The 144,179-nt window shown below is 40.1% G+C and overlaps 2 protein-coding genes and 1 long non-coding RNA gene across 13 annotated transcripts; 1 reads left to right on the forward strand and 2 right to left on the reverse strand.

Moving 5' to 3' along the window:
* Positions 1–10,135: 10,135 nt before the first annotated feature.
* On the reverse strand, positions 10,136–57,892 carry TMEM144 (transmembrane protein 144). 7 transcript variants are annotated; one of them, XM_060299879.1, is made up of 14 exons: positions 57,739–57,892; positions 52,461–52,557; positions 44,630–44,801; positions 42,411–42,533; positions 39,016–39,115; positions 37,311–37,391; positions 30,427–30,508; positions 28,489–28,565; positions 26,162–26,280; positions 23,073–23,192; positions 20,996–21,093; positions 16,531–16,584; positions 11,932–12,002; positions 10,136–11,047 (listed from the first exon to the last, which is right to left on the reverse strand). In XM_060299879.1, the coding sequence occupies exons 3-13, from the start codon at positions 44,736–44,738 to the stop codon at positions 11,940–11,942; spliced, it is 1,026 nt and encodes a 341-aa protein (XP_060155862.1). In that variant the 5' UTR covers positions 44,739–44,801; positions 52,461–52,557; positions 57,739–57,892; the 3' UTR covers positions 10,136–11,047; positions 11,932–11,939. The 7 variants fall into 7 exon arrangements, with proteins under 7 accessions (XP_060155862.1, XP_060155859.1, XP_060155860.1 ...); XM_060299876.1 differs by lacking the exon at positions 11,932–12,002 and adding an exon at positions 49,903–49,955 and having other exon boundaries at positions 44,630–44,800; XM_060299877.1 differs by lacking the exon at positions 11,932–12,002 and adding an exon at positions 51,656–51,786.
* A 1,207-nt stretch (positions 57,893–59,099) lies between these two features.
* Positions 59,100–76,450, reverse strand: LOC115858144 (uncharacterized). Of its 2 annotated transcripts, XR_009564147.1 has the most exons (4): positions 76,108–76,450; positions 63,022–63,120; positions 62,391–62,630; positions 59,100–60,910 (listed from the first exon to the last, which is right to left on the reverse strand). It is a non-coding gene; the product is annotated as an uncharacterized lncRNA (long non-coding RNA). The 2 variants fall into 2 exon arrangements; XR_004041548.2 differs by lacking the exon at positions 59,100–60,910 and having other exon boundaries at positions 62,214–62,630.
* GASK1B (golgi associated kinase 1B) lies at positions 76,299–118,831 on the forward strand. Of its 4 annotated transcripts, none has more exons than XM_060299885.2 (5): positions 76,299–76,345; positions 77,589–78,731; positions 95,636–95,850; positions 111,918–112,144; positions 116,837–118,831. In XM_060299885.2, exons 2-5 carry the CDS (start codon positions 77,822–77,824, stop codon positions 117,201–117,203), a joined length of 1,719 nt encoding a protein of 572 aa, XP_060155868.1. In that variant the 5' UTR covers positions 76,299–76,345; positions 77,589–77,821; the 3' UTR covers positions 117,204–118,831. The 4 variants fall into 4 exon arrangements, with proteins under 4 accessions (XP_060155868.1, XP_060155867.1, XP_060155865.1 ...); XM_060299884.1 differs by lacking the exon at positions 76,299–76,345 and adding an exon at positions 76,633–76,856; XM_060299882.1 differs by lacking the exon at positions 76,299–76,345 and adding an exon at positions 76,633–76,852.
* Positions 118,832–144,179: the final 25,348 nt, after the last annotated feature.

Below are 144,179 nucleotides of genomic sequence, written 5' to 3' on the forward strand. Positions count from 1 at the left end.
AAGCACTGAAGAAGTATTAATGACTATTGTACATGAATATGCTAGATGAACATGGCCACTTCAATTCAAAACCAACAAAAATATATTGAGTCTATACTACATTTACTGAGCTTGACTCACACTCTGTAGTTTGCCCTGTGATCTTATTTTTTTCCCTCTTGCTTATGGATTTAGTAGGCCAATTACAAAACGTAGACTGACCCGTTCCCTAAGATGGGCAAATGGCTGAGAGCTGTGATGTCAAGTGTGACAACCACTAGCTATATGTGGCTATTAAAATTAATATTACTGGAAATGGAATAAAGTAAAAAATTCAGTTCCTTGGTCACATTAGCCACATTTCAAGAGCTCAATGGTCACATGTTGCTGGTGGCTACCATAATGGACAGTGCAAATACAAAGCATCTTCAACTTTGCAGAAAGTTCTTTTGCGTTGTTCTCATAGAGTTTGGTAGTGCGCCAGCTCTCTTGTTCCATTCTAACCTATAGCTAATATAAACAACTTCTAACTTACAAATGAGATGCACACTGGAAGTTCATTGGCAAGTTGGTGGGAACTTTGAATACAGGTCCCTATGGACCAATTATATTAAGATGATGGCAACATACATCCTATGAAGAGGTCAATGGCTATAAACATAAGGAAATATTCAGGCTCATTGAAAATGGAAATTATGACAATGAGCTTAGGTTTGATTATCCAACTGGAAAGATTAAAATAGTATTCAGGGGCTTCCCTGGTGGCGCAGTGGTTGAGAGTCCGCCTGCCGATGCAGGGGACACGGGTTCGTGCCCCGTTCCGGGAGGATCCCACATGCCGCAGAGCGGCTGGGCTCGTGAGCCATGGCTGCTGAGCCTGCGCGTCCGGAGCCTGTGCTCCGCAATGGGGGAGGCCACAACAGTGAGAGGCCCGCGTACCGCAAAAAAAAAAAAAAAAAAAAAAAAAAAAAAAAATAGTGTTCAGGTTCAATGCTGGTAGATGTGCAGTGAAGCAAGAATTTGTGGGTGTATATTTTGGTAAAATTTATCTGTAAAGTAATTTGGCAATACATTTTAAAAGTCTTAAAATTGTTTGTACTCTTTGGCCCTATAATTCACTCTCCAGGACTTTAATATAAGAAAATAGATACTTCCAAGATCCAGCACAGAGGTTCTCATAACAGGATTAATTATAGTAACAGTTGGAAACAACCCAAGTGTTTTACAAGAGGGAGAGGGTTAGGTCAGTGATGACTTGGATATATTGGAATGCTGTATATCCATTAAAATGTTAATGTTAATTAAAATGTTCTCTTTTACCATAGGAAATACTCATGTAGAAATAAATGAAAAATAATATTTAATACTGCATAGCATGATTAAATAAAATATCCTTAGGAAACACTTGAAAATAAACTAAAATGTTAATAGTAATATCTAAGTTTTATGGGATGGTGTGTGATTTCTTTTTTAATATTCTTTTATACTTTTAAGTTGTCTACAGCAGGGGTCCCAAATATTTGTTTAAAGGCTATGAAAAAGACAATAAATAAGGTTGATTTAATAGGTATACACTGAATTTAATAGTCTGAGAACAGTTACGACACCTTATTTTCAAACATCATTAAGCATTTATAGAAATAAGATCCTATCTTAGCGCACAAAAAATTCTTCAGTATATTTTAATAAATAGAAAGAATATAGATTGCATTAATTATGTGAAAAATAGAAAGTAGAAAAATAAAAATTAAAATTTTTAACCACCTGGACATTTTTAAGTGCTGCCTTAATTATTCTTGTGTAAAGCAGGATACTGAAATTGATAGTACAGAATCCCTAGAAAATGAAAATAAAAACTCTAGATATCAAAAATTATGTGACTTGTCTAAAACCATATTTATAGAAAAATTAATAGGCCCAGGAACTTATACTTACTAAAAGAAGTAGAATAAAACATTGAATTAACCACTTAACTCAGATTAAAAATAAAGAGTATTAAAATGATTACAACAGATATATGAAAGATTAGTAGAATTGATAAAACCAAGAACTGGTACTCTAAAACAATAATAATAAGATAGAAAATCATGCAGTAGCACAACCAAAATATTTTAAAAATGTGCAAAGATATTAGATGCTCTTGAATAGGAAGACTCAATATTTGAAATTTATATATTGAATTATTTGAGTTGTTATTAAAATATAATTCAATATTTGAAGTAAATCTACAAATTCAGATGCCATCCAAACAAAATACAAACAGATGTTCATTGCTGTTATATGCGTTTGCTTGGAACTTGATAGACTTATTCTAAATTCATCCAGAAAATTAAGCATGCAAGAATAGCCTGGAATAACCTGAAAGAGAATAACAACAATAATGGACAAGCTAAACAATTTTAATATATGTTATTAAGACAGTAACTACAGCACTTCCCTGGAGGCACAGTGGTTAGGAATCCGCCTGCCAATGCAGGGGAGACAGGTTCCATTGCTGGTCCGGGAAGATCCCACATGCCGCGGAGCATCTAAGCCCGTGCGCCACAACTACTGAGCCTGTGCTCTAGAGCCCGTGAGCCACAACTACTGAGCCCGTGCCTAGAGCCCGTGCTCTGCAACAAGAGAAGCCCCCACTCACCATAACTAGAGAAAGCCCACGCGCAGCAACAAAGACCCAACGCAGCCAAAAATAATATAAGTAAATAAATAAATAAATAAATAAATAAAGGAAACTTACATTAAAAAACCCCCAAAAAACCAGTACATTACAACTCGGTGGTCCTAGCACAAAAAATGATTACAGGACCCACAGATTTATTCAAGTACCTATAGGAATTTGGCATTCATTAAAAACATTTCAGAACACCAGAGAAAAGCAGAATGTTTCAACAAATGGTGCTGGGATAAATACCAAGTTGTCATTCAACCCCTCCACCCCCAATAAAATGCACAAAATCCTATTGGAATATATTGTGAGAGTTAATTATATATATTTTCTTACCACCTATTTAAGAACTATGTTATATTTCCATGTGAAAGCTGAAGGTTTTATTACTAAGACAACACCTATATGTGATTTTGGAATTTCAGACCTGAGGTCCTCAATAGGAAGCGTCACAAGATGATGTAAATGAAGAGACAGGATTCTAAATGACTTCCGTTGTGTAAATGAAGAGAAATTAAGAAGATTCTGGAAAATATCTCCGTTTCTGATCTGAGCATTTTAGACATGTCCAGCTTTCCTATCTCCGTGGAACTTGTTTCACGGTAATTTTCCACTAGGCACTTAAGAGCTGAAACAGACATCAGGCTCATTTGCCACTCCATTTACGTCAAACAGTTCACCTTAGTAAGACATCGTTCTGTACCCAGGAAATAGGAACTGAGAACTCGCCTTCCACAAGCCAGTCTACCAGTGATGGGAAGACCCTTAAGAATCTATATTTAGAATCCATCCAGATACAGCGTAGGATTTCTTAATAGCCTATTGGGAAAACATTCCTGCCTCTTGGTTGCAAAAACTTCTTCAAAAATAGCAGGGCAAATAGTCCCAGGTCTCTGTGACCTAAAATGCCTGATGAAGCTGAAGAATTATTAGAGCATCTTAGAGAAACCTGAGGCAATTCAGCCTGACGATTTAGTAATGACGGTTCTGTCACCGGCTCAGAGAATTACGAGACTTCTAGCTCAGTATTTGCTCGGCATTACTCACAGTGTTGGCAGCACGGGCTGCGAGAATTCTTCTAGGTCCTGAATATTCTAAGGCGACACACCCTTCTGTTTGAACAACTCTAGGTGTGGGTTCATTCTGTGATGTGTTCAACTTCTAGGAAACCAAATGATAAAGTCCAAATAATAAAGCTGAAAAGGCGAGAAAACTTACAGACTGAAAAGCAGACGTCACACTGGGGATTCGACGGATACATGTAAGATATAAGGCAGATAGTAGTTTTCTTTCCTAGTGCATAGTTTTTAAAAAATCCACTGATGGGGGCTTCCCTGGTGGCGCAGTGGTTGAGAGTCCGCCTGCCGATGCAGGGGACGCGGGTTCGTGCCACGGTCTGGGAAGATCCCACATGCCGCGGAGCGGCTGGGCCCGTGAGCCATGGCCGCTGAGCCTGCGCGTCCGGAGCCTGTGCTCCACAACGGGAGAGGCCACAGCAGTGAGAGGCCCGTGTACCGCAAAAAAAAAAAAAAATCCACTGATGGCAAATTATAGTCATTTCCGAAGAGAGGTGCAAGGCAGGGCAAGGCAGGGCAAGGCAGGGCAAGGCAGGGCAGGGGTGGGGACGGGGAAGAGTGAGGAAGCTCAAACTTAAAAAAAAAAGTTTACATGTTTTAACATAAAGACTATCACAACTAAGCCTATACTGCCTCCTGGTGGTCAAATATGAAAATGTATTTCTTCAGATGAATTAAATGAATGGTTATTTAGCATACGTCAAAATAACTAAAGGTAGAGCAACCAAGTGCCTCAGTTTGTATGAATATCCCATTTTCACTAACTCACCTGACTACATTTCCCCTAGTTATTAAGGTTGAATGGCTCTTTTTTGGAGAGGTCCCAATTCTACACTTTTCTAAACTGTTAGTAGTAAATTGTATTGGATAATACCACTTATATACTTGGGATTTAGGTATTTATATATGTTACAATTTATGCAGAAATAATAAGAAAGAATATTTTCCTCGATCTGTTGCACTACTTAATCTTAAAAAGTAGACAATGAATTATTTAATGCCTTAAATAATTTTACCATGCATATTTATCAGGCATATTAAAATGAATATTTTAGGAACACAGACATGTACATTATCATCACGGTATATCAGGCTATAGTCTCTTAAGCCAGCGATCATACCTAGTGCTCTTCGTGGTTACTCTGGTCAGATAATTTTTCTGACTGACAATTTTAAATTTCTCAAACTTGAACTTTACTACTTGCACAATAAAAACTATTTCTTTAAAAACAGAAACATGAAATCCAGGGGAATCAAATGATCTGCCCACAGTTCCACTGCTGGTAGTATGTAGGGGCCCTAACACCATCCAGTGATTTTCTCTATAGTCTTCAAAGTATGATATATTTCCTGTTACTAACAAAAATGTAACGTTTCCTCTGAACCTGCTTTTCATTACAATGTACTGTTCCTATTTGCTTTCAGTCGCATCTCAGATGCTAATCCCCTTGGGGTGAGTACTCGGGTGTGGGGCTTTAGACATCCTGTGAGGTCTTAGTTCCCCGACCAGGGAAGCATGGAGTCTTTTTTTTTGCGGGGGTGGGGAGGGTGTATAGTTGCTTTACACTGCTGTGTCAGTTTCTGCCGTACAGCAAAGTGAATCAGTTATACGTATACATATATCCCCTCTTATTTAGATTTCCTTCCCGTTTAGGTCGCCACAGAGTACCGAGTACAGTTCCCTGTGCTCTACAGTAGATTCTCATTAGTTATCTATTTTATACATAGTAGTGCATATATGTCAATCCCAATTTCCCAATCCATCCCACCCTCCCCTTCCCCCTTGCAGAGTCTTAACCAGTGGACCACCAGGGAAGTCCTCAAAAGAGCTGTTCTTGGGTGTCTTTCCCCAGCATGTCAGTGGGGTCATTAGTGGGTGTCCACTCTTCACTGGGGCTGTAAGACAGATGAAGAAGCTTCTCTGTAGATGTTTATACACTGAAAACCAGTGGAGAGCTGTCTGCAAGATCAGAAAAGGGCAACTCCCCCTTGCTCTTTGCTGGTTTCCATTCCTCATACAGCAGACATCGTTAGGAGCTGCTGTGAAGAAGCATCAGTTCAGTCCACACACACCGACCTTCTCTTACCCATGGCCTATCACCCAGCAAATTTCACCAATTGCCTCAATAAAAGTAAACCTCAAAGTTTCCCCAAAGCTTCCTTCTCTTACTATATCATATTTTGAACCAAATAGAAACACTATTTCGAGCATAGTCTTACCATGTTTTTCTCCATCAAAATTTATGGAATTTTATCACTTACTAAAACGTTTTATGTATTTAAAAAATTTATTGTGAATGAACTGACCACCAAGCTCATAATGCTGTGACCAGTCAAGTCAATGACAACTTACCCTCCTCCTTTGTATTTCAACAGCTCTGTGTCAGGTTTCGGCTGAAAGACGCATTACACACATGGAGAGAATCTATTGAGTTTCCTTTTTCAGACTGTGCACAAATTTCTTAAAAGGCTGAACCATGTTTTTTACACACTTCCACATGTTTACTTCTATAGAGCTTAATTTGACTTCAAGATAAGTGAGTGAAATTCGAATTAATGTCCGATCAGGTATGATCCAGAGAACCTCTTAAGAATTGCATGTTCTTTTGTGTGTTTATAATAAACTTGTTTTTACTAGAGTCTCAGACACATCATGAAAATCTCCACATGATAGTATTACCCAACAGTGTATTCAAGTGTTTAAATTTGCTTCACTAGATCTTCTTGCAAAATCTCCATTTGGAAATTGGAATTTTTGTTTGTTTGTTTTCATGGGATCCTGTCAACATGAATTGTGTTAGAGATTTTATACTGGAGAAAGAATCAGTCTGCATAATCTGAAGTGAAAATAGACTTGGCCACCAGGCAGAGATGATTCGATGTGTGGAAGTTACGTGGTTTGAGCCAAAAAAGGTAATATGATGCTCAGTCATTATTACTGTTATTTTTTGCCAAAAATTCCACATAAACAGGATGGTTTCAAACCTTTCATTTTTTTCTCCTAAAAATCTTCAGAAAATTAAGTGGATACCTATTCTTTTATATCTTCTCTCTTTCCTCTAGGAGTAGAAGACAATATTCTTTTTTATTTTGTAATAACCTAGTACTTTGAAATCTTTTAGATAGCAAGGTATAAGCCACAAATAGAAAAACTTTAGAGCACAAGTGTGAAGAGAATCACCAAGAGTACTTGTAAAAAATGCAAATTCATACTTTCCAGCCCCAGAGATTATAATCCATTAGGTCATTGTAAGAAACCCAAGAACAGGCGTTTTTTTTCAACATGTAGAAAATGGAGGTCATCTAGTTTAAGCAGTTTAATATCTTACAGCCCCTCAAAAGAGAACATTATAGAGTGGGGATGGACTCAAAGGGTAGCTAAGAATTCTTCTTAACCATACTATTAATTTAAAATGGTGACTTTCTGGAACATGACATATCACACACTTAAATATGACAATTCCAAATGTTAATCATTTCTGCTTTAGTTGTTATTTTGCTTTCTTCCACTAGGGAGAACGATTGAGAATGCATTATAATTGTTTCAGATCAGTAAAAATTGTTTGAAAATGGCTAGAAGATGAAAGAAATCAGATATGAAGGGTACATTGTATATGATCCCATTTATATGAAATGTTAGAATAGGCAAAAGTAATCTAGAACGACAGAAAACAGATCACCGGTTAGCTACAAAGAGGCAGAAGGGAACTTTTTGGGTTGTTGGAAATGTTCTGTATCTAGGGTGTGGTGGTGGTTACATGAATATATATTTGCTGAAGCTTATAGCACTGTTCACTTAAAATGGGAGAATTTTATTGGATGCAAATTATACCTCTTAAAGTTGATTAAAATAGACTACAAGGTATTTGTGAGTTTTTGTTGTTGTTGTTGTTTAATGAGGCCAAATTTCTGCAACAACTATATTAGGTAGCTCACAGAATCTCCCGCAGGACCATGGAATTGGGCTTGGAGGCTCCATGGTCAGAAAAACCCTTAGATCCTACCACAGGGAGGCTAGGAAAGCGAGTTTCTGGCTTCCACCTTTAGGAGGTGGGACTCCCACACTGGAAAATTTCCCAGTTTTGTCCTGATCTTTGTGTTTTTAGTTTGTGTGTTCGTGTGTGTGTATTCTTGCTTTGATATTTTAAACAGTACCTAGTTTGAATTACTTTAACATTTAGACATATGCTTCTGAGATTTTCTGCCGTTGATTCTTTGACACATATTAAAGAACACATAGATGAATTCATTGCCATAAAAATTAGAGTATTACAGGTAATGCTCAAGGTCACCTTGACCTAGTGTCACCATTTTATTCTCACTATTATGAGTTCGGTACATACGTTTTTCTAATATGTTGCATACATATGGATTCACAGAAAATGTACATAGTTCTTTGATTTTTAAAAATTTATTTAAATGGTATCACACCGTGCACACATCTCTACAACTCACCTTTTTTGACTCAATGTGTTTTTCAGAAGCTCTCCCAATAGTGATACATGCAAGGCTAGTAGGTAGCAACTCTATAAGCACAAATAAATCAGTATAACAGGACTAAAAGGAGGTTTGGTAGCTCAGGGGAAAGTCTGTACTATTAATTCTTTAAAACTCGTTAGGGATTTTTGGTAATCAGGCATTTTTCTTCTGATAGTAGAAAATTACCACAATCTGGAAGCCAGCTTCATTGGGGGCTATGCCCTCCTAAGGTACTGCCCTCTGAACGCAGAGACAGAGAGCCAAGCCACAAGGAATGCATACACAAGAATCTGACCACACTAGACAAGGAAAAAGGAAACCCCCAAACTTTAAGAACCGTGGGCATTAACTTCCTAAGGTAAGCGAAGGGAATGGAGATTTGGAAATTGCCCATTTAGACTAACCTCTACATAAAAAGTTGTTTGTTTGGTAAGCATTTTGAAAAAGCTTGTTCTCTCCCACACTACTGTCCTAACATTATAGGCACTATCTGGTAGCAGAAACTGTGGAGTGGTAATAAGATTTTTTTTTTTCATTTTTCCTCTGCAATTGCTTTACTTCACATTTAAAATTTTGCATACAAACTGGCAACCTCAGCTAAAGAATAATTCAATGCCATTAATATAAAATTTTAAAATATATTTAAACAAGAAAAATAGCTTAGTATCATGTCAGTTGATTCAAAGATATCAACACTTTAGGTTAAAATGAATTTTTGGAAGATGTTACAATCAAATATTTATTTATATTCACATTTCAACAATTAAACAGGGACTCCAGGATCATTTTTAAATTGGGCTCTTAGAGAGGCATAAGGAGTTGTTTGAGTGTGGATGGTGGTGAGAGGAGTAGCTCTTACAAAGTATTCTCCAATCTACAGACACAGGCTTTCTTTCTCAAACAAGACATATGACAATAGCTAAGAATTAGAGGGACTTCCCTGGTGGCACAGTGGTTAGGAATCTGCCTGCCAGTGCAGGGGACACGGGTTCAAGCCCTGGCCCAGGAAGATCCCACATGCCGCGGAGCAACTAAGCCCGTGTGCCACAACTACTGAGCCCTCGCTCTAGAGCCCGCGAGCCACAGCTACTGAGCCCGCGTGCCTAGAGCCTGTGCTCCGCAACAAGAGAAGCCACCGCAATAAGAAGCCTGTGCACCGCAATGAATAGTAGCCCCCACTTGCCGCAACTAGAGAAAAGCCCGCGCAGCAGCGAAGACCCAGTGCGGCCAAAAGTGAATTAAAAAAAAAGAATTATATATTTGCCAAGCACCAGACACTCATGAAAATACTTCACAGATTTTCACTAATTTGAACATCCCAGTAACCATGTGAGATGGATGTTACCCTTATCTCCAGTTTACAGATGGGGAATCTGATACAGGGGGTGCAGGACCTTTATCCAAAGTCACACAATTAAGATGAAGCAGAGGCGGGATTTGAACCCATACAGATTAGCTAGGGAGTCACACACCTTCTGCCTGTCCTAGCAACAAAGTAAAGTGCTTCTAGGAGAGGGAGTGGGTGAAATTGACACAGCACTCTTCCAGGTTTTTTTTTTTTTTTTTTTTTTGTGGTACGCGGGCCTCTCACTGTTGTGGCCTCTCCCGTTGCGGAGCACAGGCTCCGGACGCGCAGGCTCAGCGGCCATGGCTCACGGGCCCAGCCGCTCCGCGGCACATGGGATCTTCCCGGACCGAGGCACGAACCCGTGTCCCCTGCATCGGCAGGCAGACTCTCAACCACTGCGCCACCAGGGTAGCCCTCTTCCAGGTTTTTTAATTCGACTATTTTGACAGTTTGGGAACCACGGTGATAAACATTGTACTAGCAGTTCCATTTCAGTTTTCTTAAAGAACACTGTCATTTTCTGTGATTTTCTTTTACCTGGTGGAAACCGCCAGTTAAAACAGGAAGAAAACCACCGGTTACAAGAGGGATTTTAGAAAAGTATATTTCAGAAAAAAAAATTAAATTGTACATCTAAAGGAGTGTGTTGGTCCCTTAAAATTCTCACTCCCATAAGCTAGACTCTCACTTCACCAATTCTAGAATCTCCCCCCAATTTGGAGTAGTACATACATATATGCATGTGTATTCATGTGTGTACTTGTTTATGTATGTATATGTGTTACACACATTTTCAACGGTGGAAGTTTTTGTTCTCTGAGGATGGATTTTATCTGGAGATAATCAAAAGGCACTTTGAGCTAAGTCAGGTGGGTGATGGAGAACTGGGTAACATTCATTTGAGGTTAAAATAAGTCTGGGCTAAAAATAATGAAATGGCCCTTTTCACATTCTGTTACCAACTCTGACATTTACTTTTTCTCGCAAAGGCCCCAGATATCTTTGGATTCTAATTCCACTATAAGTCTTCTTCCCACTCCTTCCCAAATATTTTTATGTCTCTCTTCACTAATGAGGTTCATATGTTGGAAATTTGGACATGTACCAAGTTCTTTGTATACGAAATCCACACGGTTTTCTAGATTATGCACCAGTAAGTACATATTGTCGTTAAAGCAGCATCCTTGGATGTAATGCTTCATAAATAGTTCATTAGAAGAATTTCTCATTTTTATGCTCGACTGAAAGTGTTTTCCTTCATTCTCACATTTGTGGGGGAAAAATATCATTTACCCTAATCCGGGATGGTTGGAGATCCATTTGCTGTATGAACATGAACCTTGTTCTCAGCACAGTCTCTGTGTCCAGGAGAGATGTGTTCTCAAGCACTGCTGCCATCTGCTGGCCTTGTGGTTGTTAGATTTTAGAAAAAGCTGTGCATAAGGCTCCAGCCAAGATGATGCAAAATGCAAGTATCATCAGCAGGTAGTTTTGTCGACCCTAAGTAATAAAAATGAATAAATGTCATTAAGAAAACCTGAACCAAATATGCAAAAAGCACAGACTCTCAACATTGCTGTGGACCTTAGTAACCATCTGGTCTACCTCCTGTATGTTTTTTGCTACCCCCTCTGCCTGATCTTCCTGACTCTCTGGAAACCCCACAGATCCTCCATCCTTTAACCGTTCAGTAAACACATGTGCGCTCCCACTATGCATCCACACTTGCTGGGGTTAAAACGGTGAACAAAAACGTGCCCCTATTCAGTTACTCACATAATATGGGAGACAGAAATGAATAAAATCATTACAGAAAGGCTTGTTAAAAGACAGAGAGAGGCTAATAAGCAAACGCCCAAGGCTGTTTGTGTGTTACCAAGGAATCTTAAGGTGGGAGGTTTGAGGTTGAGTTGAGCTTCTAAGTATCAATGAACTGAATAGGGAAGGAGGGCAGCTGGTAGAGATCCTGGGTGGAAGGAATGTGTGTTTAGAGCTCTGCTGCAAGAGAAACATGGTACTCGCCAGGGATTAAGAGAAGGTCCAAGAGGCTACAGCCGTGAGTTAGGTGGAGCTCGATGAGGTTGGAAGCTATGGGCCTGAGCACACAGGCATCTCAGAGGCCATGCTCTACTTTTGGTTTTATTTTTCCAAGCAGTGGGAAAACATCGGAGGAATGGGCAGAGCTGGGTGTGGCGAAAAGATGGGATTTGCATTTTGTAAAGCCCACGCTTTTGCAGATGGTGAACAGATTGGAGGGAGCCAGGAGGGATGCAAGGGGACCAATGAGAAGGTGATTGCAGTCCTCCTGGGCGGAAACAATGCAGTGAAGACGGAGAGACAGAGACCAGTCTAAAGGGCAAGGGAAAAACAGAGATGGAGCTTACTCGCCCAGCTATGTTGTCTTAAAGATGGAAGCACGGAGGACCACTTCCCACTGCAGCCAGTCCCTCTGTACCTTAACAAAGAAATACCGTCTTGTGCGCAGTAGAAATATTGTATTTCTCATAAGTCCAATCTCTAGGGGTACGGATAGATCAATTCTAATCTCTCTTCCACAAGATAAACCCTCAAACATTGAAAAATAAATGTCTTTTATCCCTGAAGCATCTTTTTCCCTGGTCAGTATTTTAGCTCCTTTGACTATCTTTCAAATGGAACGGTTTCAAGCTCCCGCACGGTCCTGGATGTCTCCTTCTGAATGATTGCCAGGCTGTCTATATAGCTCTTTAAATATAGACCCAATACTCTGAGGCAAGTAATATAGGGTCTCAATTACACTGAGATCTCCTGATAGTCAAATCATATGATACTATTACCAGCTTTTTTTTAAGATTAATGACAATTAATATATAGTCAAAAAGGTATATCCCCTTTTTTTTCATCTTAATAAACAGTTGGGTTAAAGTGGGTGATGTTGCGTCTGTTTGATGACCACAGTGGTCTTTGCAAGTTGGGTTGGGCTGGTTGAATTACCTGATTCACTGTCAGCACCAACCCTACCAGAAGTCACTCTAATTCAAGCTCTACAAGTGAAAGACAGCACAAATCCTCGCCAGGCACAGGGCAGCCTATTTACACACACACACACACACACACACACACACACACACACACTCCTGCACGAAGGCGTTAAGGGTCCCTGACATCTTTTTCTTAGTCTTAAAGATTGCAGCCTTTGCCTAGATGCCAGTATTGGTGCAGAGTGGGCGCTCAATAAATATTTGTTCAAAGAATCAATACACTCGGGCAATTTCCAAATGTGCTTTGTAAATTAGCCAATTGATGCAATCACTGAAATAAAGAACAATATATGGGGCCTCACTTATCAGCACTTTACCACCTAATTATGTGAACACCTCATAAGCTCTCTATTTTATTGTCTATGTAGACAGAAGAACAATGTCCTTAGGGGGTAAAATTTTTTCCCTTTTAAGGTTAAGAATCTGTCCAAACTGCCTAGTGTCCTAGATAAAAAGACTGATTATATTTGGGCAAAATAGTTTTCCTTTGTCAAAGGTGAATGTTGACTCTTAGAAAGATCATGCTAACATTCCTTCCCGAAGCAAAGAAAAGTGTTTAACTTGGATTTCTGAGACAGCTACTAAAATGACAAATCATCTCATTCTTTATCTGGGCGTTGCTATGGACCTGTAAATTGCTGTGGTAACAATCCCCTACATTGGGATTTCTGTGGACACACTGACTAAAATGTGTTGCTAAAAATATGATGTCTGTCTAGTTTACAATAGCTAAATATAAGATTCTAAAACAAACTTCCCAAAGAAGAACAGATATCAGATATAAAAGAAGGTCTCAAGGGCAAAGCGGACAAACAGAGCACTGATGTCATTAAAATGAAATAAAATCGTTAAACTCTTTCACTCAAAAAGGGCTTGGATCTCCCATTAAGTCCTTATTGCTCCAGGCTGTAGACTTTTAAATACGTGTCTTTGAGGACTGCTTCAAGACATAGCTGATAGGACCTATGAGTCATAAAGGTAACCGTCTTGGTTTTGTTTTGCTCTACGGTTTTATCTTCTTTTTAAGAAAAATAATTTTAAAAATTCAGATAGGATTTTGGTATCACTGTCTAGTTGATAACTCTTTGTTAAACTCGTTGGCATGGGAAGTATTTAAAACTTTCCTTTAAAGTTGCTGTCAAGAGGCAACTCAGTATCTGCATTGAACAAGTATCGCTGGACACACCTTAAGTTCTGTTTGTAGACAGATTTGTAAGGCTTTTTAAACTAGAGTTAAGAGGTCAGCAAAACTCGCTGTGCTTTCAGCTTTGCCCTCTCTCTATTTTTACTTACATACTTGGCCAAACTTTTGCACTCACTCTCAAATCTGCAGATCAAACACACTGGGATTTTATCTGAATTACACTGAATGTAATTGGGGGTGCTGCCTAAACCACAGTGAGCCGTCCCATCAGGGACATATGAGTCTCCTATTTGCTCTGATAGTCTTTTATGTTTTGTAGTAAACTTCTGCAGTAGAGGAAAAGATTTTATAAATCCAGCACGTTTCTTGTTAATTATTTTCTTTTATTTTTATAATTTTTTGTAGGTATTAATAGCATTTATTTTCCTCTTTTTAATTGGTTCTTGGTGACATATTGGAAAGCTATTGATTGAATATTTATCCTATATTTCAGTGCCTTAGTAAATGATCTTATTGGGTCTCAAGATTTTCAGCTGATACTCTTAAATTTTTAAAGAAGAGAATGTTATATGCAAATGACAATTTTCTCTCCTCTATCTAGTCCTCTTATTTCTTAATTTTATCTTATCACACTGGCCAGGATCTCCAGAAAATACTGAATAATAGCAATGATGGAGAATCTATGACTTCCAACTTACAGAGAACTCTTATTTTTTTCAGTTCTATTGAGATAGAATTGACAGAGAACTCTTATGTTTCACCTTAGTTACATATTTGCTATTGTTTTTTGATAGACATCTTGTATCAACTAAAGCTTCCTCCTATTTGTAAGAGGTTTCTACTATTGTAAGAGGTTGTTTTCTTAATTAAAAACTGGTTTTTAATTTTAGTAAGTGCCTTTTGAATATATATTGTCACAGAGTTTCTTTCTGTTTATCTAATAGTATAATAAATTACATTAATTAACTTGCATATTATGAACCATCCTCGCATTCCTGAATTAAACCCTACTTGCTCATGTTTTATCATTTTTAAAAGTTCCTCCTCTATTTGGCCTGAGCTGATTTTTTAAGAGGTGTCTTAAAAAAACATTTCTTTGAATGTGCTTAGTGTCTTTTTAGAGGACTCTGAAGAATTAACACGAGGCCCAATGGTTAGGGATTCTCTCCCTCAAGGGAGTTCTTGTATCTAGGGAAGAAGACTTTAAATTCAGTATCATTATTACTGTGGTAGTGACTAAAATAATTTTTAAATGCTTCATGATAAATCTATTCTTAGTTTGTGCTTATTTATATCTATAGTTGTAAATAAGCTATGGTTACTTACTTGTTCTTTTCTAAGGCTTCAGAGTGTTATGCTGGATGATACCCAATTCTATAGAAATCGTTATCCTTCACGAGGCAGATGAAATATTTGCAAAGAGATTTACAGCATGCCTTAGGCATAGAATTACTTTCTGTGGAAAGCAACCCTAACTAAAATAAGTAAGAACCATGTGCACAAAAGTAACTTATGGGTCTATAAATGTTTTAAATTGTCTTGTAAATTTAAAAACACAAAAATTAAGACCATGATCCAAATACCTTCTAAACAAATTTGTTACTTCTTCAATCTGAAAATCTTACTTGTATTAACATCTTATGGCTTTCTAAGTCAAAACATTTCATTTGGAATGAATGAAATGATGTTTTAAATGTAAAGCTGAATAATCATTTTAAGAATTATCCAGTGACATGTTCACTTTATGGCTCCCAGAGATTAGCAACATCAGATCTTCTTAGAAATAGGAATTATTTGCTGCTTATTAAGACAAAAAGTATTATATCTATGATGCCTTGACAGTGTCTCTAGTTTATATATTTTTTTAGTAAAAACTATTACAAAATACTATTCAGATAGATTGCTCAACTGAAGACTTTTTCCACAAATAAAGGTAAAGGGGAAAAATCCTAAAACAATTTTTAATGAGAATACACACACACATCCTAGAACTATTTGATAAATGCAACTTTAAGTCCACACCATTGGGGGCTTCCCTGTTGGTGCAATGGTTAGGAATCCACCTGCCAGTGCGGGGGACATGGGTTCAAGCCCTGGTCCAGGAAGATCCCACATGCCACGGAGCAACTAAGCCCATGCGCCACAACTACTGAGCTCCCGTTCCACAACTACTGAAGCCTGTGCACCTAGAGCCTGTGCTCCACAACAAAAGAAGCCACCACAATGAGAAGCCCACGCACCACAACGAAGAGTAGCCCCCGCTTGCCACAACTAGAGAAAGCCTGCGTACAGCAGCAAAGACCCAGCACAGCCAAATAAATTAAAAAAAAAAAAATGTCAGCACCATTTACACTCGAGGGAAGAGGTAGTTGTCACCTGTTACCACACTGTTTTCCTGTAAAGCTTGTGGTTGGATATGGAAGACCTTGGGAGGCATGAGAGCCAACAGAAAATCTATTCCCAAATTCCATTTGCCTCAGGGATATTTTAATCTTTGGGATAAAAAATATTTCATCTTGTTTATCTACCATATTTTACAATAGATAAAATTTCCCCTCTATCATATTTTATTGGATTATTTAACCAAAATCTCTTACAGGAAAATAAAGTCAACTAAAGCATTTTTCCCTGAAGTTGGGGTGGAGAAAAACATGTTCATAATAATTGTCACATCATTAATATCTTCTTTCCTAGTTAGAGATGATAGCACTTTGAACATCTGACCTGTCAAATTCATTCATGTTGCATGCAATTTTCAGAAAATAACACATAGTATTAAATACCCTTCTCAACTGGACCTGCACCTTTCGTGTACATACCTGTATTTCCTTAAACATGAAGACACCCCACATTGCAGCTATAAATCCTGGACCCTTAAAAAAAAATAAGAACTTTATTTAAATTGGTTATTTTTCTGTGACTGTACTCTACACAAATACAGTAAGGTGGAGAGCTGATCTGACACTTTCCTCAAATAAACTTCTATTGTAAAAATATAACAATATTGTCAGGAAAAAATTTCATAATCTCAGTCTGAGTTCACCGTTGAGTTAAACTAAGTAGCGTTAGGTGAAAAAATGAAGACTTTTTTCCTTTTTTTTCTCTATGGTTTTCATTTTTATTATTTTGATGATGCTATAATATTTTATGCCATACAATGTGTTTCTTTAATGTGATTTATAATAAAATATTTTAATAAGCAAATAGTTTATTTTTTCTAGTGAACTAGTTCCTTAGGATTCTAGAAATGGGCTTAAGAGGAAAACGTGTATGAATAAACTTACAACTTCCTTTGGCATTAGATAATATCATAACTAAAGAAATTTTAGTGTGTTCTTTTGGACCTGAAAAATAATGTGCATATGGGAGCAGCATGGACTTTAAGGTTCTCTTTAGCTGATATTACTGCACAGTAATCAGCTATGTCTCACATTATGCTCTAGTGATTGCTGCAGATAGTATTATGGGAAGATGGGAAAACTGTGTAAGGAAAAATAAACAACAGGTTAGTGAGCAGGAGACAAAGACAGGAATGAGATAATACAGCACAAAAGAGAAGAAATGAGATGGAAAAAGGAAGATTCTGAAAACTGAAATAGCTGAAAACTTGAAGCTATTAAAGTTTATTAATTTTTTTCACTGAGAAAGGAAAACATTGGAATTTAGATTAATTGCAGTCTTTGTGTAGAAGGTGTACTGTATCAGCATTTTGACGATTCCTTTTCAAACCCTGCACACGCTCTGGAAGAGTTTCAAATAAACAATTCCAGCCTGTTTTCCCCTCCACCACTCCAACTGTCTACATGACTGGTTCAGCAAAGCTGGACTCCACTCCTGGCAGGTGAGCAAAGCAATAGGAACACACTACTCTCTGCTTATTGGGATCTGGAAAAGTCAAGATCAAAAGAGCCAGAGAAATAGGTCAAAGGAACTGTCTTCTACCAATGACGTATGGTCCTAAGCCTCAAAATCCAAACCGAACAAGAAGCACCTGGGCCCTTTTGCAGATTCATAGTGACCTGGGGCAGGATGGGAGGAAATGATAGAATAGGGTGTAAATATTAATGCTGTCATGACAGTCACTCAAGAATTTTATCCTCTTTAATCCCTTCAGAGTACGTGGGAGAAGACAATACCAAGAGGTACCAAGCAGAAGTCTTAAGTGTGCGTGGACCCTGGTTTGGCAAAGGACGGTCAACGGAGAAGGGCATCTTAAATAAGAGTCACAGCTGTCCTGGCACTGGGATTGCGTAGTTTTCTATCGTAAACGAGTACAAATTACACATTTATAAGTCAGCCTTGGAAAAGAAGGTGAGCGTGAGCCATCTGGAGAGGCTCCACCTTCCTGAGAAGCTGATTCGGCCGTTCAATTCCTTGAGGAAGACCGGGACCACAGGTACCCAGCCTGCTGTCCTGCTACGTGGGCTGTTCTCCTTCCTTTCTCTTTTCCTTTTCTTTTTTTCTTTTTAATGGAATATTTGCCAATAAACAATGTAGATGCTGCTTTCAAGGAACTCTCAGTCTAGTCACCAATGGGTCCTAAGAATGGAAATACATGTCCTAGGGTAAAAGGGTATGCTGCTGGGACTTGAAAAATGCACTCTTGATGAAACAAGACTGACCGTACTCAGAATTGTTAAAGCTGGGTGATGGGTATCTTTGAAATTTTCCAGCAAAAAAAGTTAAAATTAAAACCAGTCTAGCTCTACCATGAAAATAAAATGAAGAAGAAGGTAAGATCCTGAAGGGCAGGGCCGAATCTTTTCTGCATACAGATAAGGCTGTCTTTGAACTAATGACAGTGAAACCAAGCAAGAGCCCAGTAGCAATAAAGACCTAGGCCCTCACCTCCCGGAAATACCTGTCCCTCCTGGAAACAATCCTCAGGGGCCAGAGGAAGCCATACGTGGTGGGTGAGACGCCTGCTTTCATCACAGTGTTTGAGAATCACGCTTCTGATGGGCGAGTCTCCAAATGCCACAGTGACCACTTCCACCTGCCCTTTGCCTACACCCCACCTGCCGTAGCTGTTTATTTCCACTGAATTGGGCTTTACTGTCTTGTGCGAAGTCTTTACCATAACTTAATACAAGAAACAGGAGGAGGAAAACCATATCTCTATCTACTATAAAATTTTTGTGAAGAATATTATTTATTATTGTTCCACGTCCCCTGTATAAGGCTCCATAGGATAAATTCTATTAAGAATTTAGTGTTTAAAAGACAAAAGCGAACAAAATATCAGTGTTAGAAAATAACTGGTCTTTTCTGAGGAAATAATGTTACCAGTTAAAAAGAATTAGTTATCACATTGTCTCACTCCCTTTTGCAAGCAAAAGTAAAACAGTGTTTAATCACATAACTATTTACTCTCTGTGTTATTTGCTGACTTTCTCATTTGTATCATAGTTTTCATTTTCTATTTGTATTTCTGTTTGTCTTGTGTGGCTTAATTCTATCTGTGTATTTTATACAAAAAGTTGCTTAAATTTGATGTGATTAATGACTGCATCTATTTTAATGTGTCATTCCTCCTTATGTAGTGGGATATGACTGTCAAATAACATTTGCATCCCTAGTCGAGGTGCATATCATGCTGTATACTTTGCTCTACAAATTTACTTTTAAGCATTTCACTGGTAAGTGATATATCCCATTGCCCATTACATTTTCCTGTTATATGGTCACTTCTAGCATTAAATATCTTTGAAATAATGAGAAACAAACCCTTTCTGTGAAAATATTTGGGTCTTTCGCCATTCCAATGATGAGGACTTAAACTTAAAAATATTCCTCATAGGGCTTCCCTGGTGGCACAGTGGTTGAGAGTCCGCCTGCCGATGCAGGGGACGCAGGTTCGTGCCCCGGTCTGGGAAGATCCCACATGCCGCGGAGCTGCTGGGCCCGTGAGCCACGGCGGCTGAGCCTGCGCGTCCGGAGCCTGTGCTGCGCAACGGGAGAGGCCAGAACGGTGAGAGGCCCGCGTACCGCAAAAAAAAAAAAAAAATATATATATATATATATATATATATTCCTTATAACTTGCTCAATGTTGATAACATTTTCCCGCAATAGAAATTAAGAATGTCAAAATGTGAGCCCTTTAAATTAAAAAAAACCTAACCTATTAAAATAGTTCACTTTAGTGTACCACTAAATTCAAATAAAAAATAAAGCCAACAGTTTTATGAACACAGAACTGTCAAAATATGCTGTTTGAAACCCAGAATTTAAATTAAAATTTAAGGATGTTTCAAACTTTTATGGAATTGTATTTTAGACCAGACGACGTGTTTGAAAAGATCAGTTTTGTAGGCTTGCACAGGTGTGCTGCTAAAATGTTTTAGGCAAATTTTGTTTATGATGATGATTTAGGAAGCAGGGAGGCAGGTAAACAACTTAACAATCTAAGATACTAGAGTAGAAATAAGAGCTCAACGTTAAAGCAATTAATTCGTGTGTGTGTGTGTGTGTGTGTGTGTGTGTGTGTGTGTGTCTCGGTCCTAGTACCATAAGGAACCTGAAACATTCTAAATTGGATTCTATACTAAAGGCAAAATGTAGTCCTGCATGCAAGAAACTCTCTCCTGAGAAACCCTGAGATGTCCACGTAGCCATGTTCTTTCAGACGACTCTGTCAGCTATCGCCTCAATTTTCTCATCTTCAAAATGGGCGCAAGCCTGACAATACCTGTCCTGCCTATGTCAAAAGAAACATTTTTGTTTTTCTGTTACCTATGTGCTACATGATTGGCACCTAAAAACATCAGATGAAGCAAACTGCATTACGAATGCATGATAAATGCTACCATCCAGAGACAATACTTTGCTTCAGCACTTCCTGAAAGCCTTCCTTAAAATATTGACGGGCCCTATGAACAGGGGCCGAAATACTTTCTGTCTCACACGGCTGTCATGAGATTCAAGTGTGATAATACACACAAAAGCATTTTTTACATCTATAAACTGTTATATAGAGATGAATATTGTTATCAGTAGCAAATTACAATGTATCCCAAACGAAATTAGGTAAAACGTCCGAACAAAAACTGCAAGGTTATCAAAGGTTAACAAACCTGCTAAAATGAGGTTAGCAATATTCCCTTAGAGATCAAGGACATGAGATTAGAGGGTATCAGTTTATCTACATGAATCTGTTATACTAATTATACTCCTGAAAAATTAAACTCCATGACAGGCTTCAGTGATTCACTAAGAATGCTTGAGAAAAATGAGATTTACGTTTGAAAAACAAAAATTTGGAAAAGCAGTTCAGCTACTTACAGCAGTGATGATTGGAAAACTGACCACAGCGCTGAGGGAGTGGTTCGCTACGAACCAACAGCAGGTAGCAATGGCCCAGAGTATTCCAGACAGGAATCCTGAAACACACACACACCACACGTTTACCAACCACCTCCCCTCCTGAAAAATCCACACTCCAGGTAGAGCGGGAATGTTAGAGTGCTCAGATCAACACACTCCTATCAACACTGACGGCCAACATGGGTTTTTTAGCCATGTTTTGGGACCATTTTGGAAACCAAATGATTTCTCTTTTCTTGACTGCTGTGGGTATAAAGATCACCTTTTACCTTATTGACATGAAATCAAGTACCCAAAATAGTAGTTGAGGTAAAGATTGGGTAGTGGAGGGGGACCCAGGGAAGACACTGGGTCTGAACATATTCTGCAAACACCATTTACTCTAAACCATGACCATAAGAATCTGTGAAATTCAGAATGATGCTTAGCTAAGGGGAAAAAGACTCCTAGAATTTGAATAAAAATAGCAGCTAAAAGTTTTGATACTTTAGCTAGGCATTCAGTAAATATTTACCATTTTCTAAAATGGTATAGTGGTACCGTGGCACACTTTGTCTTCAATGAATTAGGCACTCAAAGTGAATCTCGGACATATGCTTTAGTTTGTTCTTTAAAAGACTTTACTTGTGGACCTATATTCCAGATTGAATTATAGCAAACTTTTAAATAAGTGAGAAATTATAATTTCTCATTATATTTATAATACATATAATTTCTCATTATATATATGTGTGTGTGTATGTATATATATGCACACACACAGATATATTACCATCAATGCCTTGTGGATTAAATTCAAAAGCATGTACATTTAACATGCCATTTTTAAGCTCAAAAATAATTTCTCCTAACTTTTTGGAGAAAATGTTTTCCCTAGTGACAATATAAAAAATATGTGAAATTCAAGATGATGCTTAGCTAAGGGGGGAAAAAAAACCCTCCTGGAATTTGAATAAAAATAGCAGCTAAAATTTTCAGGATACTTTAGCTAGACATTCAGTAAATATCCTACCATTTTCTATAACGGTATAGTGGTACCGTGGCACACTTTGGCTTAAATGAATCAGGCACTCAAAGTGAATCTCGGACATATGCTTTATTTTGTTCTTTAAAAAATTTTACTGGTGGATCTATATTCCATATCGAATTACAGCAAACTCTTAAATAAGTGAGAAATTATAACTTTTCATTATATATACACTTTTTTTTTTACCAATGCCTAACTGATTAAATCCAAAAGCATGTGCATTTAACATAACTTTTTTAAACTTTAAAATAATTTCCCCTAAATTTTTGGAGAAAATGTTTATTTTCCCAAGTGACTGGAGATTCATATTTGTTGACACTTTAAAAATATATACAGGACTTCCCTGGTGGTGCAGTGGTTAAGAATTCGCCTGCCAATGCAGGGGGCATGGGTTTAATCCCTGGTCCAGGAAGATCCCACAAGCTGTGGAGCAACTAAGCCTGTGCGCCACAACTACTGAGCCCACGAGCCACAACTACTGAAGCCCACGTGCCTAGAACCTGTGCTCTGCAACAAGAAAAGTCACCAAAATGAGAAGCCCATGCATCTCAACGAAGAGTAGCCCCCGATCACTGCAAAGAGAGAGAGCCCGAGGGCAGCATCAAAGTCCCAACACAGCCATAAATAAATAAATAGATAGATAGATAGATAAATAAAAATATAGAGAGAGCCCCAGGACTCTGACTCGTAATATACATCCTTAGTTGGTGAAGAAGAAATACTGAAGTCTGATACTCAATACACAAGATGTTTCAGCACAGGAAGCAATCTTAGATTCATTGTTCAAGTTCTAGTTTCATGTTTTTTAAATCCTTCATATTTGGTGGTGAGCTGGGCCAAAGTCACTGAGGGAATGAACACGTACGCACACAGACACACAAAAACGGACGCACACAGAGAATGGCTTGGTTTCCAGAAGACGATTATTCAAGCTAAATGAATAGGGCATGATACTTTCACTGATTTACTTCACAGAGTAAGAAGAGTTTCTGTCGTTAATATTCTTACCTGGCAAGACTGCTTTGGGATATAGTTTAGGATTATTTTTCATGGCTATACAGTAGGCCAGAAAGTAGACTGTACTTGCAAGGAAGATGCCACTGAAGTGTGCAAAAACGTAGTCTAAATCTGGAAATACAGGTTAGAAAACTCTCAAGCATATCAGTTTAGTCATTTCAAATACATCTAGAGTCCTAAGAATAAAACGAACTCACTCAAATCAACTTTAAATGTAAAGGAAGCATTAATTCTCTTTTATCATCTACATGTTATTTATACAGAATTTTAATTAACATATTTAAAATAGTAAGAAGTTAGTTACTATAATCAAATCTAAAAGACTGGCTTTTATGATTATCTTGGAAAGCTAAATTAGAAACAAACATTATGTGAATATAACGTTCATATCTCCTTTTTTATTTTTTTTTACATCTTTATTGGAGTATAATTGCTTTACAATGGTGTGTGAGTTTCTGGTGTATAACAAAGAACATATTTCCTTTTTTAAGAATCGGTATCAGACCTAATTTTACTGATGGCTATAGCCACTGTAGCAAATCTCCAAGTAGACTGTAGTTGGGGGATGGTGTGTAAAAAAATGTTAGAAGTGCTCATTTTTTATGGTGTATTGATCAATCTGGAGACAAGCTTCCAGGCTGCAGATGGCAGCCACCCAGGCAACTATACAGAAGGACATTCAGGAAGTTATTCCAAAGAGGATTTTATTTGTTTTCTATAAACCTAATTACACGGGGGAGTTAATAACACAGATGGTGGCCCAATATCTGAGAAATCCAACTCCACTGACTATTTAAAGCAGAGGGTCCTTTGGCCAAACAGATGGGTGTAATGCAGGTTCTTGACTGGGAAGGTCACACTGGGCTCGATGTCTCAACTAAATTTGGAGAAAGATGAGTGGCCCTGTTTAGCCAGAAAATCTTGAAAGTCAAAGGGTTTGTCTCTTCTTCTAAAGTCTTAAATCCTACTTCTGAGTCATATCACAACACATCCACCCAAAGACCACCAGAAAAGGCAGCATAATCTAGTGATTAAAACACTGACAACCTGGTGGGACTCATCAATCCACCACTTGTTAACTTGGAGACTTGGGTAAGTTACCTACTCTCTCTCTGTCTTAATTTTCTCAATTGTAAAACCGGAATAATAATGGTATCCAACCAGTAGGGTTGCTAGGAGGGTCCCTTGAGTTATTACTGAAACTAGAACAGCGCCCAGCACAGAGCATATACCATTTATGTGACTGTTAAATAAGTGACATTAAAAAAATATGCCCCCTTGAATTATTTTTGAATAAATTGGAATAAAGTGTTATCTCTATCAGACGACATCTGAGTTGTCATAAGAAAGATCCCTAAGAACTGATTGTACTATTTATGGGAAGAGATTGTTGAGGACATTGTTTATTATGTCCCAGTACCAAGAACAACTGTACTCCTGAACAATTAGTTGTTTTTATCCTGTGTTTGCTGAATTCTGGGACTGATCTGATTCCCTTTGTGGCTGTAAGAAATCTTAGAGCCAAATGATGACTCATCACTAGCAAGTGTACAAGTGTAGCACAGTTTTTCGACTCATTCATGGCTCTTTTTTTTGTCACTCTTTTTTCCTTCTCTCTTAATTTATCCTATGCTGTTCTACTTTTGTTAGTTTTTATCCTTTAAAATGAAAAGAATAAAAATACAAAAGGTATTTGTATAAAATCTTTAAAAAAAGACAGAAATTAATAAAAGTTTGAGTACTGTTCGTGGGGCTGAATATAAAAAGGAAGAAACAGACCATGGTAGTCACTCAAAGTCTATCTGCTCCTTTAGAGTTCAAATCCCAGCTTCTCCATCAATCTTTCCCTCATGACTTGCCCTCCAGAAGTCTCCCTTATCGGATCACAGATGACATTCATTTCCTGTGCCACGGATGTAGAACTGTCTTAACCACGATATCATTCTTTTATCGTTTCGTGGGTGTAAGCCACGTTTCAGTATAATCACAGGATCCTGAATTAGACACTCTCACCTCCTCGGAGACTGCAGAAGGCTGTTGCACACTGTGTGGAAGTGACGTCTTGAGAGATTAATTCTAGCGCTAGAAACTGAGATAATCTGGCAGCATTACATTGGGCCTTTCAATGCGTTACTCTGTGCTCGAAAAATGATATACTAAGCAGGCTATATTTTGACCTTTATTTGATTTTAAAGTACTATGTGCTACACTTCAGGGTTTTGTTTTGTTTTTTTTAAAAGAGGAGAAGAATACATATTTTCCTAGAGATCATCAAACTGGAAAATAATCTCCAAATCTTGCAGCAAAGCCAGAAACCATGTGTTAAGATCCAAGTAGCTGAAACGAACCCTGACTAAAATTGATTCTATTTGTATGTTAAAGATCACATGAAAATATTCCAACAGTCCTTTATTTTTAGTTTCCCGTGCCCTTCTAACTCACCACTTGCAAGGACAAAGTAAGATCAAATCTGATGAAATGAAATTTTATTTTAAGGCACGCCGAGAAAATCTAGACATAAAATTCTCTCTGTGTCTGTCTGGGCTTCCTCCCTCCCTAATGTGAGGTACGCATCTGCATTACACTTTAACTGGAGCTTCTCAGAATGGGAGTGCTTGCCTGACCGGAAAGATCAATTTCTTTTTTGCTCCTGATGCTACCAATGTATGATAACTTCTTAAAAGACTTGTTCTTTCCCAGCTCTGCAGCGGGCCATGGTGATCTGCTGCTCCTTTGCAGCTGCTTACGGTGGACTATGTGTCCTTGGTGAACTTTACGTAAAATATCGGTACGTCATTTTGATGTACGATCCTTTGTCTCGGAAACGTATGTGACAGTGCGTTTGCCTTTTAACAGGCGGAACGGTTCCCAGAGCTTCTGAGAGTCTGTCCCCTGGGCTATAATCCTCAGTTTGGCTCAGATAAAATTCCCTTTTTTCGCTTCTTAACTTGACTGTTAATTGAATTTTCATCGACAAATCTATGTACCAGTATCCACCACAGTCCCATTCTTTTTATACTCTTAACTAGATACATGGGTAGTGAGTTTATTTATAAAGTAAAATAACTTTTTCCTCTCACCGTTCTGACTTGCCCCTGCATATATACTATCATTTCTCTTGCTGTGGTCCTTGATGTAAATGATTGGCACAAATGTGGATCCATAGAGTATTCCAGATATTACCGCGAGACTGCAGCCCCTTAAAAACAAATAAATCACTATTCATCTGGGCCCAAAGCAATGTTTCTGCCAAACGCACACATGGGATCATATCAAAAGCATGTTTCAAAATGGAAATCACAAGGCATTGTGTAGCCATCACCCATCTGTCTCAAGTGGGGTGACAAGCAAAAGCCCCAGGAGTGCCCTGCAGGGTCAAGGTACCTGATGCCACCTTGCTGTGATGCAGCTTCCGTCCTCCACCATCTAATGGTGGAAGGACATGATTTACAGACGCTGCAGTGGATTATGATAAATTGTCATTACGTAGGTGAGAATATTGCCACCATATTCTACAGGCGACATAAATAAACCTGGCTCTCTCATTAAATTATGCAGTATTTGTAGACTGACACCGTGCCCTATGCTTCTTTTTTAAACCCTCTGTGACAATAGCACAGATAATAATAATGACTAGAATAGACTAAGGACCAAACACACGTTTGTTCAAAACAACTGCTGAGATCCACAGACTTGCCTATGTCTTAGGCATGGTCAAGGGGAAGTGCTGATTTAATAACATAATTTAAGAAACCTTTTTTTTTTTTTTTTTTTTTTGTGCTGACAACCTGTGGGATCATAGTTCCCAGATCAGGGATTAAATCCCGGCCCCCTGCAGTGAAAGCGCCAAGTCCTAACCCTGGACCGCCAGGGAATTCCCTAACAAAATCGTTTGAATATTTCAGGTAAAACATTACTTCCTGTAAGAAGAAAACGTTTTGCCTTAAGCACTAGGGTCACATTGATCCCTCAGACTTGGGCCATATCTGCGTGAAGCAAGGGCTTCCAGTGGTTTTGGCAGGGAGGTGAATAATATTTTGCAACAATCCCTTTGGCTTAATATAAAGAACAATAGCATGAAACAGGAAAGAGTTTTAGGCAAAAACCATACCTTTCCAAGCTTGAAAACAAATGCTTAGGGACTTCCCTGATGGTCCAGTGGTTAAGACTCCACGCTTCCACTGTAGGGGTCATGGGTTCGATCCCTGGCTGGGGAACTAAGATCCCACATGCCGCAGGGTGTGGCCCCCCCAAAAAAATGAAGTCTATTTTAGTGGTGTTTTAAGGAATATGAGACTGTAGGTACTCACATGGCCAGTGAGCTCTGTTCATGATGGAAACCCCTGCATCCTGGGGAGGCCTAGACCATCTGGTCCTGGAGGAGGGTCCCAAATGCGGACCAGATTAATAGACTAGGCTGGCCAATGAGACAACTGAAAACATTCTTCTTAACAAATATTCCCTTAACAAAGGCAATGCTTTGTGAAAAATGTTTTGTTTGATATATCTATTTTATTCCAAAGCAAAAATAGCAACGTATTTATTTCTTCCAAAGCGTGTGGGTTAGTTCATTCTTTCATTCATTCCATTTATTCAAATATTTATTGAGCATCTATTATGCACCCAGTACTGCCTCTTTCCCACTGTGAGGTCACTGTATATACTAACAGAGGACATGCCTCCTATTCTTGAGGTGTCACCACAGAAAGTCTAAAACATCCCTCAACTGAAAAATGCAAGCTACATACTATTACATATCCATATTTCTTATATAAAATATACAAAATTTTCATACATAAAACATAAACATTCTCATATTTCTCTGTCAGCCCCCAAAACCCTAAAATATAAGGGCTGTCATTGAGCCTAACTCTCCTGGTCTTGATACAAAGAATTGGGGGTGGGCGCTAGGGCCTACACAGACACAAAATATTCTACTGTATTTGACAATAAATATCTTGGGATTATAAAACTGTCTGACACACGAGTGGAGGGATTTCCAGTGGAGAGCATCCTGGATAATGTAATGGAGACGTGGACCTAATTCGACTGGGATGGCTGGGAGCATACTGGCCATTATACTCTGTGGCCTATGGTTTTACTTTACTTTGCTTTTTCCTTTTTTTTTTTAACTTTACTTTTACTTTAGGCATGAAAGTCCTGCAAAATGAGATTGCTTTTGTCAGCTACTTATTGGCTAGAGACACTGCAGTGGCTTAGGAATTCCTTGGAGCACTGAGACCAAGGCCCTCTGTACCTTAAAATTCAGCAAGCAACCCGAAAGTCTCTCTACCGTGGAGCTAGGAAGTCAAAGCTTGTGTTACCATTTTCGTCTTGAACTCAGATGAATATGACTTCACTCTTGCTTTAACCAAATATAAAACAGAATAAGAGAACCTTTTCTTACACTAAGCGGTTTTGCACTGTAGAAAGTTTATCCACCCAGGAATGTTCAGGATCGGGGTCTTGAGTTTTGTTAACCACCTATTGAAAACATTGGCAAAAATCAAAAGGAAAACAGCATTCAACTGATAACCACACTGGTGACAAGAAGATGTTCAGCGTTTTTCTCTTCTTTCTCAAACGCACTTTAAAATATGACCATGTCACCCTGCATACTGATTCCGTGGGCATCTCTAGACTCAGATGTTTCTGATTCTGTTTCTCTGTCACTCAGAATGGTCTGGCAGTGGGCAACTTCTCTGTTCAGATGCTTTTCACAGTTTATTAAATGGCTATTTTGATACACCTGTCAAAGCTAACAAAAGTTATTAATGCTTGCATTCTATTTGCAAATTTTAATAACTTGTAAAGAAATTAGAACTTAGACTCTTCTACTGTGGAATACCTAAGATCAGTAGGCATATTGTTATCCAGCCTCTTTAACTATATTAGCTAACGAAACATTTCCAGCCTTGTTTTGAGATTAGCTAATATTCTAAGTCAGGAAAAGTTATGAGCAAATTCAGAATATTTCTACTATTGAATGTAAGCATCTTTGTCTCCTAGCTGAAGTTTCCTTGATGCCATACTCCTAAAGCTTTCATAAGAGATGAGAAACTATTGTACCTTTGAATTCTTCGTTATGTGCTAAGTCAAGCTTTCCTTTGGCAATCATGCTTTCTCACCCCACGAGCCGCTCGTGATGTATAGCAGCATCGTAACCAATACTTTCTATGTATCTTTAAACTTAAGTTTGCTTACATACTTCCGTCTTGATGGAAAAATCTAAGGTCGTTAGCCCTCTCTGTAGCTTTTGCCAAGTTGCATTTTTTTTCCTTTCTTCCCCCTTTGTTTGCAGGGAAGGTGGTTAGGAGGTATCTGGGTCCCTAAAGTGGGCAAGGAATACCAGACACCTTCTCCCCATCCCACTCCTTCACTCTCTCTGAAACATCTCCCTGATCAGAGACGCCTACGGATCAATACATCTTTCCTCTAACACCTAAGCTACTTATCATTTGACTTTAGTGTCAATTTAACTAAGGTTTCTGTCACCTTAGTTGATAAAAGTTTTGATAGGGGAAGAAGGAAGGGGAAGAAGCAATTCATTTTGAAGTAAAGAGTAGAGGCAGCGCCTTCCAGGGAGGCAGCGCCTCTGTTTGTGGGTGGGAGGTGGCGGCAGCCAGCACTGGGCCCTGGGCAGGCACACGAGACACTCAGCATCCGTGGTGCTGGAGTCTGTGCTCATGGCCGTGGCGGTTTGCCCTGGAACCACTTCTGTATGTGGAGCCGCTGGCACTAGTGCTGCGGCTGTCTTGTAAAGGTTGCCCCTGTTTAACCTAGACTTGCTATTCCAGACTAATTTATATTCTTCAGGGTCAAAACAGTGACTCCTTACTTATTTCCTGTCTTCACCTTTGAGTGGAATGGGATACGGCAGAAAAGAGAAATAGAAGAAAGTCAAGTCTAATTCCCACTTCCGTGTGATTTGATTTACCCTTTCACTGGCTTTGTCTTATCTGTGGCCCCTGCCCTCTCCCAATCCTACTTTAAAGCCTCCTTCCTCCCCCTTTCTAAAGTCATTTTCGTGTTCCTTCTCAGTATTCAGTGTTCCCGTACTGCGGAAATCCTTAAGTTACTTCAATATATGGGCTTGTGTGCACATCTCCTAGTAGGGATCTACCGTTAATAAAAAGAAGTAGACCTCTGTATTTGTTGAGCATCTTTACTGTGGAAATATTGATGGCTACATAGACCTAGCCATAATAAATATGCTAAAATATTTCAGATAGCCCTGATTTTAAAAAAATACCCCATTACCCGCTTATCTGCATTCAAATTCATGCATTTTCCTTTCGTCTTAATTATATGTTTCAGATCAAGGTGGTTCTCATTCTCTACTCACATGCTCTGTTATTAATGGTGTGGTGTCCACAGAATATGTGGTATTTGGTATTTTGCTTTTGATGAACAAAAATATGAAAGCACTGCAAAGAAAATAAATTTTAGTGACATTTATCACAACCCTGGTTCACATTAAGTTGCCTGAACTTAAGGGAAAACATCGTATCTTAATGATACGATGATTACTTCCAAACTGCCTCTTCAGGGGTCCTGCCATTTCTCCAGCACCGCTGTTCTCTTTGACATCTCTCCTTGTCTTCAATTACAACAGCTTAAAAGCTAGACTCATAAGCTTCCCTCCCAAATCAGATCTTTCTCCTGATTTTCTTGTTTCAGTCAATGGCCCCATCTTTCTTTTTATTCATGCTTAACCCTGGAATCACACGGTAAAAAACACAAATGGAAACACCTTGAAATAATATATCTCACCTGTTCTATTGACAACCCCCCTCCCCCAAAGCTTAACATCCTCAATTGGACAAACTCGAGGAGATAAGTACCACTGGTGTGAGTGCAGAACTGTGTGACCCCTGCAGGGGAGACCCTGAGGCCATGTACTAAAGGCATAGGTGTGTCCACTCTTGTCCCTACCAGTCCCGCTCCGGGACCTCTAACACAAGCACAGACACACTCAGGTGAGCCGACCTTCATGATCATCCAGTGGAATATGACACAGCCACAAAAAAGGAATGAGGATGCCCTCTGTGCTCTGATATGGAAAGACCTCCAGAGTATATTTTAAGAGATAAAAACACACGTAAGCCTAATGCCTTTTTGCCCTTTAACCTCTCTCTCCCAAGGCACTGACTATTCATGTCCAGTATCTTTGTAACAAATGCCTCACTGACCTTGACTTTTGAACCACGCCAAAATGCTAAAATATGTTAAAATATTAAATTAACTGAAGGAAACTAACAACTTTGGTATACTTTTGATATTCCTTTTTAAAAACACTTGCATGGTTCAAAAGTTAAAGCAATATAACAAGTTTTCAAAGCACACATGAGACTGAAATAGTATAGGTAGCTGAGTGCAGACTAGTGAACCCAGATATGCTATCTTTTGTACAAAAATTTAAAATGTCGAGTTAGCTTCCTTAGTTCAGTCTCTTGGCTGCTTTATAAACGTGAATGGTTCCATATTCCCTTCCATAGGAAATTCAAGTTTTGCTTTGATTTTTACTGCTCTCTGCTTCATGCCCCGTTCAACCTTTCTCAACATAATTCTCCCATGGACTTCTTTCCCTGACCAGCCCCTGCTCCAAGCTTGTACGTCCCGCTTGTGAGCCTTCCTTAGCTGGACATACCGTGTCCTCACCTCTTACCCAAACTAGAGAAGACGTGAAGTGCTGACTGTGAGAAGGGAGCCCCACCCCCGGCTGGTCCTCCCCTATTGTCCTCTTCTCTGAATTCCCAAAACACTGAGAATCGTCATCACACGGTCCAGACCATCTGCCACAGGTCCATGTAATCTTTTTTCTCTAAAGACTTTCCAATTCAATAGAAGATAGGAACCACATTTTCCATCTGCTTCAAGGTCCTCGAAGTACCTGACACTCAGTAAAATTGAATGCATAAAACCTGATTATATGTGTCTATCTTAATTGTTAAATAGGCATGTGTGTGCGCTCATATATATGTTAATTTGCAAAGCTAACATTAGACACTGCAACTGCATTTTCTCCTCAAAGTTACCATGAAAACCCTCTGCTTTGTATAGACCCATCTGTTTTTCTAATAGCAATAGAGGATGATATGTTAGAAATATACTTGAAGGACACAGAGAAAAGCCCTAGAGTGCTTCTTCAAACAACTGTGTGACCCTCCAACAAATCACTTAACCTCTCTGACCCTCAACTTTTTTCATCTAAAAAATGGGGAGGGACTTCCCTGGTGGCGCAGTGGTTGAGAATCACCCGCCAATGCAGGGGACACAGGTTCAAGCCTTGGTCTGGGAAGCTCCCACATGCCACAGAGCAACTAAGTCCGTGTACCACAACTGCTGAGTCTGCACTCTAGAACCCGTGAGCCACAACTACTGAAGCCCACGTGCCACAACTACTGAGCCCACGAGCCACAACTACTGAAACCTGTGTGCCTAGAGCCCGGGCTCCGCAACAAGAGAAGCCACTGCAATGAGAAGCCCGTGCACCACAACAAAGAGTTGCCCCCGCTCGCCACAACTAGAGAAAGCCCACGCGCAGCAATGAAGACCCAATGCAGCCAAAATTTTTTTTAAATAAATAAATAAAAATAAATAAATAAAATAAAAAATGGAGATATACCCACTTTACAGAACTGTGATGAGAATTAAATAGTAATGGCTACAAAATTCTCGGGGTATTTTTTGGCACATGATAAAATCTCAAAATACGTTAGTTGAGAAGTTTCACTACAAATTGGATGGGAGATGGGGTGCTGAGCATGAGGAAGAAATGAAGACTAAGGAATCAGTGGTCTGATCCTGTATACTGGACATGAAATGAGTGAGTCAGAAAGAAGAATCCAGCTCGATTAGGTCAAGAGGGAATCTGGTGGCACTAAGTTAGGACAAGGTAATGAGATGTATCTTATGGATATGAACACAAAGCCAAATAGATTACAAAGTCTTCCGGGCTACAGACTTGAAGAACTTGGTACAGTGTGTCAAACACAAAGTTCCATGATGGAGTCTGTGAATGCTTTCAAAAGCATGGGAAACTTTAAAAATAAATCAATATGTTATACGCAAGGGTACTTCTCGATACTTCCAACCTTTCCAATTTCCCTAGATTTGCAACCCTATACACTTACTATTAGTAAAACTCACGTGTGTGTCTACACTGACAACTGATTTCAACAAGCATCTATTATATATCAAGCACTGTGCAGCGAAGTCTGATAGTGATGGTGGGAGAAATGGTGCACAAAGAAAATAACAGCCTTTGTCCTACAGGATCTCATAGTTTAAGGATAAAGAGGGTTGTCTGAATAATACAACACAGACCCTGAGAATGTGGGTAATAGAAGAAGTGCAAAATACAATGGGAGACTAGGGGTGATCCATTCTATTGATAATTAGGAAGAAGAAAATCAAGAAAACTTCATACAGGATGGGAAATCTTAACTGATATTTCAGGGAGGCAGAGGAAAGGGCTTTTGGGGCTGAAGGAAGTGTCGGGTATGATAAGTAATCCTGGGTCAGTGAACTGACAACCCAGGGCGAAACTGTGCTAGGAAGAAGTGCTGAATCTCTAACTGTGGAGGACATGGTGGATTAACAAGACAGATTTATTCTGAATCCAGTGGGGAGCCTTCAGGGCTTCCTAAATAGAAGAGTGATGTCCTGATTTGAGAGCAGATACAAGCAAGTCATACTGGCAACAGGAAAGAATGGAACTAGGGAACTGAGATGTGAGATTTTTATGGTATACAGGTGGGTAGGTAGTATGGGACCGAGGGAAAGGAGAGGAGGAACCTGTGAAAGGTTCAGAAAGAATTTTACAGGATTTGATATGGGGTCGGGTACAAAGGAAAAAAAAATTCAAGATGCCCGAGGTTCTGAATTTGAATGACTGTGGCTAATACCTTCTACGGAGAGAAGGAACGCAGGAAGAGGGACCAGTGTTCAGGGAAGGCTAAAGTAAGAAAAATAATTCTGAGTGGGAAATGTTGAGGGCAAATAGAAAGGAACCAGCAGCCCAGGGTTTGTGCAGGGCTGGCACAAACCCTGACCTGGCAGGGTCCCCTTCCACAGGTAGCCCCACCTGAGACGGAGTAGGAGGCACCCGGGGGGCATGCACGTCGAGATGTTTAGCCTGATCCGCAGTTCTACGTAAGGACTGTGGCGCTGAAGAAAGCTAACCGCTAGAATCAAAGATCTGGGTTTCCTCACAACACAACTCTACAGAGGAAGCAAGTTAAGGAAGTAGAGAAAAGAACGGAGAGTAGATTCAAGGATAAATCAAAGCCTTTTTTTTTAAAATTTTAATTTATTTATTTTTGGCTGCATTGGGTCTTCCTTGCTGTGCGCAGGCTTTCTCTAGTTGCTGCGAGTGGGGGCTGATCTTCCTTGTGGTGCGCGGGCTTCTCACTGCTGTGGCTTCTCTTGTTACGGAGCACAGGATCTAGGCACGTGGGCTTCAGTAGTTGTGGCACACAGGCTCAGTCGTTGTGGCTCGTGGGCTCAGTAGTTGTGGCACGTGTGCTCAGTAGTTGTGGCACGTGTGCTCAGTAGTTGTGGCTTGAGCGCTCTAGAGTGCAGGCTCAGTAGTTGTGGCACATGGGCTTATTTGCTCCGAGACATGTGGGCTCTTCCCGGACCAGGGCTCGAACCAGTGTCCCCTGCATTGGCAGGTGGATTCTTAACCACTGCGCCACCAGGGAAGTCCTCAAAGCCTTTTTTTAATTGAAAAGGAAATCTGTCTTCTTGAGAACTCCGACTCCTGGATCTTCACTGAAGCACGTCTAAGAGAGTGTCCTGGACTTTTTTCTTGGCATGCGCTCCACTTCCACCCTGAACCATGGGGACTAGAAGACTGAAAACTACATTTGCCCAAATTGTGCTTCATCCCGGCTTTGCCAGCGGTGGGGGTGGGGTGGGGTCGGGCATCATCTCGCCTTGGGTGGCTGCAGGGGTGTCAGCAGCTCAGGGCAGACACATTTCTCCCCACAGTGCCAGCTGGGGTGGGTGCCCTGGGGCTTTGGGTGATGCCACCTTCTCCCTTTGCTCTTTTGGGCTTTATAACACTTTTTGTCAACAATTCCCTGTGCTATATCCTCTGCTGTTTAAGATGCCTGGGGTGGTTTTGGATATGGAAACTGACTGATACTTAACCTGGATAACACGTAGGGAAGATGTAAGGCTAGACATGACCTTAGCAATGCTTTACAATTGACTGTCCAGAGGATGGGAGCAATTGTTTCCATTTTAAAAAGAAAAGCAACATCCTAAACCAATGTAACCAGATTCCAAGTTTCCTTATACTGGCTACGAAACTCCAAGTCATTTCAATGAATTCCTTTCAGAACAAACTGATTTAACGGAGTTAAAATGGAAAGGTTCCAGAAATTCCTTTTAGTAAAGGGTAAAAAATATTAACAAACAGAAAACTCAGTTAAATAGAGTCGAGAGAGCAGAATGAGGAGCTCACATGCCCTGGGATCATAGCAGAGCCCAATGGGAAAGAGACAGACCCCTCTTCCTTCCTGGCCAGGCCTCAGCCAATGGACAGCCGTGGACGCCTCGTTTACTATAACCCTCCCAACTTCCTTGTGTTCTCTATAAAAGCGTTCTCCTTCCCTTGATGTGAGGGACTTGTACTGGCTCGCCATGGTCGCAGACCCTGAACTGCAATTCTCTGCTGGTCCTGAATAAACCCATTTTTGCTGGGGACAATCTGGCCGTCTATTTGTTTCAGGTCAACAAAAGAAACTTAGAAGAGAGCCAGGATGCACCACAGAAGAGATCACTGCCTTTTCCTGCCTCAGACCAAGATCCAGACTAAGTTGGGTGACTCCCAGACACGCTGGCTAGTTAACTGTTGAGTTGGACAACATAGACCCAAAGGGGTAACAGTAACCAAACATGAAATAGTTATTAATTAAAAGAGTGACTGTTGTAATTAAAATTACCCGCCATATAGAGCATTAGCCATGTGTCTAGCCCTACACATAGCACTGAACATATTTATTTAATCCTCAAAATATCCTATGAGGCTGGTGCAATTATTAGCCCCACTTTATCCCCAGATGAAGAAACCAAGGTTTAGAGAAATTAAGTGATTTGCCCAAGGTCACACAAGTAGAAGTGATAGAACGTGAATAATTTGTAATTTTAGAGAATGTACACTTTCTAAAGGGAGAAGGAACGTGGAGAAAAACAAAGCCTGATGGAGTGGATAAATTGGCCTCAAATTATCATTAAGTCAAGACGAAGGCATTCTACATTCCAATTTTGGGGCGTAAAGAAATGTTTTCTGAGAGAGCTCTTCAAAGCTTGAATGCTCTGTGAATTGTACAAAATATACAAAATTGCCTCTAACCAAAAATGTCAAGAATCTGCTATTTTAGAAGAATCAATGTTATTTCCTCTCCGATTGGCCTGGAAGAACTCTCTAAGGCAACATTTCAACGACAAAGAGATTGTTGCTGAATGTGGTTGGAGAAAAGCCATCAACTGCAGGAGGAAGGGAAATACAGTGTTCTTTCCCTGAAGAATAAAAAAGACTAAAACCTTCGCAGGCAATACTATCCATTATGAGAGGCGCTGACAGGAAACACAGATGGAGTCTAGAGAGGAAAAGGGACCGAATCTAAGGTGACCTAATTCTGTGATGGTTTTATGGGCTGAACACTTCCATTCAGCCAGTGAATATAACTAGACATCCCCAAACAGGTATTTACATGAGTGTGTGTTGTCACAGGTGAGAGAGTGGTTACGTGAGCGGGTTGAGAAGAGCTGAGTGACGTGACAGGAAAGTGGAAACTGAGTGGCAAAGAATACCTGAGTAATAAGAGAGAATCAGTGGCTATTTCAGAGCGTCAGGAAGCCAGAATAACGTTGACTTATAGCATTTTCTAGTTCGCAAAATACTTTAACTCCATTTGATCCTCATTTATGAGCTATGATTTTTCTGAATATTACAGATAATGAAAATAAGCTTCACAGCAGCTAAAAGGTTTCCCAGGGTCTCAGAGCTTTTGACCACTGAGGCTGGGGCCCCTGACCCCAGAGCTGATACTTTCTGTCCCCTGAAGCCATGCCTGTCAATGTAAATGAAGAATCTGAGAAAAAATCATGTTGATTGATGAGACGTGGGTGTAAAGCAATGTCCACACATCAGGATCTTTAACAAGTGTCCTGAATGTTGGGAAGAAGAGTTAAATCATAAAAATGGCCAGGTACCTTACTACTGACAGCCCGGCTCCGATGTAATTGAGCAGTGGTTTTGACACCTCTTCTGCATCCATTCCAAACCAGCCAAACCTGGAAATGGAAAGAGTCATATCAAAGAAGATATTGTTGAATATGTGTTCATCACAGTGTTTAAGGCCATGGACTCGGGGTCAGATTCCTGGATTGAAATCCTAGGTCCCTCACCTCCTACCTGTGACTTGGATAAGTTAACTATCTTTATTGGGCCTCAATTTCCCATGTTTAAAACTGGGACAATTACACCTCCAATTACACCTCACGTACAGGTTTCTTAAGATTAAATGAGCTAGTATATGTAAAAGTACTTGTCTAAAAGAAAAGTCCCTTTCTCATTAAGACTAAGGAAGAAGGAAGAAAAAATAGATTAAGTGGGTAATTGAATGCTGGTGAGTTGACTGCTACTTTGTATAATACTTGAAATAGATTCAATAACTGCTTGGTTAAAGATCGCTGCTCTTTGGCATCCCTTTAAATTCTTTTTTTTTTTTTTCCCCATGTCTTGAGGTTGTATTGATCATCACCGACCATCACTGTGAACCACCCAGGGCCAGAGAAAGGAGGCAAGGACAGGAAAAAGACAATAGCACTTGTAAAAAGCAGGGCGGGGATGAGGAAAGGACAGGAAAGAATGTACTGGAACTTAGCTGGCTTTGTTATAACTGAGGTTGTTGTAGTGTTTTGAGTGGGAAGAGGGGCCCGGAAAGCAAGGTTAGAGTGAAAGCCCCCTTTCTATTTATTTTCCCAAACTCAACTTGAACGTTCATCTTAATGCTGACCTAGGGTGGTGCAGTCCAAAAGGATCTTCTCAGAAGATGAAGCTGTTCCCAGGCTGCACCAGACCATAGGGCAGCTTCCGCCAGATACGGTGATAGAGCACTTGACACGTGGCCAGCGCAGCCGAGGAACTCGATGCTTAACTTTGTCACATTTTAATTAATTTAAATTTAAATACACATGGCCACATGTGGCTTGCGGTGACCCGATCTGGACAGCTCAGCTCTAGAGCTGCAGGTTGGCAAACTTTCCCTTTAAGGGCCAGTGGGTACATATTTTAGGCTTTGCGGGCTAGGTGGCCTCTTGCAACTACCCACCTCTACCATTATAGGGAACAAGCAGCCGCAGACACTCCTTAAACGGATGTGTTTGGCTGTGTTCCAATATCACTTTATTTACAAAAATGGCTGGGAAGCTGGACCAGGGTTTGCTGACACTGGCTCAGACCCCAGAGGGAAGAATATGGGCTTTAGAACCATGGCTGATTAGCTCTGTGAACTTCAGCAAGTCCCTCATCTTCTTTGTGTGCCAGTTCTCTTATAAGATAGCACTTACCTCATACAGTTGTGAAAATGAGATGGGAATAATGTATATAATATGTCCAGCAAACTGCCACACATAGAAAGGGAACATAAATATCAGTGTCCTTTCTCTCTCCCTGCTTTGTTCCCTAGAGACAATTCTTTACTTTATCTTGATCAGAGTGTCAGATCACTTCTTTAGAACTTAAGGGAAATAGTAATTCAAGGTAGCATATGTTATGTGTATGCCTTACCAGTAGTGGCCTCTGTGAGGGTAGGAACCAAGCATTATTCCTCTCAGCTAGTCCCATGCTTAGCACTGGCCTTACACAGAGGGTGAGTGCAGAGAATCATAGTTGAAACACTTTGCTTTGTGTTACCTTGAGCTTGCCCAGCCGATTAAGGCATTAAATGATCCCCAGATTAAGATTCCAAGGCCCAAACCAATGGTTTTGATAATTGGGACAACCGCAATGTTTCCTGTAGATGAAATATACAGAAGAAAGGTGTTATTTCCAATACAGAAAACAAGTTTATCAATTGAATTAATTTTTATTTTAATTTCAGCTGAAGCTCATGGGAGGGTTCCCTTTTCTCCACATCTACGCCAGCATTTATTGTTTGCAGGTTTTTTGATGATGGCCATTCTGACCGGTGTGAGGTGATACCCCATTGTAGTTTTTTGTGTTTTTTTTTAACATCTTTATTGGGGTATAATTGCTTTACAATGGTGTGTTAGTTTCTGCTTTATAACAAAGTGAATCAGTTATACACATACATCTGTTCCCATATCTCTTTCCTCTTGCGTCTCCCTCCCTCCCACCCTCCCTATCCCACCCCTCTAGATGGTCACAAAGCACCGAGCTGATATCCCTGTGCTATGCGGCTGCTTCCCACTAGCTATCTACCTTAGTTTGGTAGTGTATATATGTCCATGCCTCTCTCTCGCTTTGTCACAGCTCACCCCTCATTGTAGTTTTGATTTGCATTTTCAGTAGCCATGGAAGCACCCTAAATGTCCATCAACAGAGGAATGGATAAAGAAGATGTGGTACATATATACAATGGGATATTACTCAGCCATAAAAAGGAATGAAGTGATGCCATTTGCACCAATGTGGATGGACCTAGAGATGATCATACTAAGTGAAGTAAGTCAGACAGAGACAAATATCATATGATATTGCTCACATGAGGAACCTAAAAGAAGGCTACAAATAAACTTATCTGCAAAACAGAAATAGAGTTACAGATGTAGAAAATAAATTTATGGTTATCAGGGGGTAAGTGGGGGTGGAGGGATAAATTGGAAGAGTGGGATTGACGTATACACACTACTATATATAAAATAGATAACTAATAAGGACATACTGTACAGCACAGGGACCTCTACTCAATTCTCTGTAATGATCTATATGGGAACAGAAGCTTAAAAAAGAGTGGTTATATGTATATGTATAACTGATTCACTTTGCTGTACAGCAGAAACTAACACAACATTGTAAATCAACTACACCCCAATAAAAATTTTAAAAAATAAAACAAAATAAAGATTTAATAAAAATGAAAAAAAAAAAGCTTATGGGATTTGGACAAACTTAGTAAAGCACAATTCGTCATTTTAAAAATAAAACAGCCACATATTTTGGCATTTAAACTCATGATTATGACTGCTAAAAGAGCCAGGCTTAGGGCAACATCCTACAGAGAAAATGTTGAATTAGCTCCTTGCCTAACTGCACCAATGCTCTTCGTCCTTAGCCTAGGTCTCTGTTTTATGTCTTTTTGCAGAAACTGGTCAATGATAAAATCGGTAGTGACCTTCCCCTACGACTCGAACCAGGGCCAACCGCTGGCAGATGTCCCTGTCCCAGTACGGCCCAGACTTTGCTCTCCCATGCTCACCCACTTGTCTTCTGGAGTCCTGCACCCAGTGCTTCGTGCTCAGGACTAAATTCATGGTTCGTCTTTCCAGTTCTTGACTGGCTGTCTGGTCTCAGTCAATCTCCTCTGGAAAGGTTCCCTCTCTTGGTTTCCAAGATCTCTTCATCTCCCAGTTCCCTCCTGTTTCTCTCTTTCTCTGGCTTCTCTTTCTCATCAGACCTTCCGGATTTAGATGCCCTCTGAATATTTTCCCTAGAACACACCCCTCCTCTTGCTATATTCTTCTTTGGGTACTTGACTAGTTTCATGATTTCAGCTATCAGCTAGAGTCACATGCTCCCAGTGCTAGCCTGGACCTTCTCCAGAGTTTTAGTCTCGATAAGAAATTTCCTGGGCTTCCCTGGTGGCTAAGTGGTTAAGAATCCATCTGCCAATGCAGGGGACACGGGTTCGAGCCCTGGTCCGGGAAGATCCCACGTGCCGCGGAGCAGCTAAGCCCCTGCGCCACAACTACTGAGGCTGTGCTCTGGAGCCCGTGAGCCACAGCTACTGAAGCCCACATGCCTAGAGCCCGTGCTCCGCAACATGAGAAGCCACTGCAATGAGAAGCCTGGGCACCGCAACGAAGAGTAGCCCCCGCTCGCTGCTACTAGAGAAAGCCTGCATGCACCAACGAAGACCCAACACAGCCAAAAGTAAATAAATTTATAAAAAGAAAAAAAAAAAGAAATTTCCAACACCAGGAACTTTCAGCTCAAAAGGTCCCAGCTGAACTCATTATTTTCCCTTTCGGACACGTTCTCTTCCCCGTTTTCCTCATCCAAGTCAATGACACCATCACTCTCCTAATCACTTACGAGAAAATCCCTACATTACCATTGGGTCCTCCCTTTCCTCTGCTCCCCACATTCAATCAGCTACTGTAACCTACAGCATCCCCGTCTGCAGCAGTTCTCAAACTAGACTCTAACCCACCGACTCCCAGTGGGACCTGCTGGGTGAATAGAGATACTATGGTGGTTGTCAAGATCTGCAGGATGAATGGTTGCTTTCTCTGTTCCCCTCTCCCATTAGACATGACAATCATAAGCATACGAAGGTATAAGTGAGCTATAATAATTACAACTCTAGTGGAAATTTAAAAGTTAACTCTTTTGTCCTCCAACTCATCATCTTCACTAAATCACTTAATTCTGTAGAGATTCAAATTAAGTAGTTACCTAATACATTTTTAACGTTTAAAAATTCATTTGCTTTTAATCAAATTGCCTCTAGAGAGCCTTGATAGTTGGGATTCTCTTTGCTAAAGAGAAGAAAACTCTCCTGGGGTGTATTTATATTAATAGAAGAAAAGCATTCCTGATTGGCCAAGCAAAGGTGTAAATTCTAGTTATATAACTTCAGGCAACAGTGAGAAGGCAACAGAGGGAAGGTTTTTGTTTGCTTTTGTTTTTCTGCCAGTGCTTTTGAAATGATAATGTGTCTGTGTTTGTCTACTTTTAAGGACAAGTCCTAAAGATGATAGTAGTAGAAACGACTGTTTAATAAATATTTTCTGACAAACATAATGGGAGAGAAAGAAAGAAAGACCAGAGCACTTAAACTAATACATGAGTTATGCTTGAACAGATAGTGAGTGAAACATTTTTCCTATAATAATTTTATATAATTATACATATAATATATAGTAATAATTTTACTATCACAATTATCTACCAGGAACTAAGAAAGAAATCATTAAAAGGAAAGAGTCAGGAAACGTACCAAAAATATTTATGGAGCATATAAATGAAAGAAACTAAATTGTTCATTTAGTTTCCTTCTACTATGAACCAGATTTATTTGGATCATAGCATAAAGTGATTAAAGAATAAATTATATCAAATATTACCTGTTGCCCAAATGCAGCCCCCAACCATTGCAAAAGGCCAAAACTTAGGGCAATGTAATATCAGATTGACCACCAAGGCAACCAACCATATGGCAGCACAAAGTACCCACTGGAGAAACATTCCTGGAAAAAAAAAAAAAACTGGTGTCATTGGTTCAAACTGATCTAAGGAATTAGTGCGCTTAGGAATATCAGTGAATTATTATAGTAATGGTCACAATTTATTGCATGCCTCTATGCCAGGCACTTTACATGTTTATTATATTTCTTGTAACTACTATGCATCATAATTAACCCTAATTCAAAGACAGAAAATGAACCGGAGATGAAGCAACTTGTCCAAATAGCTAACAGTCTGTAAAACTGGAATTTAAACTCAACTGGACTCCAAAGCTTGCTCTACACTGTGCATTCCGGCTTAACAGGGATCAAAAATTTTCTACCAAAGAATGTTGGCAAGACCAAGACTATATACTTTTATTCAGATGCTATACTTAGTGCCATTCCTCACCAAAGACAAGGCATTAAGAACTTCACAATAGCATGATAGTAATTTAAAACTTTGGGGATCGTATGTGCCATTTTGGGATAAACATAAAGTCCTTTATGGCCATATGTAGGTCTCATGCACTTGGAGTTGAGTGTCTGCACTGAGTCAGACATTCCAGACCTGAGAATTAGCCTTCTAGGTCAGGGCTACTCCCCTTCCTATGCTCTGCTAGCTACTTGAAGGTCACATGGTGATATGAGGTGTATCTGTGCTTTTCTGAGGCTTAGAAGGAGGGTTTAGGGATTAAAAGGATACAGAAAACATCGACATTGGAAAAAATACTAAGGTAGTTATAACTCAGTGTAGCACTTTTGACTCTATTGGAAAATTTTCCCTATTTCTATTCAATCTCACGGTGGAGGAGAGAAAAAAAGGCTGTTAACCTCTAAGACAAAAAAGTAAGAACACAGAGATGAAAGGAAACTTCATTTTACAAAAGAGAAACTGAGAACAAAAGAGTGGATAAGGTTTGTCTGGGATCACACAGTTCTTGTAGAACACCCAAAAGTCAGGTCCTCTAACCCTTAGTATGTTTTTTGTTATTTTTTTTTTTAGCACTTTTCATTCCTGTTCTAACTCCAAAGGGGAGAAGAAGAAAGGCTCTGGAGGGAAAGGATTTGTAACTCTATTGTCTTAGTGGTATAAAGACATAAGAAAAAAGGCTGAGATAAAGTTGAAAAAAAAAAAAGACATAAATTGGAGTGAAAACACAATGCCTCCCACCAGGCTTTCACCATAACATCTCCAATTTCTCCTCCTGGCTTTAACAGGAAAGGCAGGTAGATAAAAACAACTACTGCTTCTCCTTCCCTATAATTCACATTACAGTCAGTTCTACCATAATGTGACATGTGTGTTCCTAAACATCACCGTACTGTGTAAAATCATGTGATAAAGCCTGCAGAGCTTAGGGGGGAAATGGGGCTAAGGACACAACACTCAGAAACTCCATCAACAACTTATTAAGAAAAGATAGGAGCCTAAGAAGATGGTAGTGCAGTTTTACACTGGTTAAGTGGTTAAGACATTCACAAATGCTGCAATAAATATGGAACTTTACCTTAAAAAAGATCTGAAGTTGGCTTATGCAAATGGATGTCAGAAGTGCTGTAGCTTGTGAATTATTGGGAAGGTGGTGAATGAGGGTTTGAACACCAGATGTGTAAGGGTGTGGTGTAACAGACCTGGTGGTTGTGTGAAGGGGTGTGTGTGAGCACATTTTGTGCATTGCTATGCATCTTTGTTCATCTGGGTGCAGTTTTCTGTGTTCACCTAATGTTTGTCAGAGTCAACATTGCTCATAGGCAAACACAGATTTCGTGTTATGTGCAAATTGTTTTCTATTATATCAATTGTGGTGGCAATTTGTGTTTGCAAAACAAGTGTTATCAGTAGAGCTAACTTCCTTCTTTTCTAAACATAACAGATATGGCTAAAAGGCTTTCCCCATCCTAGCTTTATGATGAAACACAATCTTAAGGTTATCCTATACTGACTAGCAGTCAGATAACATGGCATGGGCATTGCCAAATGATTTTTTTTAAGCTCTATTCATTTGGCTTCAGGTACAGCAAAATTCATTTTTATAGCCATCATTTAAAAAAGACAGAAAAAGTGAACTTCACATTTAAAATTAATTTAAGACTAACAATGAAGGAAACATAACTACCATCGCCAGTCTCATATTTTTTAAGTGGTACAAAGTTTGAGCCAAACAAAAGGATGGCTACAATAGAGGAGATGAAACCAGTGGTGAGGTCTGTTCCATTATTGCTCATGGCTCTGGTCCTGCCCGAGAGCAAGCTGGTTCACTTTCAACTTGATGTACTTTTCAAGAGCTTCTGAAATAAAAGGAATAAAAATGAAACAATTAAAAAGTTGTGAATCTGTGAGCAAACTGTCATCAATACATGATACTTATTGAGTTTGTCAAAAGTACGGAAAGAGTCCTTCCAGATAAAAAGTTAAGACATTATGAAATTATGTATTACATTCACACCCCATGTTCATTCATTCATTTTTTCAGTTATGTTGGCAACAAATATTTTTTGATCACTGACCTACAAAACAAACAATAAAACAAGCAAAATTTGTCTTCAGAGCTTGAAAACCTAACTTCTTCCAAAACCTGGATACAATTTGTATGATATTGTAAAGAAATTCTTCTGTGTGGGTAGATTGTATCATGAAGATTTGTGGACCAGGATCCTGTTCAGTTCAATTGGTTGTTGTGACAAGTCAATGACAAAGCACGGGTGAAGACTTTGAGACCTATCAGTGCCTTCTGAGCACAAGCTGTTCTACTATTTAACACGAGCTTAAGGGCACATTTAAGTTGTATTGTTGCTATATACTCAGGATCCCCTAGAGGTAAAGGCACTTTTCTTCAACAGTAGCACCACCTAGGTGTGTATTAGTTTAAATAGTTCGTGAAATTATATTTGTGACTTTTTAAAAAACTGAACAGATAGAAGAATCTCCTAAAGATCTCTTTAACAATCTCTTGAAGGTGACCAAGATGGTGGAGAAGGAAGACCCTGAGCCTACCTCCTTCCAAAATCACAACTATTTACAAAGAAACTATCAATGAAAATGACCTGAAGGCTAGCAGAAAAGATCATCTGCAACTAAAGATATAAAGAAGGAACCACAAGGTGATGGGAGGAGGGGTGAAGACACAGTAGAGTCGAGACCGACACCCATGGGTAGGTGACCACAAACAGTAGGATAATCACAATTGCAGAGATTTCCCCAAGGAGCGAGGGGTCTAAGCCCCACATTGGGCTCCCCAGACCGGGGATCCTGCACAGAGAAGATGAGTCCCCAGAACTTCTAGCTTTGAAGGTCAGTGAGACTTGCATTTGGGAAAACCAGAGGTCTGTAGGAAACAGAGCCTCTGCTCTTAGAGGGTGCATGCAAAATCTCACACACTCCAAGACCCAGGGCAGAGGCAGTAATATGAAAGGAGCCTGGGTCAGACCTCTTGCTGATCTTGGAGAGTCGCCTGGAGAGGCAGGAGGCAAGCAGTTCTCACCCTGGGGTCACAGATGTTGGCAACAGCCATTTTCAGGAGCTCATGCTGCCACTAGGGCACTGGTGCTAGCAAGCACCATTTTGAAGTCCTCCCACTAGCCTATCAGCACTGGAATCTGGCCTCACCCAAAGGCCAGTTGTCACCAGTCCTGTGATGTCCGAGGCCAAGCAGCCAGCAGTGCAGAGACTAGTCCAACCCACTAGCAAGCCAGCAGAAGCCATAGGTGGCCCCCCTCCCCAGTCCCCAGTATCTGCAGAACCTGGTCCTGCCTATCAGCAGGACAAGACTAGCTCCAGGACCCCCTGGCTTGCAGCTAGCCACCCCAGGACTTGATTCTGCATTAGGGGTCATGGAGCTAGTGTTAGACCACTAGTACAGCATGTGAGACTTTGCATTCTCTCTTTAAGAGCGGAGTCTCTGCTTCCATACTTGGGCTGGCACTAGACACATGACCCCCTGGTGCACTTCAGCCAGCTGCATTAGGAGCTGGCCTCACCAACCAGTGAGTGGGCACCAGCCTTGGGACAACATGGTCCCCATAGCCAGCCATCCTGGGACTTGGCCCCTTCCACCAGTGGCCAGCAGCCTCTGCACTAGGCAGGGCCTGGCAATCAACTGGGCTGAGGGCCAGCCACACCTTCCAGTGCACCCACAGTAGTTGGCCCTAACACAACAAAAGGACTCATGCAGCCCATATGAGAAGCACCCCTAGAGAATACATCTCTGGTGACCAGCGGGGAGTGTGCTGCTGGGATGAATAGGATGTCTACTACTTAAGACCACTTTTCCAAGATCAGAAAATATAACCAGCCTATCTAATACAGAGAAGAACAAAAACAAAGAACCAGAAAAATGAGGTGACAAAGGAATATTTTCAAAATGAAAAAACAAGATAAAACTCCACAAGAAATGCTAAGTGAAGTGAAGGTAAGCAATTTACCCAATACAGAGTTTAGGTAATGATCAGAGAGATGCTCAACAAACTTGAGGAAAGAATGGATGAAACAGTGAGAATTTTAACAATGAGTTAGAAAATACAAAGGAGAACCAAAGAGAGGTGAAGAACACAATAACTGAAATAAAAAATACACTAGAAAAAAATAACAGTAGATTAGATGATATAGAGGAAGGGATCATCGAACTGGAAGACAAAACAGTGGAAATCACCCAAGCTAAACAGAAAACAGAAATAAAACAAAGAAGGATAGCTTAAGAGACCCCTGGGACAACATCAAACACACTAACATTCACATTAAGGGGTGTAGGAATGAGAAGGGAGAGAAAAGGGGCGAAAAACATATTTAAAAAAATAATAGCTGATACACCATACTAACAAATTGAAGAATAAAAACCATATGATCATCTCAAAAGATGCAGAAAAAACTTTTGACAGAATTCAACACCCAATTATGATAAAAACTCTCCAGAAAGTGGGCATAGAGGGAACCTACCTCAACATACTAAAGGCCATATATGACAAACCCACAGCCAATATCATTCTCAATGGTGAAAAACTGAAAGCATTTCCTCTAAGATCAGGAACAAGACAAGGGTGCCCACTCTCACCACTATAATTCAACATAGTTTTGGAAGTCCTAGCCACGGCAATCAGAGAAGAAAAAGAAATAAAAGGAATACAAATTGGAAAAGAAGAAGTAAAATTGTCACTGTTTGCTGATGACATGATACTGTACATAGAGAATCCTAAAGATGCCACCAGAAAACTATTAGAGTTAATCAATGAATTTGGTAAAGTTGCAGGATATAAAATTAATATACAGAAATCTCTTGCATTGCTATACACTAACAACAAAAGAACACAAAGAAAAATTAAGTAAACAATCCCATTTACTATCGTGTAAAAAGAATAAAATACCTAGGAATAAACCTACTTAAGGAGGCAAAAATACCCATATTCAGCAAACTATAAGATACTGATGAAAGAAATCAAAGATGACACAAGCTTTTTTCTTTCTTGAGAAAAAAGAAAAAAGCTTGCGTTATCATGCTCCCTGATTTCATACTTCTAAGCTACAGTAATCAAAACAATATGGTACTGGCACCAAAACAGAAACATAGATCAATGGAAAAGAATAGAGAGCCCGGAAATAAATCTACACACATGTGGTCAATTAATCTATGACAAAGGAAGCAAGAATATACAATGGGGAAAATAAAGCCTCTTTGATAAACGGTTTTGGGTAAACTGGACAGCTACATGAAAAAGAGTCAAACTGGACTGCTTTCTCATACCATGTACAAAAATAAACTCAAAATGGATTAAGGACTTAAATGTGAGGCCTGAAACCATAAAATTCCTAGAAGAAAACATAGGCAGTTCACTGTTTGACACTGGCCTTAGCAATAGTTTTTTGAGTCTATCTCTCCAGGCAAGGGAAACAAAAGCAAAAATAAAAAAACAAATGGGGGACTTCCCTGGTGGCGCAGTGGTTAAGAATCCACCTGCTAACGCAGGGGACACGGGTTTGAGCCCTGGTCTGGGAAGATCCCACATGCCGCGGAGCAACTAAGCCTGTGCGCCACAACTACTGAGCCTCTGCTCTAGAGTCCGCAAGCCACAACTGTTGAGCCTGTGTGCCACAACTACTGAAGCCCGCACACCTAGAGCCCGTGCTCCATAACAAGAGAAACCACCGCAATTAGAAGCCTGCACACCACAACGAAGAGTAGCCCCTGTTTGCCGCAACAAGAGAAAGCCCGCACACAGCAACGAAGACCCAACACAGCCAAAAATAAATAAATAAACAAATCTTTAAAAAACAAAAACAAATGGGACTACTCTAACTAAAAAGTTTTTGCACGGCATGGGAACTACCAATCAAATGAAAAGGCTGCCTACTAAATCAGAGAAGATATTTGCAAATGATATACCTCATAATAGGTTAATATCCAAAATATACAAAGGACTCATAAAACTCAATATCAAAAAACAAATAACCTAATTAAAACATGGGCGGAGGATATGAATAGACATTTTTCCAAAGAAGACACACCCTTGGCCAACAGATACATGAAAAGATTCTCAACAGCACTAATCATCAGAGAAATGCAAATCAGACCACAATGATATATCACCGCACACCTGTCAGAACAGCCATCATCAAAAAGTCTATAAATCACAAATGCTGGAGAGGGTATGGAGAAAGGGAAGCCTTCTACACAGTTGGTGCGAATGTAAATTGGTGCAGCCACTATGGAGAACAGTATGGAGGTTCCTCAAAAAAACTAAAAGTAGAACTACCATACCATCCAGAAAATCCACTTCTTGGTATCATTCTGAAGAAAAACTAAAACACTGATTCAAAATGATATATGCACACCTCTATTCATTACAGCATTGTTTACAACAGTCAAGATATGGAAGCATCCTAAGTGCCCAGCAACAGATGAATGGATGAAGAAGATGTGATACACACACACACACACACACACACACATGCACATATATATATACACACACACGCACACACACACACACACATGCATGCACACACACACACAACATGGAATATTACTCAGCCATAAAAATAAGGAAATCTTGCCACTTGTGAAAACATGGATGGACCTAGAAGCTATTAGGCTAAGTGACATCAATCATATGGAGAAAAATAAATACCATATGATTTCACTAATATGTGGACTCTGAAAAACAAAACAAAGGAACAAACATAACAAAGAACAGAGTCCTAGATACAGAGAACAACTAGGTGGTCACCAGAGGGGAACAGGGTCGGGGGGTGAGTGAAATAGGTGAGAGAGTTAAGAGGGACAAACTTCCAGTTACAAAATAAATGAGTCCCAGGGATAAGGATGAAATGTGCAGTGAGGGGAAAGTTGTTAATTATATTGTAATAACTTTGTGTGGTGACAGATGGCAACTGGACTTATTGTAGGGATCCTTTTGTAATGCACAGAAATATCGAGCCACTGTATTGTGCACCTGGAAATAACAGAGTGATGTAGGTCAAGTATACCTCAATTGAAAAAAAAAATAGGTAGACACTGGGAGGAAATGTGTCAAAATGCTAAAATAGTTATCTCTGGAGGGTGGGGATTATGGGAGATAGCAAATTTTTACGTTACGCTTTTATGTGTTTCTGGTAGTCTGCAGTGAACGTGTATTGCTCGTAATATGAAAACAAAGCAACAAATGGCATTAAAAATGAAATGAAAAAAACATATCTCTTAAATCCCTTCCAGATGAAGGCTGTTGAAAAATACCTTCAGGACTCCCCGACAGCACTAGATCAGCAGTTGTGTCTTGCGCAATACTATCAACCAGCCAGCAGAACAAAGGGGAACAGCTAGTCAGATGCTTGTGCAATCCGGGAGCCACTGGTCACATACGGGTAACTAACTTTTCATTAAAATTTAGTAAAAGAAGAAAACTCAGCTCCTTCGCTAAGTTAACTACATTTCAGGTGCTCAACGGCTGCATACAATCGGCAGCTACCACGCTGGACAGAGCAGGTTATACGTAGAACACGCCTATCATTGCAGAAAATTCTACTGGACAACACTGCTGAGCTTATTAAAAAGTGCTAGCTTCCTAAAGGACCAAAACCCAGATAGCTAAGAACCAGACATTTTTCATAAGATGACATTTGGAAAAGCGTGTTGAGCATAATTCACTTTTTTAGTTGTACAAGCTACATGAGAAAAAGATAACACAGTCATTTTTAACCCAGGAGGTAACCAGAGTCATGCCACAATACCATTGTGAAATCAGTTTGCACACTGATCTTTTGATACATTCACTTCTCTACATAAATCTTCTGGAATGGAATTTAAAATAATCTAGTGGGTTTTTTCCCCAAATTTAATATTATAGTGATAACCTCTTGTGGATGTGTATTGAACAAAGTACACCTGAAATTACCTTTCCTTATTATTTTATTTTACAATGATAAATATTTACATTTAAGGTGTTGCATTTTTTTTTCACGTATTGTTCCTTATGGGTTCTTTGCAGAGAATTGTCAAATATACAACTACCTACAATATATCTTCTTTGGTATTATTAAACATAGTTTAACCCAAAACAGGAATAACTTCAAATTGATGAATAAATTTTAGCAAAAAAGATATCTATTTAAAATTTTGTGTGTTTTCTTAAAACAAAATGCTGTTAAGACCATAGTTGAGGAAGAGATGCTAAGACATTTAAACACTGACACAGTAACACTACTTCAGTAAAAATAATAATAGGCTTACTATTAGATGCAAAGAAAGTTTCAGCCCTGTGGCTTCCCTCAATAGCTTACGTGGGTTTGGCTCAAGGGTCAAGCTAGTGGATTGTTGCTAAAATACCAGAGCTGCAATAGGTCAGAGGAGCAGGAGGTATCCAGGAAGGATATCACAGGACTAAGGACATGTGATTAAGTCCAGCTAAGAAACTTATTTTGTTTCCATTTGAACTAAAATCAGCTAAGGAAAAAAGCCCTCTATAAGCACATTGCGAAGAGAATGCCTACGCTTAAAAAAATTGCAACATGAGCAAGATGATGTCTCCACTGAAGAATACTGACAACCCTAGACCTCTCAGATTTCCTTGAAAGAATAATCTGGTGTGCTAATCACGGTGCATACACTGCATTTTGACTGCTGAGTGAACATCAGCCAGTGTTACTTAGTTATTACCTGCAGATAAATGAAGTTTATTGCATGCCCCTCTGGTACATTTCAGGAAGTATGTGATCTGATTTCATTGTGGGTTGGCAATGTTTACTATCTTTAAGGAAGAATCTACCTCATTCTAAATCAATGAAGTTCTGTGGAAAGGAAAAAAATATCACTCTAGCACACACTAGACCCAGTTTTTTAAAAATGCAAACCTGTTGAGTTAACAAGGCTCAAATTACTTTTGAATAAAATTTAAATTAACTTAATATACTTTAGACTAAAGTAGTTTTCACATGTGTAAGTATATGCTGATATATTGTTAAACTATATTCATTTATTTTTGTTCTAGTACTTTTGTTTCATTGAATAGTGCTTCTCCCTTAAATCTCTCGTAGTAATTTAAACCTTTTCCTGTAAACCTCTCTCTACGGAGACCTTTTTGTTAGCGTTTAGTACGTGCTGATCAATATTGTTTGCTCCTCTTCGCCTAAGATTCGGTTTTAGTTTCATGTTAATTTCCTCAAATCCCCTGGCAAGCTCCTCCAGTGTCTTGGCTAAAATTAGCAGTGCTTGAATCTACTTATTCTGAGCCTTGATTTTTTTTTCAATCAGGAGCATGTTTTGAAAAATCATCAGACACTCCCCCTGCAAAGCTGCTCGGGTTTCCTTGACTTGCGGTCCTCGCCGCGCCCAGGGCCGGGGCTGAAATTCCCTCGGCTCTGCACCCGCGCGGCCGCCTCCCGCGCCGGTGCCCAGCCTGCACCCGCCTGATGCCCTCTGCGCCCGGCACCCGGCCAGTCTGGACTTACTGCGGGACCCTTACCTGTGCACCTGCAGGAGGGGAGGGCGGGACTCCGGCACCCACGTTCCCGCGCTAGTCCGGGCGCCGTTCCTTACCGCCGAGACGGTGACCGACGCACCTGGAGCGGGGAGGAACGGGGAGGACTTAGCAAAGGAGACCCGGGACCTGCCCGGAGCGGCAGGTTGGAAAACACCTTCTTCCAGCTGCTGGGCAGGGCACGGTCATGTGACTCCACGTGAAGTCACCAGGCCCTCTGTCAATCAACCTGCAAACTAGAGAGGCCTTTGTGTATTTTAAGAGATGATTGCTTAGGGAACTCTGAGCGTGTCACCCTCTCCAGATGTCCCAGAGCTTGGTATGATTTGTACCGTTTATGGATAAAAGGACAAGGAATTTCACACAGTCGTTAGAGATTATCTAAAGCTGAATTTTTTTTTTTTCATGGAACGTCAAGAAATTCATCTGAACCACTAATGTCACTAATTATCTCTTCGGACATCACAAGATTTCACTTGTAATCACTAATCCTTTATAAACGCCCCCAGACCGTTTATCTGTGTATTTATTTGGTCTATTCTGAGGGTCAAGTGAGAACAGATCTTCTAGATGCTCAAGCCTGACTGCCTGTAACGGCCTCCAGGGGAGAGTTTCTGTCTTGTTTCGTTTTTAAAATACTAATACCTGAACCCCACACCAGACCAACTGAAATTGAATCTCTAGGGGTGTGGCTGGGACACTGTTCTCTTTTAAAACCTCCTCCAGGTGGGTCTAATGTGAAGCCAGGATTGAGAAGCCCATTCTAGACCAGCAGTTGTGACATTTTACTGCTGGTAAGAATTACCGGAGCATGGATCAAGAAGCAGATTCCTGACAGCTTGATTTAGATTTTGAGAAACATTGCTCTAGTCCTCCTCTAGTGGTCTGATATGTGGCCACTAGCAGCTTATAGCTATTTAAATTTAAATTGGGATTAAAAATTCAGTAGTTCACTTGTACTTTTCAAGTGCTCAGCAATCACTTGCAGATGATAGAACATCTCTATCCTGCAGAAAGGTCCATCCTAGACTGTCAGCCCTGGGGGTGCAGCTGTGACGTATGCAGAGTCCACCCTCATGAAGATTCCAGAATAGCGAGGGACACAGATATGAACATGTAGGTTCAGAAAGAGGAAGTGCTGGGTTCTGTCCTGTCTAAGAGGTCAAGGAAGGCCTCTCTGAGGAAGTGACATTGCACACGGAGACATTGCAGTGGTTGGTAATGGTTGTGGAGTTACCACGAGAAAACATAAGGAAAATCCGAAGGCAGAGGAAATCCTGGAAGGAAGTCCTGCTTTAAATATTATTCACATTCATAAGCTATAGTGTATTTAAGCAGGTGGGAAGGTAACGTGTCATGTCATTTAAAGAATCAAAGAAGCTAAGGCTTTTCACTTAAGGGAGAGGCTTAATTTAGCAGTTCAGAAAAATTGTAATGAAATAACTTCCTCTTTCACATATCCAGACCCACAGACCCACAGACACACACATAGACAAACTCTCTCTTCCAAAAATATGGAGCCTAAATGCAGCCTAGCACTGCTTCATTTTGTGATTGCAAGAGACCTCGGTGAATGGTCACGTGGTTAGTTCTTGCTCCAGATTCATACTGAGAAGCTGAGACTCCCACTGTTGTGAATTCCCTAAAATCTAAACGGGAGCTGGGGTCTGAGTCAGGCTGGAGGACATTTATTATGGAATATCCCAGGGCAGGGCTTTTTATATCGGGCCACAGAGCCAACTGAAATGTGGACGATCCTCTCTCACATGGAAGTTTTCCTTTCACACTGCTTCAGGTGCATGAATGATTGAACATACATGTCTGTGTTGGCAGGTCTAGAAGATGTGGGTTATGCTTCATCTACTGGCCCTTTGTCTTTGGGAAAGTTATTTAATCTCCTTCAGCCTCCGTTTTCTTGTAGGTTAAATGCCAGTAATAAGATCTGTGGGGATTCCCTGGTGGCGCAGTGGTTGAGAGTCCACTTGCCGATGCAGGGGACACGGGTTCGTGCCCCGGTCAGGGAGGATCCCACATGCCGCGGAGCGGTTGGGCTCGTGAGCCATGGCCGCTGAGCCTGCGCGTCCGGAGCCTGTGCTCCGCAACCTTGTGAAATAAAAATTTGTATTTAATGGCAAGACAAGAAAAATTTAAACATGAAAAAGCCTTCTCTGACCTTTGGCCCCCTCTCTCCCGGCACTATGCATTGTGTATCCGCATTATGCACCGGCCAGACCTCCCCCATTTGTAGGAATACCTGCTCAACCACAACGAGCAACATTCTCCCAGCATTAACAAGACAGCTCCTTAAAAGACAACATTCCTTCCTGACCTTGTAGGGGATCACATGTCCCACCACGATGCCGATTAGATCTGGATCATCTAAACTGCCAGTAATATGTCACTTGATGTACAGCCCTCTGTCTGAAAACACTTAGAGAACTGTGCCTTGACTTCTAATGGGCACAATAGTTCTTAGAGCTTTCTGAGATGCTCTTCCTCAGTTATAATCCTCAAGACTGGCTTGAATAAAATTTTCCATTTCTTTCTTAGATCGACTAATCTTTCACTGGCACCCTTTCATGTCATCAAAAGATATAATGGATATAAAATATTATTATTAGGACTTCAGGTTTCCACTCTGATGCATGAAGATCTTGGAAACTGTCACTGCTGCCATCACAACAAGAGATAAGCTGAACCAACTGAAAATCAACAATTCTTCTTACATCTACCAGAGAATCCAGGACAAATCACCTCCCTGAAAACTGAAGAAATAGGTGAATGAATTCAAGACAATCCCAGCTGACTAGGAACAAGAGCCAGTCATGGGTGGAGACACTTAATCTGTGATCTGTGAATAGCTGGAGACTGAGGGTGGACTTAATTGAGAATGGAAAACTCTGGGGGAGCAAGGACTCAGCCTTAGGGGAGCACCCACACTTTCCAGAGTTTTACCTTCAGGAGCCCCACAAGGTTGTCCTGTGAAGATCAGAGAAAAATTCTCTCTTGCCTCTGGCAAGGGGAGGGAGAAAGCAATCATTTTGAAGTATACCCAAAGCTTCCTTTTCCTGAAACAAAGGCTAGCCCTCAAGGGAAACTTCAATATCAGAGCTCCATCTGACCTCCAGGGAGAACAATTAGATAACTTGTGCCTCTTCTACCCTGTCTCACATGAGGGAAAAAAAGAACTGCTGCTTCCTACTTGGACATTTGAAGGTGCTGGAAGTTTGTCATGCCTGTCATCACAACAAGAAAAAAGCTGAACAACTATTCTGAAGGTAATAGCCTGGGGATTCCTGCCGGATAAAAAGGGAGATTCAATCATAAGATTATAGAACGCCTCTCCTTCCCAATACCTTACGATCTATTAAAAGTTCTCCAGTACAATAACAGTGGATTACAACTGAGAGAGCTTCAGGACACAGACACCATTCAGAAAGGAGTTTCTAAGTAAACACAAGGGCAGACAGCAGACAGAACAAAGGATGTTAAAGGAAAGTGGAACCTCTGACGCAGCAAACAGTAAACACAGCCCGACTCTTGGCCATGTTTACATAAAACCTCACACTAAAGACCTGCTTACCTCAGTTCCTATTATCTGATACATCATGTGTGGCTGGTAAATAATTAGAATGCTTGCTAAAAGGCAAGAAAAAAACACAGTCTGAAGAGATAAAACAAGCATCAGAACCAGACTCTGATATGGTAGAGGTTTTGGAATGATCAGACTGGGAATTTAAAGTACTTAAAATAATTAACATGATAAGATCGCTACTCGAAAAAGTTTACAACTTGCAAGAACAGATGTGTAATATAAGCAGAGAGATGAAGACTCTAAGAATCAGAAGAAGCTGCTGGAAAACAAAAACAATACAAAATGAAGAATGCTTTTCACAGCTGAGAAATAACCTATGAGCTTGAAGATATGTCAATAGAAACATCTCAAATTTAAGTGTAAAGAGAAAAAAGATTTTTTTTGAAAAAGGAACAATATTCGAGAACTATGAAAAAATTACAAAAAAGTGTAAAATATAAGTAATGGGAATACCAGACAGTAAAGAGAGGAGCGAGAAGAATTATTTGAAGTAATAGTGGCTGAGAATTTTCCAGAATTGATGGCAGATACCAAACCAGAGACTCAAGAAGCTCAGAAAACACCAAACAGGATAAGTACAAAAATATCTACATGTGGGTGTATCATATTCAAGTTGTAGAATATCAGACAAAAAAAAATATTGAAAGAAGCTGGAAGAAAAAATATACCTTACCTATGGCAAGGCAAGAATAGAATTACATCAGACTTCTCTCTTCAGAAACCATGCAAACAAGAAGAGTGGAATGAAGTATTTATAGTGCTGAAAGAAAAATCCACCAATGTAGAATTCTGTATCCAGTGTAATTATCCTTTGAAAGTGGAGAGGAAATAGACTTTCTCAGACAACAAAAACAGGAAATTTTTCATGAGTAGACCTGCCTTGGAAGAAATGTTAAAAGAAGTTCTTCATAGAGAAGAAAAATGATATAGTTAGAGACTTGGATCTACATGAAGAAAGGAAGAACGTGAGAAAAGGAATAAATGAAAGTAAAAATAAGACCTTATTTTTGTTCTTAATTCATCTAATAGTTCACTTCAAAATAATAATAGCAACAATAAGTTGGGTGATTATAGCTTATGGGTAAGTGAAATGAATGACAGCAATGTTATAAGGGACAGGAGGGAGGAACTGGGAATAATTTATTATAAAGAACCTGCACTACCTGTGAAGAGGTATAGTGTTATATGAAAGCGGATTTAGAATAGTTATAAATGTTTACTGCATATTCTAGGGAAACCCTTAAAATCTTTTAAAAAGTATAATTAATATGCTAAGAGAGGAGAGAAAATAGAATCATATAAATCCCTGATTAAAGCCAGAAAAAAGGAGGGAAGACAAAAAAAGAAAACAAAGCAGAAGGGCAACAAATAGAAAAAAGTATATGGTACATATTAATCCACCACTATCAATAATCACTTTAAATGTGAATTGTCTAAATACACCATTAAAAGATAAAGACTGACAGAGTGAGTAACATATAGGACCCAATTACATGTTGTTTACAAGAAACCCACTTTAATTATAAAGACCCAGATTAAAAACGGAGAAAGATACACAGTGCTAACACTAATTAGAAGAAAGTTGGAATGGCCATTTTAATTTCAGACAAAGCAGACTTCAGAACAAGGAAATTTTCAGGGATACATAATGATAAAGGGTCAACTCACCAAGAAGACACGACAATCCTGTGTCTGAACCTCACAAACGAGCATCAAAGTACATGAGGCAAAACCAGGTAAAACTGCAGGGAGAAAGAGACATAAATGCACTATTACACTTGCAGTTTCAGCACCCCTCTATTGGTAATGGACAGATCCAGCAGGCATGAAATCAGTGAGGATATAGTTGAATTGAATAGCGCCATTATCATCTGGATCTGAAAGACAGTTTTGTATTTCATCCAATCACAAGAGACAACACATAAAACACTAACCTCACGTAGAAGCTCAGGAAGCTCAAACAAAATGTTAACCAGAATAGGCTACATTCTAGGCTGTACAACACATCTTAACACATTTAAAAGAATATGTGTCACACAAAGTATGCTCTCAGACCACAATGAAATTAAACTAGAAATAAATAACAGAAAGATAGCTGGAAAATCCCCAAATATTGGAAATTACACAACACGCCTCTAAATAACTAAGGCATCAAAGAAGAGTTTTTGAAATAAAATTTATATTGAGCTAAAATGAAAATGAAAATACTGCTTATCAAGCTTATGGGATGCAGTGAATGCAGTGCGCAGAAGGAAATTTATAGTATTTAATACATATACTAGAAAAGAAAGATCTAAAACCAGGGAAATATATTAAGTATCTTGTAATACCCTATAATGGAAAAGAATCTGAAAAAGAATATATACAGATACGTGTGTATATATATATATAACTGAATCACTGTTCTGTATACCTGAAACATTGTAAATCAACTATACTTCAATACATAAGTAAATTTTTAAAAATCTACAAAAGTATTAAGTTTGTGATTATTTTTTGGCAATTACACTATTTCCTCAGCCAGGTAAATATATCAATCACATAAACATGATAAGGTATATACCTATATATTTTTTTCATTTGATTGTATTTTTCAACCATTCACTAAATAAGAGAGGTACTTATAAAGTGAAACGTATCCTGAGAAGTACTATTTTATTCTTTCCTTTAGAATCAAAACCAATTATTTTCCATTTTGATCATTGAACAGATGTTTATCATTTTATGACTCTTTGGGGGCAAGTATGGCTGTAAGGGCTTTCCAAAATCTATGCTACTCTCCCTCCCTCCAGTAGTTGCTAAATGATCGTATACGATCCTACTGGGTGTGCTCTCCTGCTCCCAAATTTGAGGATTCTATACATAATGAGAAATTATGAATTGTGTGAAGGCAGAAAAAACCTGTTTATTCACTAGATAGTGTAATCATCCACTGTAGTCTTTAAAAGAACTCTCCCTGGGTTCTTTGGAAAAGAAGGAATCAGTTTATCACAAATAATTTTCAAGAAGAGTTTTATTATATCCAGAAAGCAAACGAAATTTTCCAAGAATAACCTGACATTAGAAAAAATACACTGTGATACTGAGAATTGATGAGGCAAAATGTTAAAAATAAATGTTCCTGTCCTGATCCAAAGTTTATTTTTCGTGTAAACTATGTCACAATAAAGTTTACCTCAATGAAAAATAAAACTATTACCTTTTGCTGACTTTTAAAAATAGGGTTCACAAAAAATTAGATCTTTATTCCTTAAAAAGTTTACAATTCTCTAATGTACTGGACCAGTGATAGTTTTAATCACCTATTCTGAGTTTAGGAGAACACTAACATTATTTACTTACCTTCATTTATTTATATTAATTTCATGAAGTCTTTGAAGCAGTGTAGAATGAGGACATAATAATAGGGATAAAAGTTAAAACACAGAGAACTTAGAAGAAAATCAAGATGAAACAAAAGGTGCAGATTCTAAGGACCTGTATATTTGCTGTATAAACTAGTGGTAAATTTTAGAGGCAGGTTTATAAAGTGCAGTCAGATCACAAAGGCCTATGTCAGGCATTTTTAAGGTACTATTAATTTTGCATCCTTGCATCCTCAACATTCATGCATTCATCCAAGACATCTTTATGGCAGATGTACAGTAAACTGGGCAGTGTTATAGACACTGGGGACAGACAACAATCCCTATACCAGCTCAGCTCTCAGATATGAGGGCAGCCAGATCATAAACAGTACATGTGGTCTATTAAATAGTAAGATGTATTAAGGAAAAAATAAAGGAGGGGGAAAGACAAGTGTGTGTGGATGTGGGTGTGGTTGTATGTGGGGAGCTGTGTTTCTGGAAGGGTCATCAGGGAAGGTCTCCCAGAGAGGGAGACATTGAGGGGTGGCTGGGGGGGGGGAGGGGAGAGGGAACAGTGAGGACAGAAGCCCTGAGGCCCATCTCAGGGCTCTGAGGAAGAGAAGGAGGTCACCGTGGGTGGACCTGGGGTGGTGAGAATGGGGTGAACAGGATGGGAGGGGCCTTGTAAGGCCTACAGGGGACTCTGGATTTTCCTCTGGGAAAGATGGGGAGCAGCTCAAGTCCTGTGATCACAGGAGATGTATTAGTTATCTATTGCTGTGTAACAAATTATCCCAAATGCAGTGCCTTGGGGGACACTGGACATCTGTCCTCTCTCACAGTTTCTGTGGGTCAGGAATTTGGGAGCATCTTGGGTGGGGTTCTCACTCAGAGTCTCCCCCAAAACTGCATGGAGATGCTGGCCATGGTTCCAGGCATCTGAAGATGTGGATGGGCTGCAGGTGCCACCTCTGAGGAGGTTTGCTTATGGGCCAGGCACGTTGGCCCTCACTGCTTGGGGGGAGACCTCAGTTTCCTTTCACAGGCCTCATCAGAGGACTGCATGAGTATCCCCATGTCATGGTGTGGCTTCGCCACAGTGAGAACTCCGAGAAGGCAGAGGTGCCATTGTCTTCTATGACCTGGCATCTGAAGTCACACACTGGGGCTTCTGCAGAATTCTGCTGGTTATACAGTCCATCCCTGACTCAGTGTGAGAGGGGACTGCATCGCAGTGCAGGTACCAAGCACTGAGGATCATCCAGGGCTGTCTTGAGGGTGGACCACCAGGGAAAAGAAAGGAGAGAATTCCTGGAACAATGTCCTTGTGTGGGTGCAAGCAGATGGGATCCTAGTGCAGAGCCGAGGGAGGCCTCCTTGTTGGATGCACAGGAAGGTCATACACAGGAAAAAGTACACATGTGCAGCTTCAGGAGGTGGCGAAGATGTGCTGGAGGCTTGTGTACATTCCCTTCTGATCTTTTCCTAATTCTCTGTGAAGTAGAAAATAAGGTCATATGTTAAGGATGAGGACTGGGAAGGAGGTTGTGGAAATTCTTCAGTATTCTAAGCTTTTCAGTATCTTTCAAGTGATGCTGGTTGTTGTCACTAAGCGTCGCTCAGTCATACAACTAAGGAGAAAAAACACTTTATTGATCACTGTTGTATTATAAGAGGCACAGGCTGGGTTTTGGGAAAGCAAAAGAAAACCAAATGTGTGTGTATTTCATTTTTAAAACACTGATTTTCTTCCTCTTTGATCTCAAGAACGTTCTATGTTTATAGCATGGAAACGTTTAAGCTATAAACGTTTTTCTGTTTTGCAATTAGATTATTTCGTGACTTCTGCATATGGAAGAGGATATCATACAGATAATTAAGAGTAGACATTTAAAATATAAGAAATTTGAAAAATAAATAAAATAAAATATAAGAAATTGTCTTTTCTTAGCTCAATCAGCCTAAGACCACCAGAGACAAACCTGTGTACCAACTAAGTCAGCTTTACTGACTCATTGCCATGTGGGAGACTGCACATCCAAGGAACCATGGGGAGTTTCACCAAAGAAAGGAAAAAAAAAGAGTTACTATGGGATTTTGCAAGAGTGGCCTTTAGGTGCAGTGTAAATGAAGTGGTGTTTTGATGGGCTCCAAGAAAAGTCAGGCTGTGTGTAAAGGGGCCACCATCAATTCTGGCCTGTGAAGTGAACCCACAGTTATGTTTTCCTTGGAAACAAAGTTAACGTAGATGTCAAATGCTGTGTCCAAGACCTACTTGCTGAAACTCTGCACATGGACTGCCAATCAAGGCTGCTTCAGAGTATCACAATGATTAAACTCCTCCAGACCAGACTCTGGTGTTTTATCTTTACTGAAATAATGTCAAACAGAAATGTTTCTGATAGTTCGTGATTTCAGACAATAAGAATTCTCAGTATGAAATCCATGGTCACCCCAAGAATTGGGCTGTTACTGCCTTTTATGGCTGCAGCTTGTATTGGGAGAATTACTGTTTTCTGATAAATTCTCACCTGGCTTTACTTACAGTTCTGATTCTGGATTGATGAATGGTAAGGAAGATATTTACTCTCTACATTCAAACCAACTTTTAGGTTTTTACTCTGTATTATTATAACATACTATAGCTCAAAATCTTGATGCATACGTCATTCTCCCTTCCTGGGTAATCTTGGTCAAGACACTTAAGGAGTTTGTACCTCATGTTTTAAATTCATAATATAAGGAGGTTGAAAGAAGTCCTCACCAGTTGGTTTATATAAAATTTGACTTCTTTTATTTTTAAAGCTGAAATTACAATGCCTCCTGCAGTATGTTTACAAGACCTCAGCATCCAAGTTCCCGCAATTACGTCTGCCAGTCCCCAAAGGGGAAGCCTCCCAGGTGATCATGGGGCCCGTGTGACATTTTCATCTTCTTCTTTTCCTGTTCTAGTTTCCCTAGGTTACCAGCTACCAGCATCACAGTCGTCAGAAGACCTCTTGCTGCCGTGACTGATGAATGTGGCACCACCGCTGTGCTCATGATGCTGCAGCTCCTGAGGTGCTGGGCACCGTTAGTTCTCGAAGAAGCTCGGAGGAAGTCTCTCCTCACCATGATGTCCTCTGGGCCTTGAAGTGGTTCTGCTCCTGCTGGGTCTCTCAGCAGAGCAGCTTCTGCCTTCTGGGCTTCATCACCTGCACGTGATTCTCAATGCTTCAAACAAAACAGAATCAAATAAACAAATCAACCAATAATAACAATAAACAAAGGATGTCAATATTCTCAGAGATGGAATTCATTCTACCTTACATGGTGACTGATCAAACCACAACACCTGACTTCAGTCTACAGGTCACTGCAACTTTGTCACAGACAAAGGACTTGTCTTAAGTGTGTGTGGTCAAAGGGCTCATTTGTTGATTTTCTAAAAACGAGGTAATTTAAACTCTCCATCTTTGGAGACCAAAAACTTCTCCTAGTATCACATTTAATTAAAAGTTTTACTTGATTTTACTCATCAAAAATATAAAATCTCTTGAGTCCAGGGCTTAGCCATGATACCTGTCGTGTACATAATCTTTACCGTGCCCGCCTGTGAACGTACATGGCCTCTCCACTTGCTTGTTGGTGTGAACGTGTGGTTTTTCTTCAACAGCGTTTCCAGTTGATGGATTCACAGGGTAAGAGGGAGGCAACATGACACCTGTGGTGGGAGGACAGTGGGGCAAGGTCAGGGGTGTGCTGATGGGTACTCTGACAAGAGCTGGCAGGCGCTTGGGGGGGGCGGGTAGAAACAAGTCAGGAGAGAAGGTCACTAGTAGGGCCCTAAAATGAAGACTTCTGGATGGAGGATAATGATACTAATGATAAATAATAATTATGGAGTGTTTACCATAGGCAGGGACTGCATGAAGACCCTTCTCTGCATTATTTTGTTCAGTTCTTAGACCAACTGGGAGCGTTACACGCTATTATTACCTCCATCTGATGGGTGACGAGGCTGAGCAAGGTTCAAAGGTTGATTTGCTCAGATCCACACGGCGCATCAGTGGTAGTGTTAGTTCTCAAGGCAAAATGTCTCTGATTTCAGTGATTTGGTTATTCATTTTTAATATACTTTCTAAAGTATTATGAGATCCATGCCTCATTCTGACCTCTGTGAAGATACCTGAAATGTGCATTCAAGTATCTGAAACAGGTAAAAAACTATAATGTATCTATACACCTTGACATGTATGTTCAAAAGCTCACGTCTTATGACCACCTCTGAGTTGGTCACTCTGGCCAAAAGTGTGGGGCACTCTGACTGGCCAGTCCTTGCTCATCCACTTCTCCTGTGTCTGTGAGTATGTCAGACATAGCTGTACTCGAAACCTGGAGACTGTGATTAGAAGGGATATGAAAATACATTCTGAGAAGACAGCATAGTAGCTACCACAGTTCACGACATCGTTGCTGGTTCAAGCCTTTCTTTGATTCCATGCAACAAGAAAAGCCATTTTTTGTCTGAGCCAGTTGAGTTATTTCCTCTTATTTGCCACCAAGAGTCCTGATCTCATCTCTGTTTTTCTTCTTAGGTGCTTATCTCCCTGCAGCATGCTGTTTGCCAGATCGCCCTAGTTGGAGGTGTGGGGATCCTCTTCCATTTCTCCCTATTCCTCCTCTCCCTTTATCCAGAAATGTGAGAATTATCCTCCATTTCTCCCTATCCCTCCCTCTCCATATCCAATCAGATATCCTATGGCAGTTCTAACTCTGAAATGTCTCTAAAACCAACCTCACTCTTCCATTCCTATGGTCACAGCCATTGTTCACGCCTTCATCATCTTTTGTTTGATTTCCCCCTTGGTTAGTTTTCTTACTTCTAGTCTTGTTTCTTTGCACTCTGCCCACCATCCTTCTGTGAAAGTGAAATGATCATGTCACTTCCCTGAATACATTTTTCTCTTGGACCCATTGCCAAGAAGTTAAAAACTTCCTGGTGACACGTTTGGGACCCTTGTGAACACTTGCTGAGGATGACTCACATGGTCCTCGTGCCCAGGTCTCAGCATCAGCTCCTACCTATGTATCCTGCTACTTGGCTACTGTGTTATCTTGTTACCTGGGTCCTATTCCTTTCAGGCATTGCTGTCCTGGCCCTAAACTCTAATCTCATAATTAGGTGACTTTTATTGGCTCTTGGGATTCCTTGATATCCTGACTCCTTCTGTCTTTGGTACTTAACACGTTTCCAAACCTGATATTATCTATAAATGACTTAGGAAGCTTTTAAGAAGCACATAGTTCCTTGACTCAACCCAGATACACTGCATCAAAAATATTTTTTGAAATGAACTCCTGGAGATACAGAGGCAGACAGTTTGTAGAAGTGGTCATTTGGCAGACACCAAGCTTGAGTGTGTTTGCTGTTGCCGGCTCTCGGGGTCCTCTGATGCCTCTTCTCTACACTGGCTGAGTTTCTTCCTTTACCTACTCCAGAGACTCCTGATTGGCTGACCCGCCTTGGAGTCCCCTCAGTTTACATCCTGGTCATCTCTGCTCTGGACCCTCATGCCATCAGCCAAGAATCAGTTATTTCAACCTCTGAGCTCTCCTATAGTTATGTAGTCCCTTCATAATTCCACATCCTTGGATTTATTCTGTCTATTCTTGCTTTATCATCCATACTTCAACCTCTAGTTCAAGTCTAAATTACTTTTACCATCTGCTTTGGCCATGTCTCCAACCATAAATTCTCCTCCTCATTTAGGGGCCCCAAATACTAGGTAGATAGGTAGATAGTTAGATAGATAGATAGATAGGTAGACAGATAGTCACTAACCCTTTAAAATTATCATAAAGGTTCCAGTTAGTGGTGAGGTGCAGCTGATGGGAGACTGTATACATCTCTCTCAAACTCCATATTCAATAAAATTACATTGTTTGAAATTGAATATTTACACAGAAATCAGCAAATACTCAGAAAATCCTACTCCCCCCTCCAAGGGACTGGGAAACATTTCCCATCATACCACTATTTCCAGAGTTAGACCAAGCTGTGGGAGCCCTGGTGCCAACCTGCAGTACCTAACACAACACTTGCAGATAAGACATGTGTACCATGAAAGCACAGGCGGACTGAGCCTGGACAGGTGGGTGGTTAGTGTTCTCTAGATCTTGAAAAGTAGAAGAGCGAACTCCTTATATTGCTCCAACCTGTTCACCTCCTAGACGATCCCTCTCAGCTAATGGCAATTACATTCACATGTCATTTAAGCAATCTGTACATCAAGTTCCTCGTCCATAAAATGGGGATGCTAATAACATTTATATCATAGGGTTATTCCAAGGATTACATGAGCTGTGATTGGCAAAGGGCTTAGAATAATGTCTGGAATAGTTGTGATGCCCTGAAATAGTATGTGAGTGTTTAAATAATTGCTCAGAGTAAAACCTGTGGAGTCAGCCTTGCTCCGTTCATTCTCTCATATCCTAGATTCGAAACTCCAGGAAATCCTTTTACTTTGCCTTTTAAAATATACATCTGGATCTGACCTCATCTTACCACCTCTCCTGTGACTACCATGTATCAGGGCTCCATCGTCCCAATCAGAGCTATTTTGATTGTCTGCAGATCCACCCCCCACCACAATCTGTTCCTGAAACAACAATCAGAGCGATGATTTTCAGTCATTTTTAGACCGCATCCACTTCTCAACTGAAAACCCTCCAGGGCTCTCTAATTCCCTAGGGTAAAAGCCAGTGTCTTTACAATGGCCTTGGCTTTGCTCTGAGCTCTCCCGGGACATGACACCGTCTCAGTCTATCCAGTCAGGCCGTCCTAGCCATCCTAGAATGGAGGGGCAGTAGGAGTACAGTAGGATTGTTAAAACAAGAACAGGGGAGAAGGAAGATGGACACAGTGAAGCAGTGGGGGCAGGCAGGAAGGGCGGGGTTTAAGTTGTACAGAGAAAACAAGTAAGAGGTAGAGTAGAAGCAGGTCAGGAATTTTGTCCAAAGCAGATCAACTAAGAGCTTGATCTGTACCCAGTCCCTTGGAAATAGGCTTAGTACGAAGAAAGCAAGATAGCAGCCACAACTAGTACCTGCAGAGAACCTGGCAACCCTGAATGCCCCTGAGTCCTGGGTAGACATGGATCAAGTGTGGTCTGGCTTTGTTGTGCAGTATCAGAGCTGGGGACCCTGTGCAAGTCTGGACAAAAAATATTTCCAAATCTGGTGGTATGTAGAATACACTCCACTAAGAATATTGACCTCCTCCTCTCCTAGAAAAGTGATGGGAATTGAATGTTCCTTGGGAACACTGGGATGGGTTTAGGATGAGGGCAAAGGTTAACACAGCAAAGAACAAAATCGTGGCAACCAAGGCACTTGGGAGAATCAACCTTGATCCAGCTCATGGATAATCTTCCTTTTCCTTGAGACAGAGAAAACATACACCAAGAACAAATATACTGTGTCATCTTTAAGGTCTCATCTTGATAAGGTCGGGATTATAAACCAAACAAGCAGATAATCAAAAAGAAAACAAATATAAAAACATTGCACTAAGGAAAAGATCCCGCAACAAAACCTACTGGGATTTCAGCACAGAATCAGGATGGGATCCTGTCTGTTTTCTTACAGACCAGCCTCATCTTCTGCCTTTTCTCCTCTTCTGGTACCGATCTCTGTCTATTGATCCTGTTCTGGTCTGTACATGTACCTTTTAGGCTTTGTGTCTCATCCATGAGCTTGCTGTTAGCTGCCAGTACCTAAGAGTCAATACCCCTATGATGACTTGGATGTGGCTTGTCCACTGGCTACTTGCTTTGCTTAGATCCCTATGCTTTAGGTCCTTGATGGTACAGTAGGCTCTAGTGTTGTAATCTTTCCGCTGCTGCCTCTTTGTCCCCTGCATCCACCCCATCCTGGTTTTCTCCAGACCACATCCTTGGGTTAACCCAGGTTACCCTCAGAGATACACCCACAGAGGTAGACTCTGTGCAAACACCTCAGGACAGGATAGAAAATTCCATCATAGCACATCCAGGTACCAGATAAAAGATTCTGGAGTGCTGACAAGGTCAAAGCTTGGTCTTGGAAAATTTGTTCCGACTGAGGATTTAGGACTTGGTGATCAATCATTTCTACTCAGCAGCTGAGGCTGCTGGTTCCCCACAGAGTTCTCGTAGCCAGTGTGCCCTCCCGCAGCCGCTCAGAGTAGAGGAGCTCAAGCTTAGAACTACTACAGCTCCCTCCAGAGAACTGCCCTCGCCTTTGGCTGAGAGGAGCTGCCCCTCCCAGAGAGGCTTGGGGCCTTACTCTCCCCTCCCCCATCAGCCCACCTAGATTAGATTTCAAATCTCACGTTTTGTGTAGGTGGAGTTGGGGGGAATGATGCTTCCACCACATAATCACCAGGTAATGTGGTTATGAGTCTGTGACTTTGTGCTGATCGTGTGCTGTCAATTAAAATGATCCTTCTTCCGACCTATAAATAAAATCTACCTTGTGACTTGGAGTTTTTTTGTCAATTCAAGCATTAATAACTTTCTCTAACTCTGATTAGGGAATTATTTCCAGATGAGAGCTCTGATACATCTTCTTGGACAAGCTGTCAAACCCACACTTCATCAAAGGTGCCTCACCCCTGTGATGACTTGCATCTTTTGGAGGTAATAGATCTTTAGACTTATAAAAGAGAGGTAGGAGGTGGTGTGTGAGTTCCTCTCATCAAACTGCATTGATGTGAAGCTCTAGAGAGAGGTATTGGATTCTGTTTCCATGGCAACTGCTTCACTGCTCAAGGGGAAAAACAGGACAGCAATTGAAGTCTGTATTAATAGCAGCTCTAAATATAATCAGTAATGTGTTGAAATCAAGTGAAAGGACCACAAAAAAGCAATAGGTAAAATTTACAACCATGCAGGGTGGGGTTGAAAAATGAGGTGTTGTACAAATATTATTGCAACTACAATATGCTTTAAGAATTACAGGAATGGGGGCTTCCCTGGTGGCACGGTGGTTAAGAATCCGCCTGCCGATGCAGGAGACACGGTTTTGAACCCTGGTCTGGGATGATCCCACATGCCGCGGAGCAACTAAGCCTGTGCGCCACAACTATGGAGCCTGCGCTCTAGAGCCCGCGAGCCACACCTACTGAGTCCACGTGCCACAACTACTGAACCTATGTGCCACAACTACTGAAGCCCACATGCCTAGAGCCTGTGCTCCACAACAAGAGAAGCCACTGCGATGAGAAGCCCGTGTATGGCAAGGAAGAGTAGCCCCCACTCGTTGCAACTGGAGAAAGCACGCACGCAGCAACGAAGACCCAATGCAGCCAAAAATAAAATAAATTCAAAAGACTAGACTTAAAAAAAAAAAGAATTACAGGAATGGTTGGTGACAAATATAGTTTTGAGGAGAATCAACTATTATTTTATTTGCCCATTCATTCAGGTGCATGAATCTGAATCTGTAGAATCCTGATCGTATGTCAGCCACGAGTAGGATCTGAAGGCACAGAGGTATGTCAGGACTCTCTCTCTCTTACAGGCTCTCATGGTTTTAGGCGGACAATAGAAAAAAACCTACTGTGATTATAACGATGCTTTACTCGTCTACCCAACACCATTCTAAGCGTTTCCCACCGTGTAGCAGTCAGGAGGTTAGGGATTGTATGGGATTAATATCACACGCAGCTCCAGGGATAATTCAAAGTCATTTACTATAGTTATTGGTTCAGCAGTTCCTGACCTCCGGTTCACAGCCCCTGGTGGACCCCATGGAGCACCTGGCCTGACCTCCGGTTCGCAGCCCCTGGTGGACCCCATGGAGCACCTGGCCCTTACCTTTGACCCCGACGATGGATGCTGCTTCCTGCCCTTCTTCAGGCCTGCTCTGCACACTCACGGCCCAAGGTTGCCCAGCCACGTGCCCAGCCGTGTGAGGGAAAGGCAAAGGCAGACTTGGGGTCACCGTCTGTGACGATCCTCTCTCCTCAAACCCAGCGCCTCTGGCTTCGCGGACCCCACATGTGTCTCGGCCCGTGAGATCCCTGCCTTCTTCTCGGGCCCTTGTTGCCCTGGCCACAAGTTGGAAGATGCCCACGGGAGACTTCTGAGGTGACGCGAGTCCCCTGCGTGTATCCCTTTCTAGGGATTCCAGCTGCTGCAAACCATTTGTGCTGGCTCTCCAAGGCCTTCAAAGGATTGCTTATATGTGTTTACAACTTTTAAAGTTATTTTTGGTAGAAGATTTCATTCAGTATAAGCTACACTGTTGGGCCCAGGGCTCAAAATTGTATCCATTGAGTTTTAATTTCTATTATCATTTCTAAATGTTACTTTAAAATTTCTTTTAAATATGTGCTCAATCATTTTGAATCCCCTCTTATTGCATGCTCACTTTGTTGTCCCTTAAACATTATTTATATAGTGGATACTAAATTTATCTTTGGTTTCTAATTCTAAAATTTCTCTTTTTTTTGAATATTGGTGATTTCTGATAGTCATCTCATATAAACTGATATTCTTTTGTGGAAAATTTAAATTTGAGAATTGTTTCTTTTAGAGAACTTGCAAACAGTGGTTATATGTTTTTCCTTATTTGTCCTGAGTCTAGGTTTAAAGTACGAAGGTCTTTGAGAGTAACGGCCTCTGACACAATGCTGAAGCAGAAGTTACACATTTTATTCTTGAATTGTGTTCTCTGTGGAAAACTTAGAAAAGTGATAAAATGTTTAGTGATGAACTTAGATTCACTAAGCTTCTCAGACAGTTAAAAGCTTCAGCTGTTGAAGTTCCATACTCATCTTTTAAATGTTTTAAAATTTATTTAAAAATTAATATATTTTAGAGGGAAAGTTATTCACCTGTTAGCTAAAATTCGACTAATTTTAAAGGATTTTCTTTTTCTTAAAGAAAAGGACAATGTCTTTTTTTCCAAGGTCCAATAAGTGAAAATAAGCTTTGGTTTGGTTTGAAACTTACGACAGATTGGTAGTTGAATTCTTCATCAAGCTAAAATGAATAATCTATAAAACTAATCAAAGTCTCGTTCTGCCACTTGGCAGATGGCAAATTTGGCCTGATTAGAATTGTCGTATTTGAGGCTGTGTGTAGGAGGGATCTGCTTAACTGTATTGAGACCAGACAGGATGGGAAGAATTTGGGTCTGAAACCAGACATTATGTCTGGGAAGGTCCTAAGGTGGTGGCTGGGGAAGAGGGTGGAGAACAGACAGAGCTGAAAGCTCTTGGGGAGTCTGGCCTGGAAGATGGGATCCCAAACTCCCCTTGACGGTGAGATCCTAGAAGAAGGTCAATCCTCTTCTCTACAGCTACATCCAAAGGAACTCGACAGTGCCTGTCACAAAGTATTTGCTGCAAGGATATTTTAAATGAAAAAAGCAAAAAGACTAATGTAGGAGTCTAAAGATATGGCAACAGACACCTCAGGCTCTGATAACCCCTTACAAGTGTCTGCATAGGAGGGAGAAACCTGCCTGGAGAAGGACTGTTTAAAACCATCCGACAACTCGGTGACTCTTCCCGTGAGCTGTGAGCAAAAGGCAGTGGTCAACTCTGAATCTCTTTCTGGCCATGATAAGTAAACATTTCTAAGGTCTACTTTTCCCCACCACAGTGTCCTGGTAATGACTGAGTTAACTTCTTTTTGGTATGCTAAGGGCTTTTATTTATTAATTCATCTAATCCTCACACCAACCCTATGAGGTGTTACTATTAAGAAAAGTAAAACGAATATTAGAGTTTTATACTTCTGTCATCAGTCATTATTGTTCTGGTAATATTGTTCTGGAGGTCTAACCAGCTGGAAGATGTCAAATCACCCGAGGGGAAGTCCTGCCCGGTGTGATCCACACCGTAATACCTTGTATGACAAACGCCCCGTGATGTCAATTATATTGCTAAAGATCTCCTGACCGTAGCCTCCCAGCGGTTACCAGAGACTAATTTTAAATAAAGGCAAAAATCACTGAAGGTTTGAATCCAAAGTAGCCAGCAGAATGTACCTGATTATCTTTTTTTTTTTTTGCGGTACACGGGCCTCTCACTGTTGCGGTCTCTCCCGTTGCGGAGCACAGGCTCCGGACGCGCAGGCTCAGCGGCCATGGCTCACGGACCCAGCCGTTCCGCGGCATGTGGGATCTTCCCGGACCGGGGCACGAACCCGCGTCCCCTGCATCGGCAGGCGGACTCTCAACCACTGCGCCACCAGGGAAGCCCGGTAAGTCTAGCTTTGAGAAGACATGGGGTTTTCTTTGAAAGTCCTTCTCCTATTGAGACTAGGTGTGGTGGCATGGGTCAGTAGGAGAAATGTCCTTAGCAGTGTGTCATCAGTGTCAGATAAAAGTGCACGTATCTCTACAACACATAACACAAAACCTGTAACTTCTTCATAAGGTTTTAAAGACAGATCTAAGCACTACTGAAGGAACCACCAACTTCTTGGTACCAATTAAACCCCTTTGTAACAAAATTTCAAAACTTATCAGGCTAAGAGAGTTTCAGAAACAGGTCAGGCCAGCTTGGTCCCACCCAGGCCTGCTGTTAGGATGCGTAGCAAGAGTACTAGCAAATTCCTCATGACGAGCAGGTCAGAGGTCAGACCCAAGAACCGAGGCTACAGCCAGGATTATGATTCTAAGAGAGCTGTGGGTCCTACAGGTCAGGAGGATGGTGGGCAAGTGTTAGGGACCCTGGGGCAGGTCTGGACAGCACAGACCAGGGATAGAGTATCCATCTGTGGGTCTATAGCCTATGTAACAAGTCTGGGTCAACCACAGCAAGGAAAAGCTTAATACTTAGGTCTTCAGTGACTGGAGCCCTTCCGTATTCCTCTGGTGGGTGAGCTTGTTCCCACGGTAGCAGCAAACAGTACACCTGACAGACATGGGGAAAGGAGAGTCCTTCCTACTGTCGGCCCTGGTCCTGGACTTCTCCCAGGTTGAAGGAGAAACAGCCTTTCCACACGTGGATCCTTCCCTTGGAAGAACTGAAGGATTTAAAGATTATTTCCCTGACAGTAAAACCTAACGCGTGTCACTTGACTGTGAAAAGCTGTTAATTTGCCTCTGAAACTAGCCATTTAACCTTTAGAAGAGTGAATTATAACCCTGCACACTGGACATTTTTCACACTATGGATTTCTGGGCTGCTCCTCACAGCAATTAAAGGAGAACCTCTGGGGAGCTGGAAGGGACCTAGTCATCTATTCTTCAAAGTTTCAGTGATTTCGTTGTTCTTCAAGTGTTTAATTTAATTCTTGAATGAGGAAAGTATCAGGACCTCTTCATTGTAAATAAAAAAGGTGTAAAACATTGTTACTCTCTCACTCCCTTTCTGTATGGGGGTATAACGGCTATATCCACAATATAAAGAATATAAATGAATATTTGTTAAATAAATATTTGTTAAATAAAATAAAAATAAAATAAATAAAAATAAATAAAAAAAATTTGTTAAATAAATATTTGTTTACCCACCACCTCTTTCAGTTTTATTAAAGGATAAGATATATACGGAAAAGCGCACAAATAGTAAATGGATAGCCAAGGAATTATTCCCAAATAAATATCATCTAGGTCAAGAAATAGAACATTAGGGAGTTCCCTGGTGGTCCAGTGATTACACTAACAAACGTAGTAAGGTAGATAGCTAGTGGGAAGCAGCCGCATGGCACAGGGAGATCAGCTCGGTGCTTTGTGACAGCCTGGAGGGGTGGGATAGGGAGGGTGGGAGGGAGGGAGACGCAAGAGGGAAGACATATGGGAACATATGTATATGTATAGCTGATTCACTTTGTTATAAAGCAGAAACTAACACACCATTGTAAAGCAATTATACCCCAATAAAGATGTTAAAAAAAAAAAGACTCAGCTCTTTCACTGCAGGGGCCCAGGTTCAATCCCTGGTCAGGGAACTAAGATCCACAAGGTGCATGGCATGGCCAAAAAAAAAAAAAGAAAAAGAAATGGAGCATTGTCACAAACCCATGTTACTTCTCCATAAAGATATAAAAAATTCCCGGTTATTTTAATGGGCCACACCATTGTCTTATCGTCTACCTTTACACTTTGTTTTGCTCATAGATCTATTTTTTAATGGAGAGAGAATACTTCAGGTATGAGGTAATATTATCATATCAGTCTCTCTGAGCTAATAATATTCAGAGCAGTAACAAATATTTTGAGTGTTCCATGTGTCCTCACGTGGTGTATGTGAATATTATATCGCGACAACAAAATTTCAAACCGTGACTCACTCAAGGAATTCAGGCTTATTCTTCTAAAACCGAATGGAACTTCGCTCTGGAGCCCCATGATACCTGACAGGAGAAAATACCTTTCTGTTCAGTTTCAGCCGTGACCTTGAGCAACAGATGGGAATGGTTGCACATTCCAAAGTGTGGTGTGAGATCCCTGTGCCTGGGAAGGCGGCTGCTGTCTTGGGGAGCCTGAGGTTGCTGAGGCAGAGGATGTGACTGTGTCTGTTGGACCATTTGTGGGCGATACACACAGGCCCAAATGAGAAAGCCAGCCTGCTGGTTATTTCAAATGCTTTCCAAGAAAAGGGCCTGAAGAAACAAGGTGATCTCCACAGAATAGTGGGCTGCCAGATTCCAAGGGGCTGAGCAGACATCGACAGCCAGCCAGAGAGGCCACGATCTTCAAAGTGACTGCACCTTCCCCCCCTAGAGCGGACGCGCAGGCCCAGCGGCCATGCCTCACGGGCACAGCCGCTCTGCGGCATGTGGGATCCTCCCGGACCAGAGCACGAACCCGTGTCCCCTGCATCGGCAGGCGGACTCTCAACCACTGCGCCACCAGGGAAGCCCTTGGCCATACTTTTTTGAGGAACAGCAAGCTGCCCGAGAGGGGAAATGCTGTAAACATAAAAGAAATGTGAACATCTCGACTACTACATAGAATCTAACTGTTGATTCGTTTATGTGCGTGTATGTGTGTGTCTGCGGCTCAAACGATGGAGAAATTTTAAAAAGTCGGACTACAGAAATTATGCCTGAATTTTTATCCAAAGCAGTTGAAAAGGGCTACTAGTGCCCAGAGTGGGTTTGAATAGGCAATGGGAAGAATGATTCAAATTGTTTTCTATCTGCTGAGCCCTGTTTATCCAGTGTATTTGTAATATCAATATATTGGCTACACCCATGATTCCACGAGCTGGTTCCTAATTCTACCAGAGACCTTCCCCTTCGGCAGTGCTGACTCCCTGTCAGATGCCAGGGCTGGGAGAAGGGCCCCCAAGCAGTTCAATGAGGTGTCAAGGGGCGAGAGGAGGAGTCCACCAAGTTTGCTAAGCCAGACAACTCTTATCTACTTCCTAAGCATTTCGCCGCTAAAGAAACCTGCTCTGGAAACAGCTAGCAGAGTCTTCTGCTTAGCAGAACCTGGCTTCTGCCAAAGACTTACTTTTACTTTTTAAAGACTTCAGGTCAGTTATTCTTCTGAATACTGAAAATAATAAGATAGTTTTACAAACTGGCTTGGTTATCGTTTCCTTTCAAAAAGTTAATATTTACTATCTAGAAAATAATTCTGGGCTCATGGAAGTGTGCTTTAAGAGTATTGCTACCATATGATCCAGCAATCCCACTCCTGGGCATATATCCGGAGGAAATCATGGTTTGAAAGGATACATGCACCCCAATGTTCATTGCAGTGCTGTTTACAAGAGCCAGGACATGGAAGCAACCTAAATGTCCATCAACAGCGAATGAATAAAGAAGATGTGGTACATATTTACAATGGAATACTACTCAGCCATAAAAGAGAATGAAATGATGCCATTTGCAGCAACATGGATGGACCTAGAGATTATCACACTAAGTGAAGTAAGTCAGAAAGAGGAAGACAAATATCATATGATATCACTTATGTGTGGAATCTAAAAAAAAAATGATACAAATGAACTTATTTGCAAAACGGACTCACGGACTTAGAGAATGAATTTATGGTTACCAGGGAGGAAGGTGGTAGGGAGGGATAGATTGCGAGTTTGGAATTAACATATACACACTACGATATATAAAACAGACAACCAACAAGGACCTACTGTATAGCCCAGGGAACTCTACTCAATATTCTGTAATAACCTAAATGGGAAAAGAATTTGAAAAAGAATAGATACATGTATATATATAACAATCACTTTGCTGTATACCTGAAACTAACACAACATTGTTAATCAACTATTCCCCAATATAAAATAAAATTTAAAAAAAGAGTATTGGAGAACAAAGGAAATCAATTTGATGCTTAAGTTCTCATGCAGTTTAGCCAGAATCTATGGGTGCTTCTAGGAAGCATGGGCTGAGTCTGAGAGCTACAGGAACAGTTCTAGTATAATTTTTGGTATTTGATCACTTGGAAGTTTATCCTTTCCTTCTACATGTATTCCAATGCCTTGATCTTTTCCGCATTGTTAAATATAGTCTTTTTACAATTACACACCATACTCTAATTCCCACTCCCTGCCCCCACCCCCCCATAACAACCTTCTTTTCCTGTGGGGAAAACATTCCCTGGCCCCTGCCTGCCTGCGTGCCTTCTAGACTCTATTTGCTGTAGAAGCAAAAACAATAAGTCTAAGTGAGACCCGGAGGTCATCAACCCCTGCCTTTGAGCCCGGACATGCAAGCCACCTAAAGCAATCACTAACCTGTTTTTAAAAGAAACCTCCAATCAGGGAGAATCCACAACTTCTTTTTGTGAACTGTTGCACCGGGCAACGGCACACTATAAACGTCTCTTCCCACCGATGTGTACTCTTATCGGCCTGTTCTTTTTTCTCCCTCATTTGCATTAACCCTTTCTTGCCTTTTTCTGAACTTCTGGGCCTTCTCTTCTCAGAAGCGGTGGGAGGCCAGTGTTACTCTGGACACAGCCAGGATGGAAAGGTAAGTCCCTGGCAACGTTGCTGCTCTAATCCCCGGTGGCTGGGATGGACAGAGAGGTGAATGCCTTCACCTCATGAGGTGTTTATTTCACTGCTGCTAAGCGAACACTCTCTAATGCTTTTTAACACCAAAAAGACTGACACTTCTGAGTCTGTTTCCATGCAGGACACTAGAGGGCTCCCAGGAGTTAAAAATAAGTGGAAAAATACGGCATTTGCTTTTTTTTTCTCCAGAATTTAAAATTAAAGTTTATTTTTTACAATATTAAAAAAAAAGAAACCCTTACACATCTTAAAAGTGGGTTGTCAGCAGCCAGTGAACAAGTACCCGTTTTGCTTTGCAATCAGGAGTTTTCAAGGGAGCTTTGAAAGCAGAGCTGAAATATTTGAAATGTGGAACACTCTCGACCATGAAATATGTTCTACTTACATGCCTCAGCCTTTAATAGTTCTTTGCATTAGAGTCAGGGATTGCATTCTTCCTGGGGCCAAGCACGGGGCCAGCTGTGTAAGTAAGGTTGCTTTTTACCAGTTCTTCTTTTTAATAGTGTGAAAAAGTAGAGCTAGAGGGCTTTTGGTTCTCTTCTTTCAGCTGACTTTGGTGAAAAGAAAAGGAATAAAGAACAGTTAGATGTGTGTTTTGTGTTTACGTGTGTGTGTGTTTGTGTGTGTGTGTGTGTGTGTGTGACTGAATAAATGTAATTGCTTCCGAGATACATGGGCATGTATGCCTTTATATTATGATAACCCTTAAAGTACGATAATGGAATATATTATGAAGAAAAGACTGTACCATACGATTAAGAGAATATGTTTCTGAATTTGAATGCTAATACTTGGTGCTTCCGTCCAACTAGTTAAAGCAGGACTTTTAAAAATAAATAGGAGATAGCTACAGATTTCTAAAACCTGTGGTTACTTTTCTTAAATTATTTCTGAATTTCAAAACGATAAGCCTGGATTTGTCCAATTTTAATGCTTTTCCTTCAGGATCAAATTAAATGACTCTAGCTACAAGTTATAAAATAGTCTTGGATTTTGGTGGTTGGTTTTCACTAATTGAAACTGAATATCAAATCTATACATCTATCTTGTTTCTACTTTTTTTTAAACCTCACTTAAAAAATCATTTCGTGGTGATAGTGATGAAAGGAAAAGGTTCCGCGTTTTTCTTTCCTCTTGTGGAGGAACTGACCGAGTTTGAGACTGTGACTCAGTTCGCTCTGTTTTCCATTCATTCCCAGGAACTAGCCAGACTTCTCCTCGGGGAGGCTGTCGGGGTTTAGAAGGTCTGTTGTGGCCAGTGTCAGAAGCCTGCCCGGCTCCATCACCAGCCCTTAACTTCCTCCTCGACCCACTGGAGACCACGTAGACACCTGAGTGGAGGCGACAGCTGCGTTCAGCAAACCATGCATCATGCCAGAAGGAGCCAACGGCAGACTTTAAACTCTGTGCAGCATGTGGACGAAGCTCAGAAATGAGCTGTCCGGACAAGCCAGGGCAACTCATAAACTGGTTCCTCTCCTCCCTGTGCGTCCCGAGGGTGCGGAAACTCTGGAGCAGCCGGCGCCCCAGGACCAGGAGGAACCTCCTGCTGGGTACGGCCTGCGCCATCTACCTGGGCTTCCTGGTGAGCCAGGTGGGGCGCGCCTCTGCCCCGAACGGAGGGCGCGCGCGCAAGGGGCCGCACTGGAGCCGAGCCACCGCCGAGGCCCCCTTCCCTGAGATACCCCTGGACGGCACGCTGGCCCCTCCCGAGTCCCAGGGCAATGGGACCACGCTGCAGCCCAACGTGGTGTACATCACCTTGCGCTCCAAGCGCAGCAAGCCCGCCAGCATCCGTGGCACCGTGAAACCCAAGCGCAGGAAGAAGTATGCGGTGGCTTCTCAGGCCCCGGGACCCGGGACTTTGGTCGGACCGTCCCTTCGGCCTCAGGAAGCTGCAAGGGCAGCTGATGCTGAAGTGCCCGGGCACGTCCGGGGAGGAAACCTGGCCAAGGCTGGGGAGCGACCCTGGGGGTGGATGCAGGGTGTGGGAGCGCAAGGTGGGGACGCAGATGTGCAGCTGCCCCGGGCCGAGGGAAGCAACATCAGGATCTACAGCGAGAGCGCCCCGTCGTGGCTGAGCGGAGAAGACATCGGCCGGATGCGCCTGCTGGCCGACGGCACGGTGGCGGGTCTCCAGCCGGCCTGGCCCAGGAGCAGAGCGCGCCTGCTGGTGTTGCAGGGGACCGGCCGGCCCGCGGGGCCCGCCTGCGGCCCCAGCCCCTGCGGGCTGCTCAAGCAGCCTCTGGACATGAGCGAGGTGTTTGCCTTCCACCTGGACAGGATCCTGGGACTCAACCGGACCCTGCCTTCTGTGAGCAGGAAATCCGAGTTCATCCAAGGTAACCGTTTCCCGGGCTTCTTGTTTGCAGCTGTTGCATTGGGCTTGATTTTCTCTTTTCCCTCAGCCTCTTTTTCTAAATGATTTTCTCCGCCCGCCTTTCCCATTTGGACAGCAGCAGCACGTCTTTCCATACGCTTGGCATCCTCGATTTTCTCAGCTTTGGGAGGACACGAGAGTGCGCGGGCGATGCTGTGCTGCACACGCGCGAGAAGCCCCGCTGTGCAATCTCTGCTCTCCGTTTCCCTCGCCGCGCTTCCCGAAGGCGTATTACACCTGATGAAAGCCAGCGGCAATTGTGTGATCAGGAGAGAGAGCCGGGGTGGAGGCAGAGAGCTTGCTGACAGTCAGGCATATTAGTAACTGGGTTTGTATGGAAGTAAGTAGAATCCTGCGCACTGGAGGTTTTTAAAAATAAAGGCAAAGAGGGTTATCTTTCTTCGGCAGATGGAATCTTTTTAAGAGGCCCAGAGCCAGACCATGTTAGATTCAACCCCTTCATCTTTCACGATGGACGTGACCGCTTTAGTTTACAAAGAAAATGAGGCCAAAAGAGGTGATTTGTTCAGTGTATATACCGACCAGCCACGTGGTTTCTCCAAGTCCATGACTATGGTTTATTGAGCCTGAGTGCCGAGAGATGCCGTCAGGTGACAAACATCGTGGCAGGTTCCGGGGTGTGCAGCCTGCCGATTCAGCTGCAGGCGTCAGGGCTGGCGTGTGACAGTGCTCATGCCACAGAAAGGATTTTCTCTGAATCCTGAGGCTATTCCAGCGTTCCAACACAAAGTAGGGTGGGTCCTTGGCTGTGTTTGAAAGCAGAGTGATTCCAGAAGTTGCCACTCTGAACCCAGGCTGGTCCAAGAGGCTAAAATGGACCCCAAAGAGATTATAAGCTCAAAGGCTATTTCCTTACAAAACATAGCATTTCAGCCCAGTTCCCATGGAGTCTGGACTGGAATGGATTAAAGCCTTGGGAGTGGCCAAAAGCCAGACTGCATTTCAATGGCTTCAGGGGTATAATTTAGTCTTAGAATGGGCACTTCTTGAAGCACCGCTGGTTTATTTAGAAAGACTTGGCATTCCCTACTCAGCCTGGCTCGTGGCTAAGCGCTGCAGATTCGCAGGTGTGTTTCGATGCCTCAAATTCACAAAGTCTTCCACCAGTGTGATGCTGATGTGAGAAGCCTCTCAGACATTCTATCAAATGGTGATACAAGTTCGTTTCTAGAGGGTGCTCACTATTTGCTAAGTGCGATGCTGCCTGAGACATAGAGTCTCTATACATCTTGACTCCTGTGTTTCTCACAGCAGTACTAGGAGGTAGGTGCGATTCTTATCTCCACTTGGGAGATGAGGAAGCTGAGGCTTATTTAGGCAAAGTAACTGGCCTCATGTTAATGGTTAAGCTGGGTTTTGCGCCCAGGCCCAGTAAACTTCAAAACGTCAGCTCTTAGCCATTGGGCTTAGGTGACGCTACCACTTCTGTCCACCCTGGAGAGAGGGAGTATGCAGGTGGGCATGGAGAAGCAGGCACACACGGAGCCTCTCCTGGACCAAGCAGGGCAGAGGGTCCCCCTGGAAGGCTCCCTTGCCGTTCACTCATGTCATAAAGGCCCTGAGAAGAGGTGATGCGTGTTGAATGTATCCTGAGGCATGGTACTCTGATCTGTCTTTCCAGCTTCCCTGGGAGCTCCTGGACGGAAGTTGAGAGAGGAAAGGAGTGGTTAGGAGCCTGGGCTCTGGAGCTGGACCCCTGGGTTTGAATTTACCAACCTGTGACCCAGAAACGCTCATGTTCTCAGCTCTAAGTGACAACAGTACCCACCTCATGAGTTTGTCGCTAGTTAATACAGGGAACACACGTAGACCTGGTGCTTGACACACAGTAAATCTTCAATAAATACTGCTGTTTGTGTTACTACACGAAGCACATGAGGTTCCATGTTCACTGAGTTACTCATATAGCCTCCAAGCCTCACCTATCATTTCTTTTTTTTAATTGAAGTCTAGTTGATTTACAATGCTGTGTTGTTTCAGGTGTACAGTTATACGTATATATATTCTTTTACAGATTCTTTTCCATTATGGTTTATTGCAAGATATTGAATATAGTTCCCTGTGCTACTCAGTAGGTCCTTGTCGTTTATCTATTTTATATATAGTAGTGTGTATCTGTTAATCCCAAATTCCTAATTCCTCCCCTTCCCCTTTGGTAACCAAGTTTGTTCTCTATGTCTGTGAGTCTGTTTCTGTTTTGTAAATAAGTTCATTTGTACCATTTTTTTAGATTCCACATATAAGTGACATCATATGATATTTGTCTTTCTCTGTCTGACTTACTTCACTTACTGTGATAATCTCTAGGTCCATCCATATTGCTGCAAATGGCATTATTTCATTCTTTTTTTGGCTGACTAATATTCCATTGTGTATATACCACATCTTCTTTATCCATTCATCTGTCAGTGGGCATTTAGGTGCTCCCATGTCTGGGCTATTGTAAATAATGCTGCAATTAACATTGGGGTGCATGTATCTTTTCGAATTAGCGTTTTCTCTGGATACATATCATTTCTTCATGTGACAGGGCTAGGACTAAAACCTAGGTCTCCTGCTGGCTTAAACTTTTTGGTGTCAGGATACCTCTTAGGTATTTAATTCTGTTCTCTGAATATCCAGCATCTTTGGGAATGAAGAAGGCAGTTGCATTAAATTTGAAGGAGGCCTTTATAATTCCAGTGTAGACTGGTGTTCCTCTCTCTTTGCAGAAGTAAGTGATGATGGAAAGAAGCCAACAAGGCTGTATTGACATGACTCTCAATATGATGAGTTAAATACCTAAGACTGTATCTCAAGGAATACCGGAACTTTCTTTATTCTCTCTTTGATACTTTCTACTAGAATGTAGTTATTGAGAGTCATAAAATCAGACCAGTTTCCTCAGGAGCCTAGGACATGATTTATAGTTATGAGCACCCTACACAATATAATTCTACTCATGGAGACATTGTATTGATGCAAAGTACATAAATAGATCAGTTCTGGTCATGGTAGGAGATTAACAGTCTTAGGTTCTCGGTATCTCTCTTCACTCACCTACCTCTAGTCTCTTCCTGACTTGTGTCTTTCTTCCCTTGATTTCCACAGATGTGTGGATCTTCCCTCTAGGGTCCTCCTAGTCTTCTCTTGGTCCAAGCTTAGCTTTATTTGCACCTCCCTAGGTACCTAAGGGGGTGATAGATCTTATCTTGTTACCCAGCATCTGTTTCTGGCTCATTCTGTATCATTGTTGTATAATTATAATTGCTTATTTAATCATCTCTTCTTTCCCACTACGCTCTAGATCTGTGAAGGCAGAGACGTTTCCTGTCGTGTTCATCATTGAATGTCCAGATCCCAGTGGAGAGTCTGGCACATAGTAGTTGCTCAATAAATATTTTTGAATGAATGCAAGAATGCATTTTTGGTCTGTTTCACTGACTCCAAACAGTAAATCTGTACTTGCTTCTGGCTTCAAAAACTCAGGACAAGTGCTACATTTTAGTCCCAAATCCAGGCTGGGATTTCTCCTTGAGATTCTTATAAATAACTCATTGAAAAGGAAAGAAAAATATCCTTGGCAGCCTCTGTATTATGCAAATAATAAGGTTTATGGAGCTTATTCTTGTGAGGACCATCAATATATGGTCTGTGACTTCACTCTGTAATGTAATTTGATAACGAGTTTTCTATAGGAGGAAAAACAGAACTCAGCTTAGGTATGCATTTCTCTGATGATCTGGCTTGGTCTGGGAGGAGATCTTTTCATATCTGGGAGAGTGGATAGTCAGCCGGTCCTGTAAATAATCTGCCTTAAGTGTTGTGTCTGTTCTCTGACTTTTGATGAATGTTTGTGAAAATAAATTCATGCTTAGTACCAAGAACATCGCTAGTCTCTTGTGAGTCGAATATAGATGTTTGGCTTATCGCAGTTAATCTTTCAAAGAAACCTATGCAGGAGATACTTTCCTACCTCAATTTTGAGAAGAAAGAAAGATAAGAAGAAGGCAGCTCAAGGTTGTACAATGAGTTAATTGTCCAGAAAGAATTCAAGCCCTTGGCTTGTAACTTCCAAGACTTTCCTCTTTATCAGTCTGCTTTCCTCACCAAATCCTTTTGGGGGTCCTGAAGGTGTGTCTTCTTTCTCCATCACCACGACCTATCTGTATACCTGATTATCTAACACAACTAGACATTGATGACTTGTGTACTGCTGCACAGATATGGGCTATGGGAACCTCTTGTTTCTCAAGGAGACAACAACCGTAACCAGAGCAAGAGTAATATTGAATGTTACCATATACTGGCACTCTTTTAAGTACCATGCACCTATTATCTCAATAAATCCTCCTAAACTGTTATAAGGTGGGTACTCTACGAGAGGCCTTTTGTGGATGTGTAAGTAGAGGCCCAGTGTAATTAAATACCTTTGCTGAAAGTCAGGTAAATTACCTGGCTGTAAAAAGGAGACATATGATGCAAAGGGAGATGTAAAAGAGTGTCAGAGGCTGTGACTGAATGATATGTCTGCCTCAGCCTCTCAGATGAACTTTCTGTTCATCCAGTCCAAAGACAAAAGGTCCCAATGATAAAGCTCATCTTCAGGTATTTATTTGTTTGTTTGTTTGTAAAACTGACACAGGTGATCCTATCGGCCCAGAGCCACTAGCTCAGGTTCCTCTGGGACAGGTTCTTGGTCGTATAACTTGAATTCTAGATGACTCCCCTTGAATCCAAAAATATATATATGAAATTAGCAGGTTTACTGGCCCTGAACTGTATACTGGACCATTTTCTGACAGGTGTCACTCCAAAGATATCCCAGAAAATGGGAAGGTTGTACTTGGGGAAGGACAAGGTTGTAATTAGGTAGGGAGGGCCAGGAGGATACCACCCTACAAAATCCAGCAATGACCACTAGACCAGAGTCTCATCCTATGCGTATCTGCGTGGGAAATACAAAAGTGAATTGAAATATAGCATCAAAGGCCTTGTAAAGAAATCCATGTTTGCAATAATGATGTATTTTTCAGTTGTAAACTTATAAAGAACCTAGTATTATGCCTCACAGCGTGTCTATGCTGCATTTGTTGTCATTTGACTATTGCATTGCTTAACAATTCCACACAGCAGATAGTATTGATACTTTATATATGGGAATCCTGAGGCTCGGTGAGGTGTGAAATTTGCTCAAGGACGCATAGCTAGTGGGCAGTGGAAGTGGAATTTGTACCCAGTTCTGTCTGATACTAAAGTATCCTCATGTTGCTTCTCTTGCCCTACGTTACCTCTCAAATATAACTTGATATAATCATGGGATAGTGACAACAATGTGCAAATTTTAACATGGTGATTTCTGATTTACCATTATGCCAACCTTTCTATTGAACTTCTTTTTTCAACTCAACCACTTAACATTGTTAATATTTTCACTCAAAGGAAGTATGGCCATACTACCCTGAACACGGCTACAAGGGCTGTTGTTGTTTAAATACAAGCCAATGCTTCCCAGATTTTCTTGTTTTACCGTAAACAATCGTGTATATGCAAATATGACTGAATGTATTAGTATGTTTTCTGCCAAACCGTCGTTGCAAAAATCATCAATCATGATAGACATCACCAGATACTATGTGATACTGATACCTTTAAATACTTTTTTAAACAAAATATTTAAAAATATGTATCTAAGACAAGACAAAGCAGACTATGTCTATGGAGAGAGCAGAAGAACCCCAGCCCCCCGTGATCTTCCACTGAGCACTTTGGCCAAGCTCCCCAGCAGTCTGCACAGAGATGCAAATGAATCCCAAGGGCCACCATTTTGGTAGCACTTAAGCATCGGACTGTTTTTCATGCCCAGCATGGGAGATGCATTATGTGTGCGTTATTTTTAGGATGCCGCTTTACGGCCATAGAGCTGTCAGACTGGATTAGGTAGCCTCGTTCCAGGAACGCTGTGTGTCAGGGCTGCTTGGATGACAAAGTGCAGGCCCCTCACCCACTTCCATTTAAATTCAGTGTCGATTCCAATGTGCTCACTGTTCTCTGACTTGTACTGCCTCGTCTCATCATAGAGCAGGAGAAATACAGTGGGTACTTTCCTCTCTCCTCTCGAGTCCATGCGAGCAGTGCTGTGAGCTGCACGCGGGTGGCATGGCTGCCAGAGCAGGGGAGTGGCAGCTGCACAATTCATGTTGTCCCAGGCTCTCAGGTAAGGACAGAGGCATTTTGCAGGGAGTTACGAGAATTACCCAGATGCCCTCACAACTTGGAAACACACTGACTTCAAAATCCTAGAAGTCCTGGACATGGGTGCAAACTTTCTTAAAATATTGACTCAGGAATATAGGAATCATGTCTTGTTTCTGAAAATTTGGATGGAGAGCACATTGTGTTCTTTATCAGAAAAGCCCTAAGGGTATCATTTTTTAGTGATCAAGTTGAGCTGGTCAACTAAATGCATTCATAAGTGAACAAAAGTTTACTGAGCGTGGGCTCCAAGCAGTGCTGGGCTTCACTCTTGTCTTGTTTGCTCACTACATACCTTCTTTGGTAAAGTGGGGGAACTGGGGAGTGGCCAAAAGCCAGACTGCATTTCAATGGCTTCAGGGGTATAACTGGACAGCTACGTATAAAAGAATGAAATTAGAACACTCCCTAACACCATACATGAAAATAAACTCAAAATGGATTAAAGACCTAAATGTAAGGCCAGACACTATAAAACTCTTAGAGGAAAACATAGGCAGAATACTCTTTGACATAAATCACAGTAAGATCTTTTCTGACCCACCTCCTAGGATAATGAAAATAAAAACAAAAATAAACAAATGGGACCTAATTAAACTTGAAAGCTTTTGCACAGCAAAGGAAACCATAAACGAGACAAAAGCACAGCCCTCAGAATGGGAGAAAATATTTGCAAATGAAGCAACTAACAAGGGATTAATCTCAAAAATATACAAACAGCTCATGCAGCTCAGTATCAAAAAGAACAAGCAACCCAATCAAAAAATGGGCAGAAGACCTAAATAGACATTTCTCCAAAGAAGACATACAGGTGGCCACGAGTCACATGAAAAGATGCTTGACATCACTAATTATTTGAGAAATGCAAATCAAAACTACAGTGAGATATCACCTCACACTGGTCAGAATGGCCATCATCAAAAAAATCTACAAACAATAAATGCTGGAGAGGCATTTATTGGAGAAAAGGGAACCCTCTTGCACTGTTGGTGGGAATGTAAATTGATACAGCCACTATGGGGAACAGTATGGAGGTTCCTTAAAAAACTAAAAATAGAATTACCATATGACCCAGCAATCCCACTACTGGGCATATACCCTGAGAAAACTATAATTCAAAAAGAGTCATGTACCCCAATGTTCACTGCAGCACTATTTCCAATAGCCAGGACATGGAAGCAACCTAAGTGTCCATCAACAGATGAATGGATAAAGAAGATGTGGCACATATATACAATGGAATATTACTCAGCCATAAAAAGAAATGAAATTGAGTTATTTGTAGTGAGGTGGATGGACCTATAGTCTGTCATACAGAGTGAAGTAAGTCAGAAAGATAGAAACAAATACCGTATGCTAAAACATATATATGGAATCTAAAACAGAAACAAAAAAAATGGTTCTGAAGAACCTAGGGGCAGGACAGGAATAAAGACACAGACGTAGAGAATGGACTTGAGGACACGGGGAGGGGGAAGGGTAAGCTGGGACGAAGTGAGAGAGTGGCATGGACATATATACACCACCAAATGTAAAAGAGATAGCTAGTGGGAAGCAGCTGCATAGCACAGGGAGATCAGCTCGGTGCTTTGTGACCACCTAGAGGGGTGGGATAGGGAGAGTGGGAGGGAGATGCAAGAGGGAGGGTATATGGGGATATATGTGTACGTATAGCTGATTCGCTTTGTTATACAGCAGAAACTAACACACCACTGTAAAGCAATTATACTCCAATAAAGATGTTTAAAAAAAAAAACAAAGACGGGTAGGGTAAAGACCTCCAGGAGATATGGTTAGGGAAGCCTGCAGGCACAGAGAGTGATGTGTGTGTATAGGGGGGTGGGTAGGGGGACTGCAGAAGGTTCTAGAAGCAGTTATGTCAGACTAGTTCTTCAAAGTCACTGTGGGTGGGTACAGAAGGGTGGAGAGAACCCATGTGTGAGAAGCTTGTGAAGGGAGTGTGTGCGCGGAAACTGCAAACCGTTCTGGAAAAAGGAGAATAGGGGCTGGCGGTGGAGAGTGGGTGGGTTTATGTTATGGAAGGACATGGACTTCATCCCGCAGATAATGGGAAATCATTGAAGGGTCTGAAGAAGAGAGGTGATGTGATGAGCTTTCGACCGTAGGAAGCTCACTCCAGTCAGGAATTCATGGCTTCTTCATCTACCTTAATCAGCATTAAATGGCCCAGGACCAGGTCCCCCTGATGTAACCAAGACTTTACTGGCAAAATGTTTGTGGAGTTTGGCAGTGACTCCGTCATCACGACCCTCTGAAGTCAAGGTCGGTTCCTGTTTTTCTAAAGGGAATATTGAGACAGGAAGTGTCTGGGAGCTCCCATTTTTATAGCGGAAGTCCAGGGCAGGCCTAGAAAGCAGAAGTTCCCATCCATTAGTCAAAGGTTCAGAACAAAGAAGGACACTTTGTTTTTATTTATTTATTTTTAACATCTTTATTGGAGTATAATTGCTTTACAATGGTGTGTTAGTTTCTGCTTTATAACAAAGTGAATCAGCTATACATATACATATATCTCCATATCTCCTCCCTCTTGCATCTCCCCCCACCCTCCCTCCCACCCTTCTAGATGGTCACAAAGCACCGAGCTGACCTCCCTGTGCTATGCGGCTGCTTCCCACTAGCTAGCTATTTTACGTTTGATAGTGTATATATGTCCATGCCACTCTCTCACTTCGTCCCAGCTTACCCTTCCCCCTCCCCGTGTCCTCAAGTCCATTCTCTACATCTGCGTCTTTATTCCTGTCTTGCCCCTAGGTTCATTAGAACCTTTTCTTTTTAGATTTCATATATATGTGTTAGCATATAGTATTTGTTTTTCTCCTTCTGACTTATTTCACTCTGTATGACAGTCTCTAGGTCCATCCACCTCACTACAAATAACTCAATTTCGTTTCTTTTTATGGCTGAGTAGTATTCCATTGTATATATGTGCCACATCTTCTCTATCCATTCCTCTGTGGATGGACACTTAGGTTGCTTGCATGTCCTGGCTATTGTAAATAGTGCTGCAGTGAACATTGTGGTACGTGTCTCTTTCTGAATTATGGTTTTCTCAGGGTATAAACCCAGTAGAGGGATTGCTGGGTCGTATGTTTTTAAAGTAGAGCTGATGGTTTGGGTTGTTTCAAGCGTCTGTGGCAGAGGGAAGTCACAAGTGCTTCATGCTTAGCTAACGCTTGAGGAAACGTGGAGATTATTTTAACTCAGTCCAACCTCGAGAAAACCAGTTAGTGAAACAGTTAGGAAAGTAACTAAATACATTTCTATTTTTGTTGAAAGAACGGTTTTCTAAATCACCCAGAAATTGGATTCCTAAGACAAGCCCCTGTATCGAGGATTTGGTTGGCTGCATGGAACCTACACGTGTAAAATCTATGGAATTCTGTGTCTCTGCCACCTTCCCCTTTTAAAACCTAATAGAGGTTGATTCTTTCTAATATCTGACAGTGCCGTATTTTCAGCGTCTCTGGATCTCACACTTTTCACGCCTTGGGGAGCCCGTTGCCTCAGTCAGGGTGGCTGGAGGACTGGGCTTGAGTCCTGTGGAGACCAGAGATGCAGCGTCAAGTGTAGGATCAACACTCGTGACTTGGTTTCCCACCCACGCACTCAGCTCCTCTTCAGACATGGCTCTTCTCCTTGTTAATGGCCAGAGCTGCTCATTTCGCTGTGCTGGGGCCCGGCAGTTCTTCGTTGCTTGGCTTGGCTCTGAGAGCTCAGCCTTTATTTTAGTCCTTCCTTCACTTGGTCCCTTTAAAACACTCTTCAACTGGCAGACACGCAACCTGATCGTCCTTACACGCGTGCTTGTCTGCTTCCACTAAACTCCCAGCTGTGGCCCAGGCCTTGCCTGGGACTGGGATTTTGCAGGGCCTCTGTTTCTGGTATGCCTCACTCTGAATTCTTTCTATCCCAAACACAGGAACCAAATGCGTCCAGATAGTGGGGGACAATGGTACATATGTGCTTTGGGAATAAGTGAATTAACAATGTTTAAAAGCATCTTATCCTCCACATTTCCTCCCCGGCCAGACTGTCACAGAATCCTATTTCACCCTCCCTCACATTGACTGACTTGTCCACATTCGCCATCCCTAAACCAAGAGATCTTACCTGCTTTTTCCACTTTCAATCGCAAGAACCCTACTGTGAGAGGCACAGTAGAAAAATAGAGCAGATAGTACTTAAGGAATCATTAACAACCAGACACCTGCTACCTGCTCAGCGGAGGTGCGCCCGCATCAACACTTGCTTTTAGATTAGAGAGCCGCAGCATTCAAGTTTTCCTGCAATGCATTGGAAGTTGCAATGGAACATGACAATTTGTTTCCCATAACAAAGGTGAGCCTCACCTTTGTTTGGCCGGTCTTTGTTTTCTTTAGAGGGTTTTGGAGTTATTTTTAATGAAGGTCTCTGAGCTGAACTGTCACTTTCTTTTTTGTCTTGTTCACGAGAAGCTTGGAACTTGGCCCATGTGATAAAATAGGCTTGTGATTTCAGAGCTCAGGATGTTTCTACTTGGTTTTGCCCAGTGATAGATGCAGACATTCACTGATAACTCCCCCTGTAGTTCAGCAAAACTGGTCACTGGTTCAAGGTGAAGGGCTCCTGATAAACCAGGGCAGAGGAGGTTGTGTAGAGCATTCATTCTTAGTGGATTTTCACATTTGTCTTCTCACAAGAATGTCTTCTTTGTGCTTTTGAATAAAGAACGACTTGGGAGAACATCAAAATTCAGGGGAGATATTCAGATTTTGGAAAAAATAAGTTTTACTGGCAAGTCTCAGTGTTTTAAAAGACAGTTATATAACCGTTAATTCACATGAACACCCACATTTCTTTTAAAAGCCCACTTCCTCCCCATTCTGACAGGTAGAATTTTCTCTCTTCACCATTAAGATTTCTCTAGAGAGCCCAGTACTGCCTCATTCTGACAAATCCAAATGTGAAGAGATGAATGCCCTTCATCTCTGAACCACTTCAGGTAAGTTGCTTTAACCTGTTTTCTGCTTTCAAAGGGTATTTTTCTGTCATTCCTTCAGATCTATCAAGGTTCATTTAATTCTGTTATCAGCCGTATTTTATACGAAGTGGAATACACCTCACAGTCGTTGCTCACAGCTCTGAGCTCTGGAACCAGCCTGGGCAACGTGTACAAATACTCTGCAAGACCTGCTGGCTGGAAGGAAGGGCATCCAGCCTGGCTCAGCCTGAGAACTGCCTCTTACCCTGCTCTCTGGAAGCCCCTTTCCCCGCGGTGACTGACGCCAGGCATGGCAGGACAGAACGTGTTTCTGTGGCAGTCAGAATATTTTGCTGAGGGGAGATGCATGTGGAGGAAAACAGAGGATGTTAACTGAAAACCAATTATTCCTATCCGTTGAAAGCTCCCTGTGGCAGTTTGAGAACCATTTAATAGAAAATGTGTCATTCAAAAAAAATTTTAAGACTTAAAGGAGAGAAATGGTAAATGAAAGACAATAAACCCATACACTAGATTAGGGATTGATTCACTACAGTCTGTGGGTTTTGTGTGGTCCCTGAGCTACCAATGGCTTCCACAATTTTAAATGGTTGAAAAAAATATCCAAATAACAATAATACTACTATGACACTTGAAAATTACAAAAAATGTAAATTCCAGGGTGTGTAATACAGTTTTATTGGAACATAGTCACCACCATTTGTTTATATTTTGTTTTGACTGCTTTCGTATCACAGTGGGGTTGAGTACTTGCCAGTTGACATTGTATGGCCCTCAAAGCCTGAAATACTCACCGTCTGCCCTTGACCAAGTTTGCTGACCACTGGGCTACATTATTGTATCACAGTTAAAGTGACTGTTTAAGAATATTTAAGTGTAAGAGAAATGTTTGCAATGTAACATTTAGTGAAACAATTATGATAAACTCTATACATAAGGTGATTCCAAATAGTTTATTTTCCCTTGTGTCATTTTTGCCTCTTTTCCCTGCTGGAAATGTAAACTCTATGAAAGCAAAAAAATCCCACAGAACAACAAACAACTGAAAACCTGGCATGTATGTCTGTATGCTTTAGGCCTAGAATAGTGCTTGAGACATAGTAGATGTTCAATAAACAAATAAGGGCTAGAAGGCTGATGAATTATGTGATTGTATAATGCATGCATATAAAAATAGTCATAGCAAAACCTTTCCAGGATATGCATATATGTTAGGCTGAGGCTGAGAACTTTAAACGTATGATCCTGTTTAACAGAGTTTGTTTTGGAAGGTACAGTATTGCCCACACTTTACAGAGGATGAAAGTGAGGTTTGAAAAGGTTATATAACTTGTCCAATGTTACAAAGCTAAGAAGTAGTAGGATCAGAATTCAAAAGGTCTGTTGTGTTCTAGAGTCTGAACTCTAACCGTAAGCTCTACTCCTTAAATTGCTAAAAACAATTTACTTTTTCATGTGTGAAAGAAAGGGATGGGAAAATACCAGATGTAAATATACAAATAACAGAACCGGTTACTAGGGTAGGAGATTGTAGATGATCGCTGTTTTCTAGGCTAGACAGTTTTTTATGTTTGTTTATTTGTTTTTTGTACTGAAGTAGAGTGGATTACAATATTTTATTAGTTTCAGGTACAACATAGTGATTCAATATTTCTGTAGTTTTACATTCCATTTAAAGTTATTAAAAATCACAGATATATTTTCCTGTACTGTATATCTTTGTTGTTTATTTGTTTTATACACAGTAGTTTGTGACTCTTAATCCTATAGCCTGTATCTCACCCCTCCCCACTTCCCTCTCCCCACTGGTAACCACTAGTTTTTTTTACCTGTATCTGTGAATCTGTTTCTGTTCTGTTATATACATTAGTTTGTTTTATATTTTTAGATTCCACATATAAGTGATGTAACATAGAATATTTGTCTTTCTCTGTCTGCCTTATTTCACTAAGCATCATACTCTCTAGGTCCATCCGTGTTGTTGCAAATGGCAAAATCTCCTTCTTTTTTATGGCTGAGTAATATTCCATTGTGTACATATACCACATCTTCTTTAACCATTCATCTGTTGATGAACACATAGGTTGCTTCCATATCTTGGCTATTGTAAATAATGCTACAATGAACATTGGGGTGCATGTATCTTTTAGAATTAGTGTTTTTGTTTTCTTTGGAATATACCCAGAAGTGGAGTTGCTGGGTCACATAGTAGCTCTGTTTTTAGCTTTTTAAGGAAACTCCATACTGTTCTCCATAGTGGCTGCACCGATTTACAGTCCCACCAACTGTGGAGGAGGGCTCCCTTTTCTCTACATCCTCACCAACATTTGTTATTTGTAGTCTTTTTGTTGTTGGCCATTCTGACAGGTATGAGTTGATATCTCACTGTGGTTTGATTTGCATTTCTCTGAAAATTAGCAAGGTTGAGCATCATTTCATGACCTGTTGGCTGTGTGTAAGTCTTCTTTTGAAAAATGTCTATTCAGGTCTTCTGCCCATTTTTTAAGTGATCTTTGTGTTTTTTTTATATTGAGTTGTATGAGCTATTTATATATGTTGGATATTTACCCCTTGTCAAACATATAATTGGCAAGTATTTTCTTCCATGTAGTAGGTTGTCTTTCCATTTACTTTATGGCTTCCTTTGCTGTGTAAAATCTTTCAAGTTTAATTAGGTCCCATTTGTTTATTTTTGCTTTTATTTCTTTTGCCTTAGAAGACAGATTTAAAAAATATTGCTACAATTTATGTCAAAGAGTGTTCTGCCCGCGTTCTCTTCTAGGAGTTTTATGGTTTCAGGTCTTACATTTAGGTCTTTAATGCATTTTGAGTTTATTTTTGTACATGATGTAAGGAAATGTCTAATCTCATTCTTTTACATGTAGCTGTCTAGTTTTCCCAGCACCAGTTATTGAAGAGACTGTCTTTTCTCCATTGTATTTTCTTGCCTCCTTTGCTGTAGATTAATTGACCAAAGGTGTGTGGGTTTATTTCTGGGCTCTCTATTCTGTTCCCATTGATATATGTGTCTGTTTTTGTGCCAGTACCATGCTGTTTTGATTATTGTAGCTTTGCAGTATTGTCTGAAGTCAGGGGTCGTGATTCCTTCAGCTCCCTTCTTTTTTTCTCAGGATTGCTTTGGCAATTTGGGGTCTTTTGTGGTTTCATATAAATTTTAGGATTATTTGTTCTAGTTTGGTGAAAAGTGTCATGGGTATTTTGATAGAGATTGCATTAACTCTGTAGATGACTTTGGGTAGTATGGCCATTTTTAACAATATTAATCCTTCCAATCCAAGAGCATGGGATAGCTTTCCATTTCTTTGTATATTTTCCAAATTCCTTCCTCAATGTCTTATAGTTTTCAGCAAATAGGTCTTTTACCTCCTTTGTTAAGTTTATTCCTAGATATTTTATTCTTTTTTATATGATTGTAAATGTGATTGTTTCCTTAATTTCTCTTTCTGAGAGTTCATTTTCAGTGTATAGAAAAGCAACAGATATCTGTATATTAATCTTATATCCTGCAACTTTACTGAATTCATTTATTAGTTCCAATAGTTTTTTTGGTGGAGACTTTAGTGTTTCCTATATATAGTATCATGTCATCTTTTAGCTATACATTTTAATGTTATATTTCCTAAAATGAGTAGATTTACTCTTAATTACTTTTAAAATATGAAACAAATGTTTCTAAAGGGAAGGAAAAACAGCACAGAAGTTAACTGTTTCAATTGTTTATGTGCATAATTTCCTCATTTCTCTGAGGGCCTTGTGTACTGAGGAAACTGGCGCTTTGTCTGTCTTGTGTATTGATTTGTGTTGTTGAATTTCAGTGTTTTTCAACTCCCTTTGAATACTTCCCAGCCCTGAGAATGCGAAGTGCTAGCTGTGTATCAGTTTGTTCCAAAGACACTGAGTGATAGAGCCTCTTGGTGTTGATATTTAGAAGTCTGAAGTGCCCACATCTTTGAAAGCTGTGTTGTGTCTCTTACATGTATTTGGTTACACTGGTTTATGTGTGTCTCCCACTACATGATGGCCTGTTTTTACCTAGAATTTATTATTATTATTTTTTAAATTGGCATAGTATTTGGAGCATATACATTTAACATTATATTTATCTAATACCTAAGAAGATAATTGGGTCCCAGCAGCCCCAAATCATTTAGTACAGTAAAAGGAAATAAAAAGGAGAGAGATAACGATTAAGTTCTTTATATATGGTTCATGTTTCTTTGTCTATTTTTCTTTCAATTGTACACCAGTGACCGTGGCCTATTTTCCACAATCTAAACGACTTGCTACTGGCCCTGGCCTAAATTTCAAGGCTAAAAGGAGAAAGATTTTTCTTTTGAACAAAACTGGAATGTAGGTGATTAGAATGAGTAAGTGAATGCTATTAATATTATTAAGGTCATTGTAACACCACATTCAGGAGTGGTTAGAGGAGTGACTGTCCTTGCGTTAAAGACCAGAGATTAGAGCTCTACGTGAAGGCAAATAAGCAAGGTGGGAAAATAAAAGTCTTTAACAAAAAACAGTTATAGATTGAGAACCTCTCAGGTCATTTGAAAGAGCTTTAAAAATGCCTGTGATGTGTCTTGACATTCCAGCCATAGTTTCAGAGGATTCGAATGCCCAGGCCTGTTAAGCATGAGTTAAATGGGATTTTTCAGACTTTTGTGACTTAGTCATTTTTTTTTCCCCCAAGAGATCATTCTGATTTTTAAGTTACAAGCAAAGCTGCTCTTCATCATCTTTCAGTGACTTTATTTGACAGACATGGGAGCTTGAGAGGGAAGCTTTGGCTTTAAGCTTACAGTGTCATTTGATGTACAGTTCACCAAGGAAATTTCTAAACTATCAAGAATGAGACAAAAACATTCGAGTGACAGATTTTTTTTGAAAAACTATTCTATGCACAGGAAGTTGAAGAAATGACATTTACTTAAATATACTTTGTGAGGTTTTATGTGAATAAATGACCCATTACCAGAAGTGCTGTTGTTTCTATCAGAAAAACAAACAAACAAAAAAACCCCTCTTGCTCCCTTTTCCTTTCTTTGGAGATTATAGTGACTGGTGCGAAACATACAATTTCACTTTTAAATTTGCAACTTCTAAAAATTCTTTTTCTTCCTGACATCATAATATGGCCTCGGAAAATCAGACGGTTGTTATTACAAATAGAGAGCCACTCCACTCAGACACTGAATAGATCGTTATAAATGTCTGGATTCTTTCCTTTTTCATGGTGGCTGCTTTTAGATGTGGAATAAAACCACATTAACCAGAGGACGTAGTTATTGGTGGTTAGTGGCCTGTTCCTGCCACATCTATAAAGTATCTTGTTTAAAAAAAACTTTTCTTTCCTTGTCTAACAATAACTTTCCATCTTATAAGACTGCTATCAGGAAGCATCACTGAGGTATAAAAATAGTAAATATTCAGAAGGGAAAGTGATCATAAATGTCATCTAATCAAACTCTCACATGTGACAGATGAGAGTGTGAAGCTGTGAAAGACTGAATGACATCCAAGAGGACACGCTGAGTCAGTAACATTCTAAAAGTGTTTTTTGTATGTGTTTTTGGATTCTATAGATGGCCGCCCATGTCCTTTCATTCTCTGGGACTCATCCTTATCTCCAACGAGTAATGAGACCCACTCTTCTGTTAAGCTCACCTGGGGAACTTATCAGCAGTTGCTGAAACAGAAGTGCTGGCAGAATGGCCGCGTACCCAAACCTGAATGGGGCTGTACTGAAATACATCACCACGAATGGTCCAAGATGGCTCTCTTTGATTTCTTGTTACAGGTAAGTTCAATCAAGTAAGTGCTTATCTGAGACTGATGCAGAGTTACAGAAGTCTGCCACTAAGGAATTTCCTGTACCTTGGGGTTTTATGAAGCCAGAGTTTAAGTTCTATAAAGCTGTATTTGGCAAGCCCGGTATTCTATAAGATTGTATTTGGCAAGCCTGGTACCACATCACGAGATATTATATCCTTTTGGGAAATATTCAGAAATGTCCCTTGGCCCTCATATTAATTTCTGAATAAGTAATTCTTCAGTATTTTACTCATGGAATAGTCATACCCATCATAGATGCAATTTACTGAGATAACCCATCAACAGCTCTTCAAGGTGGAGAGTCTTACCCGACTTGAGAGGTAAGTAAACCAAAGTTTTTTGAGGTTAAGTAACTCACCCAAGTTCTCACAACTATTAACATCTGGGGCTTGGAATCCTGGGATCTGTTGACAGTAAAAGTGTCTGTTTTCTATTATTCCACACTGTTTCAATGGTCACTTGGCCACATACCTTACAGCCACCATTTCCTCTGGTTTTTTTTCCAGTAATTCTTTGCAAATATGTCATTAAGATTAGACATTGGAGAATAATAAATATTGGCTATCTACATAACTGAGTGACTTGATGTTTTATAGGTTTTTTAATAACTCTTACCTCCTTGTGATGAAGATCTCGTGACTCTCCCTACCCCCTCATTCCAATTACTGTCTTCCCCTTCTTCCACCTTAGAAAAACTGGTTTTCTGTTTTTGTATTGTTAATTCGTATATTTGTGGCAATTTAGGACTGCCTTTCTACAGAAACATAGGAAGAAAACCAATTTAGTGCAGGTTGGGGTTGAGGAACTTCGAGAAGAAGAGATGATCTCTGGTGTCCGTGCCTCAGAGCCACCAGTGAGAACTGAGCCGAGAGCAGGCCACTTGGTTTGGCAAGGAGCCGCCAAATACTGATGAAAAGGGCAGCTGTGAGACTCAGGCTGGGCTCCGTATATGTATAGCCTCATTATCCCATTTAATTAGCACACTATCTCTCTGAGGTAAGTGCCCTCTCTCCATTGTACAGGTAGGGAAACTAAGGCATAAAGAAGTTCCTGTCAAGAACTGTGAGGGGTCTGAGGTCTTACCCTGCTTGCAAGTTAACAAGTTAGCCAGCCATAGATGCTATAGCAGAAGACAAGAGCCTCCCGGATCAGTGACAAATGACTTCATCACTCATGTTCCTCTGCCCTCAGGTCCCACTGGGGCGATGGGGAGTCGCCCCACTGAACGCTACACCCAGTGGGGTTTTCTACCTACTGAGGAGACCTCCAGTCTTATAAGAGGCTGCTGACACAACTGCCCAACATTTGCCCCAGAAGGAGACATTATCTTTATTATCCTGGTCAGGAAACAAATCTGTCTTCCACCCCAGAGGGAGACACTCATTGTATCTTCCAAGCCTGTTTGCTATACTGGCATCCTTGAAGAGATAGTGCAGAAGAAAACTTGATATAAGATGTGCAGAAATGCCATGGAGAACTGTTTCTCAAGAGTTACCTCTCTTGTTTGGTGTTACTTAGCTAGTAAGTTCCCAAATAGAGATTTTAGCAGGTTTGGCTAACTGTATTTTTCATATTTTTAACTATTATTACATAACAACTACCAAGTTTTTCTTAGTTTAATGGAAGATGTTGGTATGATAACATGTAGTAGCAATACAGTGGAGAATGGAAGAAGATTGCTAGGCTGAAGTAGGTAAGGGTATTCCCTATGGGGAGTGGTCAGCATAGATGTTGAAGGTCCTGAGGATGATGACCATGGTAGGGGGTGGGGGATGGAGAGGAGATTCATGAACCTTGTGGTGAAGTCTACGAGAAGGGATAGACCTTGATGTTTGCAGCTGATGAACGGAAGAGCTAACCTATAATGATTAGATGGCAAACCCTGTTAGAAGTTGTCTCTGGTGACATTTGTTTTAATTTTGGAACCTTCAACTAAATCTCAACCTACCATCTGTCTTTATCATTCTCCTTTCTGTTAAGGGAAGCTCCAACGATCATTCAACCAATGAAGATATATTTGTGCGATATCTGCTGTGCATTAAACCATAGAAAACCACTGCAGGGGCAGCGAAGCAGTATGAGATGGTTATCCCAATGCTGCACACCAAGTTTCATTTTTAAAACATTACTTAGGTAGGAAACTATACTGTATAAAACAAAAAGATAGATCCATGTAAGGATGGCTGGCCAAAAATAATATAAGTTCTTACTGTTATGCAGTCAAAAGAAGAAGAACATTTTGCCATAAAATAGTGAAGGAGAAAGTTTGAGTGGGATCGTAGGCTGGGAATGATAAAGAGGTTGGGGAAACCATGAGAAAAAGAACATGGATTGGCAATGTTCCTATGATTCTTAGTGCATCCTAAATACAGGCATACCTCAGAGAGATTTTGGGTTTGGTGTCAGACCACTACAACAAAGCCAATGTCACAATAAAGTGAATCACACAAAGTTTTAGGTCTCCTAGTGCATATAAAAATTATGTTTATAGTATATTATAGTATATTATAATCTCTTAAGGGTGCAATAGAGGGAGGAGTCTTTCTCATCCCCCATAATTCATGAGGATGAGACCTTTGCAAGACTTTAACCTGGAACCATCCAAGGTAAGACACCAAGATTGGAGTTCCCAGTTTTGGCTCTGGTTAAAGCACTGAATCTAAAAGTCAGAAGTTAGTCTGACTGTTAAGAGTTCATTTGGTCACTGTTTACAAAAGTAGATCAAACTATATACACAAGGGTGGCATCTGTGGGAATGGATGTACATTTTTGACTCATCCAGCATTTATTTGTCCCAAAGTCACAGGCGAAGGCTAATTTTCTCTAGATGTTGCAGTGTTTCACAATTCTACCAGTAATGTGTGAGAGTGTCTGCTTCCTTCTCTCTTACCAACTTTGGGAAGTGGAAAACTAATAAATGTTTTTGCTGATTTTATGGAGGATAATGGGGTCTTGTATATATTTCCAGGTCCTTCATTACAAGTGAGGTTGAGGATAACATATTTTCATACATTGATTGTTTGTGTTTTTTTTCCTGTGACTTGGTTGTTCAAATCATTTATGTTTTTATTGCATTCCATAACTTTTTTCTTATTGATTTATAAAAACATTTTTATGTGATGAAAGTTAGCTATTATCCAACCCTAAATGTCTCAAATAATTTTTCTTACTTTGTTGTTTTTCGTTTGACTTTTTAAAAAATTTATTTATTTTTGGCCGCATTGGGTCTTCATTGCTGTGCATGGGCTTTCTCTCTAGTTGCAGCGAGCGGGGGCTACTCTACGTTGCAGTGCGTGGGGTTCTCATTGCAGTGGCTTCTCTTGTTGCAGAGCATGGGCTCTAGGTGCACAGGATTCAGTAGTTGTGGCTCGTGGGCTCTAGAGCGCAGGCTTAGTAGTTATGGCACATGGGCTTAGTTGCTCCACGGCATGTGGGATCTTCCCGGACCAGGGCTCAAACCCGTGTCCCCTGCATTGGCAGGTGAATTCTTAACTACTGCACCACCAGGGAAGTCCTCTTTTGACTTTTCTAATAGATTTTACTCCAGAGAAATTTTACATTTTTTGTAAGATCTTATTTTATTTATTTTTTGCTTCTTATGTTTAGCATCATACAATGTTTATAGAGAGATGTTTATTGAAAATGTTTACTGAGCAAATAAATGAATAGATGAACAAGCTTAGGCCATTTTTCATGAGTACCATAATAAATGGTTATTTTTTATACAATAATGCTTCTCATCAATTACACTGAAATTTTTATTTTAAAGTCAAATATATGCCTTATTTAAATGGTTTTTGGGAATATGTTGGATTATACTGGGTGGATTTTGTGAGCAGTCTTAGAAAAGTTATGCCTGAAGCAAACTGAAATCACTTACTCTGATGCTACGGCAAGGGCAAGGGAATACAGAACACACTTGTTAATTTTCTGTACACAACATTCTTTCTGTTTCACCCAATTAAAAAATCTACATTCCCAAAGGCTATGGCATTTTACTGGGTCTGTTAAATATGATAGAGGCACAAGTAACCTTTTATTCTTGAAGCGTGGGTATCTGAACTGAGTGGATAAAAATTCTCCCCCATGAGGATGACAAAGGGTAGTATTCTAGAGAGCATTTGAGTTTCCAAGATTTGGTCAAATTCCTTTCAAAAGATTAAATAAAATAACAGAAGGAGATTTAGGAGGTATAAAACTTGTTTTTTGACCTCAGATATAGTCTGTTTAACAGTTAGAAACTAAGATTCTGGAAGCAGTCTGCTAAGTTTGAATTCCAATTGCCAATAACTAATTTCTGAACATTGAGAAGCTACTTAACCTCTCTTTGCCTTGGTTTCCTCATCTGAACTTAATGCGACAGATACCACATTAGTGCTTTTGGACCTTTAACATTATATGAAAGGCTATGTTTGGCTTCCTAGGTGTTGTATTTAAATAATTTGCTTCACAACCATTTGTTCTATCTTTCCTATGAGCATATGTTAGTACTTTTTCATTTTACTTTATAAACAAAACTAGGAATTATAAGCATACAGGATACTGCTTACAGGGTTCGATTAAATTCAACCAACTTGGACCGAGGGATTTCTGTGTTCTAGTAGATAATTCCCACCCAATCTGTGGGCTTCAGGTATCATTTCAGATCTTGTGTCTTGGCTCTCGAATCTGACACAATGTCATCTCCAGGCCTGGGAACTATTGTTATCTCATTTCTCAGTGTGATTCTTTCCCAGAAAAGATGGCCCCTTGGTTGACTCACACACCCAGCTCCATCTAGGAAGCTGGTAAAGTCTTCTCCTGCAGAAATTGACGCGTTAGATCATCCTCCTACTAAGAAGTTAGGCCGACTCAAAACCTCGTGGAGATTAGGAAACAAGCACTATTTCAAAAGGCAAATAGTTTCACGTTTTATGGCCCTTACATGGAATGTACTTCTGCTGCTAACAGTTCTCTGCAAGAACATGACAGGATGGAGAAAGTAAATACAAAGGCCCTGACCTTTGTCAGTCTGTCTTTTGGGCTTTGACATCTTTTCTCCGGTGGAGACCTTTTAGAGACCACATTCTCTCACTCCACAGAATTTAAGCTATTTATTTGATTTTTCAAGGATGCAACTTTGAAGATAAAGAGCTGCCACACCAACCCTAGTCCGTGACAGAGGCGTAGCTTACTGGCAACCTGGCCTCTACAGCAGGAAGGTATTTCTCTGGATCCTGGCCCACTTCCTGTTAAGGGTTCTCTGTGTCTCAAAGCATCTCCTTCCTGTGAAGAAGCACAGAGTTGCTCAGACGTCTGCTTCCAACTTCAAAGCCTTTAGAATTTTATGTATCCTTTCCACCTACTGTCTAGCATTTATTCTCAGAGCTTTCTGGCATGGATTACGCTAAAGCCTCATTTGTGTAAAATGTGGATGGGTTGACATAGGTCTTTGCTCTTGTATCTGTCGGAATCAAAGGAGAAATGTCTGTTCAAATACATTATATTCATAAACCTCATATTGCCAAGTGACAACCACCTGAGCATTTCTGGGTCAATTCTAATGTAATTGTTAATCAAAGCACAGTCTATTTTCCTTAATTACAGGTCATCTTTGCTTATTTCAACCCTTGCCATGGAATTTTTAGGCTGTGCTGAAATTGATTAGTGCCTGGTCAGTACACATCAATCCTAAATCTTGTTGTATCCATAGCTGGGCTGGAGAGATCAGGGATTAGAGGAAGCCTGTGTGATTCCATCAATAATCTTTTGAGACTCAAAGATTGTTTAATGCACTGTTTGAGCTAGCTTTTGGGATTGGCTTCGCCACTGATCCTATGCCATGCAAACACAGACAGTTTGAAACCATCCTTGACTCTGCTGTTTTCCGGGAAAACAGGAAGTCTAAGCGTTGAATCTAGATAAATCTGCCAGGAGGTAAATAAGGAAACCGTGGAAAAAGCAACCCAACAGTATGCCCTAGCAACAATGAGAGGACAAGCAACTATTTATCTGGCTCCATATATATGTGTTTTGTATGTAATTATTTTTTAAAGATTCATGGTTTGTTTTGCCCAAGGAAGTAGACTCAGAGAGATTTAAGGGAGAGCTGGTCCATAAGGATTCTATTAGTGACAGGCTCTTCCCAACCATATTCAAAATGTTTATGGACACAGATAACTAAGAGATAAACGGGACTTTTCACATTTGTTACTGATTATGGTCACATTGAATGGGACTGTTTGGGGTGATGGCTTTTCTGTGGCCCTTTCAGGGGAGTCTGTGAGGTCACAAAACTCAGAGTTTTTTCTTTTTTCTTTTTTTTACAATATTTACAAAATTTGCAATCATGGGTGAATCTGTTGGTGCCTTGGGATGAATCAAAGTTGGCCCCAGACTCTACCAAGAGTTGTTCTCCTTTCGTGGCCAATGGACTCATGTGAAAAGACCCATGGAATGAATGCCTGATGCACTTAAGAAAGTCCTTGATGAAGCAATAAAAACTGTTAATGTTCTTAAGTCTCTACCTGGAAGTGTACATCTTTTTAATATTTTGGGTGAGCAAGTGGAAAGTGTGTATAAAGGACTTCTGTTGCTTCCCACAGTGCAGTGGTTGTCTTGAGGAAAACCACTTATACAATTGTTTGAATCAGGAGCTCAACTCATTGCTGTTTTTTCCTTTAACACCATTTTAACTTGCAAGAACAATTCCATTTCTCTTATTATATTTTTAGAGATACAGCAATTTCTTCTAAAAATATGTTATATTAACATGTAATGGGTGTACCAGTGTTATTTTTAAATGAGTTAATATGTAACTATTCAAGTTTTTTCAGTTTTAATTTCTATATGATAAATAACCCACATAAAGGAGGATTTGGGGGGCTTCAATACTTTTAAGAGTGCCAAAACGTTCTGAAATAAAAAAGTTTGAGAACTATGTCTCTAGGGTAATTTTTCTGAAATAAACTCACTTTTGCCTGTATAGTCTCTGGTAACTTCAGCGTTATGACGTTTCTGTAATTCTAAGATTCTTTGATTTTGATTTTAACACTCTGAGCTTTTTACAAGATACTGGATCAGGAAAACATGGAGGTCTGGCCTGATTAGAGAGAGGTCTCTTAGTAGTTAGCTGTCTGCATTAGACAGATTTCAGTAGGAACTGGCATTCATTCCTTCATTTTTTCCAACAGACATTTATTGAGTATTTGCATCGTGCAAATCGTGGTGTTGGTTGATGTGGAGGATACACAGTGAATCATACTTAGAGGCATTCGATTGGAATCTCTGTGAAAGCAGGAATCTTGTCTTCTCCATGTTGGGAGGCAGTGTGGAAAAGGCGGAAGTTGGTAGAAATCCACATCATTCTCTAGCTGTGTCTCCTTGGGCAGATTACTTAGCCTCTCTGAGCCTTTTCTTTATTTGTAATGTGATACCTAACCTTTTGGTTTATTTTGATAATTAGTAACGGCATGACATAAAATGCTTTTGCAGTATCCTGGGATTTCATATCTAAGCTACATAAATGGCTTTACTTTATAGCTATTTGCCAACCCAGGGAGCATAGAAACAAATACATTTTCAAACAGGAAATTCTATACATGTGTGTAAAAATAATCTTTGTTTTTAAAGTCTAATTTAGTAAAGCAGAATTTGTTTATTTATTTTCTCTTTTTTTCCCTTCTAGTTTTATTGAGGTATAATTGGCAAATATAATGCATATACTTAAAGTGTACAATAGGGTGATTTGATTTACATATATGTTGTGAAATCTTTACTGCAGTCAAGCTAATTAACACCTCCGTCACCTCACAAAGTTACCGTGTGTGTGTGTGTGTGTGTGTGTGTGTGTGTGTGTGGTGAGAATGTGTAAGATCTACTCTGCTAGCAAATTTCAAGTGTACAATACAGTATTATTAAATATAGTCTGATCCTCGGAACTTATTCATCTTCTAACTGAAAGTTTGTTCTCTTTGACCAGCATCTTCCATCTTCCCGACTCCCCAGCTCCTGGCAATCTCCATTCTACTCTCAAGCAGCAATTTATTTTTAAAGAACCAGAAAATAATCAGTCTATCTTTCTTATAAAGAGAGCTGATTTCCATAAAAAATAAGCTTCAATAACTTTGGGGTATGTTACATTAGGTTGTGTTAATCATTGTTAAAGAAAAACTATTCCATGGTGCTTGTTAAAGATGGTAAATCAGCCTTTGTTCACGATCATCGAAATAGGTGTAGGGATCACTGCAGTGGGAGTTTACAGTGGGGAGAGAGATGGGGCTGAACCCAGAATACAGCAGTGCAGGTGGGAACGTATAGCCGGGGGAGGGGACAGAGTAGGGGTCATGGGGTGAAAAATGGCTAAGAGCAAACATCCGGGGGAAGGGGAGTTCCAGGTAAAGTGACCTAACCAGATTCTTGCTAAAGACAGGTGCTCAGACATCACCTTTGGGATGGTGGAAGCTGAGGACCCAGGTCAGGTATTGAGCGTGATCAGGTAGCTGTAAGGGTGAGGGCTCCTGGTTAAACTGACTTTGCAGGGTTCTTGCTAAAACTTGGTTTTTTAAGGAAGGGCGTGAAAAGCCTCGGAGAAAGTTCAGGAGCCTGACTTTGGTCAAGCACAGAATCTTTGTCAGCATAATCAGCATTGTGTTTTGCTATAGTCATTTAGTTTATCTTTACTCATTTTTGCCACTGTCCTTATAATAAAATACTACATAATAGAGGAAAATAAAACAGATAGAAATTCCATAAGAATGCTAAAAATGAATACACGTCAAGTCACGCAAGGGGAAAGCTTTGAATGAACTGTTCCCTGAGATGTAAATGTACATCATTTAAAAATTATTGGCAATCCTGTTTAATGTTAAATCATTAAAAATGCTGCTTCATTTCATTGAAAGTATTTTTAAGAAAGTGTACTTATATTAAGGTTATTTTATTGCTGTTTTAAATATTTGCTTCATATAAATCCATTCTATAAATCAGAATTCCATAAAATATTTACTGTTTTTCTTAGTCAAGTGCTCTTTGTAAATCTTTACAGGAAGGTGGGTGTGCCTTTGACAGGCTATTTTCACGCAGCTCTGCTTGTGCAAATTACAGAATGTGAATTTTCTTTCTCTAAAAATAGATTGTCACTTGCCTGGTGACAAGTGACTCTTTCCAGAGTCTTTCTGTGGCAGAATGATGTTTGACTTCTGGTATTTATTCAGAGGTACATGAATTCAAATACTGCATCTGTAGAAATAGATCCAAATGTATTGTAGCATTAAAAATAGTTTTACTTATATATAAAAAAACACTGTTAGTCTTTACTTATGATTCAGTAATGGGACAGAAACTGGAGAGTCTGCATGGATTTGGTATATACTGATAGTTATTTTTAAGCGTGGAATTCTGGAGGATAGGCGGTGTAGAGCCATGACTGCTGTTTACAGAGGCCGAGGCACAGGGGAACCGATGCCCATAGTTAGATCTATGTACCGCAAACGATTTTTACTTTTCCCATCGTTCACCAGCTACTCTGCTGGTCACATTTGAATGCATACTCATCTAACAGGCTAGCTGCTGCCATGGTAGCACAGAAGAAAAATGAAACCTATTATTTCATGAGATGAGAGTTCCCTAGCTATACAGGTGCAGACTGGTGAGAAGGATGCTTTTGCTTTTGCTTTGTTGAGCTTCCAAGGTATGGGCCTAGGTCTGTGATCACAAGTACCATAGGGACCGTGGTGCTTGTCTGAGGTCGCCCTTCTCTGTGATCTAGTAGAGATCCACACACCCACTAGACCACAGGGATCCAAATCTGGTTCCACTGATAACATGGCAACAGTGCGTTGATTGACATCAAGACAAATCCAAGTACGAGGATTTTCCAACGTGAGTTATTAGCTGGCAAGTAAGTCAGTCCATATGCTTGTGTTTCTCTTCCTAGGGTGGGGCTGACAATTCTCACTGTTTTTTTGCCTTTTTGAGATAAAATATGTACTGAAAGTTTTCTCTCCGTGCATTTTCTAAAAACAAATGAGGTGTCAAGTGAGACCACTGGAATTCAAAGGAATCTTCCAGAAAACTGCAAATGACAATGCTATTGTTATTTCTGTCACATGTGCGTGTTGTTTTTCAAATGCCTCTTGCGTGCAGGGTGTTCCATGGACTCCCCGTGGGCTGTGAGACTCCGTGGTCCACAGTTAGTGAAACTGAACCACGTAAAGGCGCCAACCAGAAGCAAACGAGGAGGACAGGCAGCCCTGTTCTTTGCTCCCTGCCCATCTTTCCCACTCCATCCACTGGATGCTGTTCTAAAAAGACCCACGTCTTACTCTACCGGAATCGTTTTGTTCATTTGAGTCTTCCCAAAGAAGACAATGTTTTGGAGGAGCTTTGTAAATAGCCAAATGCAAAGCGGATGCTCTCGGGAGAATTCTGTCCATGGTACACGTATGTCAAGTGCCTGCTCTGTACCAAGCGTCGGATGAGTTACTACAGTGAATTGTTCAATTCCACTCATTACATGTTTTATTGTGTAATTTAAACTTTCTTTATAAAATGCAGTTTTCTTTGTAAAGGGGCAGTTTTAATGTTTTAAATTTTATTTACATTTTCTTTATTTTTTATTTGAAGTATAGTTGATTTGCAATGACTCAGGTGTACAGCAAAGTGATTCAGTTTTTTTTTAAACATCTTTATTGGAGTGTAATTGCTTTACAATGGTGTGTTAGTTTCTGCTTTATAACAAAGTGAATCGGTTATACACATACATCTGTTCCCATATCTCTTTCCTCTTGCGTCTCCCTCCCTCCCACCCTCCCTATCCCACCCCTCTAGGTGGTCACAAAGCACAGAGCTGATCTCCCTGTGCTATGCGGCTGCTTCCCACTAGCTATCTATTTTACGTTTTGTAGTGTGTATATGTCCATGCCACTCTCTCACTTTGTCACAGCTTACCCTTCCCCCTCCCCATATCCTCAAGTCCATTCTCTAGTAGGGCTGTGTCTTTATTCCTGTCTTACCCCTAGGTGCTTCAGTTTTACATATATATGTTCTTTTTCAGGTTCTTTTCCCATTTAGGTTATTACAAAATACTGAGTATAGATCCTGGTGCTCTACAATAGGTTCTTGTTGTTTATCTATTTTATATATAATAGCGTTTATATTTTAATCCCAAATTCCCAACGTATCCCTCCCTTCCTTTCCCCTTTGGTAACCATAAGATTGTCCTCTGAGTCTGTGAGTCTGTTTCTGTTTTGTAAATAAGTTCATTTGTATCGTTTTTTTTAGATTCCACATATAAGTGGCATCATATGATATTTGTTTTTCTCTGTCTTACTTCGCTTAATACGATAATCTCTATTTTATCATCTTTTAACAAAGCAACAGGCCAAATGGAATATGGGGCCCGGGGAGAGAAAAGGCAAAACCACTAGGTTTTTCATGGCAGACCATTTGAGAAGCATTGGTCTAACATACCCTCAGGTTCTCTAAAGATGCCTTTGGATTTGCTACCTTCATGCCTTTGCGTGTTTTTTAGCTAATACTGCCTGTCTTTTAAAACTCAATTATAATATCCTCTCCTTCATGAAGTTCTCTTGCACTGAAGTTCTTTGTGTTTCTGCTGAAACCTGTGACCAGTACTTATTGCAAGTTGGGTCAGTTAACATTCTGCACAAATGTACTCATCTCTCTGCAGCACCGTGTTGGAGGATGCCCCTGAGAAACACAGGGTGATGGACATCTGGGTTGGAAGCCTGACTTTTGTCATGTGTCAGCTGAGGGACCTTGAGTCAGTCCTCATTCATCAAATGGGACTCTTGTTAGTACTTAGCTCTTAGGGTTGCTATGAGGATCGAATAATCTACGTAAAGAATTAAGTGGACAATTCCTGGCACATACCAAACACTCAGTAAATGACTGCTATTATGTTTTTCATTATTAATATTAGCAGCATGTTTAGAATATTTTTATTGCCTTTGTTCAGGCAATAAAATTAATCATTTAATTGCTTTACTTTAGCAATTAAAAAGAGATAAGAAGAAACTCCCACAGATCCACTCTTTGAAGACACAGGTAGAAAGGGTGGGGTGCAGAAGTATGGGGAGTGACTGGATTTCTGCAGGTTTCTACTGGGCCTTAGAGAGCTAGTCAGGGCAGCTGAGACATCCTGGTTTGGGCTCTGTGCACATAACTTGAGTCACTCTTATGATACTTTTTCTTACAGACAAAACTCACACTACCAAAAGGAAAATGGGATTAAAAAAAGAAACTTGAGAAGAAGGCAAGATATCTAAAAATATCCCCAACAACAAAATATTTGGCAGGAACACCTGAATTTTCTGAGTATAATTTTAGTTAGGTAAACATTGAAAAGATATATTTTCCTAAAAGAGGAAAGAGTCATTTTATAGAAACTCATCATTGGCAGGAATCTTCAGATTCAGAAGATCAATTTTGCAAAAGATTTTCCTTGTTTTAAAGAGTAAGAAGATGTGAATTTGAACAAGTTGCAATAATGGTGATCAACACCTAACTGCTTAACTGACAAGATTTACCCCCAAATAGGTTTCTTTGTAGGATTATTATCTAAGAACATAGACATGTAGATGGTAACTATGGTGCCTGATCATGCGACACTTAAATGTGTGGACTAAACAAGTACATATATTAAAACCATACTTATGGATATATAGATGTCTAGGATGTGCTTTATTGGGCCTTAAAAAGTGGGTAAACTCTGCTCAGTGTAAGTGGAAGTATATTCAATATATAACTAAATTAAATGCCAAGCAAAATGGTGTTGAATTTAAGGGAGTGGATTATGGTTTTGTGGTCAAATTATTTTGGGTATATTGAACGTCAATTTGAAAGGGAGACTATAAACAGAATTCTGGGAAGAGCTAGGAACAAGATTTAAGAGCTGCTTAAGCCCTTGCTAGACCAGGTTATTAATACAAAGACATAATTTACTATAGTTGGATGCTAAGAAAAACAAAGTAAAACTCAGAGTATTTAAAGCCTTGCAATCTGATTCTCTATCTGTAGGTGTACACACACACACCACACACACTCAACATGTGTTAACATACCCACCAGGTACATGAATAGATCTGAACAAAAGGAACGATAAACATTTTTGGAAGAGAAGTTAAGCTGAACGCACACACCCAGTTTCAATAACAAGGTCTGTGAGACTTGAAGGGCACAACAGTCTGACAGGGAAGTGGTGAAATCATCACAGACTGTTGAGTGATTCAAAATGAGATCAGACAAAACACTTTAAAAGTGCACTGTTCGAAACAGTCCAATGGTAGAAGATAGTGAAAAGATGCCCTAAGTCGGTCTGTCCCACTTCTAACTTTTAATGCTTTCTTTTAGCTTAAAAATAGAAAAGTATAATATTTACAGAAGTACTAAAAGTTAGGCCTGAACGTTAAAGTGCTTGTTATTTAGCAATAGCATATATGATACTTGTGTCCTTGTTGTAGAAACAACAGAAATATTGCTATATGTCTTGGTCCTTTCCCGCTACTAGAAATCAAAAATGAAGAAAGAGCTTAGGGTTCAGAGCACCATTTAAGAACTGGCTGGTAGATCTGTCGTTAAAATTTAAGTTCTAAACACACATATCCAACACAACACACCTTGATTTTGTAGCCAAAATGAAAGAGGATTAAGTTTTTCCCCCTGTATATAATGTCATTATAATTGGATAAAAACATGTGAAGATGATGGGAAAAGGATTCTTTGAGAATTATTAGCTAATGTATATAAAAAAGAGACACTGGAAAGTGACTGGCAATATAATTTTATAGACAAGCCCTCAAAAATAGTCAGCCCACTCTCAAAATTCCTCTTGAGTCCAATAAGCAAATTTTAAAACCCCACCCCCAAAGGGGGGACATCGGGTGAGAAGCATTCTCTAGAAGAGTTAACTTTACCTTCTCCCTGACCCCCCGATGGTCACTCAAAAACTGGTGAGCATATACAATCTCTCTGTATCATTTGGTTTCTCTTATAGTCAAAGGCAGTCAGGGTGCCACATAAAATAAATCAAATTGAGAAGAAAGGGCTCAGTACATTTTTCTAATAGTTTCCAACTTACGCTTTTTTTCATTTAACCTGCAGTCCTATGGTTGGGCACTCTTGCCCACCTTTGGGAAACTTTGAACCAGCCCTGGGAACTCACCATGCCCTGGAGTCAGCCGATGTGACGTTTTTGGATAAACCACTGGTTAGGTTCATGACCCTGTGGATCTGCTGCCTGGAGCCAGTTCTGCCAGAGCCCTCCCTGATCTGTAGACTGTTTCTCGACCAGCACTGTACCCTCCGAACTGTCCAAGTGCTTGTGGTTCATGGGCCACCCCATCCCACGTAACTGCTTTTATATAAACCTCATAGAAAATTGGCCTATGCTAACTTCTCTTATAATTCCTGCTTCCCAAAGTGTGCTATTTGATACCAAGTCTACTTATCTGCAGAAAACAGAGAGGAGGGTCCTTTGTCCAGTTCTCAAAGTTTGCTGTGGTAGTGAGACAAGATTAAACCACTGCATTTTCCTCCGGAAGTAGTGCTGGTGGAGGGGTGCTGGCCATGGGTGACATTTGCCTTGGTGCCTGGCCCACTGCTAGGGGGTAGAAGATGTTACATAAACATCTGTTGCATGAATGAATGAAGAGTTGTTTCAAATTAGGCTCAATTTTGGTAGTACTCTTTCTGCATCCGTTCCTTAGCAAGTGGCCACAGCCCCACAGGATATGCAAAAACCCAGGAAGAAGAGAAAGGATGGGAGTTTAGTGACAAAAGAATAAAAATGACACTCTGTGTTGAGCCATCTTTTGAATTTTGAGCGTATGTACAATCTTCTACTAGCCTTAAACTATTCAACGTGACGTATTGGGGGGAAATCGTGGCATTTTGAAGAAAAACACAACTGTGTCTGAATCTTAAATTTGCTACTTACTAATATTTAAGTAGCAGAGCGGATTATTTAACCCCTCTGAGGCTCAGTTTTCCTTCACTGAAATGGAGAAATTACCTTTTGCCTTGGAAGCTTTTTCTGAGGTAAATCACTTCATATAGTGTGTGCGTTGTGTCTCAACAATAGTAATGACAGTTTTCTTTTTTTTTGAGTATCTTCTAGATGCCTGGGTCAGGGCTGGTGTGTGTCCAGACACTTTCATTAATCTTCCCACTAAATGCGCAAGGTGAATAGTTTCATTCCCATTATGCAGATAATTAAACTGAGAGTCAGTAACGTAAAGGGATCTATACAAGGTCGCGGAGCTGAAAAGTGTGAGAGAAGAGACTTGAGTTTAAATTTATCTAACTCCTGAGCCTAGGCTTTTCTTTAACCTGATTAATAAATATTATTTCTTCCCTTGCCCAGAAGAAATGGAAGTAACCCAATTCTCCCTTTCCTAGTTAATCTGTTTGCCCTCTTCTAGAGGGTAGTAGCCTTATTACCCACAATAAACACCAATAGGCCCAACTGTTCTGCTCACTCTGGTTACTTATTTAAAATCTAACTCTGGGCTCCATACATAGAGTGTTCTTGGCTATCATTACTGGATCGCGCATCTTTTCAATAGATTTCTTCTCTGTTATTTCGCGTTAGACACTGCAATACTGAAATCCAGAGAGGTTAGGGGATGCAGTCAACTTTTAGAGCCTCTGAGATCACTCAGGGTTTCTGGATGTGTCAAAGTACAATTGTTTCTATCTTCTGTCCCGAGTAGCACCAGAGCAGAGATTCTTCTGGCCACGCATCGGTGTATGATGTCAGTGGGAACTCTGAATATTAAGGGTGGAGATGCTTAGCTTGGACGACCTGCCTTTGGAGCTGTTAGCAGATCTGGCAACGCTTAGACCCATCGCTGAGTCAGAAGGATATGAACCTTGGACTTTAAGTGTTGCCTTTAATTAAATGAGCCTGGCCCCAGTTAGATCCTGGCAAGTCAGCTGTTTAGAAAGCGCTCATTCTTTGGAAATCTTCCGACTTTCCCAAGTTTTGTTTTTACTCAGCATCTCAGAATTGTTTTTGTTTTCCCTTTTAAGATTTATAATCGCTTGGATATAAACTGCTGTGGGTTCCGACCTCGGAAGGAAGATGCCTGTGTACAGAGTGGACGGAGGGCGAAGTGCGACAACCAGGATGCCGTGGCTCTAGCCCACATTGTCCAGCGAAAGCAGGACCCAAGGCACTTGGTCTTTATAGACAACAAGGGTTTCTTTGACAGAAGCGAAGATAACTTGAACTTCAAACTGTTAGAAGGCATCAAAGAGTAAGTTTCTTGATGTAGTAACATCTGCAGGACATTACATTTCTCTTGAATAAGTAGCAAGGTCTGGAGAAGACTCACATCCTGTGTCTGATCAATGTAGCCCTTAAAGAGAATCTGGGAATGGAAGCCCAGAGAAGGGAACCAAACCCAAGGGGAACAGAATAAGGGTGCCGCCAGGTTTTACCGTCACTGACCTGTGCAACCTACAAGGTCCTACTGAGTTTCACCTCCATCATGTGGCTTGACCCTCACTGTGAAAATCCATGTGAGTGAGTGAGGTTGGAGTCATGTGGAGGTCTGTGGAATAGGAAGCAGCACAGCAGGGGTGAGCAGGTGACAGGGGCTCCATTACCAGGGCACAGGACCGGGGAACTAACAGACGAGCTGATATTGACCAGGCAGGATGTCCAAAGGCAGAATAAACTCAGTGACTTTGATCAGCGCATGGGAAGTCAGAGCCAGTCGGCCGAGTAGGACATGGTAGCCAAAGACAATGGCTGTTTAATTCAAGTAGGAGGGTTTCTGAGCATTTGAAGATCCTTCCATAGACATAGATTATGGGGAAAAGTATCTTGAGCTTACACTCAAGAAGGATTTGGAAATACAGGAAACTAAGACACTCCATAGTGGCAGGAACCTCACTGCAGAGTCTGAGCTATTCGCCCCCAACCATGGAGGCTGAGGCTACATTTCAGTGCTTCCCCCCAAAAAGCACACTTCATAGTCTTTGTACCTTAGTGAGAAATCAGGGTCACTAAGGAACTGGGGTGTGTGTCTGAACTTGAAGATAGAAGGGTGCTTCAGTGAAACAGTCAACCGGCCATTTGTGAAACTGAGTGACTGCTGGGGACACATGAGCGAGCCTAAAATTGAGGGTAGAAGCCAGGCCTTCCAAGTCCAAGTCCAGTAATTTTTCTGCAGTGACTCTTGGTGTTTCTGCTGTTCCTATTTCTCTTGTTAATAAAACTCTGAAGCATATTTCAACAATTCTTCCTAGCTCCATGAATGAGGTAATGTGGATTTTATGGTCTTTTGACACTAGAGACAATGAGAGTTTCAGGAGCCCCACTTTCATGAGTTTTTGTTGTGTCTTTCCCTGTTAATATTCATTCTTCACATCTGTTTGTGGACTGAAGGTAGAATATGTGGATTCTCTTAGATTCTCTCTTCTAAGTGTCTAAGTTCAGGAAATTTTATGTGTAGGAAAATTTACATACTAGAGACATCACTTACTGAGTTGGTATTACGGGGTCTTCTTTAAATCCCTGCATTTCCTCTTAGAATTAAGTGTATGCCTGGAGAATCCATCTATCCTATACATTCATAAAAATATGAATCACGTTTTATTTATGCTTTCAAAGAGGATTTAACCTTAAATGCATTATGAGGAGTAATGAGTTTAAAGTTAAATCTTCTTTGAATATGTAATTTACCCATTCAACAGCAAAAATGAAGACTTTGCTAAGCCAGATTTATGCATAGAATATTTCTATTAATCAGTGTAATGCAAAGTCAGGTAATTTTTTTGATTTTCCTTTATGAAAAGGATGAGTCGCTAAAGAGATCCATGGTTTTAGCAGTTTCATCTCGTACATTCTGCCACAGCTAAATTAGTTCAAGGGCCATAGAATTTATAAATCATGGATTATTAGTACTTCGTAGAGCAAAAATTCTTACTTAATTAGTACTATGGTCACTAAATTATATAGGACATGTCTTCGGGGAGCTCCGAGCATCTGATTAGCATCCTTTAAGCACGTCCAGCTCTGTGGCCTTTGGTCTCTCTGCAGCATCAGAAATGCTGGAGCACATGGATTGCTGTATTCATGCTCCCTCAGTGCTCTCCCCAGCTTGCCCCACTGACTTTTGGAGAAGGTACTTAGAGGCCTGAAACTCCTGGCAGACTGTACTCTTGAAACAAGCATATGTTCTGTTTTAGTTTTTATATGTTGTTTTAGCTTTTAAGGAACAACTAAGTTTACTATTACACCCCAATATTTGTACTGTGCTTTCATCAGCATTTTAATGAAAGCTTGGAGAGAGGCCAAATTGGAGATTCAGCAAAACATTGCAGGTAATTTTGAACCAGAAATTTTACTAAGTCCTTCAGATAATGTATATGCTAGACCCCTGGCTTTATTCTTCCTAAATGAAGAGCGGAAATTGCAATGCACTCTCTTTAGGTAATTCAGCAAGGATCCTTCTAAACTGACCTCAGGTTTTCCAGAGAGATGCTTCATTGTGGAATGCCCTGGGTCTCAAACTTGAGTTTTGCTAAATTTATTTGAAAACAATTTAGGATTCCGGTTTAATAGAATGTTCCCAGATTCTTAGAAATCCTGAAGTATTATCTGAACCAAAGGCAGTTCTTTATTTAATTGGGCATTTTGGAATGATTTCTTTCTTTTTACTACGTACATTTTGGATTATTTCTCATTAAGTTCAGTCATGCGTCTTCTCCTCTAGAAGAGTACTCTACTGAAATTGTCAGCATTTTTCTTCTCATATTTCCTTGCATAAAACCCCTTGTTGACACTTATAAGGTTACGATTCTACTTGACTGATTAAAGTGGTTTCTATGGGGGCAATGGAGCTTAAGATTAAGGAAAGTATTTTTCCAGGTTATCAGAATCCATTCTCATTCCATGCCTCTCTTTGCATACATATTGTAACCTTAAGTTAGACATTGGTATTTATGTCAAGTTCTCAATGGTATAGAAGGTGCAGTTCCCTTGAAACCTATTCTTCTAGTATGTAATTATTAAGAGATGTGTCAGCTTGACAGTGACAAAAAACGTTTTGATTCTCACGGTATTATCTGATAGTGTGATTTCTGCCAGATTAATGAAGGGCAGAGCCATTGGGTAAGGCATAATATTTCCAAGCAATTACAAAGAATGAAATATCATTTTCTCTTTTTAGGTTTCCTGAATCTGCAGTTTCTGTTTTGAAGAGCCAGCACTTACGGCAGAAACTCCTTCAGTCTCTGTTTCTTGATAAAGTTTACTGGGAGAGTCAGGGAGGTAGACAAGGAATTGAGAAGCTTATCGATGTAGTTGAACAGAGAGCCAAAGTCCTGCTCACCTACATCACTGCACATGGGGCCAAAGTGTTACCTATGAATGAGTAGCAAAAGGTCTTGTGGCTAGAGTTCTACATATATTTATGCATTTTTGTTTTGGGGTCAAGTACACAAACCTCAAGTCCTTTTAGGGATGAGGCAGTAGCGATGAATACACAAAATAACTGAATTTAATCAAGTATATATGATGAGCCTGAACACTATAAGCAGACTCTAAAAGCTTTTACAATTATACTGCTACAAAAGGTGTACATTTTCCTTCAACACCATGACCTGTGAGTCGCAACATCTGAGCACAGAATGGTTGCAGTTATTATCCCAGCTAGCCGTGTTAAAATATCTGTCGTGTCGGTTAGTGTGAATCAGACGTAGTGACTCCTTTAATAATTTGCTGCTCTGATGGGAACGGTTCTGGATGTCCTTCTGTTGCTAATTGTTAGAACATAGAGCAGTCTCAACACTATGCACAGGCAACTCTATGTTGGAAATTGGAGGCGTATGATCTGCAGAAACCTCAGAGCTTACGGTAATTCTTAGGAGAAATGGTGGTTTATTTGTAAAGCCCCCAGTGTATATTCTATTGTACCTATAAATGATCAGCCAGCTCTGTGATCCTGAGCTCAAGAATCGCATTTTCCATTCCTTTTTAGAGAGGTATTTGTTGCCAGTATAGAAACCATCCATATCCGAAGATTTATACGTTAAGTAGTTTTGCTCTCTCAGTTTCGCTCCAACTTACGTCTAGTGGCTTAGACATTCAGCAGTTATAAGGTATTTACACATGTGAAACTATACTTACAGAGTATCTTTTTGTTAAGTGGATGCTCTTTTTACACTTTTTGTCATCTTTACCAAGGATATACTATAATTTCTGTATATTTCATTAATAACAGTGGGTTTCTTCTAATTTGTTCTGTGTAATTATATTTAAGCTGAATTAATTGATATTGTCCAGATATTGACCATAGGACCGGATACTGAATGTGTTTAAATATATTGTTTGGCTTATTCTAATATGAAAAATATGAACAACATCAATTAAAACCCAACGCTGATCAATTCTCCTCAATGAAAGCACATGACTAGAACTGAAACAGCCAAAATTGTTTAGGCTCAAATAATTCTTTCCGAACTCTACCAACTTTTTAATGAGGTAGAAGGACGTGAACACATAGTATTCCTGTGTTGAGTCTTCATGTCCTTGAAGGTGTCCACATAATGGTGTTTGATAGATGGTCACATAGAGATTTCAAATCCTGAACAAATCATTATTACCCTCCCCCCATCCCTTATTAAGAAGCTATTCTACTGACTTCTTCTTTCAGTTTAAAAATACAATTTAAGAATGTTTATAATGCATTCTATCCTCTGTTTTCTCAGTTCTGCATGTTATTCCTAAAGTGCACCCCATTTTCTGTGTTCTGATCGAGGGTCACTCAATATCACTGTAAATTAGAACTATTGAAGACATTTTGATAAAGGCTAGCATATCTATAGATTATAATTTACACCAATGAATGGGGCAGAATGTCAAAATAGCATGTTGAACACAAGAGAAGACAGACCAAGGGAAAAGGAATCATTCAATCATCTAATTATAACTTTTCTAGGGTCGCATTCAAGCCCTATTCTCAGCACCTTCCCTTGCTGGCGGACCCTTGGAGCTGGTCTTCAGACGATCTTCTCTTCAGTGTCCCCTCTGTAGCCCTGAGTGCCTCCCCTGGTCCTGCACATTCAGTGTACGCTTGGACCCTCATGCGTCTCCACGTCTGCCTGCTGGATTTGGGCTTTTTAAGATCGCTTTACGTCTCAATAATCAGCACATTAATGAAAAATTGGCCTAACAGAAGTCTGGAGATCCAGACTCTACTTTCAAATAACTCTTTGTCAAGTTGCCTTATAGCTTGTCTTATCCATGTGGCATATTGCATTTTAAAATGCTTTTTATGGAATATACCATCTTATCCAAATTTGTGAAATTGATGCTGGGAATTCCATGGTCCTCAGAAGCGGCTTTAATTTTGCATCTCAAGCTACACCGTTTTGGGGTAGCTTTGTCCTCCCACTAGTGGGTCTGATTGTAAGGTCCAGGAACACATGTTTATTTTAGTCACCTTTGCTTTTCAACAATGTATTTTGTTTTGGAATCAGTGAATAATTCATGCTGTATTATTTTTGAATAATGGATGACTGAGGGCCAGGCTTTTCATTCTAATAAGTAATACTCTGCTCTTACTGGAACTAAGGGAACACTCTGTGCCTTTCAGGTATACTCACTATGCTGTGGTTTGGTTCACGTCGCACGTTATGGCGTTTATTTGTAACCTGACAAATTTGAAACAGAGCAGTTTACCTGGGCAGACATACAAAAGCTTATTCTTCTGTGATTATTTTTTTAGCTGATATTATGAAAATAAATATCTAAAAAATGTATAATAAAAATATTAGAAATGAAAGATGTGTGCTTTTTATTCTGTAGGTGGTTTTTTTGTTGTTGTTTTGGTTTTGTTTTTGTGTTTTTGTAGATGGGCTGCTTTTCAGAAGTGAAGTCTAGGAGAATGTTTGCTGCCTTCATTCATGATAAAAGAAACAACTGAACAGTCAAACATTATACTGGATTGTGTTTGTGTATGCATGTATTTGATATCATTAACAGTGATTTCATGACTTCTGTTGGTGTACGTTTAGCATCGTTTTAGGTGGTATGAAAATTAGGTAACAGGTATCATAAACTAGAAGAAAACACTAATTTAGGGTTTTCTTTGCTTTGGGTGAGTCTTACCATTATGTTTAAAGTTTTCTTTATAGTATTCATATTTATTAAGCTTATTAGGCACCTGGGGAGCTTATTGAAATATAAAGTGTTTTAGACTTATGCTCAAAATATTTATAATCCCTGAACTTGTGTAATAGCCTGTTTATACCATTGTACTTTTAAATATACATTAAATTACAGCTAATGACTAAAATAACCTAGTTGTAGATTCATCTACAGACTGTCTTATGAAATTCTAATGTTTATCTTAGCACAGAACAACTAATGCCCATTTAGGGCACTAGTCTGAAAATATGATATGGGAATTGTACATGGGTCAAATAAAGATGATGAAGACCTTTCTCTAAAAACTAAATAGTGTCATCAAGAATTAAGAACTTTCATGAATGAAAGATGATTTGACTTGTCAGAGAAGTTTCCGGACACTTGGAAATAGCCAGAAGTGTTCTTTCAGTGCAAGGCTGGGCTTGATTTTTTATTGAATGGACTATTTAACAGTGCTCTAAAGCAGAGGTTAACTTGTCAATTTTTATCCCAGGGAGATGCAAATCATTTCTGTCTGGTGGAAGAGACAACCCTAATGGTTTTACAGTTTATTACCTTGTTGGACATTAACCAGTTTTTATATCTAGTCCAACCATCTTATCCTAACATAGCCTGTAAATATTTAGCTTTGAAATACTCTTTGAAATGATCTTACCATCTTACTGGTTCCCTTGTTAGTTAATTATTTGAATAAAATCTTTGACATATGTTCATTTTACATTTGCACAGGAGTTGCAGTTCTACCTTTTTGAAAATTTTGCTTTAATAAATTTTTGACTGCAGAACCAAATAGTTGTAGTTTCTTGAGAGTCATGATTTTAAAATTTTGAAACTTTAACAACTTTCAAAACAGAGTCACATAATTTTACGAACTGAACGCTACCATTTGATCAACAGCTTAAGTTTGTTTTCATTTAATCCTTTAATTTATTAAAAATTATTACTTGATCATCTACTTGAAAGGTCTGACTCAGTCGGGTTACTGGCAGACTTTGTTTTGTAGCCTAAAAATTCACATGGTATGTGAATGAAGTCACAGAGATGACTTTCTTACATCAGCGTTTCATATGGTTAAATTAGTTCAACACTTTTTTTCACCTTAGAAAGGTATCCTTTTACACTCATGTTCCCAAAGTGCATTTAATTTGTTGATAAAAATATGCACAATTTTGCACACATTCAGAAATCTCTATGCATCTTCTTTCTAAAAAAAGTAATGTGTATTTCTTAGCAGCACTTGTCAAGATTTCTAAGGCTTTTGAGACAAAGAGCTAAAAACAAAACAAACAGAAAAACCCTCCCTTGTCAGGGGCTTTTATCACATGCTGCAGAATAGCTAGCTGAGCTATATTTCAAAAGGCAAACTGGGCTGCAGGGAGTGGACCAGTAACTAAATGAGACCGAAACAGCTGTGATTTTGCAAAACGTGCCAACATTTTCTTTAGCTCTAGGACACGAGACATTATCTGGCTCATAAAGTACTCTATGTTATTGGCTCAACTTCTGTTTAGGAGAACAAGAGATCTTGTTCTGTATCCTCATTTCAGATCCTCAGGAGTATTACGAATTGAGGTCAACATTATTATTTTACCTTTTAGTACTTAAAAAATTAAACTGTGAGTCAGATATCGGCTCTAACTTGGTGAGAATACATTACAATGAAACTTGCAAGATTCAGGTCTTTCATAAGAGAATTTTGAAATAATTTATAGCATCTCCTAGGAGAGAGTCAATCTTCCTCTTTCGTCATCAGGTAACAAGTGACAGTTAAAATATAAGACTTTTCCAAGACTTCTGGTGACAATTGTGGCAGTACCATTTGTGTCATTTCCTTAGTCTTACTTTATTGTTAGTTGCAAGTAGAGATGAACTATGTTTAAAGAGGAGTGACATGGCAGCATCCAGAGCAGGAACTTCCTGATTAAGGACGTAGATTCCTAATTAAATCTTGACTTTGTCCCAGGCTACCTACCAGTTGCTAGTAGTAACGTGCCTTCAAGTTGTGACAACCAAAAATGTCTCCGGATATTGTCAACTATCCCCTGAAAGGCAAAATCATCCCCTGGTTCAAAACCACTGCTTTAGTCCATTAATAAGAGGCCCCCCCCATAGAAGGTAAACCTTTAATTTTCTTTTGTCTTCTTACGTTCAGTTCATGAAGATGTTCTCTGTCAAATTCCTCATATTAGAATGGATTGCCATGTTGTATGACATCAATCAGAGCCCCAAGAGGTTTGATGGTTTGGGGGAAGGGATCTTGAAATAAGCCACAGGAGAGTCAGGAGGAAGAGAGAGCTTGTGCTCTGAAATACAAACTTTAAGTGAGGAATAAATCTAGGAGCACACGACAAATTAAACGTCAGCGCAAACATTTTGGAACGAGTGGTGGTAAAATTGCTTTACCTTCCTCTGCCCCCGAGGCCAGCATCTGTATCCTTTGAGAAGAAGACAGGTCTGTAAAGAAGGCATGCTCTCATCAGGACTCTAACAGCCCAGGGGACCACCCTCGCCCCCCGACAGAAAGTCAAATATTGCGGAGGGTGTTTCCTTACAGCAGGAGGGAAGAGTAATGAAGTGCATTAGAGGGAATTGTTGGACCAGCATGCAGTTAGCAGCCAATGGGCAGAGCAGAATCACACGGGAAATCCAAGAAGAGGATGGAATATCAATAAAATAGACTAAGTAACGTCACAGGAGCAAAGTGCCGTCGAATCTCCGTGGCTTGAAACCACACATGTCAATTTCTCCTTCACATGCCCATCCCGGCTTGGCAGGAAGGCTTTGTGCTTCCTAAACCCTGGGACCCGAGCAGATGAGCAGGCTGGAGGTATCCATCGCTGTGCCCGAATGAAGGGACGTTCTGAAGGGCCGGTATTTCCAGTTACAAGTCATTGGACAAAAGCAGTCTGGAAAGGGATAACTTGAACTATTTGGTGCATGAGTGGAGGGCCAAAGGTACAAGTGGTGGCTCAGATTATATCTGAGGCAAATACAACCTATGTCTACTATTGTCCATTCAATAACCCTCTTCTGCTGGGGACCCCTCCCATCCCCATTTCACTTCCCCTCTGCCTGGGCCCCCAGGCCATAGTCGAGAGGTTAAGGGATGCATGTGTGACTTCCACTGGGCAAACACAGTCTCTTTATTCAGCTCTCTTTGCTATCATCATTGATTGGTTCAGAATTGAACACCTGACCGACTGGGTCAATCAGAAAACGTGCCTCAGCATTTTAGACCTGAAAAGGAGGAAGACCAGGACTAAAGTGATAATGGGCAATATTCTGGAGATCTTACTCAGACTTTACATGAGCTGGAGAAAGCTGATTACAGAGAAAGGAGGAAAGATGGAAGGGAACCCGCAGAGGAGCTGACAGCTGACAGGAGGGGCGGCTGGTGCCTGTGGTCCTGTTGCTGCCGTTGCCTTAGTTGCCATGGAGATGCCTTCCAGTTCTTGGTTTCCTTGAAATGGCTCAGTGTCCTTTATTAATTCACCTTTTTGCTTCAACTTAATTTGGGTTGGTTGTTTTTCTGATACTTGCAACCAACAGAAAACCTCTGATTGGTTTCTAAGGTAGTTAGGTCTTCTTCTAATACAAAGTTTAGAAAGCACGTCGTGAATTCTTCCTATGACAGATGAAGATGTCCGTGCTCTCAAGTGTTCTTCCCCCACTTCTTTCCTTCCCAAAACAACTCCTGAAATAGGTATCATCGTGCTCACATTGTTGATCTTCTTACTATTTACCTTCCGGCTTCCACCTGTCACAGGTGCTTTATTGCTTTGTGTGCATGGATTCCCTGTCCTCCATCAGTTACAGCTTCCTCATTCCTGACGTCTTTGTTTTTCCTCCTTCATCTCTTTGCTGACAGGTTTCTTCATCAGATGATGTTTACAGACTTACTCATGAGTTCTATATTCACAGAGACCTGCTCATTTGTGCATAACACTCTGTTTTATTGATGTGTTTAAACAACAGCCTGGTGATAGGAAATTTGGATTTCATATAATTTTTTTTAAACAAAATGTCGCTGGAAGTCTGTAGACATTGCAACCCTATCATTTGGCATTGAACATTACAGATAAGATTTCAGAGGCCAGCCTGCAGTTTTGTTTTTTTTTTCCATCTAACTTGTAGGTGATTTGCTTTTCCAGTTTTGATGCACACTGAATTCTTTCTTTATTCTTTAATTTTAATAAATTCTCAGGACATGTCTTAAAGTTGGTCATTCTATATCAAATTTTCCTGGAACACAACAAGAAATCAACATATTTATATTTTTCCTCATTTCAGAAATACTTTTACAATATATATTTGAATATTCTTTTAGTTCTATTTGTTGTTTTCAGGTAAGGAGATATTTATGATGTGTGTATGGAATCTGCCTCCGAATCAATTGTATTTTCCTTATTTGTTTACTTTTCTGTATTTTTTTCCTTCACAAAAGATACTATTTTCTCAAGGGTTTTCTTTACGTCTCTGACTTTATTTCAGGGGCATCTATTTGTCTCTGACTTTATTTCAGCGGCATCTATTCTACTTCTTACTGCTTCTCAGTGTTAATTCCACTAACAAATTTATCTTCAAATTTCCTTTTTAGAAAGCTCAGCTTTCATCTTTTGCTGCTTTTATTAACTCTTTATTGATTTTTAATTTTTTCATCCTTTTTAGTCGAACTAGTTTTTCAAAGGGTTTTAAAAATATCCTTCAAGACTGTAGGAAATAGTTTCTGAAACTATTCAAATTAAATTCAAATGAAATAAAGTTAAAAGTTTATTTCCTCAGTCACACTAGCAATATTTCAAATGCTCTGTCGTCACAGGTGTTTAATGGATACTCTATTATCATATCAGCTCAGATGGAGTGCAATTCCATCATTGTAGAAGGTCTGTTGGCCAGTGTTGCTGTAGAGCACAGGCTGCCTCTGTGTATTTTCATGTGCCGTCCTCAGCAGCAGCTGCTGTTCCCCGATTTCTCCCCCTCTACCTCATCTGTCAGGCAGCTCATCTAGGTTAGGGTTTTGGTCTCTGTCTTAGTCAGGTTGGGCTGCTGTAACAAAACACCACAGACTAGGTGGCTTCGACAACAGGAATTTACCTTTTACAGTACTGGAGATGGGAAGTTCAAGACCAAGGTGCCAGCAGGGCCAGTGTCTGGGGAGGGCTCTCTGCTTGGGTTCCAGACAACCACCTCCTTACTGTGTCTTCACATGGCCTTTTTGGGGTGTGCAGGTGGAGAGAAAGGAAGCAAGCTCTCAGATGTGTCTTCTTATAAGGGCACTAATCCCACCATGAGAGCTCCACCCTCACGACCTTGTCTAAACCTCCCAAAGACCCCATCTCCAAATACCATCACATTGAAGTTAGGGCTTCAACATATGAATTTTGGGGTGACACAATTCAGTCTATAGAACTAGCCCTTCAAATTTCACATCCTTCTTGCATATAAAATACATAAATTCCGTGCAAACAGCCCCAAAAGTCTTAAACTGTTTCAGCATCATCTCTAAAGTTCAAAGTCTCATTTAAATACCATCTAAGTCACATATGCAGGAGACTTGAGGTATGATTCATCCTGAAACAAGATTCCTCTCCAGCTCTGAACCTGGGAAACCACACAAGTTGTGGGCTTCCAATATACTGTGATGGGGCAGGTCAAGGATAAACGTTCCCATTCAGAAAGGGAAAAATAGGAAAGAAAGGAGGGGGGACAGGTTCCAAGTAAGTCCAAAACCTAGAAAGGCAACTCTCATTGGCTCTAAAGTCTTGAGAATAATCCTCTCTGGCTTGGTGTCCCACCTTTCAGGGTCATAACAGTGGCAGCGTCATCCCCACAGCTCTGCCTCTGCGGCTCTCTGAAAGGTCCTGCCCACATGACGTCTGGGATGGCAGCGGGTTTGGGGTATCCTGGCCAAGTGAGAACTGAAGGAACTAGTTCTGTCCCTTGGGACTGTGGTGAGAGTATCAGCCCTGATGATCTCTGAATCACCCTCAGCATCATCCTTCTGTTTACTTGAGGAGTAGTGCACATTCATAACTGAAGAGATTTATGGTCCTGTCTTGTAGAATCATGCAGGCTGAGAAATCCCATGATCTGCAGTTAGTGAGTTTGACAGCATTTCTTCATTCTGTCCTGCTTTCTCTGTCTCTTTCATTTCAAAACAGCAGTGTCTTTGCTGGCATAATCCCATCTTCTCCTTCTTAGGTTTCTTAGAACACTATTGTTTATTTTCAAAGAAATCAACGCACTGCTTTCTGCTTTCGGTGATGGTCATCTTATAGCTTTATACTAGAGACATCATTCTTTCTCATTTGCCATCTTCTTTATTCATTTTAGTGGTTTCCAAAGAATAATTGTATGCCTTTATCCCATTTCTTGTTCTTCAGAAGGAGAACCATGTGAGAAAAGAGTCTGTTGGGGTAGACTGGCGAGTGTGTCAGGGAGGACGTGGAGAAGTGATCTAAAAGCTCTGGAAGTTACTTAGGCACAAGGGAATCAAGGAGTGAGGCAGGATGTGTCTAATTTTGAAGTGTTTTTCATACATAATTGTGGGTCATTATATATTTTAAGGTTCAAAGTGTGTTGACTAACCATTCTGAGAAAATTCATGACTATGGGAGATAACTTGAAAAGATATTCCAGAAACAGTATGTAAAACAGGCTGCTGTGGGCTTAAATGTGTTTTCTGCACCTGTAGTCATCACACCAGTAGTAGTCTTTAAAGGGAACTATGTCAACCAGAGAAGGTTCCCTGTGTTTGTATCACTGAGAAAGATTCAGAGCAATTGACGGTCACACACACACACACACACACACATACACACACACACACACACCCCACACCACACACGTGGGACAATAAATCCAGATAAAGAGCTAGATTGTTTTCTTTCTTTTGTTTCTTAATGAACAGGTTGATTTCTTTTCACAGTTGATTATAAACTGAGTGATTTACTATTACCAGAATTGAGACTTTGAACTCAGGTTGGGATGCCCCAAACCATGAGATTAAACCCACATCTCAGGACTTTCTGGACTAATTAGCTCTGAGCTGGTGGTGACTACAGAATTTATTTTAACTTGATTTCTTTCAAGTTTTATTGTTTTATTCATGTAATAAATATTTCTTGAGTGCCAACTGTGTGTCAGGCACTGCCTTAGATCTTGGGATCCAGCAGAAGAAAATAAGGGAACACATTTTTCTTCAGCAGCTTCCATTTTCAAATCTTTGATCATGAAACTGTAAAATTTAATATGTGTCTATATGTGGTATAATGGAAATCAGAGGCGTTAGCTAATTTTTTTCATACATAAGAAAAGCTAATTTTATATAGAGTTTTTTAAGCCTTTCCTTTCTGTTCTTCAAATGTTCCTACTAAAAAAAAGAAATATTATTTTTTCAGATATATTTATGAATCAGAATCTCTTACATAATTTCTCAAATATCCTTCATGATAGCTCCAGCCAATGTATTTTATTATCAGGAATTGTGTTTTGTGCACTTAACGTTCTGTTCTTCTTCAATTTTATCTTTGGTAGAAAAACACTCCTCCTATAAATCCTGACAAGGACTCCAGGAAGAAAGAGCTTGGATTTTTGCCAATCTTGGTAGTGTGCTTTCAGATCAAGGAAATGTTCTAAAATCAGTATTTAAATAGCATACTTGGCAAAGTGTTCTGCCCTGAAAGGAATGGATAACTTTTTTTTTTTTTTGAAGAGGAAGAGTAATGGGAACCAGACAGTGAAGTTCAAGAAGCCAGTCCCATAAGCCTACTTCCCTTTGTTGCAGCATAATCCCCTTCAACTCCCTTCAACATCTCAGATCTCTTTCTCCACTATCAGCCGTCTTCTTCTCTTTCTATTTTGTTTTTAGTGAATTGCAGAATTGCAACCTTCGATTTTATTTTGTCTAAAAGCCTCTTCAGTGCAATATCTGACTATCAGAATACTTTTCTGCCATATACCGCCATTTCATCTTTGTAAAATCTCCATTGGTTCTTCCCCTTTCTCACTAACATTGATTTATCCTCCCTCTCTGAGATGGAGAGACAGAGCCTTTGATATTCTGTCCTATTCTCCTGCTTCCCTCAAAGCTCTATCCTTTTTTCCCCTACATTGTTGCTCTTAAGAAATTTATAACTTTGTTTCTACTGCCTGGGCTGATGACAGCTAAATCAGCTTTGCCTTATGAATACTTCCACAAACTGTTTGCTTGTCTTATCTTTCAGCTCTTTAAAAGTTTCTTGAATAAGTACTGGACACCATTTAAATCAACTGAAAAGAGCATGAGATAAAGCAAAAGACAAATAATGGGAGAATGATACAGTTGGAGATCTGGTCATCATGTAGGCTCATTTGGTACAAATTTTTCATTTATATTTTGTGAGTTCTAGAGGGTTGTGGCATGAAACAGTATGGTAGATCTCCTAATTTAATCACAATAGCTACCCACCATGGCCATCATTAAAAAGTCTACAAACAGTAAATGCTCGAAAGGGTGTGGAGAAAAGGGAACCCTCCTACACTGTTGGTGGGAATGTAATCTGATACAGTCACTATGGAGAACAGTATGGAGGTTCCTTAAAAAACTAAAAATAGAGCTACCATATGATCTAGGAATCCCATACCTGGGCATATACCCAGACAAAACTATAATTCAAAAAGATACATGCACCCTAATGTTCACAGCAGTACTATTTACAATAGCCAAGATGTGGAAGCAACCTAAGTGTCCATTGACAGATGAATGGATAAAGAAGATGTGGTACATATATACAATGGAATATTACTCATCCATAAAATAGAATGAAATAATGCCATTTGTGGCAACATGGATGGACCTAGAGATTATCATACTAAGTGAAGTAAGTCAGACAGAGAAAGATAAATATCGTAATATATCACTTATATGTGGAATCTAAAAAATGATACAAATAAACTTATTTACAAAACAGAAACAAACTCACAGACATAGAAAACAAACTCATGATTACCAAAGGGAAAATGGAGGTGGGGGGATAAATTAGGAGTTTGGGATTAACATAGACACACTACTATATATAAAACAGATAACTAACAAGAGCCTACTGTATAGCACAGGGAACTCTACTCAATATTCTGTAATAACCTATATGGAAAAGAACCTGGAAAAGAATGGATATATGTATATGTATAACTGAATCACTTTGCTGTACACCTGAAACTAACACAACATTGTAAATCAACTATACTCCAATATAAAATAAAAAAAAAAGATAGCTACCCCTATCAGGTTCACACTATGAGGCTGGCATGGTGTGATACACTTCAAAAATAGTAAATACTTTAGTCCTCTGGACTCTGTCACATGAGATAAAGAAAGAATGGAGAAGTTAATAATTTGTCTAAGAACAACCAGGAAGTGACAACCTAGTGTTCATATCCAAATCCACCCAACTTCACAGCTTGTGCTTATGACAGACAATCGGGCCACACAGCCTTCCCAAGTTCATCCAAGGCCTCTCACCACTCTGTCGCAGTGACTCACTTCCTTGAGAGAATTCGTATCTCTATACACACCGAGATAAATTGCAGAAACCATGGCCAGGTGTTTAAGTGGAAACATTGACTAAGAGCCGTCTAATCGAGAAGAGCGTCAGCCGCTCAAGTTTGCAATAGCCCCCACACGTCTGGTTCTACTCATGTGTGTGAAATGGTCATTGTCAGTGTTCCCCAAGATGGCTACCTACTCTTTAAAAGTATTATCATCTGGGGCCATGAGTTCGGGCTTCCTGATTCCTAGGAGACAAAGAGAATTTCAACTCAGAGTTGCAATCTCAATCTATTTGCCGTGATGCTGAGTTACACAGAACTCGGGCACGTGTAAAATAAATACCTCTTTCTGTTCCAAGCCTTGATGAACATTTTTCTTGATGCATTTGGATTCCTCGGGTAAGAAAATCACAATGTAAAGCCATTCTTTACATTCGATGTTGTGAGCTTGAACAAAGGGCTGTGAGACCGCTATGGCGTGAAAGCTGCTGAAGTTCACAGAACAAAGGAGGATTAAGCCCCCTTAAAATCACAGCCTTCCACTTCATTTTACTTTGTGTTGTTATGTCGAAAATTGAATTTGCTAGTTTGCAAGTACATATAATAGCCAGTTAGGGCTTTGTTCAACTGATTAGTTAGTGTGTTTTGAAGCAAGAGATTGAAAAAACAATGAATAGATTTGAACTCATATAAAATCGGCTCTGTGCTGGGAAAGAATTTTTACTTTCACTGAGAGTCATATAAAAAAGTTTATTTCCATGACCCAAAAGTGATCCTTTGTAAAATTTTTGTTACCATTGCTATGATTGAAACATTTTTTTTTTGCATTCCTGTTGCCAGTTGTATGAGTGACAACACTCTTAAAAATGGTGTTAAGTCCCCAATATATACTCAACAATCCAGCATCTATCTGGTTGGCTTATATGAAGTCATTGAGGATTGTGGAAGATTGAGAGGTAAAAACAGACATCTTTCCCTTTAGATTGTGGAAGATTGAGAGGTAAACATAGACGTCTCTCCTTTTATCATCGTGAACAGTGTTTTAAGAACCTGGACTCTCCAGGCAGCCATGTATGTCATTGTGACCATGAAACAACATCAAAGCTCATGGCCAGTGGAATATCTGAGCGCGCGATGCACAGAGTATTATGAAATTCATGGCTCAGTCCAGTGTTTCGGGGGAGATGAGGTGCTTTTTTAGAATACCACATTCTTTCTTATGAAGCTGATAGACTATCAAATCTGTTCCATCACCACATGTAAAAATGAGAAGCCATAGAACTGGTTAGTACAGGACCCATCTTACAAGAAGCTACTGTTGAAAAGCAAAGCTCCCTAAATTCCTTCTATCAAGACTGCTGCATCGCACAGGGAGATCAGCTCGGTGCTTTGTGACCACCTAGAGGGGTGGGATAGGGAGGGTGGGAGGGAGACGTAAGGGGGAGGAGATATGGGGATATATGCATATGTATAGCTGATTCACTTTGTTATACAGCAGAAACTAACACAATATTGTAAAGCAATTAGACTCCAATAAAGATGTTAAAAAAAAAAGACATGCATTTGTACAGCATTGATTTATTTTTCCCTATGTCTTTCCCTATGACATTCCAAAAAGGACTTGAAGCACCTGGTTTCACTTGCTCCCAGTTGAAGCTAGGAGTAGCAAAATGCTACTCCTGTATTTCAAGATATAAAAATGCAAATGATGAACTCTTGGAAGCTGAATTTTGATCCACAGAAAACAAGAGACTAAGAAATAAGGTGATTCTTCTGAAAGTTTGGCATTGGATATAGGACCTCATGAAACAGAAAAAAATCAGTGAGCTATTCAGGACCAAGACAGTCGAAGTGTAAGGGGATGGATGAATATGTGAGAGAGAAATGTCTTCAATGTCACAGCTACACAAAATCTTCACCAATGTTAATATTAGCTTTGGAGATTAAAACCAAATTATAAAATATATTTACCTTGTATCACATACAGATTTAATGCATTATATGATATATGGTTATACATACATATAATGTATATTTTCTGTCTACATATATTATATACATAGATATGTATATATTTAATACACATATATGCATAAAATATATACATTATAAAAATATATATGTGCATACACATAAATATTTATATAATGTATACACACATGCATTTATAATGTATAGTATGCATACATGTATTTACATTACATAATGCATTAACCGTTTAGTAACTGTGTATAACTTGTTTCATAGTATATGTTCAGTCACATACACCTAATGCTTGAAGTCCTTCGAAGTTCAAGATCTGCAGAAACTCTTCAGTCAGTGTTAGTGAGCGATCATTCCTGGTAATTTCTGTTACATATTAACTAATTCCTTTAATAAATGTTTCCTGAATACCTGTCATATCCCAGGCCCAATAAGAAGTAGTGAACTAAACAGACACGGTTCTTGATTTTCTGAAGCTTACATTTAGGGCAGAATATATACAATAACATTGACAATTGCAGTGGAAGTTGTGAGAGGGGAACTATGTTACAGATTAGGGCAGAAACGAGGGCCTCCATAGGAGGGGTGTGGGCTGGGATCAGAGGATTGAGGGGCACTTACCCTGCGAACTGGAGAGAGCATCTCGGGCAGAAGCATCAGCAGGTGGAGTGCTGCATTTCCACTCGGAGCTGGAGAAGTGCGCAGCGTCCTCCAGAAAACAAGGGAAAGCTAATTTGTCTAGAATGAAGTGAATGAGGGAGAGGTACAGAAGGTGATTGGTGAGACCACCACACCGGACCTAAGGCCTGCTGGGAGTTTGATTTCATCACACATGCAGTGAGGTCGCCCTGGGGTCCATGTGGAATACAAGCAGGAGACAGGTAGTTTGGAGGGAGGGGGATAGGACAGAAGGCCACCTAGTAGCTCCAGTGAGAGATGACGGACGTGATGGGGTGAGTGGAGATGGCAATTCAAGTGTATTTAGAGGATGAAATCCACCTAATTGACCGTAAAGTTTTCAGGCACGACCACAGGGTTTCTAAGTTGAGCCATCAGGCTCATTATGGTGCCCTTAACTCAAATGGGAAAGACCAAGTGAGAAACAACTTTGATGAATGAAGACAAAAAGAATATTCTGTTTGACAGAAGTCACTGTGCATCCAGGTGGAGACGTCAAACGCAGATGAGAGGTGTGAGATGGGCAAAGTCCTTCAACACTGACGCCGTTGACATTTTGGGCCAAGGTAATGTCCCGGAGACTGTAGAATGTCTAGCAGCGTCTTTGGCCTCTGCCCATCAGTTGTCAGTGACACTCTTTCTTGCTGTGACAATCAACCTGTCTCCAGACATCGCCAAATGTCCTCGGGGGTAAAACCTCCACCGATTGAGAACAACAGGCTTAGAAATTTAATTCGGGAATTGTTGAAGTGTAGATGAAATCCAAAATCGAAGAAAGCAGAAGAAATCACTTAGGGGCTTTCAGTTCCTGCAAATTGAAAAAAAATGTTTTTAATTATCAAAAAAAATGCAGAAACTCTCCCACTATGTTTGAAATGCTTGATAAGATCTAACTATCAAAATGTGTCACTGAGAACATATAAAAAAGAAAATGCCCAGGCAACAGTGTCATATTATAATAATATAATTCATTATATTATTAGAATATAATAGGACTATTATATGATAATGAAAATAAGAAGGGATGGAACTTAATAAACATGGAGCCGCTGATGCTGTGGCCTTGACCCTGGAGGTGGAGGGGTTAGTTACTACATGAAGAGAACATGGAACTTGAATTTTAACAAACATGTAGGTGCTGTACAAGGAAAAGATTCAGAACTCTGCGTGAAAAACATTCTTTCATAAAGTCTGGGCCGTAGAAACCTGAAGTTTTAGTGAAAGGTGGACATGAAATATCTACCCATCATCCAGCATTTGACAAGGAAGCTCTTATGTCTGGTGTCAGGAAAAAGTCTCCCTTTAGCAATCTGAAGCTTGAACCTACGTCCCCTTCTGGTTTGGAGGCTAACTTTGCAGCACCAGAGAAGGCCAGAACTGCCGAGCTGAGAAATTAATATAAAAGGTGGTCCTTGGGGTACTCTTAGGATGTACAGAAGAAGTAATGCAAAACTTCCTTGGAGGGTCATTCTCAGAACAAGTCAGCACATGAGACCCTGGGCAAAACCAAGCCCCTCTCAAAGAAGTGCAAAATTTTAAATTAAAATATGAAGAACTTATTTACCATGAAAGAAAAGTTTACAGGAATAACAAATAGGAGAATCATTGCTTTAATCAGTTGAAACAATAAATAACCTGAAGCCAACTATATATCCAAACTATATAATAACCTGAAGCCAACTTTAATCAGTTGAAACAATAAATAACCTGAAGCCAATTAATAATGTGGAAAATGATTAAAAATATTAAATATATACCTATATGTATGTAAGAAGAACAAGAGGCCAGGGGAAAAAAAGGACAGGGTGGAATTCTTGAAATGACAGTTATAATAAGTGACTGCAAATGCAATGGAAATCAGACAGTAGGCTCTTGCTCTACAGAAACTGAAGAAACTGGAAGATAGAGCTGAGGAAATATCACAGATTACCGCTGAAAGATGACTTCTTTATGGAAGATAGCACAGAAAGGACCCACACGTATCTGTGAGGCATTCCAAAAAGACAGGACAGAGAGAAGTGGCAATAACTGAAGAAACAATGCTCACAAATTTCCAAAATCGATTCAAGACCCAAATTCTCAAAGTGGAGAAAAACAGAAACATAAATCTCAAGGAAGATGAATAATACATTCAGCATAGGCACAGTGTAGGGAAACTGCAGAACACTGAAATGAAACAAAGTATCTTAAAAAGAGAGATCATCTAGTAAAGGGAAGAGGGACAGATGGCAAGAGGCAGTAAGACCCGTCCTGGGTGAGCGCCAACAGTGAGAGAAGGCGGATCAAGGGCATCAGAACAGCCAAGGCACAGGAGCAACCCAGTGACCAGTAACAGAAAATGGGCTTCAGAAGGTGTGAGATATACAAGCACAATGGAATACTACTCAGCCATAAAGAAGAGTGAAATAATGCCATTTGCAGCAACATGGATGGACCTAGAGGTTATCGTACTAAGTGAAGTAATTCAGACAGAGAAAGACAAATTCCATATGATATCACTTATATGTGGAATCTAAAATATGGCACAAATTAATGTATATAGCAGAACAGAAACAGACTCACAGACACGGAAAACAAATTTATGGCTACCAAAGGGGAGAGGGAGGGGGAGGTACAAATTAGGAGTTTGGGATTAACAGATTCAAACTGCAGTCCATAAAATAGATAAGCAACAAAGATTTACTGTAGAGCACAGGGAATTATACCCAATATCTTGTAATAACCTTTAATGAAATATAATCTGCAAAAAACTGAATCACTAAGATGTACCCCTGAAACTAGCACAATATTGTAAATCAACTATACTTCAATAAAAAAGAATATTTTGGAGATTAATATCTGAATAAGTTTGCTCCTGTGTGGTTTTGCTATTTACCACCTGCAAGTGGAAAGAGAGGAAAAACAACCCACCTAAATATAACATTTTTCTTCTGGGCGCATAGAGCACCTAACACCAGGACTAAAGCTCTTCTGCTTCTGTATATATAATTTGATCTTGGGGCCTTCTCTCTCTTTCAAATCAAATCAAATCAAAGATCCTCAGCTTCCACCCAAAATCTTTCACTTGGTGTTAAGACATGTAACTTGTCTGACTTTTTAAGTTCCCTTTATTTTATTGATAAGGCATCAACTCTGTTGCATGAAAACATTTTTTTTCAGATTTTATCAAATTATGACAATCGAACATAGCCTTTATATTTATTTTTTATTTGAAATGTTCTTCGTATCCCAAAATATTTGGTAAATATTGCATGAGTAGTTGAAATGGGTATATTCTCTGAATCCTAGAAAATTTCATATGTGTCTCTTAATGTCACCTTTTAAAGTTAAAAAAAAAAACTCCCAAAGACTTTCAGAATTTTGTTTTGTTTCCCACCATCAGCTAATAGTGTTTTGTTAGAAATTTCCTCTTCATATTTTTATTGATTTTTCCTTTAGTCTCACAAAGACTTTATTTTGTGTACTTTTTATTATGCCCTGGTGTTTGTAACATAAATATCATTGTTCTATTTTACTATATACTTATTTTTAACATTTCTATATTATATGACTTTAGATGAATCTCTCTAAGTAGCAAATAACTATGGTTTTATAATTCAGTTTGAGAGCCTTTGCTTTCAAGTAAGTCGATATAGGTCATTTAATTTTATTGTCAAGATCACTGCTCTTGAGGGGTGGAGTCAAGATGGGGAACTAGGATGACACAGAATTTGTGTCTCTGCACAACTAGGGCACCAACCAGGCACTGGTGGGTGACCACGGACTCCTAAGGGGACGGGAGGAACCCCCAGCAACCGGGTAGGACGTGGGGCATGGGGTGTGGTGGGAAGTGGGGGGGAGGAGAAGTGGAGGCGCGATGGGACTGGCATCCCTGAGGGGCGGCTGGGGGAGGAGAGAAGTTCTTACACCCAGAGGGACCCACCCACTGTTAGGGGTCCAGTGGGGACAGGGGAGATGGGGGAGAAGGTGGGGGAGGGTTTCAAAGAAATGGAAGGGAACAGGGCCAGCACTTTCCCTGTCCACTTGGGCACTGGTGAGCCTGTTGGGATCCCAGCCTAATCCTCTGCTCTTGGAGCCTCCCTCCTGCTGTGCAGAGCCCAAGCTCTGCCCCTACACCCTACCAAGGGCCCCACCTCTACACTCAGAGACCTGCTCGGAGACACCCTTCAATGTGCTGGGCCCAAACCCCACCCACACTTAATAAAGGCCATATATAACAAATCCACAGCCAACATCATTCTCAATGCTGAAAAACTGAAACCATTTCCACTAAGATCAGGAACAAGACAAGGATGTCCACTCTCACCACTATTATTCAACATAGTTTTGGAAGCTTTAGCCACAGCAATCAGAGAAGAAAAAGAAATAAAGGGAATACAAATTGGAAAAGAGAAGTAAGGCTGTCACTGTTTGCAGATGACATGATACTATAAATAGAGAATCCTAAAGATGCTACCAGAAACTACTAGAGCTAATCAATAAATTTGGTAAAGTAGCAGGATACAAAATTAATGCACAGAAATCTCTTGCATTCTGATACACTAATGATGAAAAATCTGAAAGAGAAATTAAGGAAACACTCCCATTCACCATTGCAACAAAAAGAATAAAATACCTAGGAATAAACCTACCTAAGGAGACAAAAGACCTGTATGCAGAAAACTATAAGACATTGATGAAAGAAATTAAAGATGATACAAACAGATGGAGAGACATACCATGTTCTTGGATTGGAAGAATCAACATTGTGAAAATGACTCTACTACCCAAAGCAATCTACAGATTCAATGCAATCTCTATCAAACTTCCAATGGCATTTTTCACAGAGCTAGAACAAAAAATTTCACAATTTGTATGGAATCACAAAAGACCCCAAATAGCCAAAGCAATCTTGAGAAAGAAAAATGGAGCTGGAGGGATCAGGCTCCCTGACTTCAGACTATACTACAAAGCTACATTAATCAAGACAGTATGGTACTGGCACAAAAACAGAAAGATAGATCAATGGAACAGGATAGAAAGCCCAGAGGTAAACCCATGCAAATATGGTCACCTTATCTTTGATAAAGGAGGCAAGAATATACAATGGAGAAAAGACAACCTCTTCAATAAGTGGTGCTGGGACAAGTGGACAGCTCCATGTAAAAGAATGAAATTAGAACACTCCCTAACACCATACACAACAATAACCTCAAAATGGATTAGAGAAATAAATGTAAGGCCAGACCCTATAAAACTCTTAGAGGAAAACATAGGCAGAACACTCTATGACATACATCACAGGAAGATACTTTTTGACCCACCTCCTAGAGAAATGGAAATAAAATACAAATAAACAAATGGGACCTAATGAAACTTAAAAGCTCTTGCACAGCAAAGGAAACTATAAACAAGATGAAAAGACAACCCTCAGAATGGGAGAAAATATTTGCAAGTGAAGCAACTGACAAAGGATTAATCTCCAAAATATACAAGCAACTCATGCAGCTCAGTATCAAAAAAACAAACAACCCGATCCAAAAATGAGATCTAAATCGACATTTCTCCTAAGAAAGTATACAGATTGCTAACAAACACATTAAAAGGTGCTCAGCATCACTAATCATTAGAGAAGTGCAAATCAAAACTACAATGAGGTATCCCCTCACACCGGTCAGAATGGCCATTGTCAAAAAATTTACAAACAATAAATGCTGGAGAGGGTGTGGAGAAAAGGGAACCCTCCTGCACTCTTGGTGGGAATGTAAATTGATACAGTCACTATGGAGAACAGCATGGAGGTTCCTTAGAAAATTAAAAATAGAACTGCCATATGACCCAGCAATCCCACTACTGGGCATATACCCTGAGAAAACCATAATTCAAAAAGAGTCATGTATCACAATGTTCATTGCAGCACTATTTCCAATAGCCAGGACCTGGAAGCAACCTAAGTGTCCATCAACAGAGGAATGGATAAAGAAGATGTAGCACATATATACAATGGAATATTACTCAGCCATAAAAAGAAATGAAATTGAGTTATTTGTAGTGAGGTGGATAGACTTAGAGACTGTCATACAGAGTGAAGTAAGTCAGAAAGAGAAAAACAAATACCGTATGCTAATACACATATATGGAATCAAAAAAAAATTGGTTCTGAAGAACCTATGGATGGGACAGGAGTAAAGACACAGATGTAGAAAATGGACTTGAGGACACAGGGAGGGGGAAGCGTAAGCTGGGATGAACTGAGAGAGTGGCATGGACCTATATACACTACCAATTGTAAAATGGATAGCTAGTGGGAAGCAGCTGCATAGCACAGGGAGATCAGCTCCGTGCTTTGTGACCACCTTAAGGGGTGGGATAGGGAGGGTGGGAGGGAGACACAAGAGGGAGGGGATATGAGGATATATGTATACGTGTAGCTGATTCACTTTGTTAGAAAGCAGAAACTAACACACCATTGTAAAGCAATTATACTCTAATAAAGATGTTAAAAAATGAAAATTAAAAAAAATTTTTAATTAAAAAATATAAAAAAACAAGACATTGCAAATGGGTGAGAAATTGTGTCTGAGAACTGAGAAATGACCACTTATTAATGACCTTCAAGCAAAGTGTCACTGGAGTAGTGGGGGTAAAAGTCCAATTGGAGTGGTTTTAAAAAAATGTGTGGAGATAACTTAGAGATGGCAAGTATATACTGAAACATGGTCTAAGATAATGAATTCATTTTGAAATTTACCTAGAAAATCTCATTTTCTTACCTTATCTTTTGGATTTTTTTTCCCTCTTTTTCTCCCCACCCCAGCCCTGGGGTAAGATCTATACATGACAAGGAAGAATAACTAATACGTTTGGACTTGTTTGAGCAGTATACGACCAAACCAATAGGAAACTCAAGAGTGCCTTGAATTCTTCTCCTATTGTAGTTAATGGAATGATCCATTAGGTAAGTTATGCATTTTCAGATGATACCTATCACCATGGTACAGATTTTAATGTTGTGAAGTTGTATTTAACAACTCAAATATAAACAATATTGATTTGCAATTTTCCTAATGACCCTTCCTAGCTGGAATTTGACTGAAGATTTCATGAACCTCAGAGCCTCACATACCAATCTTCCAGTGTATTCTATGAAAGAATATCCTTATTTGGCAAAGAGAAGAGTCAAACTTGAAAAACAATTTTCTTTTTTATTTCTGGCCTTAAAAACAGAAACTCCTGGGGTTTTAATGAGAAAGCTCCTATAACGTTAGTGGGGATATTTTAGAGAAGTTCCCAGCAGAAAGCCTCAGTCTGTGCTCTGCTCTCTAACTAGTGCCTGTAAATATCTCACATGATGGTAGGTTTCTGGCCCTCAGAAAAATAAAGACCAAACTGTACAGTAAGTTTTAGATTTTTGTGTTTCTTATTAGGGGTTCTTGTTCTGTGTTTAGTGGATGATCAAACATCCCTGAGACACCACTTTGGTTTATGTTCTATATGCCATACCTTCCTTGACTTTTCTTGTTCTGCCACCTCTGATGACTTTCAATCAACCCAAAGACATGTATTTATTGCTGCCCTTCATGCCTGCATCTTCTCTGTTACCCACCTAATCACTCAATGGCAGTAGAATTGACAAAAACCACAAAAAACATAACCGGAAAAGAATTGGGCTGGAGAAGATGGATGGAGGTGGGGACTAAAAGAAAATAAGTAAATCCTGCACAGGGACCCTTGGAATAGACTATGTCCTCTTGATGTATATGGGATCTGCTTTCCATATTATAAGAAGTGAGGAAATGTCAGTGCAGTATGGTGCTGAGAGCTGAGGACAGGAACGGGCCTTGTTTATGGCCCTGTTCTGGATGGACACTGCAGAGATGACAGCAATGGATAAAGTCAAGTCTCTACCACTGAGAAGTCTAGGATCTAGTGCTAGGTGGTCTCTCTAAAAACTAGGGCTAAAATATCAAGAGACTCCCTAATAAACATAATTAGGGACTAGGTATTACATACGAGCCAAAATATTAGTTACATTTGGGTCAAAATTTTACTTATGAAATGCCTCCTTGTTAAATATTTTATTTTCTTCAAGTTTTTAGGTATATCTCCAGTCATTTCTCAGCCAAACTGGAGAAAATGAGGTTCCCCTTCAGTCCAGGGAGGAGGAGGTAGGGGTATGAAGAAGTAAAGCAATCACCCCTCCCGCCTCAGCTGCTGGGCATGTGCTCACAGCGGCCTCCATCCCCACACCCTGGAGCAGAGGTGAAGGGACAAGACCACCTGTGCAAACTAGAACTTCTCCTTGCCTGGGGGACCAATGGTGACAGCCACCTCCTAGAACTCTTAAATCTGGGTCAGGATATTTGCCTGCCTGAGCTTACTAGCAGGAAATACAAGTTGTGCTTCTGTCGTGGCTCACCCACATGTTCACTTGTCTCCGTGTAGGCTTTGAGCTCTCCCCCGTCTCCAAACACAGAGGCTGTGTCTGCAACCTGGAACTTCACAGCCAAGCTGACATGAGCAATATCAGATCAGCATAAGGGATCATTAGTAAAGTGCTCAAGTCACAGTTAAATCCCATGCAACAGTTGGTCGGGAAGCATTTATTTACCACTTTTATAGACCATTGGATTTCCAAATGCTTCTGCAGAATTACTTTTCATTAGAACAAATTAATCACTTGGTAATTTTAGCTTTGATCCTCCATAACTTTGACACATGTTCATGTTTTTTTCTTTTGTTAAGGATTAACCCACTGCCTAAATCCAAGTCCTTTGAAGACATACCTAAACAAACTTGCAAAAAAGCAGCATTTGTGTGGCATTTCCTTTGATGTGTGCGGCCAGAGGAAACACAAGTCACCTTTCCTTTCAGGGATATCTTTTGTAACAGCAAAGGTCTCTCATTTAATTCCAGCCATTTGACATTGGATGAATTTCTATTGTTGCTTGTTACTCAAGGTAAATAGTCTGTTTTGCAGATTAGAGTTTGGATCTACTCATATTAAAAAAAATATTTTATCTTAACGAATAGTGGGAAAACTTCTGCAACATTTCACGAAGCTGGAATTAAGTGGGGTGATTTTGCCCTAATTAGAGATCAGTTTGCTAGAATTTTACAATTCCAGGTGAGGAACTCATGGTAAAACGAACCCTAATAAACACTGTGGGCTGCCTTTCCTTCTCCACTGAGGTCAATGCAACCCAGCAACAGAATCATTGGTTCCTGCCGTTCTTGTATGTCTCTCATTTTCTGTAATTTTCTTCATATTTCATGAATGGATTTTTTCAGATAGCTCTGACCTTGGCGTGCTTTTTTATTCTTTTTGGATAGCAGGGTGGACAGGCATCTGCTTCTGCAGTTGCTAACGTCAAATTTATTTGCCAAGAACAGAAGACATGTTTCTCAACATTTTGCAAATAAATCCTTAAAAAAGAAAAGGATTTCATGGGAATGAGAATATTTTGCAGTTAAATACCATATGATATCACTTATATGTGGAAACTTAAAAAAATGATACAAATGAACTTATTTACAAAACAGGCTTAGACTCATAGACATAGAAAACAATCTTATGGTTACCAAAGGGGAAAGGGGGGAGGAGGGATAAATTGAGAATTTGGAATTAACAGATACAGACAACTATGTATAAAATAGATAAACAACAAGGACCTGCAGTATAGCACAGGGAACTATATTCAGTATCCTGTAATAACTATAATGGGAAAGAATCTTAAAAAGAATATATATGTGTGTGTGTAAACATATAAAATTGGATCACTTGGCCGTACACCTAAAACTAACACAACTTTGTAAACCAACTATACTTCAATAAAAAAAGAAAGTATTCCTTAAAAAAATTAATGGAAAACTTGTTCAGTATTTTTGGAGATGAAAAATATTCATAAATCATACATTTGCTTCTTGGATGGGCATAAATCTCTGACTGTCTCACCTTCCCTACTCAGAGGTATCTGCATTAGATCTCGTAAAAATTTCAGAATGATGGCCAAAACAATAACAGTTCAAGAATGCTTTTTCATTTAGTTTGCTATCACCAATCTCTGCAGGAAGTGAAGAGCACTTTATTTTTTTTTAATTTTTTTAATTTTAATTTTATTTTATTTTTAACATCTTTATTGTAGTATAATTGCTTTACAATGGTGTGTTAGTTTCTGCTTTCTAACAAAGTGAATCAGCTACACGTATACATATATCCCCATATCCCCTCCCTCTTGCTTCTCCCTCCCACCCTCCCTATCCCACCCCTCTAGGTGGTCACAAAGCACCAAGCTGACCTCCCTGTGCTATGCGGCTGCTTCCCACTAGCTATCTATTTTACATTTGGTAGTGTGTATATGTCCTTGCGACTCTCTCACTTCATCCCAGCTTACCCTTCCCCCTCCCCATGTCCTTAAGTCCATTCTCTACGCCTGCGTCTTTATTCCTGTCCTGCCCTAGGTTCTTCATGACCTTTTTTTTTTTCTCTTAGATTCCGTATATATGTGTTAGTGTACGGTATTTGTTCTTCTCTTTCTGACTTACTTCGCTCTGTATGACTAATGCACCTCTTGAGTACACATGCCTTCAGGGTTACTCACACTTTGTACTCATGTGGTCCTGTTGGGAGTTTCAGGAAGATAGATAAGGAGGTGCCTCCTTTTTGTAGGTGAAAAAAAAAAAGACGTCATGTGCAGCCAATGCTTAAAACTCCGCTTACATTTTCAAGAGGTGTCTATGGCCAAGCCTTCTTCTCACAGATTGTGAAAGATTGAAGAGGCTTGGGGCAAAGTCCCAGCAGGTTGTTCGATTTCTTTTATGTCTTATTTGTCGCTTCATGACATTGTGGATGCTTATTTTTACCTCGTTTCACCTCTAGAGAATGTTGCCAGGGGACACACTGAATGCTTGCTAGCATCCTCTGTGTCTTCTCTGTTTACCCATCTCCAGAGAAGCTTATGCAAACAACATGCTGATGTTTCATGATTTTAAATTCCAGGGGAGCAAATAAGCCCCTTTCTTAGAATGCTACCAGGAGAAAAAAATAAAAAAATAAACCCAAATTAAATTTCACCAGTCATGGCCAAATTCTCACCTTTTGTAACTTTATTAGGAAATTTTATGAAAAGCCTCTTAGCCACTTTTATGTATAACTTTTTCCCCTTTTTAACAAAATATTGTTTCAAAATTCATAAAGGATAAGAAATCAAACGACTAGCTTTGACATATTAAAGATGTATGGCTTTTACGTACTTTTAAAATGAACTATTCATAAATCCACTAACTGTAAGTTATAAATTGACTTTCCAAACAAGTTTCTCTTAAGTGGACATAGTTGCTGTACTAAATGTATTTCTACAAGCTGCCATAAATTATTTCTGAATTACTTATTGCTAAAAAATAAACGAGCAGGTTTCCCCCCTTTCTCTCCACCTAAAACCACGTATTCTTTAGTTAGACTTCAAAATATTGAACTCGACATGAATAATCTTGACACTGAAAAAGCTAACCCCAACTTAAATATTTATTTTCTCAATTCCTTAATGCAATATTCAATCAATAGCAGTTAATTTTAGTAAAATCACATTTGGACAATATATTGCAAGGAAATGGTTAATGTAAATCCAGAATTTTGATATGATAACATCAATATGTATTTTATACAAATGAATCAGTTCTATTTTTCTTGAGTTCTGAAGAACATGAGTTTCTAATTCTAGAGATGTTTTAAAGCTGAACTCAGTGGTAAAGGGCTGCTGAATCAATGCCATGCTGTGAGTTCTCTGCATGTGCCCTGTGGCGTGTAGACTTCGGTAAAGCCTCATCTTGGGGTGAGAAGTGTGTGTTGCACGGGCTTGGGGGTAAGGAAGATTCTGGTTTCTAGAGACTGAAAGTTTCCATAGAAAAAATATTAAGAATAACTTAGGGCTTCCCTGGTGGTGCAGTGGTTGAGAGTCTGCCTGCCGATGCAGGGGACGCAGGTTCGTGCCCCGGTCCGGGAAGATCCCACATGCCGCGGAGCGGCAGGGCGTGAGCCATGGCCGCTGAGCCTGCGCGTCCGGAGCCTGTGCTCCGCAACGGGAGAGGCCACAACAGTGAGAGGCCCGTGTATGGCAAAAAAAAAAAGAAAAAAAAAGAATAACTTAAAGTTTTCCATTGTAACATATTTGCCCTAATGACTTTTATAAAATCATATTCCATTTTAAATATAATATAATTGCATTTAAACTTTGGGGAAGTGGAAAAAGAAAAAATCAGTCATAGCTGCACTGCTCTGATGTTAACCACTGTTAACATCTTGCTGCAGTTTACCCATTATTTGTCATTTTCCATATTTTATGTTCCAAATTCCTTATTTGACACAGCTTTTTCAGGCAGATAATACTGAATTATCTATGGAGAACTTGCTACAAGTACTTTACGTACATTATCCCGTTACATCTATACAACATTCCTGTGAGGCAGGGACTATTTATTACCTCTGTTTCACAGACAAAAGAAAATTGAGGAAGGCTTATGAAGGTTAATTAATTTGTCCAGGTCATACGGCTAGTAAATTGCTACGTCTGGCCTCAACTCAAGGAAGCGCCTAACTTTAGAGCCCTTGATTTAAATGTTATGCTATATTGTGTCTCTACAAAGTTGCTTTTGGTGGAATTTATGTAGATTGAAAATAAAATTATCTGACTATTGCCAGAAAAATTTTTTACCATGTTTCTCTGTTAAAGCTACAAGTAATGGGCTCCAAGCTAATTTTGTAGATTGATTATATTGTTCAAATTTATTGGCCTAATTTTTCTTATCAAAATTATGGTTGGCAATAACTTTAAGGGATATTTGGCTCAGTAACTAACTGAATTACCTTTAATTTTGACTGAATTTTCCTTCCTCCCCTGTAGGTTCTCAATCCTTCCCTTTTCTGTTTTTTTTTCTGGACTGTGGTTACCTTACTTAATCAGTGAATATGTTTAGTGCTGCAAAGACACTTGCACACTGAAATTTGTATTTACTCTTTGGCTTTAAAAAGGGATCAAGGCAAAATTAATCACGCTTCCTTTTAAAATTTATTTCTGCAAGTGCAAAGCCACAATGGTGCTTGAGATTTTGGATTGTATAGAAAATGAAACTTGGAGAAAGGATGAGTGAATTGCAGGCAGGAAGGCATAACTTACAAAAAAATCAGTCTGAATTTTTATTGCCCAGTTTCAAGGGCGTAAATCACTGTTGATGAAGAATGTGATTGTTGTTTGTGTAACTGTCTTTTTTATATCCAGAGCTAGACATTAGCAGCTGCCCAAGCAAACCCTTCAGTGCTCTTTTGAGCAAATTGAAATGCTGAGAATCAGGAGAGTTTGGGGAAGAAAGACGACTTTGAGATGGTTTAAGCAGCTGCACAGAATCTGAATGAGGTTTTGGCTTTTCCTACCAGATTATTTATTAGATAAAGAGTGGTAATAGCAAAGGTTTGCCATATTCACATATCATAATGTACTCTAGGTCCTCAGAGTGAAACGCAGAGGGGAGAATTCCTCTCCTGGAGACAAAATCAGGAGCCCTCTCCTCCACACTGTCTGTAATCAGGGATGGAGAGCAAAGGAGAGTAAAAATTGGGACAACACAACCCCACGTGTATTCTTGTGAGTTATACAGGCATCGTGGGGTAGTAGTGAATTGAAACCAGCACCATTTACAATAGGCAAGACATGGAAGCAACCTAAATGTCCATCGACAGATGAATGGATAAAGAAGATGTAGTATATTTATACAATGGAATATTACTCAGCCATAAAAAGAATGAAGTAATGCCATTTGCAGCAACATGGATGGACCTGGAGATGATCATACTAAGTGAAGTAACTCAGGCAGAGCAAGACAAATACCATATGATATCACTTATATGTGGAATCTAAAATATGATACAAGTGGATTTATTTACAAAACAGAAATAGACTCACAAACATAGA

Source organism: Globicephala melas, chromosome 5, assembly GCF_963455315.2.
Source record: "Globicephala melas chromosome 5, mGloMel1.2, whole genome shotgun sequence".
Taxonomy (NCBI): Eukaryota; Metazoa; Chordata; class Mammalia; order Artiodactyla; family Delphinidae; genus Globicephala; species Globicephala melas.

What these genes read in the sequence shown, in the direction of transcription:
- TMEM144 (XM_060299878.1), bottom strand. Translation starts at nt 44,738, where the DNA reads ATGAGCAATAATGGAACAGACCTCACCACTGGTTTCATCTCCTCTATT. An exon ending in AAAATATGAGACTGGCGATG is followed by an intron (nt 42,534 to 44,629) that starts GTAGTTATGTTT and finishes TTTTTTTTCCAG; the next exon opens with GAATGTTTCTCCAGTGGGTA. An exon ending in TCATGTTTAAGGAAATACAG is followed by an intron (nt 11,048 to 16,530) that starts GTATGTACACGA and finishes TTTATTACTTAG; the next exon opens with GGTCGACAAAACTACCTGCT.
- GASK1B (XM_060299885.2), top strand. Translation starts at nt 77,822, where the DNA reads ATGAGCTGTCCGGACAAGCCAGGGCAACTCATAAACTGGTTCCTCTCC. An exon ending in GAAATCCGAGTTCATCCAAG is followed by an intron (nt 78,732 to 95,635) that starts GTAACCGTTTCC and finishes TGGATTCTATAG; the next exon opens with ATGGCCGCCCATGTCCTTTC. An exon ending in CTGTTAGAAGGCATCAAAGA is followed by an intron (nt 112,145 to 116,836) that starts GTAAGTTTCTTG and finishes TAACTTTTCTAG; the next exon opens with GGTCGCATTCAAGCCCTATT.